Source organism: Marmota flaviventris, chromosome X, assembly GCF_047511675.1.
Source record: "Marmota flaviventris isolate mMarFla1 chromosome X, mMarFla1.hap1, whole genome shotgun sequence".
Taxonomy (NCBI): domain Eukaryota; kingdom Metazoa; phylum Chordata; class Mammalia; order Rodentia; family Sciuridae; genus Marmota; species Marmota flaviventris.
The window spans coordinates 128,126,656-128,270,834 of NC_092518.1; the positions used below are offsets into that span (position 1 = coordinate 128,126,656).

General features: G+C 35.1%; 2 pseudogenes; both read left to right on the forward strand.

Annotated features, from left to right (window-relative positions):
• The first annotated feature begins 33,939 nt into the window (after nucleotides 1-33,939).
• LOC114082989 (large ribosomal subunit protein uL29 pseudogene) lies at nucleotides 33,940-82,807 on the forward strand (annotated as a pseudogene).
• A 16,103-nt stretch (nucleotides 82,808-98,910) lies between these two features.
• On the forward strand, nucleotides 98,911-106,264 carry LOC114082990 (pumilio homolog 3 pseudogene; annotated as a pseudogene).
• Nucleotides 106,265-144,179: the final 37,915 nt, after the last annotated feature.

Here is a 144,179-nt window from a genome sequence, read left to right on the forward strand (position 1 = left end):
CAGACAGATGAGGATAGGGGGAACATGAGGTTAAGAGAATAATTCTATAAAATGGGCCCACTGTACTAACCCCACACTTTCTTTGCCAAAAAGTAATTTACCTGCAGCCCTGCCTGGCCTAAGAGGACAGGATATGTTACATTCCTCAGCAAACTATCTGTTATCTGCAAGGAAATTCAGGCAGGAAATAACATTGATAAGAGGAACCTAAGTTACCATGAAGACAGAGAATTTTGTGACCCTTTTCACAGACCAGATCCCAGAAGATAAAGATAACTCCTCCTAATCATAAAACCAATAAGAACGCATGGTTGAGAATCCAATTAGAACCAGTCAGCATGGGCCAAGGTGACAGAGTTGTCATGGCAATAGGTACTTAAAAGTCTGATGTCACCCTCCTATCAGTCAAAGGTCAGAGGTGGACCTGTTCTGGACTCTCTGGAAAGTTCTCTGGGATCCCCAATGAAACTAGAGAGCAGGAGAGGAATGCTGTCCCTCTCCTCTCTGAAAGGACACACTCTCTGCCTTGAAAGTGTCTCCTTTCTGTTTTCCTATCCCTTTAATAAACTCATGCCTGTTACTATGAGCAACACGTCTGAAATCTTTCTGACTTGATTGCAAGAATCAGAGTTTGAAGGGGGAATCTTCACACTGCCTCAATTTCTTGGAATGCTCCATGATTTCAGTATCATACAATACACTGGTCACTTTACAGAACTCATTTTAACAAACTTAAAACATCTCTATTTTAAACATTATTCTCATTTGACAGAAGGATAAACTATAATTCACAAAGTAAGAAGCTTTGCAGAGCCCAATATGTGGCAGGTTTTATTTTGTTCACTAAAATAAAAAAAAAAAGAAAAAGAAAACAGAGATACACATAAATTAAGCAATATGCTCCAAGGTCACAGGGTATCATCACAGAGTCAAGATCTGAACCAAGTTCTAGATTCTGTGTTCATTAATCACTATGCAATACCATTTCCCACAACATGAATGCTCTTAAAATATTGGTTGAAAGGTTAAAGTAGGTGATTAATTCTTCCTGGAGGCAATTTTTTAAAAAAACATTTTTAGTTGTTGATGGATCTTTATTTTATTTATTTGTATGTGGTGCTGAGAATCGAACCCAGTGTGTCACACATGCTAGGCAAGCACTCTACCACTGAACTACAATCCCAACCCCCTGGAGGCAATTTTTAGAGTAGGTGCTATTATTTTGATTGGACCCTAAAAAGTAATAGTGTTTTTACTTATAGGGGAGTAGGGGAAAGTGGTGGTTGAAAGAACTTCATGAGTAAAATGTCAATGAAACCTGCTGGCAGAAATGGCAAGGAGATTGTGAGTAGAAGGCAAAGAAATGTAAAGGGAAATCATGCAAAATGGGATTTGAAAAGGAGGTTGAGACCATGTTCTTTGTACGTCAATGAGTCAGGAGCAGAAGTTTCATAAAAAGGGGCTATAAGGCAGAAGAGCTAGATTCTCTAAGTTACAGGTATTCCCCTCCATTTCCCCCAGGGAGGAAGATACATGATCCCAGGTTGAAAGTGGCAAAAAAGATATACAGACCAAGGGTTGGGGCTGAAGCTCAGAGGCAAAGTGCTTGCCTAGCATATGTGATCCTGGGTTCAATCCTCAGCACCACATAAAAATTAACAAATAAAATAAAGGCATTCTGTCCATCTACAACTACCAAAAGACGAGAGAGAGAGAGAGAGAGAGAGAGAGAGAGAGAGAGAGAGAGAGAGAGAGAGAGATATTAAGACCAAGATCCAAGAGACTGGACAGAGTTATTTTTGCTAATAAGGTAGTTCTTTTGCCTTTTATTTACTTTTGCAAGAAGAACTCAACTCCCCTCCCTCCCCACTCCCTTCATATAATACCACTACTTCTTCAGCCTAGTCTCTTTTTCTGGAAAAAAAAAAAAAAGGTGGGAGGGGGCATTCTCTTTCATACTCTAGAAGGTTATGGTATAGTGAGTCTCCTACTGAGATTTTATTCAGGACAATTCACTCTATTTCAATCATGTATGTTCATAAAAGTAAAGGTCATTTTACTGCTTGGGGCTTTGAGGAGGGGGGGGAGATTTCCTTCTAGTCTGGGATATGACGCCATCTGCAGGGTCAGTGTGAAAGTGAGCTTCTGCCTGGGTTGAAAACAAGGAAGGGGCCCAAGCACCGTGGTTTTCAAACTGTTGTTTTTAAGCTATGAGCCTTTTCAAACCAATTAGTACATGGAACTTTGATATATAAACAAGAAAAAAACAGCATTTTATTGGAACTTATTTATTTTATCAGTTGTAATCATGTATTGATTGCAATCAACAATGATACTTTTGATGAACATAATTAAAAAGCATGGCTACAAACAATAAACATTCATATTACCTCAACCAATTTCTTTCTGGATACTTGTCTCATAGTATGAAGACAAGTCCTACTTTACACAAATAAGTACTTTCAAATTACAGTAGGGTTTTTTTAGTAGTATACCTTTATTTTCAATGCATTTTTCAATTAATGTTTCAAAAGTTAAAATTTATGCCTACAATTTTTGTTAAAGGTTAAAATAAAGGGCAGAGATTCATCAAGTAAATATAAGCAATTTTAAATTAGACTTGACAGTATTAAATTCAAATATAACTCAAAGAAACAGGCATCAAATTGAGAAAGGAGAGTCTTATGGATAATAAAAAGAATCACAAAACTAATATGGAGACACACTTAGAAATAGGAGGAAAATATGTTAATCATCATTATTCATAATAATTACCATTATTATGTCATGTTTATTAAAAGGAAAGAAAGCTACATGAATGGTTCTAAACAAAAGATTAGAAAATAATAATCAAAATATAAACTAATATCATTGATGTTATCAATGACAAAGCAGGAAGCAATATAATAAGATTTTCAGTTGATAAAGATTCTGCTTATAGGGCTGAGGTTGTGGCTCAGAGATAGAGTGCTCACCTAGTACATGTGAGGCATTGGGTTCGATCTTCAGTATCACATAAAGTAAAATAAAGACATTGTGTTCACTTATAACTAAAAAATAAATATTAATAAAAAATTTTTAAAAAGATTCCACTTATAGTAGCCTACATCAAAACAAAGTGCTTTACATATGCTAGGCAAGCACTCTACCAAATACACACACACACACACACACACACACACACATACATATATTTGGTAGAGCCAATATATATTTGCTCAAGGAACTGCTGACTAAACAATACTATATACAGAACTGAGGGGGAACAGAAAGAAAGAATGATGGCTAAAAGGACATACGTGAAATATCCATAATGGTTATTTAGATTAATTGGGATTATGAGATTTGTGGGTAATATTTCTTTTTTTCTGAACTTTTTCTGAACTTTTGAATTTTCTATAAAGAAAAGATTTAAAGAGAAAGTTATTAACAGAAGGAGATGAATCAATGGCATTCTTGTAGGTAACCTAGTTCCAAATCAAATCAATTCTAACCTGTTTCAGAGTATAAAATTATAACAAAATGTATCAATGGAACTGAAGAAATGGCATGAGAACATTTTTTTTTAATTTTTTTGGCATGAGAATTTTTAATGGAGGATTTAAATGATTTGTTTTGTTCAAGTTAATGTTAAGTAGTTTCTACTAAAACAAAGGTAGCAGGGTCATTTGTTTCTTATGGCCTGGCTCATGATAAAATATCCTGTACGTTTTTAGATAGATACTTGCCCTCAGATGTTTTTAGGTCAGGGGAAAATCATACAATTTATCTAAATATGGAATGTGACCACGAAATGTAGACTAGGAATAACTGTATTGTAATGTATTCATCATGTACATGAAACAGTTAAACAATGAGCCAGAGTGTTACTTTGATGTTTTATTTATGTTGGGGATTTTTTCCCTAATAGCCAGGAAGTACCCAGAGAAAAGAATGACTAATGAGTAAACCTGTTCCAGGAAGCCTTCAGTACTGGGAAAATTCTTTTTTGTTGTTTAAAACCATGAAGTTCTGATTACAAAACCTCACCCCACACAAGTGCAGTAAACATTCTAGCACATTCACAGAAGGTATTCCAGAGCACTATAAGGGAGTTAACACAGCGGAGCAACATCTCATGGATGTGTGCACTTGCAATTAAGAATAAAAATTAGCAAGAAGAGAGCACTAGAACTGCAATAATCAAACTCTGTGAAATGGAAGCAGGAGACTTGTATACTTTAATGACAGAACTTTGTACAATGCAGAGAGGTGAGAACATATCATCATTGGTACCATCCTGTCTGGCTGGACAAAATACAGACACAGATGCCATGGGTCAGAGATAGGGGCAGGGAATATTAGTATGCAGGTCAGGAGGGTGACAAAGGCACTGACAGACAAGAAGATCCCAACTGGAGTTGCTCATAACACCTTACACATGTGTTGGCTTTAAGTAATAATAAAAATAATAATGATGACAACAACTTAATTAGCACACATTCTCTGGCAAGAATTATGGTAGGTGTTTCTTATATTTACCAATTCTTTTCAACTTTATGTTTCTTAGGAAAATCCTTTTCTTTCAAGTCAACTCCTTAAGATGTGGGTGAGAGTACCTGAAATCTATACTGCACTATTTGTGAGAAGTACATGGTCTTCACCAGCATTCCATAAATTCCCATTGACATTACTATCTTATAGTTACTTCTGACCTCAAACTCCTACCTTCTATTTCAGGGTGTATACAATCCTGTAGTAGAATCATCATCAACCATTATCCTTTAAGTGGAATTAGAAGCAACTGATTATAGTAGCAGACTCTTCTGGGCCCTCTCAGGGCTAGCCAGGTAATAAGGGCACATGAACTCAGTGCCCAGATAGTCTGTGCTTCTCCAGTATCCCACCCACACACCATTTCTCCTCAGATCAACCATCACTGGATCCTCCAAATTTCTCCTCACTGGGTGAGGGTTTGAACAGATACTTTTGAATGTGTTCTCTATCTTCTCAAAATGTCGCTCCAGAATTGTCTGTGCATAAAGCTACTGAGTGGCAATCCAGTTGAAAAAAAGGACTTCAGTCACACACTATATTCACAAAGCACTTATGATTGACCAATAAAATGTTAAAACTCCAAAATAAAATTTACAGGAGGCAAGTGATAAATAAACAAAGCCATTGCTGGGCCTGATCACACACAGGACTGAAGGGGATGTTCCAGTCAGTATAAATGATGTTAGTATCATCATTTCTTGTGTTCTAGGTTTTGAATTTCTATTACTGTAGCTAACCCTGATTGAATTTATAATGAAATAAAATCCTCATTTAAAGTCTCTTTCTTGTCAAGTTTGTTTGTTGAGCCAAGGGCATGAGAGGCATTTTCCCTTTATTGTTTTGTTTGAATTGGACACTCTTCCTGAGCTGTCAAGATCTTTCTGGATCCCAATGCACTGGCTGTTTCTAAAGCATTAACAATCTCTTCCACTCTCATACAATTTGCAAATTTGTACTGCAGAATCATTTGCTTTGAAACACATATGCACTTTTGCGGTGAAAGCTAAATAAATGTGGTTAGTTTTCACTTCAAGCATTCCATTCAGCTTTCTTGGATCCCTAATAAGGCAACAGTTGTCTTAATGACTCAATTAATCACTTCATGCTATTTGGAGCGAACATATGGACTTTAATGCAAAAGGTAACAGAAGTTAAGCATTCCAAGTCTGAAATTAAAACATAGTCTCCATATAATTTGCTACTGAGACAATCTTGGTCTCGAACATACTGGGAAAAAAATAACTTCTGGCTTGAGAAAAGGAAAGATGGAGGTAGAAGCTTTACAAATGCCATAAATACTAAGTGATGCCTCCAAATTCAAACTTGACTCACACAAAATATCATCCAGTACAGCGAACAGTTCAGTAGGAAGGTTTCTCCCTCTCTAAAAACCCTGGGTTGAGCTTATTCAGTCTTACACAAGATGGCACTCATGAAAAGCATCACTTCCCTCCCCCTGCAATAGCCTTCTCTGTGCTATAAATATCTTTGCACAGGGAGACCAACACACTGAGAAATTTAGGAGATTTGTTAGTAGATACCCAGTGTTATGGTGTGGATAGGAGGTGTCCCCCAAAATCTCATGTGTGAAACAATGCAAGAAAGCTCAGAGATGAAATGACTGGGTTATGAGAACCTTGACCTAATCAGTGCATTAACTCCCTGATAGGGATTAACTGGGTGTAACTAAAGGCAGGTAGGAGGTAGCTGGAGAAGGAGGGTCATTGGGGTGTGCCTTTGGAGTTTATATTTTCTCCCTGGTGAACAGAGATCTCTGCTTTCTTGGTTCCTATGTCCTGAGCAGCTTTCCTCCTCCACACACTTCAGCCATGATGCTCTGCTTCACCTCAGGCCCTAAGAATGGAGTTGGCTGTCTATGGACTGAGACCTCTGAAACCATGAGGTCTATAATCAATTTGTTTCCTTCTGTAATTGTTGTTGTCATGTGTTTTTGTCAGATCAGTGAAAAATCTGGCTAAAACACTCAGAAATTACAAGTGTTGAGGACAAAACAAAATTGTAGAGTCCCAGGGTTCTGGTGAATTCTATAGAGTCTTATCATGCTCATTCAATACAAAGCAATATCTGGAATCACAAAAACAAGTTTTAGTCCTATCTGGAGTGCTTTATGAAGCACTCAGACCTGGATGTTAGTACAACCCACCAACTTATTCTGTTCCCTTAAGAAAGTTAAACATCTCTCTGGGCACAGCAGCACATACATGTAATCCCGATGGCTTGGGAGGCTAATCCAGGATGATCACACACTCTTTGAGGCCAGGCTTAGAAATTTAACAAGGCCTTGAGCAACTTAAGGAGACCCTGTGTCACAATAAAAAATAAATATAAAAGATAGGCTGGGGATGTGGTTTAGTGGTTAAGTGCCCCTGTGTTCGATCCATTATGTTAGATGAAATGAATGAGTCCCAAACTTTTAAAAACTGTCAAATTTTTAAAATGCAAACAGAATCTTATGAATTTTAACAAATGAGACAAAAATACATAAACAGTTTTTCTGAATGAGGCAAGGTGGTAGACCAGATACCAGCCGTAAGCTCCTCTGAGAGACTCCTAAAACTTCTGTAAGCACAGTTTGAAAAACATTAACAAGACCCCTTCTGGTTTTATAGAATTCAATTCTGGCTTATGATAAAAACAATCTAAGTTTATGTTCAACTCCTATATGCTATCGATGAATAAAGTGGAGGCTTGGAGATTGTAAAAGTTATCACCATTCGTTATAATCATAATGACTACATTGGCTGAGTGGGCCCACTTGACTTCACTGCTAAGGGAGCTGATGATCAAAAAGGTCAAGTGGCAAAGTTGGGTTTTGAACAAAAGTCTAATATAATAATAGATAAATTCACTAGAGTGTGCAAAAGTCCTGAAATAGCTCTAGCTACCAAATATAGCAGGATCACAAAGAAGGATCTGGTCAGTTCTCTCCAAGAAAGAAGAAGCTGTCCTTTGAGCTGAGCCTCAAGGATCAACAGCAGTTTACCAGGAAACAAATTTGGGAAAGGAATTCAGGGCCATTGGTGCAATATAAGCAATGACAAAGAGGTACGAAACATCATGCAGCAGGGGAAGTTGACTAGAGACAAGGATGCAGACATAAGCAAGCAGGTGTCTGATTGTAAAGACATCTGTATCCCACACTAAGGAATTTGGACTTTTTTCCTAATGGGCTGACACCATTACAATGTTTCAAACAGCAGGATGAGATAGTTGCTCTTTCATGAACACTCCAACTTTCTTCCTTTCTTATTCTTCAGGGCTCATCTAAAATATCATTAACCCTGAAAGGTCATTTATTATACTTTTGCTAAAGAGGACTTTTCTCCTCACTCTTCTCATTGGAACCTAAGTTCCATGAGAGTGGGGCCTTTTAAGACTGTTTACTGTTCTATCTTTACAACTTAGGAGAGTGCCTAGCACATAGTAAATGCTCAATAAATTGTTGCGTGAATGAGGAAATGAAAGTTGTCAAATCTTAGGCTCCTGTCCACCTTTGCAATACCTCTTTGACTAGGCCTGCTTGTTAGTCACTTCTTCTTGCAACTAGTAGGGAGTATTGTGTTGAAATTGGCAAGGCATCCAAAAAATCAAGAAGCAAGAATGAAAACTTTTATAGCCTAAAATGATTCCTCAGTGGCCTGAAAATGGCAATGTGCTTGTAGATATATTTACCTCACTGCTGGGAGACCTTGGTGACTGAAAACAGTCTGCCCTGTTATCTTTTTTGTTAAATATTCTCACTCTTCTTATAACATAATTTTTTATATCTTTATTTCATTGACTTATTTATATGTGGTGCTGAGGATTGAACACAGTGCCTCACCCATGCTAGGCAAGTGTTCTACCACTGAGCCACAACCCCAGCCCTGCCCTGTTATCCTATACTTAAAATAGTTGTGAAGAGCTGAAGGACTTTATTCTATGCATCAAAGTCATAGTCACATCCCTCTGAATAAAAAAAAAATGCATTCCACATTTCCAACCAAAATAAAGTACAATGAACCCAATGGGCTGGATGGAGACTTATTATTATTGCTGGCAAATCACTTTTCCCTAATTTTATACATTGTAAAAGAGTTATATTAGTCCTTCCATCATAGTATCTTACTGAGGATTAAACCAAACAATGCACACAATGCACTTAGTACAGTGCTTGCCACAGAGAAAATTCTCAGTCATCACTAGCTTTCATAAGCATTATTGCTACTGGGAGCATTATTAACACACAGTGAAAGCATCTATTGGAGTCATAATGGACCTTTGTTAAGGGAACTGAAATTCGCTTTCATAAATCCACTGCTCACTCTATGGTATGTTCTAAGTCCTGACCACAAAGTCCCCAAAGGCCACGGATATGATATCTATACTTCCCAGTCAATACTGTCAAACTTCTCTTTCATTTGTCTTTTTCCCCAACAAACCATCCGCCACTAATTACTTATAATCATTTTCTGCTGCATAGTTTTTTTATACTTGTTTATTATGTTCACAGCTGTCTTGCCTAGCAAGGATAGAAATCTATTATCTCATTATTATGCCCAAGTCTCCTGATCATATTGCCCTTGCTTCTATTTAATTTCTTGCAAAAGTGTCTTTCAACAGGACAAGATTTTTTTTTTATTCATCCTCATCCTTTCTTCTTTTTTTCTTCATGCTTTGTTAGGAAAAGAGGACTTTGGGTAGATAAAATAAATAGGAAGTTTAGCATGTGAACCAAACTAATCAAACCTTGAAATATGGGTATGTTATAAAAGATAGTCAAATATTTGTATTGTGGAAAATCAAATCTGAAAAAATGCATTTGTTCATTCAAAAATTTTATTTAGCATATTCCAGGTTCAAGGTCCTGGGGACCTGATTGTAAACAGAAATAGGCAAAATTCTTCCTTTTCAATGAAACTGATGGTAAGGGAGACAGAAAATAAGTATGTATTTATTATCAGATAGTGATCAGTGTTGAAGAAAATAGAACAGAGGATAAAACCTCTACCAAAATCTCATACCTTACACAGAATCAACACAAAATAGATCATAGTCCTAACATAAAATTCCAAACTTAAAACATTTAGAAGACATAACAGAAATCTTCAGAACCCAGAGCTACATGAAGTATTCTTACATATGGCACTAAAAGCATGAATCATAAAAGAAAAATAAAGATACATAAGATTTCATCTAAACCAAAAACATTTTCTCTGCACAGGACATTATTTAAGGAATGAAAATATATGCTACAGACTGGGAAAATATTTATATACCACATATCTGAATATAATAACTTCCCAGGATAATATGTAAAGAGTTCTCAAAATTCAACAGGAAAAAAATCCATTTAGAAAGTAAATGAAAGGCATGAACAGGCATTTCACTGAAGAAGATACATAGTTAGCAAATACGCACACAAAAGGTGTTCAACACCATGAAGGAAATGAAAATTAAAACCACAATGAGACCTCACTGGATATCTTCCAAATGACTGAAACTGCAGAGCAGCAACAAATGTTGTTTTTATATGAAGAAAGTAGATCATGCTTACGTGGCTGGCAGGGTATGGGTACAACCGTCCTAAAAAAGAGTTTAGCAATCTCTTACAAAACTAAAAGATTATTTACAGGCTTAGTATATAAATCAGTGCTGAAGTGGTTGTGTAGCATGCATGAGGCCCTGGGTTTAATCCCCAGCAGCACTGAAAAAACAAAAAAGTAAGGAGTGCTTATTATATAATGCAAAAATTCAATGCTTTTTAATTATTTTTTCTTCGTTGTCTTTAATGTGTTGCTGAGTCCACCCCAGGGGCAGATTTTTTTTTCATGTGGTGCTAGGGATTGAACCCAGGGCCTTATGCATGTAAGGAAACACTCTACCAACTGAGCTATGTCTCCAGCCCCTACATTCTTGGTCACTTAACCCAGAGAACTGAAAACTCATGAGCACATAAAAATATGTACCAAAAGATTTTCAGCGTATTTATTTGTAACAGTCAAAAACTAGAAACAACAGCCAGATGTTCTTAACTAGATGGATGATTTAAATGATGTGGTAGATCCATACTAGGAAATACTACTAAGTCACAAAAAAGTCATACACTATTGACACACTCATCAACTTAGATAGGCCTCAAAAACAAACTAAGTGCAAAGAGCCATTCTCAAAAAGTTCACATAATATATGGTGCCATTTCCACACAATTCTTGAAATTACAGAACAATAGAGACAGAAAAGATATCAGTGGTTGACAGGAGTTAGTGATGGAGTAGAAGGGTATGAATGTGAATATAAATGTTGAACACAAGGGAAATATTTATGGTGATGGAACAGCTGTACATGTTGATGGTGGTGGATATTAATATGGATCTACACCTCTGACATAATTGCATAAAATCACACACACACACACACACACACGAATGTATATAAAACTGGTGAAAACTAAATAAGTTCTTTGGGTAGCATCAATGTGAATATCTTGCTTTTGATATTGTACCAAAATTAGATGTTAACATTGGGAGAGTCTAGGGGTAAGGTATATAAGACACTGATGTATCAATTTTTCAATTTCCTGAGAATTTGTAATCATTTCAAAATTAGAATGAAAAATAAGTGCATGGGACCTTTATATGCTTCTCAAGCGGAGGTGCTTCCAAGATGAAACATCTAGAGAACAAAAAGCATACAATAGCATGCCACGGTGGGTAGAAGGACTGAACCAAGAATAACTCTGAATCATTATTTCACCTCCATGGTTTCCATAATCTTGTCTTCCCCTGTAGTTTAGCATCTTTCCTTCTTCAGTTGCAGACCATGCTCCCCTGAACATATAGGTGCCTATTTGGCATAGGCCAAGCCAATGACAGTGCTGGATCCCCTTTGGCACATCATCCAAGCCATGCCACTAAGAATCCAGTGTTCCAAGCTAGTTTCAGAAAGACGGGGAGGATTTTCTTCCCCTCACTGAGTTTCAAAAGAGAAAGGATGTTGACCCTTATGCCTCCAGCGACCCTGTCCTCAACTCTATGGAGGACTATGAGAGAAAAAAGGCCAACATGAAAAAAGAAGCTGTGTTAGGAACTAGGGGAAAAGGAAGAAAGAGATCAAGGAGCAAAGAAAGTTTAATTATTGCATGAGCCCTAGATCCACTAAATCCTACTCTTTCCATCCTTCCCAGATACGTAAGTCAATAAATTCCTTTTCAGAATACATGAGGTTTTGTTGGATTTGCAACTAAAAGTTTTCTGAACAGTGTTATTTCTCTGAGTCTTGACTTTCTTATCTAAAAAAGAATTAGAATATCTACTGCAGTTGTCTTTTGCCTTAAATTTTTGCAGTAATAATCAAGGGACATGGTGCACATTAATTTTTTTATAGCACTATACAAATGTAAGGGACTGGTATCTATTATTTCAAACAAAAGGAAATAAAAAATCTCAGCTCATTCCTTGGGTATTTTTCATAACAACTGTATTCCAATGATTCCAAAAGCAACATTGAGAGTAAGAAACAAACATAAAATGCCACCATAAATAGAAAAGAAACAGATTATTATGATTCATGTTCAATGAGTCATTAACAACTCAGAAAACAACCATCTTCAAAGATATACAAAAATATTCTCTAAAATTTAAAAATTGAAGAAAAGTTTAGAAATGTGTATGGGAAAAAGTTTCTCTGTCCGAATTTTTTAAATTGAGCTATACTCCCACTTTGATCAAAAACATCTTGATCTTTATATGATGTCACTTTTACATAATACACATCATTACCAGACAGATTCTAGAACTAAGTGGACTGAAAACCTCAATAAATCACCTGATTCTTCTTTTTTTTTTTCATTTTCAATCTGTCAAACTTCAACTGAATTTAAGACAACTCCATTTTTTCTAAGTTATAAAAAGCCCAATTAGAATTATGTGCTAATATTAATTACATCTTATTTAAAGCTGAACATTACTTGTAATCAGTAAGCCCATGTCACATGCAGGAACTAGGAGGGCTGCACCCAGCAGTGACAACGTGAAACCCTCTGCAAGATGCAGCAGGTGAGTAAATCATCACGTCAGCAATCAAGAGTCTAACTGCATCCCAGAAGCTAAAGGCAGCACAGACAAGTAGCTGGTTGCTCCTTTGGATCATATCTCATTTCTGCTAAGGGATATTTGTAGTGGGGAAGATGAGAAATCAAGAGCAGCAAAGCCAAGAAAGGAAAAGAAAGAAAATGGCTGCCAACCACCCTGCAAGCCTCTGATGTATCTGCAATCATAAAACTTTTAGCACCCATGAAGAGGCTAAGAAGTATTTGAAAGTGTAAAAGGAAAAGGACCCAGTGAAAAGGGTGGCTGCTCTATATAAAAGCTCATGGTAGATTTATTCTTACCAAAGAGTTGATTTCCCTTCTAGCAATTACCACTCTGCAACATATAAAGTCTTTGCTACCAAGGTACATTTTGACACTTCCTGGAATAGAAAAGAGTGGGCCTATGTTTTCTCTACTATCAAGCATTCACACTGAGCCAAGGCAATTCCCTTGTTTCACTGAAAAGCCGAAGCAATGGTCATAATGCTGACCACAATACTGCATTCTCATTCTATCACAAGGAAGTATAAATTGTGGAAAAACACACCTACTGAGACTGAAGTGGAAAATACTTTTGTTCTAGCCCTAATTCTATCATCTTCTAGCTGGGTAACCCATTGACATACCACTTACCTTCTGTGTCCACCTACTTGCAGCAAGGCACAGGAACTCTGCCTGTTTTCCCTTCCAATTCAGAGTTGCTATCACCTACCTGGCCCAGTGATTTTTCTCTTCCCTAGGACAGGATGACAAGCAGAGCCGGCTCTTCCCACAGTTTCTTTAAATTTCCTGCAAGTGAATCCTTGTGTCTTTTCATTTTGAAAGGTATACTTACTCTTACAGTAGATCTTCTGGAATAACAGAGCATAAGTGTACAAGAAACACTGAGAAAAGGTAATTATAAATAAGACACAGTAGACTCGATTTTCTGGTACCAGACATCTGAAGGAGTTATGGTTACAAAACAACATGAAACTGATAAAATCTTCAGCAACATAAAACTATTAAAAGCTTTGACCACATAAATATAAAGTCACCGGGGGCTATCTTAAAGGTCACATACCAAAAGATGTAGTTGAAGAAATAAGAATTCCATTCTCTAATGGTTTTTTGGTAACATTTATCTTAAAATAGCTATTGCCAGATCTAATATTTCTTTTGGATAAACAAATTTTATTTGACGTTTAAGGATTACTTCTTTTACACTGTTTCTCTTTTTTTGTTAAATAAAGTAGAATTTAAAGTAATACCCATTAGTAAAAATGGCCATTGTAGTATGATCTCAATTTATGCAATTATATCTCATCTATTTAACCTGGCTATACAAATACATAGATCAATATATGCAATAGGTATTAATAAGTGTGTCAAAATAAATGAGATAATTGCTTTTCTCAAGAATGCAAGACAAAGACACCTGAAAAAAATATTCAGGAAAGGAAAATCTTCACCAAGGAGGCATTTCAACCCTGAGAGAAATTTCATTTACTAATGTTTAAAAAGACAGTCGTTGGCACTGTGTTAGTTTTACAGATTAAGTTTACTGGGCGGGGGCTGTACCTCAGTGGCAGAGCACTTACTTAGCATGTGCTAGGTACTGGACTGGATCTTTAGCACCACATACAAATAAAATAAAGGCATTCTGTCCATCTACAACTACGAAATTTTTTTTTAAGTTTACTAATATACAACCTTTTCCTCTTTGCTGAAATAAAGAGGAACTAATTGATAGCTAGGCATTTCCAATAAACAGTCAAACCAAGGATCCAGAGCCTTTAAGATAGTAATAAATACTGGACTATGAATGGAAGGTATCTGAGTTCTACTTATATTTCTACCACTAAACTTCAGTGATCTTGGGAAATTCTAGATTCCTCTGTACAGAATGAGGATCTTAGAAAACAATCATGCACAGAACTCTGGATGCTCAATGTAATCCAGAAAAGTATAGTACCACAGTCAAGGGATTTGGGGGAAATACTGAATACTATATTACTCTTTTGAAGTGGGTCCAGAGAAAATTATTGTATTATTACATATCATATTGGATTTTTTCATTATTTTTATTGGTTTAGTTACACATAACATTAGGATTCATTTTCACATAATTATAAATGCACTGAATATAATTTGCTCCAATTCAGTCCCCAGCACTTAACCCTAACCTTCTCCCTTCTTCTTTCCTCTCCTCCCTCCCTATCTTCCCTTTCTTCTACTATACTGACTGATCTAATTATTTACATTTTTAAAATTAGTGTCTTGTGTATATATGATGGTTAAATTCACTGTGATTTATATATATATATATATATATATATATATATACACACACACACACACACACACACACACACACACACACACATTGAAAAGTTAGTTCATGTTCATTCCAAGGTTTTTCCCTTATCCTGTCCCTCCTCCCTCCTTTCCAATCCTCTTCTTATATTAAGTATATAAGTATTCCTGAAGTAAAGAAGTATGTAACATTAATCATGTTACAAAGCTTTTAATGTCATATATGCTGTCTTTAATATGTCTATAATGCTATGAAGAAAGCATTGGTACTTTACAGATGAGAAAAATTTTACTATCAACAAGATTGCTTTAAGTAAACTGGTGCAATTATCATACCAAATTCAGATTGTTTTTGATTTTCGAAAAGATGTAACTCACATTTAAGTTCTAACTCTACCAACACAAACATGCAGTAATCATATATCAAAATATATGACTGAAAAGTAGAACATCACTGTTTACCAATAATAAACTGACCACATTCTGCAAAACAGAGTATGAACCAACTCTTACATGAAACCATGGTAAGAAATCAAATCATGCTTTGTTCAAGTGCTTTGTTTCTTGTTCTTCCGCTGAATCCTTCCACTGCTCATAAAGTCATTTCCAGAAGCAATTCTATTTTAAATCATTTAATTTTCAACAGAATGCTTTATTCAAAAAGTGATAACATTTTTTCATCTGTTGCTTCATGAATTCTGTTATTTTTTATGTTGCAAATAAAGGTGAAAGAATTAAAGTTTGAAACTGCCCATAGACTTAACAAAGATAACTTATCAAATAATTGCAAAATGCAATCACAAAGGGAGCTTTATTATGCTATGAGCAAAGAGTAAAATGTCGACATTATTTTAAGAGAGGGAACATTTTTGGTTTAACCTCCAATAATCTGAGAAACAAGTAATAACAACAATATATGTAAATATGGTTACAAGAGTAACCATTTACTGAATGCTTGTGTGTCAGCCACTGAACTGAATATTTTATATATTTTATATCATCTTCACTACTACCAATATTTTAGTACTGTTATGATTCAAATTTAACAATGAAAAAAATAACTAATGTTCAGAGAAGCAAAGTGGCTTGGCCAAGATCACACAACTAGCAACTAATGGAGGGATAAAACCAAACATTCTTCTCTTAACTACTACAATGTGCTTACATTCAAGCTATCTGCTTGTGTGTGTGTGTGTGTGTGTGTGTGTTGCTGGAGATTAAAGCCAGGGACACTTTACTACTGAGGGAAGTCCCCAGTTGTGTGTATGTACGTGTGTGTGTGTGTGTGTGTGTGTGTGAGAGAGAGAGAGAGAGAGAGAGAGAGAGAGAGAGAGATACACTTAATTTTGAGAGTGGGTCTCACTAAGATGCTTAGGGCCTCACTAAGTTCCTGAGGCTGGCCTCCAACTTGCAATTTTCCCATGGGAATATTTTTAAAACATAACTCTATACTAAAAAATTCAGATATAACATGAGGAAATATAAATGCTTCTTGTTAAAAAAAAAAGCTGAAAATCCAAAGTGATGTGAATATTTGTGTTTGCATGGACAATATCTCAAAATATAGTGAGGCATTCTGACACTAAGTCAGTTCTTACCATCTTTAACTGAAACCTTAAAGCCAAATGGTCTTGTCACAGAGCTGGGGCCTTCGGAGAACCTGGTTCAGTGAGAAGACCCCTCTTCAAAGCCCAATTCTTGCAATCAAATCAGGAAGATTTCAGACATGTTGTTCATAGTAACAGGCAAGAGTTTATTGAAAGAATACGAAAACAGAAAGGGGACACTCTCAAAAGAGAGTGTGGGTCCTTTCAGAGACAGCATGCCTCCCCTCACTCCAGTTTTACTGGGATCCCAGAGAGTTTCCAGAGAGTCTCACTTAGGTTCATCTGTTAACTTTTGACAGACAACACAGACTTTCAAGACCCAACTGCCATGACCACTGTAGGTTACTGTGGTCTATGCAGTCTGGTTCTAATTAGATTTGTGTGTGTGTGTGTGTGTGTGTGTGTGTGTGTGTGTGTGTATGGTGCTGGGAATTGAACCTTAGTACATGCAACGCAAGCACTCTACCAACTGAGCTATATTCCCAGGCCCTCTAATTACATTCTTAACCATACATTCTTACAGACTTTATGGTTAGGAAGAACTCTCCTTATCTACAAGAGTTTTAGGACATGGTCACAAAAGTCTCCCTCTTCGGGGTAACTTGAGTTACTCTCACCAACATTATCTTGGGCCTGCATTTCTCCTACAAATCAGTAGTTTGCTGAGTAATGTGAAATAACCTGTGCACTTAGGCCAGGCAGGGCTGCAGATAAATTGTTTCTTGACAAAGAAAGCATGTGGAAGTGAGCACACTGGGCCCATTTTATGAAATTATTCTCTTAACCTCAGGTTCCCACCATCCTCATCTGTCTGTCCCCTAACAGTCTTAACTTCCTATCAGATATTTTCAATTGCCTTTTAAAATATCATAAAACCATATGTCACCTGCCCATAATGACATGAAATTCATTTGTTCACAAGGCAATTTTTTTTTTTTTTTTTACTTTTGGAAGTCTTCACATATATTAGACTATAAAGTATTATTTTGAGCTAAAATGTTCCTTTTTAAAATCTTGTATCCATTGATGTTGCCAATTGATTTAGCCTAAGATTTGGCCATTCTTCTAAGGTGATAAACCCATCTGATAGTCACCTCTCATCCAGTTTAATATGTATGCTATTTCAACCTTTCCTACCTGAAACTGTCTTCCTTACTCAGGTTACTCTCCTTTGGAGACATCCTAAGTTGGCATTGCTACCTTTTAGTTTGAATACAATATTCCTGACATGTTTGCATCAATACAATGTAATTTTGGCTTTTTATTCTGTGATCTGAACATTATAGTTCTGGAAGTATAAAAATTACATCCCCTTTTTAATAGCCACATTAAATTCTTGGCTTACAAAATATTTTCACATACACCACTTCTAAGCCAGCTCTCCTCTATCTTGTTATATATTTAAAATTGAATTCACAAAGATATTCTTCAGCTAGGTGGATGAACAAACATTGTGGCTAAGATCCTCCAGTAAGCATCTTCCGAGACATCAAGTTGAACAGATATTCACACAACAGATTCTCTTCACAAAAGATGAGGAATCCAGAAGAGAGACCATAGTGCCTGGTTCTAGCATAAAATTAGGAAAGGATTCATTAAAGAAGAAAAGAAGGATAGAATTGCTTGGGTCAGCTCTCTCTAACTTTAAGCAATGCAGTATGAAGAGAGAAACAACCTGTAACGGTAGTCCACTTCACCCTTTCAATATAGCTCTGATGCTTATTTTTAAAAAGGACCTGTTTACCTTTTCCTCTTCTCCCTCTCCCCCTCCCTAACCTGGGGGCAGGGGAACAAGATTACATTGAGTTATCTGTGCTCCCACAAAGGAGGAATCTGTGCAAGAGGATCTAGGAAGTGAATATCTCCCAAATTAACAAGTGAATGCTAACACACCCTCAGGAACTCTGGGACCCCCTATCAGGGCAAACCTGGAATGTAAATTTGAAGAGCTCCTTTAAAATCCCCCAGTTCCTCCTGTTGGAAGAATCACAGCCTCTGGGGCAGGAGTCCCTGTGTTTCTTTTTCCTTTTCTCAAAACAGTGTTCTCATTATTAAATTGGCATTAATTTTCATTGGAGACAAGGGCCAAGCTTTTGGTTATACTCCCACTTGGTAGAGGACATTAAGTCCAGGTGTGAAACCCTCTAGCAAGGCCACCAGAGTGAAACCCAGTGCTAGACAGAGCCCCACAACCACTACTTCCAGGACAATACCATGTCCTGAGATATTGGATCTGCATTAGTCAAGAAAAAGAGAGACTGTCTTAATTCATCCCCAAACTTGAGCAACAAAGCAGAAAACAAGTCTCCAGACACTGGGGAGCAAGACATGAAAACTAGAATAGAATTTGCTTTGCAGGCCAGAGCCAAGCCTATCATGGTGAGCCTCAACACCAGGAAAAACCCAGAGGCCCCTATTTAGCCAGATCTCAAAGATGGAGCTTCTAGATCTGCTCCAGCATCACATAGAGACCTGTGTGCCTGTGGAACAGATTAGAATTTGGACCAGCCATGCAGTAGGTATCCTTCTCCCAAGACTGTAGATCCCAGTGGTTTTGATATTCAGGTATGACAAAGCTTAGCATCACTCTTTGTGGCCAGCTGTCTCTACAACCCATCCCAGAACCTTGGGCAATACAGCTATCTCCAGACCAGTGTATGTATGTGGAGTCTCTAGTGTTGCCCAACTATCAAGTGGAAATGTGTACCCCAGTGGGACATAATCGTGTTTTGGCCTGCATCACTACCAGCCTTGGAATGGGCTAGGAGTACCACCTCCAAGATTGTTCAGGTCCTTATATCTGTGAGACTCAAGTATAATCTAATTTAGCATTAACCTTTGTGGTCAAGAAGCTACCTGAATCAACATTACCCCAACCATGGGCAGCACAGTGTGGAGAAAAACACCATTAAATTAAAGTTGGATAGAATAGCTAACTCAGGACTTTGCCCTGGAACTAAATGACAAGCTGGAAAAAAATCTAAAACTAAGTAGGTCCTAATGAACCCATTCCCAGTCCTGCCTATGTATACTGACTCTAGAAGAGGCAAAGACAAATAAAACCAGTCTATTGGACATTAAGTCCAGCCAGCATGGCCTGTAGATGGTCTTAGGCCATAAGTCCACCTCAGTAATAGGCAGCCCACAGAAGTTTAGGCCTGGGTTCTACCAAAGTACTTGTCCTTCCAGGCACTGGATTCAGGGTGTGATTTGTATTGGTGGATGCAGGTGGGGCATAATTACCTGAGGCTGCTCCCTTTGGTGATTCTGCCCAGAGCCACGAAGAATCCCCTAGTAACTGACCATAAGCCAGTGACTATGAATGAAGTCTCTGGGCTTAACTTATCTACAAGGAGAGGATTGTGGGGATGCACTACATTTTGAGGTACACCTCCAGTTTATATTAAACAATATACCAATTGTGGGTTAAAGACAAACTTTGGCTTGAATCATCCTTTACTGCTGGAACAGTGACAACAGAGATCTCAAGGCAAATCAGGCCTTAGGTCACCATCTAGTGCTCAAATGGTGGAAGTGACTATGGGCTAGAGAAAACAAACACCCTGCTTTAAAATTTCTTAAAAGACACACACAAACTAAGGCCATGAGTGGAATGAACACCTAACCATTCACTGTCCAGATAATGCAGTACATTAAGCATTAAGAGTTTTCAGGAAACCATGACCTCACTTAATGGTCAAAATAAGGTGCCAGAAACCAAGCAAATATTAACCAGAATGAGTGAACTCTGAGATGAAGAATTAAAAACAACTGTTTAACTCAACTAAGTCTATCCCAAGTCATCTTGTAATCAAAGTTTCACAGCAGAAAGATAGAGAATATTCTTGAGACAAAAATAGAAAATAAATAAATAATATATGAGGGTGTCCCAATTTATCTAATATCACACTTCTCAGCAGAAACTTTGTAAGTTAGGAGAGTGGCTGAGATTTTTCACAGTACAGAGGTAAAGAAAAGACTGTCAACCAAAAATGCTGTACCCAGAAAAGCTATCTTTTAGAAATAAATAACTGGTAAAGATATTTAAAGCTGAACCCTTTATTAAAGATAAAGAAAAACAAAAGATGAGAGGATATATCTCCACTAGACCTACAAGAAATTTAAAAGGAAATTCTTGAAATGAAAAGAAAAAAATGATAATGAGTATAAAGAAAACATAGGAAGGTATAAAACTCACTGGTTAGCATATGTAGACAAACTCAGAATACTAAAATATTGTAAACAAAGTGTATAAAACCATTCATATCTTTAATAAGAAAAATAAAAGCAAAACAATTAAAAATAGTGATATTAATATTCTAAGAAACAGGCAATAAAAATATAAAATGGGATATCAAAAATTCAAAATGAGGTGGAAATAGAGGTAAGTGTACAATTTTCTTATATTTTCTATCTTTTTTGTTTCTGTTCTTCAGATCATGTTAATTTGATATCAATTCAAAATAGCTTGGTAATAATCAAACAATATTTTTTAAGCTTTACAGTCACCACAAAGCAAAGATCTACAATAAACAAACCAAAATAATATGTGAGGAATTGATACACACTACTATCCATGGTTACCTTGAAAATAAATGGATTAATGAGATTTTCACAATACTACAGGAAACAGAAAATACTGTCAACTAGCCTTTAAAATGTAGTCTAATTAAAAGACTTGGAGGGGGTGGAGTTGTAGCTTAGCGGTAGAGCGCTTGGTTTGCACCTGTGAGGCACTGGGTTCAATTCTCAGCACCATATATAAATAGGTAAATAAAATAAAGGTCCATCAACAACTAAAAAATTTTTTAGAAAGACATGGATTGATTAAATGGGTAAATGTTACTTATAAGAAACTTCATCTCTAAGGACACATGGACTGAAAGTGAAGAGCTAGACTAAGATATTGTATGCAAATGACATCCAAAAGAAAGCAGGACTAGCCATACTTATTTCAGATAAAATATGTATATTTTTATGCTGTTTTTTGCATCAGTAAAAAATAAATTTAAAGAAAAATTAAATTTAAGTTTAAAGATTTATTTTTGTAAGTTTAGTCTTGTTTACTTCAGCCCAGAATTCCCTTTTGTGTCCATAGTAGAGGATTTTTTATAATATTTTTCTTAATGGACATAATACCTTTTATTTTATTTGTTTATTTTTATGTGGTCCCGAGGATTGAACCCAGTGCCTCACATGTGCTGGGCAAGTGTGCTACCACTGAGCCACAACCCCAGCCCCCATAATAGAAGATTTTGACCTTTGCCATTTATTTACCAGGTTGAAACCTCTAAATTCTACTCAAGTTGTTCCTGTAATTCCACAAAATTATTAAACGTGTGCTACATTTGATCTCTTAACTCATGCTAAATCCAGCACTGAGGAGTATGGCTTAAGTCTGGCATTTGCCTTCCCTGAGAAAAATATGAATACCCATGCTCCTTATAAGTAAAATAAAGTTTAACACCTCATTAAACTACCTGTTCAATTTTTTTTCTCCACAGCAATGCTAAAAATCCAAAACCATATTCTATACAGAAAGACACTTTAATCTTAGTGTTTCATATGGGACACACTGGAGACACAAGGAACTATACTGGGGCAGGCACTACAATTTGTACTAAAGAGCAAGCATAAAAGCTTACACTCCCTACCTCCATGAAGCTCATGATACTCAGAAAAAATGACAAATCATGAGGCATGAAATGGGGAAGGGAAGATCATTTTCAAGACTATAAAGGATGTGAGAGAATATTTATGTTTAGAAACTAATATGGCTAGAGACAAGAGTATATATGAAGAGAATATCAGTGGAAGAAAACAGGAAAGAGAAAGGTTGTATAAATGGCTTTAAAAGCAACCTATAAAGTATTGCCATATTTTTTTAAGCAAGGGAATGGGAAAAGGATATCAATGTTTTTAAATCATAGGACAATAGTATCATATCTGTTTTAGGAAGAATCTATGGTAGTCATATGAAGAAAAACAGAAAAGAAATGAGTGGACCTGATGACATAGAATCCTGGGAGGAGGCTACTATAGTATAGTATAGATTGGATGATCATGGCTGATTAGAGAAATACCAGTGAGAACTAGATAGAAGGAAGCTTTGAATGATTAGGCTGAGGGAGATGACTGCAAGATTTTTAGTGCAGGAAACTGAGTTGATAGAGTAAGAAGAGCAGATTGGGTAGGAGGAATATGGTGGAAATAGTGAATACATTTCATTTGTGGCTATATTGAATTTGAGTTGCCTATGAGCACTGAGGCAGAAATAGCCACTAAAGAGTTTAAAGTAGGCTCTGGATCCCAGAAAAGAATCATATCTGAAAATTAGAATAACTATGTCACTTGACCACAGATGCAGGATAAGTAAATTTGCTACTCAGATTGTAATAATATATGAGTAAAAATTGGGTTTCTTGTGACGAAAACTCTGAGACAGAAGTTAGCAAGCAGGAGGTTTGTTAGGGAGGGATCTTAGGATCAATACTTGGATTAAAAAAAAAAGAGAGAGAGAGAGAGAGAAAGCAATCAGGGGTAAGCAGCAGGAGAGATTAAAATGTGATACAATCCCAAAAAAGATCCAGTTTATCCCCCATAGGGAGTATAGGACCCAAGATAGCCCTGAAAAGTGGTTCCAAATTGGGGTTAGGGGTGGGGCAAAGGGTGGACTTTATATCTCAGAGTTGACCATTCAGTAGATGGAGCCTGCCATTTAAAGTAAATATGACCTTACCAAGATAGTTTTCTTTACCTGAAACAATCCCCAAAGATTGCTCACTTTAGAGGATTACCGGCAGCATTCTCAGTAGCAGGAAAATAACAAGTTCAGTTTAGAAAAGGCATTTGGTGATACACCACAGTATCTACAACATGCCCCAAGGATATCAACATGAAATTTAACATGGGTTGCCATGAAGTCCCGCACCTGGTCACACAAATAAATATAACTATACCAATGCAGGAGAGACATTACTTAACACTTGTAAAAAAAAGACAATAGGCTTTTACTTAACTTGCAAGATCAATGTGGGTATTGGTGTGTTTCTGCGTTTAAAAAAAACTGAAGTAATCTTAGGTTCTATCAATAAAGTTGTAGAATCCAAAATCCAAGAAGAATCCTGATCCAGTCTATTTGTAATCAGATCGAACTTGGATTGTTTCAGTTTGGGCTACTTATTACCTCCAGTGGACTATTGACAAACAAGTGTATGTCCAGATGAAGATGACCAAGGTAGGACCGTGAGGAGACTTGAAAATCTGCCATAGATAAATTAACTGGATATCAACACAGAAGACTCTAGTAAAAAAGGAACTATATTTTCAAAATTTGGAGGAGTGCTACATGGAAAAAGAATTGCACGTGCTTTGTTATAACAGAAGTAAAAACTAGAGCCCAAAACAGATTTTGTCACACCATAAGTAGTGAGGATTTTCTAAGGATGTAAGTCACCCAAGAGTGAAATTAGTAGCCTGGGGAAATGTAGAGGAGTTCCTGTCACTGAAACTCCTGCAAGAAGCTGGGTAGCCAATTGTGGAAAAAGAAATGAGGAAGAAAGGTAGCAAGAAAAAGGCAGCATTTTATTGGAGTTGTTAATGATGTTTCCATAAACCATTGAAAGTCTCTGATTTGCTGATTCATCTCATGTGCTGATTTTTTTTCCAGTGCTGGGGATTAAACCCAGGGCTTTGTATATGCTAGGCAAGAGCTCTACCACCAAATATTCCCTCAACATGGCAAGTGATTTCTTAAAGAAAGTAATAATTGAGATACTGATAGTCAGAACTTGGAAAATTAAAAATATCTTTCTACCTCCTCCCCTCTGTTTACATCTCTTCCCCAAGTCTGCATTCTCAGTGATATGAAAATTACTTGTTCACACCAAATGAGTTGCTTAGTAGGAGGAAATTAAATTTGTTTAATCAAATCTATGTAAATGTCATTCTGAATAAAAGTTGCATATCTTCAGAAATAGCACATGTCACAGTACCCTATGTATTAGAACAGATTTGTTGAACAAATATGGTAACTAGGCATAGACAAGAAATAAAGGGAATAGATTAATAAACCCAGAAGCTTTAGCAGTGGGGGAGGCTGGTTATGCCAAAGATCCCCAGCCTCATGAAGTATGTGCATGCAGAGTATGGGAAGCTTAACATTGCAATGAAAGAGTCACTCATTCTGGAATCCAATCTTCAAATACTTAGCTATCAATATCACAGCCACTAGCCACATGTGGCCATTTAAACTGAAATGAATTAAAATCAGAGTTGAGTTCCTCTGCCACAGTAACCACATTTTAATTGAGTAGTAGCAAATGCAGCTATTGACTTTCATGTTTCACAGCAGAGATATAAAATATTTGTTTGCATCATTACAGAAATTTCCATTGGATACCATTGTCCCCAAGCCTTTCCTCTGGAGTTAGCATAATCACATAAATACTACATATGAGGTTTCACCTCTCCTTCCTTTTTCTTCTTATTTGTGGGGTGGGGAGGGAATGAAATCATCATGGTTCAGGAATAAACTGAATGTATTGGCAAAATATTCCTACAGACCAATTTTTCTGATAAAGACACCTCCCTTTCTTTAGGTGCCATCTAAGGATCACTCTCAAGTATTCTTGTGGATCTGAGCAAAATCAGGCTCAGTGTATAGTAGATGGCTCAATTCAACATTCAATTGTGACTCTCCAGCCTATGTATTACTTACATACAACTGATTTATACATTTATTTAAAATAGCATAAATAGTATCAGAAAGGGCTTAAGAATATTGTTAGCCAGCAGCAGATTTCCTCCTTCCCCAGCTACTCATTCTTGCTGTGAGTTTATAAAGAAAAAATAGCTTTAGCAAGAAAGGGATAAAAATGAAAGAGTCATAACATTGCATGTTTTCCTTATATAATCACCTAAAAGCCAAAGGCAATTTTGGTATTTTGATAAAATATAAATGCACATAAAAACATATATTATAACCTATAGGTCTTATGAGGAAAACACAGCTTAAAAATGAAAGTCACATGGAACAAGGGAAAAGAATAACTGAGGAGAATTTTATATCTTTTCATGCATAATATCAGCACTTCCAAAATCAAAACCCAGGAAAACAGACTGATTTGGTCATGATTGGTAGTGGTCAAGAGCAAAACAAGTTACATTTTATCTGTAAAGTACTAGTCTAACATTTTATTTTCCAGGCTTATAGGTACTACAAGTAATGAGAAATTGAGATGAGAGCCTTTCTTGGAACTTAAAATTTATTCAAAGTTCTAATCCAAACAGCAAATCAAAGTTCTACTAGGAATTAGACCAGAAATACTGCAACTGCTAGAAGAAAACATAGGGCCAACACTCCAATATATTGGCACAGGCACCAACTTCTTTAATAAAATTCCTAAAGTTCAAGAAATAAAACCAAGAATCAATAAGTAGGACAGTCTCAAATTAAAAAGTTTCTCTATAGCAAAGGAAATAATTAAGAGCATGAAGAGAGATCTAGAGAATGTAGAAAATCTGTGCCAGTTACACTTTTGACAGGGGATTCATATTCATAATATATAAAGAACTCAAAATACTTAACACCAATAACATGAATAATCCACTCAATAAATGGGTCTTATGGTTTATATGTAAGATATTCCCCAAACGCTCATGTGTGAGAAAATGCATGAGAGTTTATAGGTGAAATGATTGAGTTATGAAAGCCGTAAACCAATCAGTGCATTAATCCTGTGAAAAGAATGATCTGAATGGTAACTGAAGGCTGGTAGGGTGTGGCTAGAGGATATAGGTCATTAGGGACTTGCCTTTGGGTTTATATTTTGTTCATGATGAGAGTAGTCTCTTTCTCTTCTTCCTGGTGTCATGTCCTGAGCTGCTTTCCTCCATCACACTCTTCTGCCATGATGTCATGTCTAACACCAAGTCTCAAGGAATGGAGCCAACCATGTATGTATTGAGACCTCTGAAACTGTGTTCCCCATGTAAACTTTTTCTGCTACAATTTTTCTTGTTAGGTCTTTTGATTGAAGCAATGAAAAAGCTAACTAAAACAATGGGCAAATGAAATATATAGATTTTTCTCAAAAGAAGAAATACAGATGGCCAATAAATATATGAAAAAACATTTGACATCATTAGCAATCAGGAAAATGCAAATCAAAACTATACTGAGATTCTATCTCACTCCAGTCAGAATGGCAGATATCAAGAATATGAGTAACAATGAATACTACAGATGATGTAGGGGAAAATGTCAACTTATATGTTGTTGGTGCAACTACAAATTTGTACAACCATTTTGGAAAGCAGTATGGAGATTCCTGAAAAGTCTAGGCATGCAACCACCATATGGCTCAGCTCTCCCATTCCTTGGTATTTATCCAAAAGAACTAAAGTCAGCCTACTGTAGTGATACATGCATACCAATGTTTACTGTGGCACAATTTCCAATAGCCACGTTATGTGATCAGCCATGCACACTGGAGTTTTACTCTGCCACAAAGAAGAATGTCATTTGCTGATCAATGAATAGAACTTTAGAATATCATACTAAGTGAAATAAGTCAGACTTAGAAAGTCAAGAGAAAGACAATTTTTTTTCTCAAGTGTAGAAGTTAGAGAAAAAAAGAAAGGAATAAATAAATAAAGGAATAAAGGGCATCTCACAAAAACAGAAGGGAGATCCACAGAGTAGAAGGAGGGGATTAAGTGGGAAGGAAGGAGGGGCATAGGGAAGTGCTGGGGAATGAAATAAAAATCTACCAAATTAGGCTATATAACAATGAATATAGACTTATATGTATATAATTATACTAATTGAAATAATCAGAATAATAATAGGAGGTAAATCAGTAGAATAGAACAAGCAGATTGGAGTTAAGGATAGAAAGGGGAAAGTACTAGGAAATGAGTTTAATCAAATTATTTTATGCTTGTGGGCAAATACGGCATAATTATAATGTACCAATAAAATATTTGTAAGAAAAAAAAAAAACAAAGGTCTAAAATGTTCAAACTTGCTAATATAGCTTTCCAGGAATCCAAATTAGTATAAGAAATTCAAGGTGTATGCTTGAGCTTCTGGATAACGTAAGTTATCCCAAGTAAGCTAGTGCTTCCCCAGGATCATGCACATAGCTTAGAAAAGCTAAATAGCACCAACACAGCTAATGAAATGAGGAAAGTCAGGCAACAGATTAAGATAACGTGAGTGAAGAGTCAGTGTGCATGTCTTGCAGCAGGCTCTGTCATAATGCTGAAATTAGCCAATTCTACACTTTCCATTCTTATGAAGAATAGAGACTAAAGTAGGAAATTCATGGAATAGTCTATGCTCACACATCCCCCAGTAAGAGATCTGACTTATAACAACATGCAGTTTCCCAGCCAGAAGGCCTGGATGAGAAAGGTTGATAAGTTCCCCAGGAAAGGGATTGCCAAAAAAACCTTAAGCATGACCAAGACATGGAAGGTAAGGTGTTTGATTCAGAGCTTTCATAACCCAATTGTGCTTAGCAGTAAAGACAAACAGGGGAGTTAGAGGAAGACCTGAAAATAGACTTTTTACTGCATCTCTAAGGCTACTTTTTTAAGGAAAACTACCTTTATCAGAAGGCTTCAGAAATGGACAAGATAGGAGGTAAAAGATACTGAAGTGTAGAATCTCCTTTCTTGTCAGGACTTATTGGGAATTCTGATGGGTCTAATGGTAGTGGGGAAGCCACAGAACATATATGTGTATATGTGTGTGTTGTGTCAATGGTAATGAAGGAGCTCATGAATACAAAGGAAACAAGCCCAGGTGGACACCTCACAACTGCAAAAACATATCCTGATTAAAAAGTCTGTTTGGTTTATTCTGCTGTTTATAGCACATGGCCATAACCTATCATCTCTTTTTCTTGAGTACTCAAAATTTCTAATTAAAAGAAAGTTTGATTGGTATTCCTATTAGACATTTCCTGGACACAAAATAGTGAAGACTGAGCAAAAGAACACAGACTAGGTTTTCATGACCTTTCCTGGGCCTCACTGTCCTCATGGATTAAGATAGAAAACAGCTAGACATGTGGCGTCAGCCTGTCATCCCAGTGGCTCAGAAGGCTGAGGCAGGAGGATTGAGAGTTCAAAGCCAGCTTCAGCCAAAATAAGGTACTAAGTAGCTACCCTCTCTTGAAATAAAATACAAAACAGGGCTGGGGATGTGACTCATGGTCAAGTGCCTCCGGGTTTATTCCCAGGTACTCCCCCCACCCCCAACAAAAAAGATAGAAGACAAAGCCAATCCTTGGCTAAATAGTTTTTAAGAAAATATTTGAACAAGAAGGTACAATAGTATGATAGACTAAGGTTTTATCATAATGCCTTCAGACATCTGCAGGTAGTTTCATTCTCAAACTCAAGTCATCCAAGCAACAGCAGGCCACCATGTTCAATTTGACAACACCTTTTTATTTCCCTGAGTTTTTTTTTTTTCCATGCAATCCTTACCTGATAATTTCTTATGTATTTGGAATATAAAGCAATAAAAATGAAGAGGCTCAGCTAGGACTCATTAAAATCACAGCTGAGTTTAGGCAGACATTAATGGAACTACAGTAACTTCAGGGAATTTCCCTGTTGAGACCTGCATCCTGTTCTTGTTACCCAATCATGTAACCCACGGAAACTAGTCCACTGATGTAGCCCATTGAAAATTCAGACTGCTCAGTCTAGCCCACAGGATCTCCATCCTACCTACAAACAAGAATTATCTGTAATAATTTATTAGAATGATTTCTTTTTCCCTATCCTCCAAACAATTAAATCAGAACTTCAGGCAGTGAAGTCCAGCCATCAGTACAAAAGGAGAAATAATGGAAGGAAATAAGGGAAGGATGGAGGAAGGGAAGAAAAGAAGCTGAGAAGACAACAAAAGAAAAAGGAAGGGCCGAACCATGGACAAAGACTCTATTCTGTTTTTCATTTGCCCTAATCATAGATGAGTTTCTTGATCTTTGATGAATTTCCTGACTTTAATATGACAGGAACTCATGCTGCGTGCTACTCTTTTTAAGATCTATTGTAATTATCTGAAAGTATCTCATGTGGAATAAAGGAAGAATGCTAACTGTAAGTGAACGTTTTTTATAGCTCAAATAGATGCTTATATTTTTTCAGATCTTAAATCCATTCTTCTGTTATTGCTATGCTTGGGAGATAAGAAAAGATTAGAATTCATTGGTTAATCCCTAATTTATACTTAAGAACTTTGCTCAGGTAAGTTAAGAGATTTACATAAGATCACAAAACTGGCCTTTAATATTAAACTTTGGCATAGCACCATCCTGCCCTACAACATTAAGATAAATAATTTTTCTTAGTGTTCTTTATTTGGGATTTTTTTCATCCATCAGTGACAATCTCGTCAGGTACTCCTTCACAGTATAGGTAGCAAGTCCATCCTTATTGAAGACCACATTTTTTCTTGTACATATATTGATAGTCATAATGACATTACAATGCAATTGTTTGACACAAAAATCATCTTTTAACTCCACAGCAAATTCTAAATTATTGGGGTCTTAAAATCTTTTAAACTTTTGTATAGGGTCATACGGAACTATAATAAGAATCCTACTTCTTCCCTTCTAATCCTACTTCTCTTCTGTACATAGTTCCCCTTACTGTGATAATGTCTTTTTAAATGAATAATAAACCATTATTGATACTGAAAATGAAATACTTAGATATATTCCTAATAAAATATGTATAACATCTAGATGAGGAAAACTGGAAAATTCTGATGAAAGAAATTTAAAAGCTAAATATATGGAGATATAATCTACATTCATGGAAATTTATAGAGTATTAAATGCATATTGCTAAGTGGAAAAATTTAGTATGAAAAGGGAATAATAAATCTATAGACGGTTACTATGTGCATGTAGTCTCCTTAAGACACTGTGTCTGTGCCTGCTTGTTGTATTCCCCACAATGAGCCTAACAGTGTGTTGCCATTTACCATCACCATTGTCCTCCTTTTTGTAGAGATAATGATCCATAGACAAATCTATAAAATAAAACCAAAAGCATGATAACTAAATCTTGCAGGTTTAAATAGTCTATGGTACCATATATTATTAATTTACATGTCTATACTTTTAATCAGCAAAATTTTTTTAAAGTTTGATTTAGCTTTCTGGAACTGTTTTTGTTTCCTTTGTTTTAAAGAAAAAAAGTTTACTTCACTCACTTATCTGCCTGGCCTGGACAAGCAGGTGAGTTTGCAACACTTAATATAAGCCAAAGGAAAATGGGGGGAAAGTCTGGAATGATTTTCAAACAACACTGGCTGTTAAGTGGAGGGTGAATAATAGTGAAGCAATAGTGGCAGCAGGGAAAGCAGAGACTAGGCTAAAAGGAGTTGGGATAGAAAGAAGTAGGTAGATACATGTTTTCAATATATAGGATTGTAGTCAATTTGGTGATGAAATAATATTTCAAGAGTAAAGACTAGGTAAATAGCAACTATGGAACCAGGGATCAGAGTTCCATTTTGAACATATTAAGATTGACATAAAATTGAAACATGCAAGTACATATATAAAGTGTTTCATTATATGCAGTATTCATCACATTTGCTGACACAAATATTGGTGGTGACAAGAGTATACATTTTCACAAAAATCAAATAATGGTAAGATGAGTAAATTGGAGATGAGAAAATAGTATCTCATAAATTATCCTACTTTTTTAAAGCATTTTTTTGCCACATAAAACATTTTAAATCATTTTATTGAAGTATGATTGACATAAAAACCTCTACATAATGTATACACTTTGATGAGTTTGGAAATAAATATACACAGTAATCTATGTCACTAACATATCCATCACTTCTAAAAGTTTTCTCTCTTCTTTGTTGTTGTTATTGTTTTGTGTGTGTGTGTGTGTGTGTGTGTCAAGAACACTTAAGATCTACACACTGAGCAACTTTTTGGTATGCAGTAGTACAATATTGTTAACTGAAGACACGATGTTTTAAATTTATAGGACTTCTTTGTCCTAAATAACTGAAACTTTGTGCCCTTTGATTAATACCTCCTCACCTCCTCTTGCCCCTGACAGATTGCACTCTTTGTTTCTATGAAGCATGACTACATTAGAAGTGAAGTCAAGTCATATAGTGTTAGTCTTCCTATGACTGGCTTATTTCATTTATCATAATGTCCTCCAGGTTCATCCAAGTTGCTTCTAGTAGCAGGATTTCCTTCCTTTTAAAAAATTCCATTGCAGATATATACCACATTTTCTTAAACTATTTGTTTGTGGGAGGAGATAAGGTTGCTTACATGTCTTGGTTATTGTCAATACTGTTGCAATAAACATGAGAATGTGGATATTTCTTCAAGATGCCTATTTCAATCTCTTTAGATATATATACTTGAATGTAGAGATACTGAATCACATGGTTGTTGTATTTTTAATTTTTTGAAGAACATCCATACTGGTTAACTCAGAAGCCAGACATTTTCTTTTCCAAGTAACAGTGACAAAGAGGCCAATTTCTCCAAAATCCCATCAACAGATTCTAATCTCTTGTCTTTGATAATAGTCATTCTAACAGACATGTGATGCTATATCATTGTGTATTTGTTTGTTCCTGAAAATTAGTGATATTGAGATTCTTTTTTGTTTTACCTATTATCCATTTGTATATCTTATTTTGAGAAATGCCAATTCAAGTCCTTCACCTGTTTTTAATTGGGTTATTTGGTATTGCTATTTGTTTTTTGCTTAATATGTTATTGAGTTGGAGAAGTCCCTTATGTATTTTGGATATTAACCCATTACCAGATATATGGTATGTCAAATATTTTCTCCTATTCTAGAGGTTATCTTTGCATTTTGATGGTTATTTCCTTGGGAGTGCAAAAGCTTTTTAGTTTGATATTGGGAAGACTACATCAAGACATCTTGAGGTGAAGTAGAGTCTAAAAATCAGGCAGCAACTGTAAGAGTATATGTAACCATGGTAGGTTTTTGTTGTTTACTTATTTTAAAACAGAAAATACTACAACATATTTGTACGCTCATGGGATGATGCAGTAGAAAGTGGTGATACAAAAAACAAGAAACAATTGATGAAGTCCTTACTAGGCAAAATAATAGTAGATCCAGGGCATAAGAAAAGTGTTTCATCTTTGATAAGAACAAGGACACTCCTTTCATTCAAATGGGTGGAAAAGCAGAGAATATAGGTACAGATGTAGGAAGGTTTTAAAACATGGTAGAAGAAAGATGGGCACTTTCAAGCTAGACTTCTATCTCTCTTTAATGAAGATGAAGTAAGGTCATCAGCTAAGTGTTAGTGAAAAGAAGAGGTTTGATGAGCAAAGAGATGTAAATGAAGAAAAAAGTAGTGATAGTGAACTTAATGAATAGGATATCTCAATTATAGAAGGGATTTGAAATTGAAATTTCAGAGGTACTATAAAAATTAAGGGCAATTATATAGCAGCGAGTACATTTTAACTGAAGTGCAAGTAGTTTTATGGAGACAAAATCCACATTTTTCTCACTGTTGTATCTCTGATTAATTTCTCAATTAAAATTTATTAAATGAATAAAGTATATAAATATGGATATAAAATATAATGGATAAACAGAAAAAAGATCAGAACTGAATAAAGAAGGTAAAGGGTATATTTAAGGTATTAGATCAAGTATTGCAGTAAGGAAGCAAAATAGGAAAAGAGGAAGTGACTAAAGGGATGAATTGACAGTAGAATTTCAGAATTATGACAAGGTATTGTGTGGCTGCTTGGGCTTAAGAAAAATGAGTATTGAAAAGAAACAGTTTACCCAACAGGAAGGCCAGTGTGTTAGACAGGCCATGTCATTAAAAATAATAGTAGAGAGGAACAAAGTGAACCAGGTAGTATAATCTTAAGGAGTGATGATAATCAGGATGTGGGTAGATAATATCAACAAGGATATATAGTGGATAGTATGAGCTTATGACATACGTTTCAAAGAAGTAGGTCATTTGGAAATAAAAATGACAAGTCAGAGCAAATATTTGGAAGTCCTTGCCAGTGGTTTTGCTTCAGTTGGTTGGTGAGCTGAAGCAAGATTGGCATAGCATCATATTCTCTTTGTGCTGTTTCTGTATGTATCTACTTGTCTCACTGCCCTCGTCCCTGTGGTAGACAGAATAATGGTCCCCCAAAAATGCCCACATTACGACCTATGGAATCTGGATATAACCTTATAAGGCAAAGGGGATTTTGCAGATACAATTAAATTAAGGACCTTGAGATGAAGATATTTGCCTGGATTTCCAGGTGAACCCAGTATAGTCAATAAGGTTTCTCATCAGTGGGAGGCAAGAAAATCACAGTAGTAGGAGATGCGATGACAGAATCAGGAGGTAGGAGCGATGTAAAAAATGGGTTACTAGCCAAGGAATGTAGGCAGTCTCCAGAAGCTGAAAAGGGCAAGAAAATAAATTCTTCCCTGAAGTGTTTAGAAAGAACATAGCAGTACTGATTCCTTGATTTTAGATTTCTGACTTCTAGAACTCCAAGGTAATAAACGTGTGCTCTTTCAAACCACTGTTTGTGGTAATCAGTTACTATAGCTATAGGTAACTAACACAGTCCCTGAACACCATGATGAAGTATAGGAAATAGCAATCAATTTAAGGTGACATGACAGGCTTCAGACAACTGCTGTTTCTTTCAGTTCAGGACAACATGGTGCCCTACCTCTCACTGGTCACTACCATGATTTATTATAGCACATGTATACATTATGGAATGAAATCCATAGGGGAAGTAGCTCCTTCCTGTACCCTTCCTTCTTTGAATCTTTTAAGTACATGAAATGTTATGCTAGTCACAATAGTTTAAAGGAATTATTTAATGGTCTATCCAGATTTCATATTAGCTGTTAACTTTGCTGTTATTTTCTTATAAATTGCACACCTTGTTCATCTCAGTGCTTAGGAAAAGACTTGTCATTGTGCTCAACAAATATGAATTAAACAAAATTGCATTAATAGAACACCCTAATGGGGTCTAACAGAGTAAAATATACACCACAATGTACCCACCTTTAGATGCCAGTAGGAAATCTTAGCAAGTAAGGCATGGCATGGTTCCGGAAATGAATAAAACAGATAACCAGAGCCATAGATCAGGGCTAGATAGGAGTAAACAAGCTTTATTGCTGACGTCAGGTGTGCTGATAGGGCCAGATGTTACTTTTTGTGAAAAAATTGCAACCCAAAGCATGAGATAATTTAGTGACATGGATACTATTTCAACCTTTCCTTGGCTTTTTCACAAATTAAGTCAACAAGTCTGAGTTGTACAGTGGCTTCAAAAATAGGCAAAATAAATGTCCATGACTTTCATTAAAGATGTTACTTTTGAAATTGCTTCCTGAGTCAGTTTATGAGTCACACAGAAAATTGACCCTATTATTTACTAGTTACACCTTATTTCAGAGAAGAAATGGAATTTGTTGAATCAATGGATGAATTCAATTCAATGTTCCTAAATAACTTTCAAAAATTTCCAAAACAGAAAACTTTCACTCAGGGGCAAAATTTGTCCCAGTATCTAAAGATTTTCTCAAAGAGACAATTTGAAGAAAATATCAGGTATTTGTATGGGTACATTTTGACCTGTGATAAAAATTAGTGGCATTCTTTATGCTATTTCAGGAGGCACTCAGTATCACCCTGCAAGCTCCAGAGGAGGGCTTGTCTCAAAAAAGGCTTTTGGGCCTAAATAAACAAACAAACAAAAACAACTTGATTTTATATTGGCAAAGCTGCCTGTAATTCATTCACTCACTAATTTAGCAAAAATTTAAGTAATCACGCTGAGCTAGACACTATAAATGCGTGGTAAACAAAACATATTCCTGACATCATTGAACATATAGTGTAACCTAAGAGACACAGAATAAGCAATCTCAATTATCATAAATTTTATGTGGTGAGCCCAAAGGATGCTATGAAATTTTCATGTAGTCTGGAATTTAGGGAAAACGTCTTTGAGGAAGTGATCTTCATCTCGAATACAATGATAAATAGGAATTAGTTGTCAACACAGAGGGAGACAATCTTTCCCTGGATTTCAGGTAAAGGACTCACCATATTTCAAGACCCCTAAACAAACAAAAAAGAGCATGACTGAGGAATTAAAATAATTTCAGCATAGCTAGAGAAGAGAAAGATGGAAAAGGTGGGTGAGTTCTATGAATTTAATTATATCACCCTCAAAATTCATCTGTTGAATCTGTGATAACCAATGATTTAGTATCTGGAGGTAGGGCCTTTGGAAGTGATTAGATTTTGAGGCAGTCTTAAGAGTGCAGCCTTCATGATGTGATTACTGTCAGGTTTCTATTACCTTCTTTCTATTCCCTTCTTCTTTTGTGGTAATCATGCCAGACAGGGCACTGGTAAACTGGTTCTGTATCTAAACACCACCTAGGGGCAGCTATACTGAACTGTACACACTGCCCCTCACAAGAGTGGTTGCTCCCCCAAAACCATGTCCCAGCAGGACAATGTATATTAATAACAAAAGATTATCCTTTCTCAGATGCTAAACCAGAGATAAAGCAATTGGCCTAGAAGAGTTTTTTGCCATAAACTTATTGTTTCATTTTCTGATGCATATTTATATTAGAATATGAAACATGATATCTTGGTGCTGTTCCATAGGTTCTCAGTGTACAAATACATGTGGTTGTCACACAACCAACCACTTCTACACGTTTCCAGCAGTATCAGTATCTAGACTGGCATTACCTACAAATGTTTCTCCCATGCTGATTGGGCCTAACAGGTGAGTGATGCTGTATAAAGATTAAAAAACGCAAAAACCAAAATCCCTAATTCTTTTCATCATGAACACCTTAATTATTGGTATAGTCAAGTGCTGCATTCATTCTAAATATGGACCACCTTGACACTCAGTTTTGTGGTTTTTTAAGATTAAATAGCTTCAGAGTGAGAAATTATTGCTATAGTAACATATTATCCACGCTTCTTTTAAAAATAAACTTCCATGTCAAAGCAAGAATCCATTCAAACTGTATTATTAATAAGCAAGCAAACTGAGAAAGAGAAGGGTGGTATTTAAAAGCTCTGAATGTTTTCCATTTTTATTCCCTAAAAATAACATGCAACAATACCTAGAATAGAAAGTTTGAACTGAATCAAAGGATTCCCATTTGCTCAACATGAAGGAGGAGCTTTGTCTTTTCAGCATAAACATTTCTTTGTATACCTAGGATTTTAATAAATGACACAACATTTAGAAATATATTTTATCCTTTTTAGAAGAACAAAATTTCCACATTTTAAGGGATTGGCTATTAACTAAACAGGAGGTTTTGATACCAATATGGACAGAAGTGAGTGTGCCTTCATTCTTTCCTCAATTTTCTGTTTATGCAGTTCTTTGTGACCTTAGATAATTAGTTTTTCCTTTCTCTGTCATATAGGTCAAATGCTTGAAAATATGTAAATGTTGCAAGACACTGTATACAGTTAACCCCAATAGATATCATTAGTCAGGTAAGTCCCCAGTGTCATGGCATTTCCTGATACCGGAGCTTGTGTCCCTGCTCCCCCACCAATAAACTTCCTGACCTTGAGCTAGGCCCTTTAGCTTTACAAAGCTCACAAACTTCATCTGTCAAACCTGAATTGTAATGGCTGTATGCCTTATTTCATGCCAGATTTAGGGAGGATAAAATGAGTTAGGAATAAGGAACACACTTTGGAAACTCTTCAAAGCTAAGAGGTTATAATTGCATAGATCTCTTCTTTTTACAAAGAAGAGTGTGTGGAGGGGGGGAATATGAATGTGGGAGAGAATTTTATACACATTGTATACTTTAGAATGTTGTTTTTTCTCAAAACAAAGACTAGACTCTGTTTCTCAAACATAGAAGATGAGGTCCCTGTAGAGTTACTTCAGGTTTACAGTTGGGTCTTAAAGAAAATAAAACAAAAACATAAAATAAAAACTGAAAGATATTAACAGCTTAAGTTCTGTTTGGATGGGAATGAGCAGAGTACACTTGCTAATATTTTATAAGTATTCTCTCACTTTATGGGTGAGGAAAGTTAGACTCAAATAAATATTATTTCAAGTCCAAAGACACACAATTTGTGCATATAATGAATCATCACATTGTGTGACTTGAAAATATATATATAATTTTTGTTAATTAAATATAAACAAAATAACCCCTTCGCAAATCTGGATGAGACAAAATGACGAGGAAGTTATCCCTCCAGATTGGGTAAGAAATTTTGTGGTTAAACTTTGAAATACAAACAGTGAAAAGAAAATGCATTTCTACAGCAAGAATCACTTGCAATTGTCTATTTTAACTAGAGAAGGCTAATACAGTTAGAATTAAACATGAAGGAGAAAGAATGCCCGAGGTTTATAATTTATTAAGAAAGGAATGACCATCCCTGAAAAACCAAAAAGATGAATGTTAGCTAAAGCAATGGAATCATGGTTTGGTTTCCTAGCTTTAAAAGATATTTAATCAAGCATATGTTTAGCTATGTGAAAGCAGGTAGCTAGCTACCTTAAGGTCACAGAGCTGACCTAAGTTTGGGGATAATAAAAGATATTTGCATTGCAGACAAGGCATGGATCTCCCATCTCATTGTCAAAAGGGAGAGTGAGGATGGTTTCTGCTTCACCCTCCTGCTGGGAGGCATCAGTAGAATGTAAACTATAGCTCCTTTTGGCCTAAACTGCATTAAGAATTTGCCTCCGAATCACTACACTGGGCATGTATGATTTGACACTGCACACAAAAGTAGTCATAATAGAATTGATTGTTTGGCCAGAACTGGGTATTGATGGATTTCTCAGAGATCTTTGTGCTCAAGAATTAACTAGTGCTTGGTAGCAACAAATCCTGGGAGCAAGCCAGCTTCAGGGGGAAATGGCTTGAGCGCCATCTAGTGTAAATACTTTTGGAGTAACTGTTCTTGAAATGAGAGGTATTCACAAATGCCATCTAGTGGCAAAGGGGAAAAGTGCTCCGGGCCAGGGGATTCAATTAAAGTCCCTGGTAAACGAAAGCTTACCTGAGGATGATAAAACGAAATCGCATTCCAAATTGTAAGTATATTATACTGTATTCCCTTTGGGTTTAGTTGTGAGAAAACTGGGTCTTCTGTGGCCCTCCCTCCAATCCCCATCCCCTGAACTACAGCATTCTCCTCTGAGCTTCCCTAGCACTTTCCCCACACCTCCCACTCTATAATTTCAACATAGACAAAACCAGACTCCTTTTACTGTTTTTAAAAATAAGCCAGGACATGTTATTTTTCTTCTCTAAAACTTCACATATTTACTACTTTCGCTACTATGTAAGTCAATGTCCTTGGAAATCCCTATATGATCTGGTCCTCAATCACCTCACCACACATATCTTCTGTATTGCCCACTCAGTTCTAGCCACAATGAATTTATTAGAGTATCTCAATTTTTTTTAGTTGTAGATGGACACAATATCTTTATTTATTTTTATGTGGTGCTGAGGATCGAACCCAGTACTTCATGCATGTGAGGCAAGCATTCTACCACTGAGCTACAATCCCAGCCCCACTATCTCAAATTTTGATTAACCATGATACAGCAAAGATTAAATTATCTTTTCACAATTTGACTATTTTTAGAGAAGTTTTGTGTTTACATAAAATTTGAACATAAATCACAGAAAACTCCCATATTCTCTCTAGCCCCCTCTTTGTCCTTAATTTTCCTTATTCATAACACCTTATATTGATGTGGTATATCTGTTCCAATTGCTAAACCAACAGCAGTACATTAACTAAAGCCCACAGTTTATATTTGAATTCCCTTTCTTTTATATATCCTATAGATTTTTAAAAATGCATAATGTCATGAATCTACCACTATAGTAACATAAAAATAGTTTCACTGCTATAAAAATCCCCTGTGCTTAACTCAAATCTAAGTGGATCAAGGACTTAGGCATTAGACCAGAGATGCTGCACCTACTAGAAGAAAATGTAGGCACAACTCTCCATCATGTCAGCTTAGAAATTAAATTCCTTATTGAGACCCCTAAAGCATAAGAAGTAAAATCAAGAATCAATAAATGGGATGGTATCAAACTGAAAAGCTTCTTCATAGCAAAGGAAATGATCAAGAATGTGTACAGAGATCCTACAGATTGGGACAAAATCTTCACAACCAGTAACTCAGATAAGATAATAATTTCCAGAAAAATAAATAACCCAATCAATAAATGGGCAATAATGAATGAATAAATGAATCAATAAATGAACAGGCACTTCACAGAAGAAGAAATACCAATGGCCAACAAATATATGAAAAAATGTTTAACTTCCCTAGCAATTAGAGTAATGCAGATTAAAACTACACTGACATTCCATCTCACTCCATTCAGAATGGCAGTTATAAAGAATATAAGTAACAATAAATATTGGCAAGAATGGGGGGGGCGGGAAGAAACACTCATACATTGCTGGTGGGATTGCAAATTGGTGCAGCCAATCTAGAAAGCAATATGGAGATTCCTTACAAAACTTGGAATGGAATCACCATTTAATCCAGCTATCCCATGCCTTGATTTGTATCCAAGGGACTTAAAGTCAACATACTACAGTGACACAGCAACATCAATGTTTATGGCAGCTCAATTCACAACAGCTAAACTATGAAACCAACCTAGGTGTTCTTCAATGGATGAATGGATAAAGAAAATGTGGTATATATACATAATGGAATATTACTCAGCCATATAGAAGAATGAAATTATGACATTTGCTGGTAAGTGGATGGAACTAAAGAATATCACACTAAGTGAAATAAACAAATTCCAAAAAATCAAAGGCCAAATGTTCTTTCTGATTTATGGATGCTAACCCAGGTTGGGGAGGTGAATAACAGAAATCGATTTGACTAAACAAAGGGTAATGAAGGGAAGGGAATGGGGAGGGGAATAGGGAAGACAATAGAATTAATTGTTTATAACTTTTCTAGCCTTGTATTTGTATACACAACCAGGGTAATTCCACATCATGTATGACCACAGAGTGGGAACCTAATAGAATAAGTTATACTTTATGTATGTATATTCTGCCAAAATACTTTCTACTGTCATGTATAACTAAAAAAAAAATCCCCTATGCTTCACCTGTTCTCCCCTCTCTTCCCCTTTGTCCCAACCCTTTGGAACCACTGATCTTTTTACTATCTGAAAAGTTTGGCCTTTTCCATATTTTGGAATCATATGGTATGTAATCTCTTCAGTCCAGCTTCTTTCACTATGAATTCAATCTTCCTTCATGTCTTTTTGAGGCTTTATGAATCACTTTTTTATCATGAACAATATTACATTATCTAGATATAAGATATAATGCTTATCCATATATAAACATTTATCCATTTATAAACATTTATATAATGTTTATACATTCACATATGAAAGGTTGTTTCCAAGCTTTGGCAATTACAAATAATGCTCCCATAACCATTCATGGGAAAATTTTGTATGGACATAAGTTTGCCACACATTTGAGTAAATACTAAAGGAAATAATTGCTGGATGATATGATAAGAGTATGCAAGTTTTGTAAGAAACTGTCAACCTATCTTCCAAAGTAACTGTGCCATTTTGCATTTCCACCAGCAGTGAACAAGAATTCCTGTTGTATCACATCCTTACCAACATTTGGTATTATCAGTGCTTTGGATATTAATCATTTTAATAGGTACAGTGGTGTCAGATGGTTGTTTTAATTTGTAATTCCCTAAAGATATGTAACACTGAACACCTGTTTGCATGCTTATTTGTCATCTGTGTTTATTTCCTCATGAGATTTCTATCCAGATCTTTTGCCCACTTTTTATATAAGTTTTCTGATGTTGAAATTTTAAGGGTTCTTTAACTATTTTAGATATAAGCCTTTTATCAAATATGTATTTCATAATATTTCCTTCATGTGTCTTTTAAAATAAGTCTTTATGGTAATAAAATTCCACTTTATTTTTTTCTTCTTACTTTCATGGTTAGTGTTCTTGGTATCATATGTAAAATCTCACTGCTAAACCTGCAGTCATCCTGATATCATCTTTCCATGGATGATGATATTATAAAATCAAAGTATATTCAGTGAAAAAGTAGGGAAATATTTTGCAAAAGATAATTCACTAAAATTAATAATTAAGCAATTCTGTAATAAATGGTTTTATTTGTATGGATTTGTCTGTACTTTTTAAAAATAATTTTTAGTTGTAGATGGATACAATACCTTTATTTTATTTATTTATTTTTATGTGGTGCTGAGGATTGAACCCAGTGCCTCACACACGCAAGGCAGGTGCTCTACCACTGAGCCACAACCCCAGCCCCTGTCTGCACTTTTAAATATGTAATTTGGTGTGATTTATCTTTTAATTGTAAATCAGCATATATAGTCATTTATAATTTTGCAAGCTTACCATTAAGGAGAGTCCCCCAAATTATATAAACTTTAGGTTCCACAGAAAGCTAGCTCTGGCCTTGAATCCAGCCTTGGGGTAGCCAAGGGGCATGGGCTCCAGAGATCATCTGCAGCCATTGAACAGAGAGTAGAGAGCAGAGTAGATTTTCTGACTGGCCCACATAAGTATCCATATAGTTACGAAGTCAAGCACATCACCCTCTAGAAATCCAGCCATTATCTGAATTTCCTCCCTACAAGCTTGGTCCACAACTGAACAATTTATCCTAAAATCAGTTTCTTTGTTCATCTTATCCTACTGTTCAGGACAAATAAGCATCCTCATGGAACTCCATTTTTTCCTTTAATCTCTCATGTCTAATCCATCAACAAGTTCTGTCAATTATGTACTACTCTAAATGTCTCTTGATTTCAAGCTCTGTCTCCCTCAGCCTCCATACATGCTGTTTCATGAGCCATAGAACACCCTGTACCTCACCCCTCTAGCTAACTCCCACTCAACCTTCAGGAGTAACTCAGATGTCATATCCCCCAGAAAATCTCTCTCAATGAAGTATAACCAGGTTAGGTGCCTCCTCCTGTGAGTCCCCAAGGTACCCAATGGCCGCTAGCATACCATGTCATATGTTGTGCTACAATTGCTGAGCTTTACAATTACTGCTTTTTTACTTCATTTTTTTAATTGCAAAGATAATTGCTCATTATAACAAGTCAAACAGTACAGAGATGTATAAGGAAAAATTAATAAGCTTCCCCTAGTCCCCCAGCTCTATATAGACTTAATGCCTTGCTATTAATAGCTCCATTATATCATAACAAAGATCTCCTATAATTTATTCAGTCATCCACCCTATTGATGGACATTTAGGGTACTTATGTAGTTTTATTTTGTTTGTTTAATTTTGCTTTAATGTGCATCCTTCTATGTGCTATTCTGGGACTTTGATTTGTGTGGATTATCTTCCCATAAAACCAAATGTTATTTGGCTATTAACTTGTTACAGACATCGGCAGATTATTTTCCTACAAAAGGTAGCAATTCATCCTCTACCAACAATGCATGAGAAATGCCTGTGCCCCACAGTCTTATCAGGATTAATGCTGTGACTGCTTTTACATGGTAGGAAAACATAGCCTTTTATTGTTTTAATAGGCATTTTCCTCCGTAGTTGAAAATATTTTTATGTTTGTTGATGATATATATCCTCTTCTCTGTGAATTCACAGTCCTTATACTGGGTCCATTTTTTTCTACTATGATCTTTATCTTTCTTAGTAATTGGCATAAATTCTTAACCCATTTGAGTTATTAACCATTTATTATGTCAGAAATATTTTTCTATAGGGTTTTTTATTTTATTTATGGTGTGTTAGACTTTGCAAGTCATTTAAAATATTATCAAATATGTGTATGGTTTTCCTTCATGGTTTGAGGAAGTCACAGATTTGTGAGGGAAGTAAACATGTGAGATGGGCTCACATTTAGAATAGGAAATGTTAGTATTAAACCAAATTTTGCATACAGTAGCAGTGCCTAAAGCATATGTTATTGAAATTGTGACTAATCTGTGTGGCTTAAAAAGTAGCAAATGTCTCCTATTGTGGCTTCCCATGATGGTAGAGGTTTGCAGATCATGGTTTAAAATTTGGCAAGTGTCTAACCTTGTTCATTGATATGCTGGCAAGGCCCACTTTTTATCCAGGAGACGCTGGAAGGTCAAAACATTATGGGCTCTGAAATTATTAATTGATCTTATGAGCTAAATATTATTTTTAATATTTAACCATTTAGCATTGTGTGGCTTGCCGGGTGTAGTGGTGTATGCCTTTAATAATAGTGGCTTGGGAGGCTGAGGAAGGAGGATCACAAGTTCTAAGCCAGACTTAGCAACTTAGTGAGGTCCTAAGTAACTTATCAAAACCTGGTCTAAATCACAAAAATAAATAAATAAATAAACAAACATACAAAACAGAAAACAGCTGGAGATTTGGCTCAGTGGATAAGTGCCCTGTCTCTGTCTCTGCATTCAATCCTCAACACAAAAAAAGGGGGGGTTGTATAGCTTATTTCCTTTGTTAGATCTGATTAACATCCATACATTTTCTCAAGAAGTATTAGATAACAATGTTGTACTTCTTAATGTTATATGTTAAATAAGACTAGAGATAGAATTTCATTATTTTCACTTAGCCTCATTAAATAAAGTCATGTGACAGGGAGATATACAAATGTGAACTTCGACATGCATTAGGACTCAGTCATCACTTTCCAGTGAGACTTTCCAGTCCCAGAGCATCCATCAGACAAGTGTTGTTTGAGCTCTGCATATAGCCAAGCAGCCAGCTCAGGCACTCTTCCTCTATTGGACCTATTTTCCTCGGTCTCATCAAACCACCAACTCCTTTTTTATTTCTGATCAGTGTGGGTGAGAACACCCCAGGCACAAAGCTAAGTGCTTGAGACACATGGGAATGCTGCCCTACTTTGAAAAAAATAAGTATCATATGAATGAAACCAAGCTACCCACTCAAAATACATAAATTTGTTTTTAAAGACTTCATTAATTTTTTAAAAATATTCAAAACAAGGTGTTTGTATCTAAATTTTGGCCCTTTCTATAAATATTTGCCAATTGTACGCAAATAAATTTATTCCATAAAAGGAGGTACACCTGCAGAGAGCTATTAAACAGTTGCAGCAGAAAAGAAAATGGGAGTACCCATTCTTGTTAGCTCTGTTTTCAAAGTGGATCCACTTGCAAATGAAAAGCCACTAGATCACAGAGCATCATGGACAGAATTTTGGATACATAATACAAGTTTATAAATCATCTTCTATATGACATTTTGAATAATGAGCAAGAAAAATTGTATTTACATATGCACATGAACATTTCACTAGGTGCCTCATGTTGTTCTTCAGAAAGTTAACAAATCTCAGACATTGAATTGTTAAGCTCTCATCTCATTTCAAATTCAACACTCTTTGCTATAAGACACTGTTAAGTGTTATGTGGGATAAAGAGATAAGACGACAAAATCATGGCTACTGTAGCACTCACAACATTGAAAAAATATGAATATCAACAACTTTTATTACATAAATCAGAATGGAATCACACTGAAAAATAACCAGGATATGTTGTAGTATACATTATATAACTGAGTCTTCTCAATAAACATTGGTAGATATCACTATCCTCACTATTACAGATGGGAACAGAGAAGTTCAGGGATGATGTCCCCGAATTTACCAAAAGCCACATGGTTGATAAATAACAATAATAGCCTAGGTCCAAAATCATGCAAGATTTATGACTCCTAATTTTTTGTGCCACCCACTGTACTTAGCCACCTCACCTACTGCTGGAGTACAGAGCATGGGGGAAGAATATAAGCAATTACAACCCCAAGGGTGGGTCAGAGCCAGACTGTAGATGTTTGGAATGTTTTACACAATAGGGAAGTATTGGAATCCTTTAAGCAGAGAGGCAGTGATATCCAATTTTCAGTTTAGAAAGAATACTCTGTATAACAGGCTGTAGGAATAGCTCAAAACTGGGAACAAGGAAACATCAGAAAGCTGTGGTGGTAGTCCAAAGGAATGATAATGGTGGTCTGAGCCAGTACAGTGACAGTGAAGGTGGAAAGTAAGGAACAATACTAACATCGTGCATACATAAAATCAACATGACCTCGAAGACAATGCAGAAGGCAAGTGTGCGTGAGATGTGAAAAAGCTCTCTCAGCTTAGCATTAGAGCTCGTGAGCGAATGAGTCGACTGTCAACAGACATCTAAACAGAGAAAGCAGCACAAGTTTAGGATCTAGCAGAAGGTGATGAAAAGCTCTTGAATTTTCCTATGGACTTTTTCTGTATGGGACATATATTTATTACAACCTGAATTGTTCTGGTATTAAGCAATCTGTTTATTCAATCAACTGGTTAGTTTGGTAGAAATGGGTAAGCAGGGAAAGTTACTTGAAATATGCAGAGCAGCTCATGAATGAGTCTTAAAGATGATTATCTCTGATAAAGTGGATATTCTTTTGGTCAATGCCCTCTGACATTTATAAGTCCAAGAATTGGGCCCTAGATAAAGAGATCAGTAAATGAAAAGATTGGGTCAATAGTCACTTTTCAGAGCCACACGAGAAAATACTAATAGAAGAATCTGAGACTTTCAATGCACAAATGCAAATGATGTCTTTTGACAGCAGCTGAAGTACTTTACCTTTTCACACAGAAAATTAGGAGAGTAAATGAGGGCAGAATCTCTAAAAACTTGGCATTTCCCAAACAGCATAGGAAAGGAAAAGCTTTTGAATATTGGATCATCAAAAATGCTCCTCCTCAACGTTTTAGGTCTCTATTTCCTCAGAAAGGCCACTAAAGGCCACAAAATATTTGAATGAAGACTGCATTCTGAAGTAATTTGCCTGAAAAATTCTGATTGTTCAGTTGTTTTATGCTGATATCAGTTCAGAGATTTGAATTTATGGGGAAAGTTTTCAGGAAGTGAAAACTAGGAAGTTTAGAAACAGCAGAGTGATCTATCTAATAGGAACCTTTAAATTCATTCCTGCATTCATCTGGGAAAGCAATATACCCCAGTGATTATCAACTGTGGAGTCAAGCACACACCACAGGTTTGAGCCTCATCTATATCCTAACTTTGTGGCATCAGAAAAGTCACTTAATCCTACCTCAATTTTCTCATCTGTCCAACGGGAGTGCTACAATTCCATTGATTACATGAGATAATATAAGTGAAATGTTTAGCACAGCACCTGGCATAGACAGCTGAAGGATAATGGGTTTAATCCTCATTCAACGAGTATCTATGGAGCACCTAGCATATGCAGAGCAATTCACCACAAGCTGCAGAGAAACATAATACCCTGCTTTCCAAAAGCCTAATTCTGGAAACTTGATTTAGGATAAGGAATTCCTGTGAAATGTTTTCATTAGTAATTCCATTAATAATTTGTGCTAACTCTGCTTTTGTCCCCTTGTCCCCCATCAACACTGCTAAACATATTATCATTTTTCAGGACAGAAATTCTTGAATTTTCCACCCTCACCCCTACAATGTGATTTGGGGGAGGATAGGTCTTAGAGGAAAATAGTATTCATCTTTTATTCTGCCCCCAAGAAATAGCATGCTACATTGCTATGCTCGCAAAGGTAAGACTCATCAATATCAAGTGCATTTTGAGAAACACTGTTTCATGAGCAATTACTGCAGCACTTGTAGATTGACTTTAATGCCTAATTTGTTAAAATAATTATGCATGTTTCTAAATGAGCCAACTGGGTACAAGCAATCTCCAAATGCAGTTACAAAACTGAGGTTTAATTCTTCAAGAAAATATTTTAAAGTGCAAGTTTAAATTTTGTCTTTCAGCCTCCATACCAAATATTCCAAAAAGGCCTTCTCACACTTACAAAATACAGATACATCCAGAGGAGTGAGAACTCTCCATTTCCAGACACTCCAGTCCTGTGCAAAAAAAGTCATTTGCTGAAACCAAATGTTTTCCAATAAACATTTTTTTTTCAGTATTTCAAAATTTTGGAATAAAATAAATTTGATGCAAATACCATAATAACCCACAATTTCCAAATCTAATGTCCAGGTAGTATTTCTCCAAAACATTAGACAAGAACAGTAACTTAGCACTAAGAAGCATTCTACTATATGTTATCTTGTATTCTTACAGATGAAAGGGTTTGCTGGTGATGGTGGTCAGGGTTTAGTTTTTTTTTTTTATTATTATTATGTAGTGAAATATTATTTGTATTTTCCAATTGAGCTATATTGCAGTCAGATGCTTCTGGGGCAACTCCCCTAGGACCCCTCATAAAAATAAATTATCTCCCTTCTAAGACTATCCCAGCATATGTAATATTAAATACAATTTATAATTAATAGTTTTTTAGTTACTGGCTAATGCTAGCTCCCATCAGAGGGTATATCCAAATTGATATGACAGAATCGTTTGCAAAACAGAGTAGACTTGTAATGATAGAAACTGATTCCTCACAACGGATGATGAAAACCAGCAGAAATGTTCACAGCCTCCAGAGCAACTCCTCAACTTCTAAGGGATTGAAAATAATAACACTGAACCTGAACCTTTCCACTCCACTAGATTAAAAAAAAAGGCTTATTTCATACATTAAACCATTTTTTCCTCAATTGTATAATATATTTTAAGCCAGGCTCCAATTAGCCCATTTTAGAACTCATTACTAGAATTATACATTCCACAGTGAGATTGACCATAGATTAATTTCTCTATGCTGTTTTCAGAACACCATTTCCGTTTGCACTTTCAAACATGTTTTAGCCATAAATGTAACAGTAATCTCTAATGACTCATTCACTGATTTCTGCTCTCTTTTCCAAAACCGTATTTTTTTTTTCTAAGATGCTGGTTTTAATTCACTCTACAAAATTAAAAGAGCAGCAAGATCCCCTTTAAGACAGCACTTGAAGAGTTTACTTTACTCATAATCTTTACTATTTTCTTTTATCACATATGCTATGACAAGAGGTCATGAGGGCTCTGGTCTAAAATGTGTTCCACTGAAATTTGAATTTAGGTAATGAATTCTTACTATTGAATCAATCTCTTTCCTCCAACACACTCTTCTGCTCATCATTTCATGCAAGTTAAATAGAAGGCATACAGTCAGGTATGGTGGCTCAGGAGGCTGAGGCAGGAGGATCATGAGTTCAAAGCCAGCCTCCACAAAAGTGAGGCGCTAAGCAACTCAGTGAGACCCTGTCTATAAATAAAATACAAAATAGGGCTGGGGATGTGGCTCAGTGGTCAAGTGCCCATGAGTTCAATCCCCAGTACAAATAAATAAATAAAAAGAAGCCATACAAATAAGGATCATGTTCAGCACTTAGATGAGGGCAAGGTCTCAAACCCAGGGCTTCTTCCAGCTTGGTTTGAACTGGTTACCCTCACCTTGTCTTCAGACAGCCTCTTAAGAAATAGAACTTTGGGATATTAAAAGCAGTTTACAAAAACTGAACACAAATTTGTTATCACCTGTCCCTATGACTATCTACACTCTCTTAATCTTCAGTACTCCTGCTTATTAGCATCACCACCCATAGGAGACTAACTCTAATCCCCAAATGTGTGTCTAAGGTCATAATTTTACAAACACACACATACACACATGAATATTTAGAGAGAAAATGATTGAAAGTTGAAAAGTTTCATATCTGTGTTTCCTGATAACTCATACTAGAGTAAGCAAAAAAAAAAGTGACTTACCTTTCATTGCTAGTAAAGTATTTCGTGATTCCATTTAAATTGCTCTAGTTTAGTTATTTGAACACCATATTATACTGAGTTTTGAGGAGTTGTAAAAGACATAATTGGTTCTTCACTAAAGAAAAGTATAATAAAATCTATGATGAAGATGCATGAAAAAGTTCCAAAAACACAATTTATATGCATTTACCTAACTAAATAAATGTAAGCATATATATTCAAAAGGGGTAAAGTTTCCTGGAAGGGTTAGTATCAAAATGAAACATGGAATTGTGAAACCATCAAAGGATAGTTTAGTAGCAAGGAGGCAGCATAGCATTTAAACTTGGTTTAATTACACATGATCATTATTATCCAAAGTACAGGTATGAAGACATGAATTGGTGTGAATATACTATGTATACAACCAGAGATATGAAAAATTGTGCTCTATATATGTAATAAAAATTGTAATGCATTCTGCTGTCATATATAAATAAAAATTAAAAATACAAAGAGGGGCTTGGGCTATAGTTTAGTGGTAGAGTGCTGATCTTGCACATGTGAGGCACTGGGCTCAATTCTCAGCACGACATAAAAATAATAAGTAGAGATATTTTAAAGAAACAACCCTAGAGAAGAGTAAGCACCCCAGTTTGCTCTTAACTAGAGGGTATAAGCCGAGATGTCATATACACACACACACACACACACACACACACACACACACACACACAAAACATAAATGATGAGTTTCTGTAGTTTACAAAGCATTTTGCAAATATTGCTTCATTTCAACCTCACAATGACTCTACTTGGTAGGAGAAGTAATAGGTTGTCATATAGGTCCCAGAGTAAAGATCTATGCAAACTACTCAGTCTGAATTTAGGTGTATCCAAGAAGTCCTGAAAGATATGCAAACCAGAAACTGTTTACCTGATTAACTCATGGGCACATTGAAGAGATCTTGATTGACCATGTTAGGGGAAAAGGGTTGCCTTCCAAGCAGTCAAAAAAAGACAACTTTCTCAAACTCCCAAGTAGTAAAAAGATATGTGTGTGAGAGAGAAGGTCCAGTGCAAAACAAGCACACTGTTGGTAGGTCAGCAGGTATCAGAGGAAAGAAATCATTTTCAGTACACCATGGTGTTGGATCATTCAGAGAAACTGAGCCAAGCTTTTGGGATAGGGAACTGTAATAATGAATAAATACAAAGAGTCATGTCAGTCAGGATGACATGGAGTTATAAGACTATGAGAGCCTGAGGAAGAAGTATCTATGGACAGACTAAGGAGAAAGACAACAGCAACACATGGGACCCACCATCCTATTCTCCTACCTTTCACTTCAAAGAGATAGTGATTGTAAATGAAAACAGAAGAGAGTGATACTCAGGGAATAATGTATCATGTATCCAGATCCTTGATTCTCTCTTACTGGGGACTCTGTGGGGACTACCTAAACAGCTAAAGTTAACCCTGACGATATGTTGGAACCCAGACAAGATCCATGATGACATATGAAATATAGACTCCCTTGAGAATAAATTTCAGAAAATCTTCATTGTTTTTGTTTATTTATTGCTGAGAAATTGTTTGATTAGAAGCTAGAACTTTGTAAGCAGGCTTGTCTCTCCAGTGGAAAACTGAACAAAGGCTCCTCCACAGTTGCCTCAGAGGTGGGAAAATGAGGGTAGTAGGGGGAGATTAGTTCACATACTGGATTCATTCACTACAGGAAGAAGATAGTTATATGCAGCAGCTCTTAGGGAGTCTGGTTATTCCTTCAATGACAACAGACTGAATATGATCTTCCCTTACTAATGGCTATATTTTTCAGAAATTGAAAAATAATTTTAAAGTTTCTATAGAGCCACAAAAGTCCCCCAATAGCCAAATCAATTTTGAGCAAGAAGGAAAAAAGCTGAAGGCATCACAATTCGTGATTTCAAAGTATATAACAAGGTAATAATAATTAAAGGAGTATGATACTTGCATAAAGACAGACTTATAAATCAATACAACAGAATAGTGTATACAGAAATACAACCATACAAAAAGGCTAAATGGTCTTCAACAAGGATCCCAAAAACAAACATGGGGTAAACATAGTGTCTTCAAGAGAAGGTGCTGGGAAAACTGGATATTCACATGCAGAAAAATGAAATTAGATTCTTATTTTTCTACCATACACAAAAGTTAATTCAAAATAAATTAAATATTAAAATGTAAGTCCTAGCATTGTAAAACTCCTGGAAGAATCAAAAGCATGAAAAATTCATGCAATTGACCTAATAAATTATTTCTTGGGTATGACAGAAAAAGTACAAATCACAAAAGCAAACACAAGTAGGACTATATCAACCTCAAGAGTTTCTGCACAGCAAAGGAAACAACAAAATGAAAACACAACCTACAGAATGGAAGGAAATATTTGCAAACCATGCATTTGATAATAATTCCTACTATTCAATGGCAGAAAAAGCAAATAAGCTGATTAAAAATGGACAAAATACTTGAATAGATATTTTTCCAAAGAGGACAACCAAATGGCCAATTGTACATGAAAAGATGTTTAACATCTGAAAAACGCAAAGCAAAATCACAGTGAACTATCACCTCACAATTGTCAGGATGGCTATAATAACAAGAAAAGACAAGTGTTGATGAAGATGTACAGAAACAGGAACTCTTGGATACTGTTCAGAGGAGAATAAAATGTCATAGCTGCTATGGTAAACAGTATGGAGATCCTCAAACAGTTAAAAATAGGACAGCCATATGATTCAGCATTTCTACATCTGGGTATATATCTAAAGGGAAAACAGGATCTCAAAGAGACATCTATACTCCCATGCTTGATGCAACACTATTTACAATGGCCAAGATATGGAAGAAGCAAAATGTTAATCAATGGATGAACTGATAAATAAAATGTGGTATAAACATATATTGAAAATATATTCCATCTTAAAAAACTAGACTCTTGTCATCTGGTACATCATGAATGAAGCTGAGAGATGGGCTAAGTGAAAGAAGTCTATTGTAGAAAAAGATATGCTGTAGGATACTACTTATATGAGGTATCTAGAGTGGCTAAATTCATAGGAGGAGAGAATACAAGGTTTTGTCAGGGGCTAGAGAAGGGGGGAAAGGGGATTTGCTTTAACTGACAAAGTTTTACCTATGCAACATGAATTAAGTTCTGCATATCTGTACAACATAATGCATATATTTAACAGTATTGTATTGCACACTTAGAAATTTGTTGAGAGTACATCCATGTCAACTCTTGTGAACACAGAAGAAAAAAAAAGGGAGGGCATAAGAAAATTTTGAAAGGCAATACATGTTTAGTACCTTAATTGTAGTGAAGGTTTCACAGATGTATTCATATGTCCAAACTTGCCAGATTATATATATTCAATATGTACAAATTTTTCAGCATCAACTACACCTCAATAAAGCTGTTTAAATTAAAAAATAAAAGCATATTTTGAAAAAATAGATCATATTGGTTTACCCAAAGATAAAAAGAGTACAAAGTAAAAATACAAAGAAATTAATTTAATGAATAAAAATATAAGACACTGAGGAACAATCCAGGAAACCTAGGACATGATTACTAGGAGCTTTGAGAATAAAATGAGGAATAGCTAGAAAAAAAATGAAACAACAGCAATATAATAGCAACAACTTTCTTGAGCTAAAGAATGACTTGAATATTGAGACCCTAAGAGCTTGCTGAGGCCCAGGAATGTCTAATGAAATAAAGAAAAGTCGATCTATCCTGATTAAATTTCTGAACTCCAAGGATTGTAAAAACACTCTTAAAAGCTTCAATGAAGAAGGAGCAGGTTTCTTGGTAAGGGAAGATAAACATACTAGCATCAAGCATCTCAGGAGCAACAATAGAGGCTAGACTACAATGCAGCAATATCAAAAGTGTATCAACAGAAAAGAATTGTAATCTAAGAAGCCTATATTACCCAAGGTCTCTTATAAAAAGAACAAAGAAAAGATATTTTAAAACTTTCAAGTGTTAAGAAGGAATTTTCTTCATTCAAAAAAGTTTTTTTTTTCATTCAAATGAAAATTAAATTAGAGCAAAAATCTCCTGAAGAAAGTATAAGAATCTATACTGAACAATGAATCATATAATATTTATAATTATACCAAAATGAATGAGGACAATGACTCTGGAAACTAATAAAAGACTCTTGTAAAAGATTCTTGAAACAGAAGAGGCATTTTCTAATCGAAAATATGTAGAACCTGGGACTACAATTCCAAAGTATTTCAGAAAAACAAGGAAATAGAGGGTGAGAGTGGTGGTAGGGGAGTTGGAGTGTGTTCATTAGCAGGAAAGTGGAAGGCTTCTAAAGGTATTGATGGAAATTGAAGTGTGGACAAGTAGAACACTTGGGAGAAGGAGGGAGCATAGATCTATTTAGATTCAATACATCAATAGTTAAACAGACATAAATGTGCATTTTATTACACAAAATCATGATTTTATTTTTAAGAAAGACTGCTAAAATTCAACTCCATATAAATCAAAACATTACACATGGAAGAAAATCACTTAAAGAAAAATTTTAAAAAACTGTTCCTTATATCACCAAAACTTAATTTTCTTCATATATTTTTTTAATCCATAGGAAAATATTGATTAAATTTAATAACAAAACAGATAAGGGAATATGAACAATTTCTTAAAATATAAACAAGAAAACTTTGACTGTGGCTATCCAGAAGAAGGGAAATCATTGCCCAGGAGACTACAGGGGAAAGATAAATTGTATTTCATTGTATATACTATATATCTTTTGAACTGGGAGCATTTTATATGTATTTCTATATTAAAGTAGATTAACAATTGTAACGAATACTTAAGTCCAATCCAATTGGATGTTCTGCTTGATGCTTTCAACACAAGTGTCAGACTCTCCATCTTTATCTCTGCCTTCCACTAGGGCCTCAAAGTCTTCAGTAGGATCCTGTGTGTTTTGTCAGCCCATGAGCAAAACAAGAGAGTGAGAACATAGAAGACCATGGAGGAACATTTAGGAATAGGGCTTTTAACAAATATTACTTCTATTCACATTTTATTGACAAGATCTGTCTAATGGCCCCATCTTGATGCAAAAGTGCTGGAAAAATGACAATTGGCCACTGACCTGGACAGATAAACCAGATTGGGTAAGAATCTAGGGGATTCTGTTCCAGTTGCCTATTTCCAAACAATGTGTTTAAAGAAGAAATAAAATAAAGGATATGTTAAATTATGTCAGGCAATTGCAAATAAAAGACTAACATGTCAGTAAAAGGATACACCAAAACCTAAAGTATTATTTGGTAAGAAAGAAATTTTGTGATGGTGAAAGCTGTAATCTAGAAAGACTGATGAAACCAGTCTAAACCATTATTCAATAAACAAAAAGCATAGCACTGAAATACATTAAGCAAAACCTTCTAGTAAGATAGCAAAAATTTAAGAAAAATCTTGTATTTCTGGTAAGGGTAGGGGTAGAAAGAGGCCATACCAAAAAATGTATGTAGTATTTGAAGAATACAACTGATATGCTCAATTTGACAGAAACAAAACCAAACACATACATACATACACACACAGACACACACACACACACACACACACACACACACATATCTTTGTACCTTACCAACAACAATAACATATTTTACTGAAACATTAATAAAAATTGATCTTTTCCCTGGCTGCAGTAAAACCTAATTTGAAGATGATTTAATTCACATACTCTGACAACAATCAATATAAATAAAAATAGAAATTAATAATTCAAAGATGACTCCAGAATTTTACAACTCAGAAATTAAGAAACACTCTAATACAGGCCAAGTTGAAGAAAAAAATTAAAGTTATAAATTTTCTAAAACCAAAAAGTAAAAATATCTCATATAGAAATCTATAATATAAAGTTAAAGCTCTATACAGGATAATTTAAAGAGTTAAAATGTTTTATTTAAACAAATCTTGAATAAAAAATAAATTATTCAACTAAGAAATTAGAAAAATAACCACAAACAACAAAGTAGACCCAAAAGTAGGTTAAGATTAAAGCTAATTTATGTTCAAATTATACTAGACAATACACAGAAGAAAGTTATGGATGCCAGTTACACCTAGGTATTTATTGAATGAGAGGAAAAATAAAGGGGTGAGGGGAAGAGGAGTCCATGTTTACTGAGATTTTTCTGTGGACACAGAGTTTAAAAAAACACTGTTTTATAGTATTTCTTATGTTTAATCATGAATTTGGGGTATAGGATCTATCAAAATACTACTTCAGTTCTCAAAGGTCATATTTTCACTAGATGAGCTACAATCATCAGTCACAATGTCATTCAAAAATTTCACATAATGTTATAATGAACATGAGCCAAACCCTCTCATCCGCTGTAGGGACTGTTGGCAATTTGAGGGATGATTCCCTTTGTGCTACTACAGCTATTTGTACATATCTGTGTTGCACTATCATATCATCTCTTGAGTTATCTGCTTGTGTGTGGCTTTTCTTTGAATCCCTTAAACACAGGGACTATGCCTTTTTTTTATTTGCTACCAATAAGCCCAGGGTTCTTTTGCTCTATTAGAGACATAAATCACAAAGAGGAAGCACTAAAAAAATAAAGTTTATTGGGGCTTACAATAGGGAGACAACACACTAGATACAGTTCCCAGACTAGATCGACAAGGAAAACTTTAGGCATTTTTCTTTATGGTGGACTGGGTACTGAACACAGGGAGAAAATATTTTATAGTCCTGCCACTGCCTTGCACAGGCACACCTGGTTGTTGTACACAACTTGGGATTCCTTCACATGTTCTGTGTATCTTCTGCTAGTGGCACCAATGTTACCACCACCACCCCAGGAACATTATATAGAAGTCAAACAGAGTCCAACATTCTATACTTTTTAGGGGAGCTACTCAGGGATTTGCAGAGAAAGTCTCTCAGAAGCTTTGGAAGAAATCAGTAGCTCCTGAACCTGGTCATTGGGGGAAACATTGACAAGTTTGTCTAGGGGCAGAGAGAGGAATCAGGGCTTCCATGTTCTATCTCAGATCCCCCTAGCTCCTCTCAAGGGCCTTATTAAGATGCATTTGTTGAACAACAGAATAGACAATAAATGCAAATTTTAAGAGCCAGAGTAGGCAGAGACTCAGAAATCTCTTTTTGTGCAAAAAAGTGACCTATATAATGAAGACACCACAGGCCCATTAAACTACAGATGACTAGTACTCAACTGACAGAACAGAAGGGAAAAGAACACATAGATCACATACGAAATCTAACTACCAGTTTGTCGCATTCCCAGTGACAAAAACACTCAGGGTCACTCCAGGGGAACTGGGCCATGTGAAATAACCACACAAGATACAGAGATATCCTTTTCTTTGGGGGTGCTGTGATGGCTCCTCTTACCTTAAGGATCCACAGAAAGAGAGAGCGAGCAAGCACATACTTGTCCTTTTATTGAGGAGAAGCCATTCAAATGAGGCAAGGGGTCACGTTTCAAGGGGCTGAGTCTAGCTTCATGATGTCTGCTTTCAGCAGGTTGACCGACATCTAGGATGACCACACCCAAATGCAGAGAAAGAGAAGGGGACACATAAACGGCATTTCCATGGAACATTGTATCACAAACAGGGCAAAGGGATAATATCACAAATGAACAGGTGAGCGTAGCTCCATCCCTGGGGCTGCAGGAAGGCACACCTATGCATGAAGACACATTTTGTGACATTTTGCGACTTCCAAGATTGGGGTAGCCACCTCGGGCCACATTGATGTGGGCAGATCACTTGGAAGTGACTGACGGAGCCTCAACCAATCAGGGAAAGAAAATGCTGGTCACGTGGTGAGACGTCCTCCCACACCAGTTTAACCAACAAAGACATTTTTTCAAGAGTACTGAAAGATTTCATAAATAATGTGTTATTTTAAAAATCATTGTCACCCCCAACACCATATAGTAAGTGTTATTTTAAGCTTCCGGAAAATCACTAACAAGTCAGAAGTCTGTTGACTAGGATACCCTTAACTAGTAATCGTTAGTTTTATTTTTAATTTTTCATTATTATTATTATTATTATTATTATTATTATTATTATTATTATTTGCTCTTGGCACATAAAATCTGAAGAAGGAAGGAAGGCAGGCAAGCAAAGAAACAGAGAAGCAAAAAGGAAGTGTGAAGATCAGGGTAAATGAATGCTAGATTGCAGAAGACAGGTTAAAAAAAAATCCATTCAGTCATCACCCACAGTGCACATTCACACAGATTGAGAACTTCAGGAGAAAAGTTGCAATGTTTAGTAAAAGTTCTACTGTTACCCCACCTCTTCCATCCTATCCACAGTTCCCACTGAATTTGTTGCAGTCTTTAAACATCCAAAAGGGATGTTGATGGCTTTAACATTACAGGAGAACCAAATAAACATTACAAGTTTTGGAACATTACAAGTTTTGAAATGGATGTAGCCAAAGGTGAAATATTTCTCAATAAATTAGGAAAGGACCTTCTTCCTGCAGGGCCACTGATCCTTACTCCTGCTTTCCTATGGTCAGATACACCACCAGGAATTTATAGGATTGGATGATGATGTGAGGCTTCATGCCTGGAAAGAAAGTTTGACTATTGTAACTTGCTAAAGTTGGGATTAGATAAGTGGGGAAGAAAGAGTTGAGGACAGCAGTTTTTTGTGACCATTCATAATTCTGCACAAATATCCAGTACCATGTTCAACCCGCCCCTATATTCTACTCTTTTTGTCTAATAATATCCATTCTCCTTTAGTTCACAGCTAACTTACATATTACTTCTCCTAGGGTATGATCTTTCTGGGTTCCATACATTAGTCCTATAGCATCATCTATTTCCTATCATAACCACTGACATATCTCACTATAATTATTTCATTCACACTTATCCTTTAAAGACTACAAATCTACAAGTCTATAAGGGCTGGTGTTGTGTCTCATTCACAGCTGAATCCCTCATACCAAGCACATTGTCTGACATAAAGTAATGCTTAGTAAATGTGACTGAAAGAATCAATCAGTATACAAACAACTCAGTACGCAGCCTAAATTTAGGTAAGGCCAATGATCAACTCATGACATATAAAGAAACTGGAAGACTGAATACTCATAGTACTCATGTGACATGTGTGATTTTGCCAAACCTATTATAGAAATAAGAATAAAAGCAAGCATAGAGATATTAAGTAACTCATTCCAAGATAACAAATCTAAGTAGATTAGCTATAGTATTCTGTAGATCCAGAGTCTCAGGTCTGATTTGCAGGACTAGATTATTGGGCTACTTTGTATTAAGACAAGAATGGTTCAGGAATACTGAAGCTGTAGCCTGGTCAATGTTTGTGGAGACTTCCCAGTTCTGGGAGTAGTTGAACAGCCAGAAGGAAGAGTTTTTTTTGTTTTTTTTTTAAGTTTCATTGATTTTATTTTTTTTAAATACATGACAGTGGAATGCATTACAATTTTTATTACACATATATACCACAATTTTTCATATCTGTTTATATATAAAGTATGTTTACACCAATTCTTGTCTTCATACATGTACTTTGGATAATGATGGCCATCACATTCCACCAGCCTTGCTTACCCCCCACCCCCTCCCTTTCCCTCCCACCCCTCTTTCCTATCTAGAACTCATCTATTCCTCCCATGCTCCCCCTCTCTTCCCTACTATGAGTCAGCCTCCTTATATCAGAGAAAACATTCGGCATTTGGTTTTTTGGGATTGGCTAACTTCACTTGGCATTGTCTTCTCCAACACCATCCATTTACATGCAAATGCCATGATTTTATTCTCTTTTATTGTGTATATATGCCACTTTTTTTTTTTTTACCCATTCATCTACTGAAGGGTATCTAGGTTGGTTCCACAGTTTAGCTATTGTGAATTGTGCTGCTATAAACATTGGCGTGGCTGTGTCCTTGGAGTATGATGTTTTTAAGTTCTTTGGATATAGACCAAGGGGTGGAATATCTGGGTCAAATGGTGGTTCCATTACCAGTTTTCCAAGGAATCTCCATACTGCTTTCCATATTGGCTGTACCAATTTGCAGTCCCACCAGCAATGTATGAGTGTACCTTTTTCTCCACATCCTCACCAACACTTATTGTTGTTTGTCTTCATAATAGCTGCCATTCTGACTAGAGTGAGGTGAAATCTTAGAATAGTTTTGATTTGCATTTCTCTGATTGCTAGAGATGAGAAAAGAGCTTCTTTTTAATTGCATCCAAGCAATAGTGCTTTGTTACAGAGCATTGTGTTGTGGTAGAGAAAATATGGAGTTTGGAGACAAATGACTTATATTTTATCCATGTCCTACAAGTTACTATTTGTAGGATCACCTTGGTTAAACTTATAAGCTTTGACAATCCACAAAACTAATCAATAAAACAGGTAAATAAAACATCATTGTTTAATGTTATTTTGAAGAGTAATCAACATTCAGTGCTGAGCTCAATATACATTCAATAAATTTCTATTCATTGTAATAGAATAAAATAGAATTGAAATAAAATATTCCTCTCACAATTTCACGAACTCCTTCATCATTCCTAATACAGAGTAGAAGCCCTGTAGTCAATGACTTGAAACTGAATGGTGGGGCTTAAACAAAGAGGTTAGGATTCAATCCTGACCTTGATAGCTATGCCCCTTTTTAACTTATTTAATGACTGTTGGTCAAACTGAGGAGACATTCCTCTGAAGAAAGAAGGTCTACCTTAATAGAAGTCAAGTAAACAAATCTTCAATTAGCACCTACTATGCGCAAGGCCTTGTTGCAGGCTTGTTGCAACATCATGGAGGAATGGTGAGCAGAGATGGAAAAACATTGATATAATAATATCTGCAATCTCCCTAAGCACCTGGTACTCTTCTATGCAACCACCAGAAAATCCAGCTCATTGACAAATTGCTTTCTTTTTAAAAAATACATTCACTTTCTTAGTGTAGCCCTCCATCAGTATCACTGAAAGTGTAATCTGAATTGACACTCATTTTCTGTACATTTGCTGGAACTCAGAAATGAAAGTCAATTGATCTATATAACTGAACACATTAGGATTTTCTTTATAATGTCTCAAAAATCTAAGAGCAAAGAGCATAGAAACCTAATTACACTCTATCTTCCTATTTGTTGAATTTTTTCATTTTTATGTATTATAGAAATACTTTTCATTGGTCCCTTTGACAAAGTATTACATATTCTATTTAAATCGTGCTGTCTCCAAGCTATTAAACAGGTAGATTGGCCAAGAAGTCTGTATCTTTACAGATGAATTCTCATCAAGACTACTCACTCTTTCCTGGGTTTTATTCAGCTCTTCCAATGAACTACAGGCTTTATGTTCTTGTTTCTAAAATTAATCTATAAATCTAGGACCAAATCTAAACCTATTAAAATAAATTTTTATACTTCAATTGACAATCTATGGGGAAAAATCAGCACCATGGGATTTATAAACACCTAAAAATCGTATTGCTATAATAGATTACTTGACAAACCTTCAATATATAATGCAACCAACACTTTTAGAATATTATTACTGATTCTGGATAGATTTTGTAATTCTTTTCTGAAGACAGTGCAATTACTAACTATTCTTGGGAGTTCATCTGTGAAGTTAACAAAGAAAACTGGCTTTTTACAAACTGCAGTATTGAAAACTAAAACACTGATTGATATATGAATCTACTAACCTAGAAAATTTACATAGAAATAATAATTCAAGACAGCATTCATATATAACAACTTGAGCTACTCTCTTTATATGGCGGGGAGGGGAGTGAGTCCATGTCTAAAACTGAATAATAGCAAGACATTTGAGATAACAGACTATTTGAGTTATAATAGCATTTAAAATCACTTGGTACAACTCTCATTGCATAAAGGAAGAAAGTTAAGCATGAAAAAGGGATAACAGAATCTGGTTTCCCTAATACCCATTTCAGTGTCCATCTTACCATAAGGGCACATGCCAGAAATCATGACAATACAAAGGTCCTATGACAGCAGACTAAACTAAAACATAAAAGAAACGAAGGAAGCACGTAGAAAGAGAAAAGGCCTTAGAAGTATTTCTATAATTTATTGAATACTGGCATGTTGATTTCTGTGGCAGGGGATGCTTTTTCACATATTCTTTACAAAACAGATCACAATTATAAAGTGTATATAAAATATACTCGTGTGCAATTTGGAGGGGTTAGTCAATTACAAGTCATACATTAAATCTAGCCCGATGCTTGCTCTTTTACTTTTTAATTAATTAATTAATTTTTGGTACTTGGGATTGAACCCAGGGGTGTTTAACTAGTGAGTTACATCCACAGTCTTTCATTTATTTTCAGACCCTTGCTGAGTTACTGAGGCTGGCCTTGATCCTCCTGCCACAGCCTCCCAAGTTGCTAGGATTACAGGCATGTGCCACCATGCCCAAATTGTTCTTTTAAACAAAGTAACTTTTGAATAAAACCATATCCAATTGTTTGTTTGGTATAGTTGCTTTTCTGTCACAGTGATAGAAGTGAGTAGTTTCATTGGAGATTGTATGGACTACAAAGCCAGAAATATTAGCTACCTGGCAACTTCACACTTGTTGACCCTTAATTTAAATACCAATAAATAAGTTAAATAAATACTAATAAAATATAATCCTTTTAAGAATACTAGTAAGATGAACTCCCAATACCCAGCACCCAGATAAAAACATAGCCCCTTACCAATACTTTGAAAGATCTGTGAACCCTTCCCCTGCTCCATTCTTCTCTTTCCACCTATATATTGCTTCGCTTTAAAAAAAAATCGTATTTCAAGCACAACCCTAGCTCTAAAAAAATAAGCAGTGTGGTCATTGTCAAATGAAGAAATTTAAGAAATAAGTCTGGTGAAAGCAGTGTAACTTTTATTTTAGTGATAGTTTATAAGTGTTAAGAAAGTTTACGTCGAGAAAAATTGAGAATGGGTATATGGGAACTGGGAGGTAAAAGTTTTAGAGACCTAGAATTTCTGAAATATTTATAATCTGCCCCATATTTGATCAATGATTTGGTTGATATAAAATTTTGGTTGGAATCTAGGCTGGAATCTACTGAAACCACACACACACACACACACACACACACACACACACACACACACATGTTATTAATTTGCCCCATTTATTTGGCCAGAGATACAAACTTAATGGAAGCAAATATTTCACATTGAACAAAAACAGATATAGCATATCTTGGCACAGCATCTTTCCCTAGTCCACTCAGGACAGAAACTGATGACACTCTCCACACAAGTAAAATTGGTGTAATACTCCACGGTAGCAGTATAACTTATAAAATAAGAGATCTACTCTTAGAGTAATTGCAAACCAAGTTCTCTTGCTTCTTGAACAAAATTTTAGCAGTCTGAATGTCATTTGCTAGTAATGGGATTTTATGAAGTTAAGTGACAAACTATTTGTATATATGATTGTAAAGTAAAAATTTGCTAAGACTGCTATAACAAAGTACTACAGGTTGAGTGGCTCAAATGGCTAGAATTTACCATCTCACAATTCTGGAGGTCGGCAGGGTTTATTTTTTCAAGGCCTCTCTTCAGCTTGCAAATGGCTGCTTCAGGTGGTCTTCCTTCCATGTATATCTTTGTTCTAAACTCTACTTCTTATAAGGACACCAGACATATTAAATTATGATCTACCCTGAATACTCAGGTTTAATTTAAATACCTCTCTAAAGATACTGTCTCTAAATTCAGTCCTATGCTGAAGTACTAGATGTTAAGACTTCAGCATATTAATTTTTTTTTTTGGGGGGGGGGACGTCAGCCTATAATATTAACTGAACTTGATTCTGTTTTATTTCATAAAGGATTTTCATTAAGGAAATAAAGTATGTGAGTTTTTACTTTATATAATACACCATGAACTGTTCATTTATAGCCTCATCTATGTTTTCTGGAATTTTTTGAATATATTCACATGGTCATATTTTCTTCCACAAATTACTTTTATTATTGTCTTGTACCTATGTCATACGATGATAACCAAAGGTAGCAAATAAATAAACTTTGCAGCAATTCCACTCAGTTATCTGTATAGGCACGTATTCTGAATACATCTAAGTTAATTTTAGCATTACTTAGCATAATGCCTGTTAAATAATATCTGAGAGTCAGTGTAAACATGAAAAGATAAAGAAGTGATATAATCACTGCATATATTAAACTATTTTTAAATTGGGATTTAGAGCATTATGAATTCCAAATTACTTTCTCATAATTATAATAAAAATATAATTTGAAGAATCTAATATTCTAAAATGACATTTAAGTTGTTCATGCCCCTAAAACTAAGGTCATGTTAATTCTGTATTGTTCTTGTGTAGTTTCTAACAAACTTTTCATTGCAGCTTATAATAACAGTTCAATCATCAATAATATATCACTTGCACATATACTTTCATAACTGACAAGTTTACATTCATATGTTTAGGGTCTCCAGTTAGCTTGATTATGTTCTTATGGAAAATAGTAGTCAGTTTTAAAAATGTTATTCTATGAAAATTTCATTTTTATCACTACTCCAGAGCTATCTTTACATCAAACTGATTGAACAGCATTGTCCCTCGACAGTGTAAATTCAAAGAATATATATTAGAAGCATACACATCTTGATACATTTTGGTCTTCTGGGAAAACACAGAGTCTCATTTCAAAGTGTTCAATGGATGATGGTACAGCAAAGGAACTTTCAAAATATACATATAATCAACTGAAGATCATAACTTATACCAGGTTCTTAGTGGTAAAATGTCATTTCAGAACTGTGACATGGTAACAGCACCACTAATTACATAAGTAGACTATATAAACCCAGGGACATGAAATTAAAGTAGATATCATCTACAACAAATATAGGCTCACCCAGAGCAAGCAATTGAGTTCTTAATAAATTTTTAACTCCATCACTATATCAGGCAAGTCCCTTGGTGTTCCATTCTGCCTCAACTTCTTTAATTGAAAGAATTATCCATATCTCTAAATGCTCAAGGGAATGGGTGATGACTCACTAAAATCTGGCAATATGAACAGAAAAACATTCTCAATAGGTAAGTAATATCAATTAAAATGTGGTAACAAGTAATGTGGATTGTTTTTCTGGATATGGCTGCTTCATGTGATGCCTACTCAGTGTGACCAACAGATCTCAATGCCACATAGGATTTGAATACAAGAAATAGATCACATTCTCTGCTTCAAGTGAAAAGGTAAAATGCTAATTTCTTGGATGAACACTAGTAAATAAGAACATCACAGGGAAGGCAATTTACTATTTGATTCTACTTTCAAATTTAATGTATTCTAACACATAGAACAAGCTTAGCAATTTATGGAGAAAAATAGAAATATGAACTAATGACAAATAAAATATAAATATAAATATGTCTTTAAAAATTCTGGTCTAATAGAGAGCAGAATTTTTTAAATGGGGAGCAAGTATCTCAGCATCTATAAACCACATTTCAGGAATTTAATTTTGATGAAGTGAATTCCCTAAAGGGGCAAAAAAGCAACCAATGTACCTATTTTATTTGATATGAAATGAATTTGAAAAAAAATGACCACAGTTACAGAAGAAATACTTATTTCCTAATAATAAAATGAGACAATATTGTTTATATTATTTTTCATCCGATGATGAATATATATCCAAATCTCCACTGGCTTCTCTATTGGGAGTGCTAGACATCTCTTGTCTTTGTCTTATCATTTCTCATCCGTCTAGTCTAGGTCTTAGAACTAATAGATTATTATTGCTCACCTTAGATAGGGCTCAATGGTCCTTTCTATTCACTAATCCTCATTTCAGTTCTCATTGACATGGGGAGTTACATGTCTCATTGTATTTCAGGCTCAGTCAGTCTACCCTTAGTCTTCAAGTACAAGATCACATTCTGTCATTCTTGTGATGTCCCTCACAGGTTCACCATCAAGCACTATCCGTTATATTCCACATTCTTCCTCAGGACATGTGGGAAACACTGAAAGATTTCTCTGCCACATACAAGACTATAAAATTCTGAGGCGTTAACCATACTATAATATTCATTTTACTCTGATGTTGGCTCCACATAGCCATGGGGTTACCTTGTAACATCTCCCAGATTTGAAAAGCAGAGCAAATTAATTTTTTTATTTAGACTTTCTTTTCAAATCCAACCTAATGACATGAATCTGAAACAGGTGTCTCACCAGCTGATTCTAATACCTTTAGTCCCCTTTTTTCCCTCTCAATTTATAAGAGCCTAAGAGTGAGTGTATGTGTTAAGGGTCTTAACCATGAGCAATAGGAAACATTTTTGCAAAATTTAAACAGAAAATCTATTTATTTATAGATTCTGGTTGGCACATAAATTCTAGAAGGGCTCTAGAATCAAGCAGAGAGGCTGCATGGTTAATAGCATCACCACAAAAATGTTGGAAGATACCACTACCACTGCTGCTCGATCCAGATATAACTGGTGCTGGACAAGACATTTAGCTGCCACCAAACCAATACTAAACCTGGAAGAATGTATTATTCACACTTCTTTATGTAATTAATTTGCCATTTAGGGCTTGGCACAGGGCTATCTGACTGAACATCCCTATTTTCAAATGGGACTGCAGAGGCAAGTATCAAGCATTTTCATATTTTCTAATGGGAATAAATCTCATATAGTAGGCATTGCCCCAAATATAGGAGAAGTATTCAGATGCTAAGTAGCAGAAAACAAGACAACTATCCAGTACAGTGTGTGCTTTCTACTTCATTTATTATAATAACCATTTTCTTTCCCATGTGGTATTATAGCTAGGTGGTGTAGTGGGGGAAAGACTTTCCCTGGGTATTATAATGGTATAATGACTACTTAGAAATAGAGGAAGACATGACAGATTTATGTTTATAGTTTCAAAATATAAATAAACTGCAAAATTAGGAAATTAAAATCACTGTTACATAAAGATTTAATGTCAACCATTTAATATCCTGAGTGCAGCATATTATACATAATAAACTATTCTGAGTTTCAGAAATCCTAATTCAAGTGCTTAATATAAAAAAATATACTACACAACAATGCAGACTTAAATTCTTTAAAATTAGCAATGATGCTTCCAATAGGTTAATAAAATAGATAAGCATTTCTAGTTTTAGGGGTTGGATTCCATCTTTAGAAACAGCAATGCCTGACTATATTTTGTGGGGTTTTTTTGCACATGATAATTCATCTTTATTTAAATCCCAATAAAAAACTTGTATGTAATTATTAAGAGCATTAAAATTTTCTATATTTATGCAAGATTTCACTAGCATTAATTCAAATGAATAAATGTGAGAGCACAGATGACGCCTCTGCAGAATGCATTTGGGGGAAAATCAAGACACAGGTAATTTCCCTACGCAAATCAACTCTTTGGTCAATCTTCTTTTTGCATGAGAACAGTAGGAAACTCTCATTAGAAAACAGGAATTCTTATAAAGTGTCATCCATAAAGAAGATAGATATGCTCCTGAACCTCAGGAGAACATTGATATATGTAATAAATTACAAGATTTAATTTAAATTTAATTTTAATTTAAAGCACAGAGTATCCTTATGGATCCAAAGAACCAGGAGTGCATTATGAAAAATTTATGAGCATGTGTGAATATTTTTTAATCCATATCCAAGCATGAGTTGTCAAACAATACATGAGTTAGCCTGAAGGACATTATGTTAAGTGAAATAAGCCCAAAACAGAAAGATTAATATTACATGTTCTCATTCATACACACAAGTTAAAAAGTTGATCTCACATAGAGCAGAAGTAGTACATTAAAAATTGAGAAAGTAGAGCATATTGGATACATAGAGGATGGATTACAGGAACCAAAATGCAGTTAGGAGGAATAAGTTCTACTATACTACAGCACAGTAGGGTGAATATAGTTTACAATTTACCATATATTTCAAAATAAGAGAGATATTGGATGGTCCCAACAGAAAGAAAAAATGAATGTTTTAGGTGATGAAAATGCTGATTTCCCTGATTTGATCAGTAGATTCTATCTACATGTATTGAATTATCACACTGTACTACATACATGTGTATATACCTATACACATATATACATACACACATTGTATGTCAACTAAAATTAAGCTTTTTCTAAAAAATCTTTTGACTAATACTATCAACCTCATCCAACAATTTTTCAAAATAATGCTTCTCAAAAACTAGATTCACTACTTATGTCATGCCATTCAACTGACTCCAAGCAACAATGAAATTTAAGATAACAAAACTAATACCACAATTCTAATTGTAAATATTAGTTGTAAAAATTCAATTATTAAGAATAAAGAGAAGGGCAGATGATTTCAAAACTTATTACAAAGCTTTAATAATAAAAGCAATATGGTATAAAATATAAAATTGTTGAGGGCCACAACCAAGTTAAGATGGCACCTGGCAGTATGCCAGGAGGAGTGGTTTGTGAGCCAACGCCAGCGAGCCATTAAGATGATGAGGATTCCTTAATGACTGACTGCTGTGTCTAGATGATGTCAATTAAGTTAAGCTGTGTGTAATTAGTTGGGTATATGTACCTCTGCGGTCCAGCAGAGAAGCGGCCCCTGCTACCTTTGGTGCCCACTACTTTGAGTTCTCAGTTCCTGCTGAGTTCACTCGCAATAAAGTAGTTCCTGCTTCAACCTTCAAGTTGCTTGTCACCTCTGGGTTATTTTGCCCAGCCGGACTTAGGCAGCCCAGCCGGATTACGGCATAAAATATACATATACACTGATGAATCAAGGAGAATTTATTTTTATTACTGAAAATAAATTCAAACATATATAAATAAATCATCTTTTTAAAATATTTTTTAATTTCTTACATACATGACAGTAGTGGAATGCATTACGGTCATAATTACCCATTTACAACATCATTTTTCGTAAATCTGTATATAAAGTATGTTCACTCCAAATTATGCCATTATACATGAGCTTATTATTATTATTATTATTATTATTTTGCATTACAATTCTTAATACACCTTTATAACACAATTTATCATATCTCTGATTGTATATAAGGTATGTTGACACCAAATTCACATCTTCATACATGTATTTTGTATAATGATGACCGTCTCCTTCCACCATCCATGCTATTTACCTTCTCCCTCCGTTTCCCTCCCACCCCTATTCCCTATCTAGAGGTAATCTTCCTCCCTTGCTCTCCCTCCCAACCCCATTTTGAGTCACCCCCTTATATCAGCGAAGACATTTGGCATTTGTTTTTTGGGATTGGCTAACTTCACTTACCATAATCTGCTCTAATACTATCCATTTCCCTGCAAATGCCATGATCTTATTCTTTTTATTGCTGAGTAATATTCCATTGTGTATAAATGCCACATTTTTATCCATTCATCCACTGAAGGACATCTAGATTGGCTCCACAGTTTAGCTATTGTGAGTTGTGCTGCTATAAACATTGATGTGGCTGTGTCCCTGTAGTATGCTGTTTTTAGGTCTTTTGAGTATAGTCCGAGAAGAGGAATAGCTGGGTCAAATGGTGGTTCCATTCCCACCTTTCCAAGGAATCTCCATACTGCTTTCCAAATTGGCTGCACCAATTTGCAGTCCCAGCAGTGTATGAGTGTACCTTTTTCCCCACATCCTCACCAACATTTGTTGTTTGTCTTCATAATAGCTGACATTCTGACTGGAGTGAGATGATATCAGAGTAGTTTTGATTTGCATTTCTCTGATTGCTAGAGATGATGAACATTTTTTTCATATATTAGTTGATTGACTGTATATCCTCTTCTGAGAAGTGTCTATTCAGGTTCTTGGACCATTTATTGATTGGATTCCTTGTTTTTTGGGTGCTTATCTTGTTGAGATCTTTGTATACCCTAGAGAGTAGAGCTCTATCTGATGTGTGAGGGGTAAACATTTGTTCCCAGGATGTAGGCTCCCTATTTACCTCACTTATTATTTCTCTTGCTGAGAAAAAACTTTTTAGCTTGAAACCATCCCATTTGTTGATTCTTGGTTTTAATTCTTGTGCTATAGGAGTCTTATTAGGGAAGTTGGGGCCTAATCCCACATGACGGAGATTAGGGCCTACTTTTTCTTCTATGAGATGCAGAGTCTCTGGTTTAATCCCTAGATCCTTGATCCATTTTGAGTTGACTTTTGTGCATGATTAGAGATAGGGATTCAATTTTCAGTTTAGCTATTGTGAATTGTGGATTTCCAGTTTTCCCAGCACCATTTGTTGAAGATGCTATCCTTTCTGCAGTGAATATTTCTAGCATCTTTGTTTAATATAAGATAATTTTAATTTTGTGGGTTAGTCTCTGTGTCCTCTATTCTGTACCATTGGTCTACCAGCCTGTTTTGGTGCCAGTACCATGCTGTTTTTGTTACTATTGCTCTGTAGTATAGTTTCACTCTTCCTGCTTAGATTTGCTTTAGCTATTCTGGGTCTCTTATTTTTCCAGATGAATTTCATGATTGCTTTTTCTATTTCTATGAAGAATGCCATTTGGATTTTGATTGGAATTGCATTGAACCTGTATAGTGCTTTTGGTAATATGGTCAATGAATAAATCATCTTTGACAGAACATTACTAATTTACACAAATGGAAAGGCAGGAAATAGTGCTAGTAAATTGGTTATAAATTTTCAAAATAATGAATTTGCATCTTTATCTTATACTACATAAAATATTTACTCAAAATGTATTAAAGACTTAAATGTATATGAATAGATAAAGAAAACGTGGTATAGATTTAATGGACTATTATTCAGATTAAAGAAGGATATCTTGTAATTTACAATATAATGAAACTGGAAGACATTATGCCAAATGAAGTAAGCTAGGCATAAATACTACATGATTCCATTTATGAGGCATCTAAATTAATCAAACACTTAGAATAGATAATAGTGATTTCCCATTTCCAATACTGGGAAAAATGGGAAATGAACAGTTATTGTTCAGTGGATATAGTGTGTTAGTTTTGCAAGAAGAAAAACTTGTACAGATCCGTTTTGGTACCAGTTGCACACATTTATTATTTAGGATTTTACTATATCCTAAAAATGGTTAAGGTGCTTAGAATAAAGGATATATAGCAAGGAAGAGAATAAATAAAGAATCAACAGGAATGGTAAAAATTAGGAAAAACTTAGCCTATAAAAGCACAAATAATAAAAATCAGAGTATAAGTCAATGAAACTGAAAATAAGAATAAGTGATTGGATAAACAGTGGTACATTCATTCAATGAAATATTATTTAGCAATAAAAATGAACTATCGAATTATATAGATGCATGGGTAGACTTTAAATGCATATAGTTAGGTGGAAAGAAGTCAATCTGAAAAGAATTCATACTATGGGGTTGAAATATATGACATTTTTAGAAAAAGAAAAACTATGAAAACAGTAAGAGAGATAATGAATTACCAGTATGTGAGGGGAAGAAGGAGAATTTAATAGTTGAGGCGCAGCGGAATTTTTAAGGCCATGAAGCTATTCTATATGATACTGTAATTGTGGACATATGACTATGTATTAACAGAACCCATAGACCTTTGCAGTACCAAAGGTCCACCTTAATGTATACAATTTAAAAATGATTTAGGAGATAGGAGTATAACAGGAAAGAATGTGGACTTTGACAAGAAAATTTAATTTTATTACAAATGTATGAAACAAGTCCATTGATTGAGATGAGAGAAAAAGTGCTGATATGAGAAAAGTGACTTTGTAAATGAATACAATCAGTAAAAATAAAGGGAAAGGGAGCTATGCATATATTCAGATAAAGATGTTTCCCATGATAGCCTAGATCAATGGATTAACAATTCTGATACTTCTCCACATGGATATTGGAAATGAATGATTAAGTAAATAGATAGCAGACAGTGGGAGCCAGATTTCTTTTTCTTTTCTTTTTTTTTTTTTTTTTTTTTTTTTTTGTACCAGGGATTGAACTCAGGGGAACTTGACCACTGAGCCACACCTCTAGTCTTATTTTGTATTTTATTTAGAAACAGGATCTCACTGATTTGCTTACTGTGTCACTTTTGCTGAGGCTGGCTTTGAACTCATGATCCTCCTGTCTCAGCCTCCCAAGCTGTTGAGATTACAGGCATGTGCCACCATGCCCAGCCAGATTTCTAAGTGAGAGTTTTCATATAATAAAAGAGCCAAAAAATGATGCATGTGTAATGGATTATAGTTGAAGACATCATTATGAATCCATGTTTAGCTCTAAGTAGATAGCTTGATGGTTACACATACGGACATTTATAGCTATGGGTTTATATGTGAATTAGTATGAACATATGTATATGCATGTTCTGTCAGCTGAGTGGGCCTAAAATCAAAGATAACCACAATAGCAATGGGCATACCTAGCACAGAGATCTTGGTTTCTAAAAACAGTCTCCAATGAAAGGTACCAGGAATTCTTGAAGATACTCTGCTTGGAACTGAATTCTAAAACTAAGGGAGAGGAGCATTCTAGAATGAATTGGAAGTATTTTATAATAGCAAAAAGTAGAGAAATATTCATTTTAAAAACAGCTGCATTAATAGAAGTGTATCAAGGGACAGTAGAATCAACTGAAAGAGTTCCCAGTGGCCAAACTAGAAAACCTTAAGAAACAAAATAAATAAAATAGTATTATAGCACGAAGAATAAATAAATAATTTTGTATCCATAGTGATATACATAAAAGATTGGATGAGTAAATAAGTGGAGAAGAGAAAAATTTTCCATATAGAAAAATGCCAAATAATTTATATAGATAGATACTCGGCCCTCAAGGTGTGGAATATAACATCCTTTTCTGTCCCTGTGAACCATGTATAGTGACTTCCTTTTTAATAGCACAGTATGGAGAAAGTTTAAAAAATTAAAAATGAGTAACATTATAGTGAATAAACCTGACAAATATTACTTCATCCAAGTGATCAAGTCAATATCAATAATGATAAATCATATCAATATTATATGCCTTTGACATATGGTGAGACTGAAAATTTCTGTGGCCTTTCTACCCAAAATCCACAATCCAGTCTAATCATAAAAAAAACATCACACAGTAAACACCAGTTGAGGGATATATGAAAAAAAATACCTGAGCAGTATGCCCCAGAACTGTCAAGGTAATCAAAATTAAGGAAAGTCTGAGAAACTGTGACAGCAAAGAGAAGCCTAAGGAAGCATGACAACTAGATGTTATGTGGTATCCTGGAGGAGATCTGGAGACAGAATAAAGTACTAGTACACTAGGAAATGAGAATAAAGTATAGATTTAATAATAATGTATCCATATTGTTCATCAGTTATAACAAATGTACCATACTATTTCTAAATGTTAATAATAAGGTAAACTGGGAAGAGGTAATGTGGGAATTCAATGACATCTTTTCAAGTTTTCTATAAATCTCAAACAGTTTTATAACAACAAATTTTAGGTGGGCTTGGATGTAGCTCAGAAGTAAATTATGTTCTCTGGATGCATGAAGCCCTGGATTCAATCTATAGTACTGCAAAACAGAAAATCAAAATGAAATAATAATAGAGCATAATTTTAAAATAAAGGAATGCCTCACATCATACACAAAAATTAATTCAATGTGGATCTGTGATCTAAATCTAAGAACTAAAATAATAAAACATCTAGGTTATAAAATTATGAAAACCTTGGATATGACATTAAAATAATAAACCAAATAAAAATTAATGTATTAGACTTCATTAAAATCAAAATAGTTTGTTCTTCAAAGAACATGATCAAAAAAATGAAAATGAGAGAGAATAATTTCAAATCATATACCTATGATGATCTAGTATCCAGGAAATAGATATATATATATTTACAACTTAACAATAAAATACAGGAAAATCCAGTTAAAATTAGGCAAATCATTTAAATAGATATTTCTGCAAAGATATGACCAAATGACCATTAAGCCTATAAAAAGATGTTGATAATTATTAGACATGAAGAAAATCCATTTGGCACTTTTTTGGGGGGTGGGGATTGGCTAACTTCACTTAGCATTATCTTCTTCAACGCCATACATTTACCTGCAAATGCCATGATTTTATTCTATTTTATTGCTGAGTAATATTCCATTGTTTATATATGCCACTTTCTTTATCCATTCATCTGCTGAAGGGCATCTAGGTTGATTCCACAATTTAGTTGTTGTGAATTTTTCTGCTATAAACATTGATGTGGCTGTGTCCCTGTAGTATGCTGTTTTTAAGTCCTTTGGGTATAGACTGAGGAGAGGGATAGCTGGGTCAAATGATGTCTCTGATATAAGGAGGCTGACTCATAGTGGGGTAGGGACGGGGAGCATGGGAGGAATAGATGAATTCTAGATAGGGCAGAGGGGTGGGAGAGAAAGGGAGGGGGCAGGGGATTAGCAAGGATGGTGGAATGTGATGGACATCATTATCCAAAGTACATGTATGAAGACATGAATTGGTGTGAACATACTTTATATACAACCAGAGAAATGAAATATTGTGCTGTATACATGTAATAAGAATTGTAATGCATTCTGTTGTCATTTATTTAAAAAAAATCAATTTAAAATTTTGAAAAAGAAAATGCTAATAAAAATAATCTTGAGATATTACTTTGTACCTAGTAGCATGCTTATAATCAAAAGATAAGAAGTAACAAGTGTTACTAAAAATATGCAGAAATTGGCATCTTCACAGATTACTAGTAAGAATGAAACTTCTGAAGCTTCTTTGGAAAACAGTTTGATGATTTTGCACAAGTTAACTATAGAGTTACCATGTGACCCAGCCATTCTACTCCCAGGTATATATCCAAAAGAATTTAAAATAGGTACTTAAATTTTGGGGGGGGCAAATATTCAAAGTGACAAAATTTACAATAGTCAAAATGTAGAAACAATCCAAATATCTATCCACAGGTAAATGGGAAAAAATGTGGTATAGTCATACAATAGAATATTATTTAGCCATTAAACCAATAAAGTACTTTATTTATTTTATGTGGTGCTGAGGATTGAACCCAGGGCCTCGCACATGCTAGGCAAGTGCTATACAACTGAGCTACAACCCCAGCCCCAATAAAGTACTATTAAATACTACAATACATATAAAACTTGAAAACATGATACTATGTTAAAGAAGCTAGGCACAATAGGCCATATGTTATATGATTTTACTTAGAAATGTTGAGAATGAATAAGAATATAAAGGATTATATTTTTCACATTATGAGAGAAAAACAGTATGAATTTTATGGTATGTGTTATATATTGATGTTTTAAAAAAGAATAAATAGAAATGAAAAGGGTAAGAAGGTTTTTGAAGACAGCAAAGGAAAAAGTCTATACTCAAGCAAAAGCAAGTTCTGGTTAATCAATCCTCTGCCCCTATTTTATTTGTGGGACAATTCCTAATAAAAAAATTAACCTTTAGTTCAGATTTCAGGCCACTTCAGCAGAACTGAAATTTCAATGCTTCTTTAAAGAAGCATACTGTCCTTTCAGGTATATGCTGTAAAATTTACCTTAGTGACAATTAGAGCAATTTATGAGAAAGGACATAGAGATGGTATGAGGAAGAGAGTTGCAGAAAGACAAAGAATGGTACTATATCAGGGAATGATAGTTATGCAAAAAACATTTTTTGCCTAACACTAGGCTTAAGTTCAGCCTTGCTCAGTGTTTCAGTAGTGGTGGTTCCCCTAAGGTCTTTTCCCAGTCCAGGCAGCTAGAGCATCACATACTTTTGGCCCCAAGGCAGGTTGTTAGAACAGAAATACAAAACAAAAAACTGTCCTCATACTGAGCTTCTGAAATTCCTGGTAGAATTTCTGATTTCAAGACAAAGATAATTATCTTTAGTGAAATACTTCATATAAATTGCAAAATTCTAAGTCATTTGAACCTTAGAAGGTAAGGCATTGGGTAAACAATGAAAAAATAATGATATTCATCTCTCAGAACAATCATAAAACTTCAATTTCAATTCTCTCATCCAGATTTAACGTATGAGTGATGATATGTGCATAAAGTAGGGGATAGTACAAGACAAACACAAGATAGGCACTGGAGAAGTCTCATAGGCCAGTTCAGGAGCACAGGGTCATTAGCTCCCAAATAAATTTTGGAATCAAGACAAGGAAGACTTGTAAAAGGAATGATGGATTCATAGGTCACCCAGGCAGATGGACCTCACAGAATCTTCAGAGATTCCTATGAGGTTTGGGAAGCAATTCGGTATCTCCTCTGTAGCCCACAGTGTCATGGATCTGGAAAGAACTCAAATTAAATAAAAGGTCAAGCCCTGCAGACATGATGGAACTTTAAGTCTAGAATTAGTTGGGAGTAAAATACATCAGCAGGAACAACACAGAGGAGTGAAGGTGACTAAAAACAGGACAAGAACATTTCAAGACAGAACAGCAAGGGCAGACACCTTCCTAAAACCTGATAATCCACCCTACCAAGTGTTTTTGCCCAAACACCCAGGAAGGATAGTATAACACAAAGACTTGCACGATCCCAGGGATCAAGGATACAGGGGAATGAAGCAGGGAAGGGAAAAGAACTAAAATAAAAATATATTATTGACTAAACCACTACAGAAGACAAGTGGCTGCTCAGCCTCATCAAGTGCCCAAGAAACCATATGAAATGTTATTTTCCATAGAAGAAAGGAGGAAGTAATTATCAACTAACCTCCATGCCCCATGGGTCAAAAGTTTGCCCCATGGGCAGTGTTTCTCCCCATTTCAATGCTGTACAAGCACAGATTGAGTGATTTCTGACATGTCCATACTTTGGCATAAATAAGATGAGAGACGTTATTGAGTTTCACATAAAAAGCTAGTATAGAACTGATCTCTTTAGTGGTGACTAAAATAGCAAAAGGATATAAAGAGATTCATAAAAGATGTTAGATACACTTAAGTGAGCACATTAGACTTAGGGGCCATTCTGAAGAGAAAGCAGGACAGAGAACCCAACTTTCTGTGGATTCATTCCCAATCAGAAGCAAGTCCAAGTTTACAAAATTGTCCTGGAATGGGAAAGATTAAGTTATCTCTTTGGACTTCAGAGGACATTACTTAGGAGAGAATAAATTGAACTATGCAAGAATCATTATATTGTTCAGTATCTGAGTATAAAATTCATCTCTACTAGGTTTATTTTAATTATATGCATTCAATGGATATTGGAATCTGCATGCCAGGCCACACATAAGTGGTGATAAGGATTGAAAAAATAAATAAATTGTAGTCTCTATTGTCAAATTGCTACAAGTCTGCCAGGCAGGGTGGTACACAAGTGTAATCCCAGCGGCTTGGGAGGTTGAGACAGTAGGATCACAAAGAGTTGACCCTCACCACATCTGAGCCTCAGGTCCTCATTAGTTAATTGAAGGGTTAAAATAGCCAAGTCTAAGCTAGCTTTACTCACTGATATCTTTTCATGATGCTTCCAGTTGAATAATGGACTCAAAAATAACTAGGTAGAAAACCTGATTCCACCACTTATTTGTGTCACCATAGGAAAGTTTCCTAAACTCTCTTAATTTGTTTTCCTCTTTCATAAAGTGGAAATAGCTATTATCAAATGTTTTATATTTAATTGACATATAATGTTGGTATACATTTATGGGATACTAGATGATAATTCAGTCTATATATACAATGTATAGTAACCAAATTAAGGTAACTAACATTTCTATCTTCTTAAGATTTTTATCATTTATATTCATTGGGAACCTTCAGACATCTCCCTCCCATATCTCTCACTATATATGTATATGTATGTGTGTGTGTGTGTGTGTGTGTGTATATATAATATATAAATATATAGTATGCATATATATGTTATGTGCATAGGTATACAAATCATATGTATTTATATGCATATATAAAATTATATATATTAAATTTTATGTTTTATAAATAAAATTTTATACATAAATAATTGTAGACTATAGTTACCTTTCTATGCCATTCACCTCAAAGAACAGTTGTAAATCAACAAATATATGAAAAAAGTGTTCAACATCTCTACAAATTAGAGGAATGCAAATCAAAACTACTCTAAGATTTCATCTCACTCCAGTCAGAATGGCAGCTATTATGAAGACAACAATAAGTGTTGGTGAGGATGTGGGAAAAAAGGCACACTCATACATTGCTGGTGGGACTGCAAATTGGTGCAGCCAATATGGAAAGCAGCATGGAGATTCCTTGGAAAACTGGGAATGGAACTATCATTTGACCCAGCTATAACTCCTTGGTCTATACCCAAAGGACTTAAAAACAGCATACTACAGGGACACAGCCACATCAATGTTTATAGCAGCACAATTCACAATAGCTAAATTGTGGAACCAACCTAGATGCCCTTCAGTAAATGAATGGATAAAAAAATGTGGCATATATACGCAATGGAATATTACTCAGCATTAAAAGGGAATGAAATTATGGCATTTGCAGGTAAATGGATGGAGTTGGAGAACATAGTGCTAAGTGAAGATAGCCAATCCCAAAAAAACAAATGCTGAACATTTTCTCTGACTTAAGGATGCTGATTCATAATGGGGTTGGAGGGGACACGGGAAGACTAGATGAACTTTAGATAGGGCAAAGGGGAGGGTGGGGAAGGGAGGGGGCATGGGGGGTAGGAAAGATGATGGAATGAGACGGACATCATTACCCTAAGTACATGTATAAAGACACAAATGGTGTGAATATGTGTACAACCAAAGATATGAAAAATTATGCTGTATATGTGTAATATGAATTAAAATGCATTCTGCTGTCATATATAACAAATTTAAATAAAAAAGAAGAGTTGTGAGACTTAGAATTCATATGGCAAATGTCTAAAAATATTTTTTAACTTATAGTAATAGTTCAGTGTGATTTCAAACTGACTTTGGTTACAGTCATACACTGAATATGACGAAAACAACAGATCATTGACCTTGAAAATTTTTTCCAATACAATAATGAGACATTCTCATCTTTTACTTCCATCCACTATTTTCTACTTTAAATTTATGGAGTGGGCTGAAAGACAAAAGAGGTTTTCTTCATCTCTAGCTTCATGCTTCCAGACTTTAATGTGCCAAGAATTACCCAGGGATCTTGTAAAAATGTAGATTCAGTAGGTGTGGGATTAAGACTGACATTCTGTATTTCTAACAAGATCCCAGGTGATACTGATGTTGCTGGTCTATGGTCCACACCTGGAGGAGCAAAGATCTGGACAATTTAGCCAGAAACAGGGTATAGTGAGTTGAAGGCAATATCTCTTCTTAAAACACACTAGGCCTTTATAAATCTAAATATGGCATTTGGGCTCAATTCAGACACAAACTAAAATCTAAAGGTATTTTTTTTTCTCTTGTTAAATTGTGAAATTGGAAGAATTCCCTTATGCCAGGTATAAACAAGTATATTGCATGGGCTGGAATTTGGTTGAATAAAATGAGGAAATATTTTTCCCCTATAACTTTCCTGAAACTCACCCTGGAATATCTACCTTCCTCACTTGTAGAACAACATCTTGGACACACCTCACAGGTTTTCAGCCATTTGCAGGTATTAGCGAAGTACTCTAATTTACCTGTATTTACAAATCCAATCCAATCTAAATCAAAACTTTCATCTCATAACTGATTTCGAATTCCTCCTCTTCTTTCCCAGGTCAGACAGAATCCAGGCTACATAACATACAGTGGACTTGGGAGTTATTTGTTCACTTTCTTTAATATCCTTTGAGACATGATCTACATTTTTTGGTAACTCCAGAGCTAATAAGAGGAGGAAGAAAGAGAATAAAGAGACAAAACTGTCTGCTTACTTCTCTGTTACTGATAGAAATTTCTTCTTGGCTATCAAATATCCTCTATCAAGGGACATATGCAAATGCTGGCTTTCTTGTGTAGATTATTAGTAGATTCTTTCTAAATCCCTCCCCAAAGTGTCAGCACAATTCCTTGTTACTGCTGATGTACTCTCTGACTCCCTCTGCTGCTTCACAGCTCCTTTCCTGACATTATACTTCATAAAACCTTCTTCTCCTAGAACTATCTCTGCAGCAGACAGTCCCCTTAGTCAGAGATCATTTCCAGTGGAATATATTCAAGCTACCCACTATAGTATCTGCTTAGCTCCAGGGGAATCATGAAATATGCCGTGATTGTGGAATAGAACTTTGTCCCCTCTGAGTCCCTCTCTTTGCTTTGATATCAGAGACAAATGTAGCCTTCTTCTTGCCCTTATATTCTTCTGGGTCAGAGTCAGGCACCTATCCTTGACTCCTAATTTTAGAGGATAAAAGTCAAATTCTCCTAAGAACTCACTGTAAGTAAATACTAAATGATTTGAACCATAAAAAATAAATATTAAGCCTAACTCAATAGTAAAGACAGGCAAGATATAACTATTCAATACTACTTTTTCCTATCAGATTAGAAGAGATCAAAGGCTTCATTATGTATTGTGTTTTCTGGAGTATAGACAAATAGTCTCAAATTATTGGTCTGAATGCAAATTGGTATAACTTATATGAAAAGAATTTGTCAGTATTAATCAATATTGAAATTGCCACCAACCATTTAACCCAGAAATTCTACTGTTGAGAATTTTCCAGATTTAGTCACATACATATACAAAGAGGTTTTACAAGGTTATTCAGTAAACATTGTTTGTAATAAAATGACTTGAAATAACATGAATGTCCATCAGGGCACTGGTTCAAAAAGTGGACAAATAAGTAGCATCTTCAAAGAACTCATATAGACAGACATATATGCATTAAAATTGTTGATCTCCAAAGAATACTGTTTTGTTTGTTTGTTTTAATTTTGGGTACTGGGGATTGAATTCAGGGCACTCGACCACTGAGCCATGTCCTCAGCTCTATTTTGTATTTTATTTAGAGACAGGGTCTCATTGACTTGCTTAGCACTTCACTTTTAGCTTTGAATTCTCAATCTTCCTGTCTCAGCCTCCCTAGCCACTGGGATTACAGCTGTTTGCTACCATGCCCAGCAGAATATTATTTATTGAAATACATCTGTTTATAGATTCATGTGTACCTGCTGCATACAAAAAGGCAATGAAGAATACCAATGAGATTATTGAAGTAAGTGGAAGTTGGTGTGCCACTGGATAACCAAATTTAAAGTTACTATATAATGATGACTCAAATTTTACCAAAATATCTTCAGCAATACTAGTTATTTTCAAACACAAATTTATAATATGAAATTCTGGATCTGGGTAAAATTGCTGATATATGTACTTACATTTTGAGGGTTAATCAGACTAAATACTTTGAAATGCATCAACTTAAATAGTCAACCAAACTTCTACTAATACAGTTTAAATGAATGTCCTGAATTCTCTCTCATATAAGATGAAACTTATCTACATGTAAGGTATACATTCAGTTCCTTCAGTAAAGCCATCTTTTTTTTTATTTATATATGACAGTGGAATGCATTACAATTCTTATTACATATACAGAGCACAACCTTTCATATCTCTGGTTGTATATAAAGTATGTTCACACCAATTCGTGTCTTCATACTTGTACTTTGGATAATAATGATCATCACATTCTACCATCAGTTCTAACCCCATGCCTCCTCCCTTCCCCTCTAACCCCTCTGCCCTATCTAGAGTTCATCTATTCCTCCCATGCTCCCTCTCCCTACCCCACTATGAGTCAGCCTTGTTATATATCAGAGAAAACATTCGGCATTTGGTTTTTTGGGATTGGCTAACTTCACTTAGCATTATATTCTCCAACTCCCTCCATTTACTTGCAAATGCCATGATTTTATTCTCTTTTAATGCTGAGTAATATTCCATTGTGTATATATGCCACATTTTTTTATCCATTCATCCACTGAAAGGCATCTAGGTTGGTTCCACAGTTTAGTTATTGTGAATTGTGCTGCTATAAACATTGATGTGGCTGTGTCCCTGTAGTATGCTGGTTTTAAGTCCTTTGGGTATAGACCAAGGAGTGGGATAGCTGAGTCAAATGATGGTTCCACTTCCAGATTTCCAAGGAATATCCATACTGCTTTCCATATTAGCTGCACGAATTTGCAGTCCCACCAACAGTATATGAGTGTCTAGTCACTTTTTAATTGTATGGGTTAAAAACCAAACTACTGGTTTGAGATAGTTGTGTTGAAAATTTGAAAGTAAGGACATTGTAATGGAAATCATATTATGAGATTTGTTCACCTTGGAAAAACATCCTATGATTGATGTTGAGTGACTATTTCCTTATATAAATTATTAAACTTAATTTTTCAGTGGACAAAGAATACTGATTTCTCTGTAAAGGATGCTGTATTTAACATCCAGTTCTAGTGAAGACCTAATGGAATCTCATGTTAGGAACCCAACAAAAAAGCAAGGAGCTACCAACCTTTTTCACCAAATCGGTAGTTTAATTTTTGAAGAGTTAGTTACCCTTAAGTGAGGAAAATCAAGACTAGCAGTTTAAATCTAATATGTACAATGCTACACCAATTTTGGTATTTAGCCAATTAATCGAAAATGCAGTAAAAAAGCTGAAAGATGTGTTTTTTATAAATGTGTTAAAATATTACTTTACCACTTAGTTTTAGATTTGAATTACCTATGGTCATGTATACATGTGCATTCACTTATACAAGTAAAGACAATATTAATACTTTGGGATGATATTGAAGAAATCTCTGGGATTATATATTGTTTCAGAAAAAAAAAATGTATTTCCCCAGTACTCATCAGAACTCTTAGCAGAGTTATTTATCTCATCCCTGGCAGTGGCCAAGTGTGGAGCTATACCCAAATTAAAGCTTGGGACCTTCATGGCAAAGAGAAGGAGGAGCTGCTCAAACAGCTGGACCACTTGAAAGTGAGGTAGTTCCAGGCAAAGAATCGTTCAAGCTCTCCAAGATCTCATTTGTCACAAATCCATTGTCTGTGTTCTTACTGTCATTAACCAGACTCAGAAAGAAAACCTCAGGAAATTCTACAAGGGCAAGAAGTAGGAGTCCCTGAACCTGTGGCCCAATAAGACATGAGCCATGTTCTGCTGTCTCACCAAGCATTAGGAGAACCTGAGGACCCAGAAGCATCAGCAGAAGGAGTGGCTATACCCTCTACTCAAATACACCTTCAAGACAGAATGTCACAGTGCAACGAAACACAAAACTGGGGAAAGAAACCTCTCACAGATTATTGTGAAATCACCCGGATGCTTAATAAAATTCTAAACCCATGTAATGAACTATAATTAACATGGAACAAAACCATGCTTCTTTATTAATAGTGAATCTCTCATAAAATGTCAATGCAAACTTACCAGGAATCAGTTGTGGAAGTTGTGTGTAATACTCATCTAGAGTATTTTAATTAAAATAGCTACTTTTTTTTCAAATTACTACCTCCTGTAATAAGATGACAAATTCATATTTTTGAGATAAGTTACTCAGTGATTGGATCCAATTGTCACATTGAGGCCTGACAGCTGAGGAAAAGTAGAATTTAACAAGGTCACTATAAAAAGACTGCTGCTTAACTTTTCAAAATGATTTATGTTTAAAAAGATATTGTACTTAAAATGCATTAAAGCATCAGCAGCAGACTGTTTGATTGTTTAACAGAAGCTGAAGAATTTGGTAAGCATAACGTGCAATAAGAAAACCGTGCAGGAACTCAGGCAGAGGCGGTGAAGGGGACCAGAGAACAGGGGTAAGGATTGACAGAATAGCTGCAGAGCAGAGACAGGAGGGACGTTGTGGGCTGAATGCAGACCAGTAATTACACATTTCCACCTCCCCATCAGGCTCTTTTGCCAATGCAGAGAAACACAGGGTGGGCATTTGGACCATTGCCACTTTTCCCCTCTTAAATTTAGTCTAAACTGATTCAGGTAGAGAGGGCACAGGAAGTATTCATGACTGCTGTAAACAGGAATAATCAGCGTTCAAATAAAAAGAAGTCAGTCAGTGAAATGAAAAGATAGCTGTGGTTCCTGAAAGACAGCTCAATAGCTCAGGGAAGGGGATGGGGCAGAGTGGGCAGGCCAAAGGAATTTTGGAAAGCTTCTCATTAGAAGAGATTTAAAAGTGAAAAGTACTATAAGTCAGGACATTTTCTCAGAGTTCAGAGATGAGAAAATGCATATATGTATAGTTAGGAGTCACTTATCTTTGATTTAAAACCTAATAGCATAACTTTTTTATATCTTTTATTGATTGTGGTTAGTTTCTCCTTGACTTAGTGGGTTTTCTTTCCAAAATATAGTAGTTATTTTTCACAAAATATCTCCCAAAACAGTATCAGTTTCATATAATGTTTAGATACAAGATAAATATACCACATGAATACTTTCCCATGAATTAGAAATAACAAATTAGAAGACCTGAGTAAACTGTTAATTGTATAACAGGAAATATAAGTTAGTCATAAAAAAACTATAAAATATTTCTGAGAAATACAAACAATTTGAACATGGAGAAATGAACAATGTCTCTGAATGGAATGAGCGACTATAAGGAAGGTGGCAATACTTACTCAAATAATATGCAGATTTAAATTATTTCTAATAATAATACCATCAAGATTCTTTGGAAATTTACAACAATATTCTAAATGTGATCTGGAAGAAAATTGAAACAAGAGTAAGTATTACATATTTGATAGAAAACAAAAACAAAAAAAGGGAATCTTGCTTTTCAAAATGTTAAAATCTGAACCATTGGACTACATGTCTATTTTGGTGCCAATACCATGCCATTTCTGATATGATACCTTTGTAGTATACAAGACAGAGACAAACCCACATAAGTACAGTCATCTCATACTAGACAAAGGCACCAAAAACATACAGTGAAGATAGCCTCTTTAACAAATGGTGCTGGGAAAACTGGAAATCCATATGCAGCAAAATGGAATTAAGTCCCTATCTCATACTCTGCACAACACTCAACTTAAAGTGGATCAAGGACCTAGGAGTTAGATCAGATACCCTGCACCTACTAGAAGAAAAAGTAGGCCCAAATCTTCCTCCTGTTGGCTTAGGACCTGACTTCCTTAACAAGACTCCAAAAGCACAAGAAACAAAATCAAGAATCAATAAATGCGATGGATTCAAACTAAATACAGGAGAACATCTTTACAACATGCACATCAGATAGAGCATAAATCTCCAGGACATATAAAGAACCCAAAAAACTTAACAGAAAAAAATAACCACAGATAACCCAATCAATAAATGGGCTATGGAACTGAACAGATACTTCATAGAAGATATACAATCCATCATCAAATATATGAAAAAATGTTCAACATCTCTAGCAATTAGAGGAATGCAAATCAAAAGTACTCTAACATACTATCTCAATCCAGTCAGAATGGCAGTTATCAGGAATACAAGCAACAATAAATGTTGGCAATTATGTGGGAGAAAAGGTATACTCATACCTTGTTGGGGGACTGCAAATTGGTGCAACCACTCTGGAAAGCAGTATGGAGATTTCTTACAAAACTTGGAATGGAACCACCATTTGACCCAGCTATCCCACACATTGGTCTATACCCAAAGGACTTAAAATAAGAATACTACAATGATACACCCACACAAGGTTTAAAGGAGCTCAACTCACAATAACTAAACTATGAACCAACCCATATGCCCTTCAACAGATAAATGGATAAAGAAAATGTGGCATATAAACACAATGGAATATTACTAAGCCTTAAAGAAGAATGAAATTATGGCATCTGCCGGTAAATGGATGGAGCTGGAAAATAGCATGCTAAGTGAAATAAACCAATCCCAAAACACCAAAGGCCACATGTTTTCTCTGATATGCAGATGTTAATTCACAATACGGGAACTAGGGAAGAATAGAGATACTTTGGATTAGACAGAGAAGAGTGAAGGGAGGGGAGAGAGCTTGGGGTAGGAAAGATATTAGAATGAATCAGATGTTATTGCCCTGTGTACATATATGACTACATGATGGATATGATTGTACATGTACCAGAAGAATGAGAAGTTATACTCCATTTATGTGTGATGTATCAAAATGCATTCTACTGTCATGTATAACTAACTAGAACAAATTTAAAAATGGACATATAAAATCAAATAAATAGAAAAAATAACATTCCAATATTAACATTCAAAACTGAGCATCCTGTAATAGTGATCTTGCTCTTGGATGGAAAAAGGTCACTCCACAACTCAGGGTTGACTCACTCATTAATGTTAAAAGTCTTGAAGACTCTTCCTATCCTAGAACCTTTTACCCTGATACTTCTAAGCTGATTATTTTTGAAACTTACAGTAAGATGACAAGACTAGACAGTATCTGATTCCCTTCACCTTATCTCACACAGAGAAAAGTGAGTTGTGTCCAGAAGAGATGCAGACTGTACATCACTTCCTGAGGTTCAGTTTCCTCACCTCTTCAACTCTGAAATCCCTGGTTCACACTCCATTAGAATATAGTCTTGGAAAATTAGAATAGTACTATTTCTGAAAATTTCTTGTAATAGTAAATCATATAGATAACATGTACTATGTAATCACACTCACAAATTAAATGTGGCTATTAATGAAAACTCTCTTACCTGGAATTGTCTGTAGCTCTTTTTCTTACCACTGTGTCCCCCACAATTACTACATAATTAACTACTGGATATCTAATTACAGTCTTCAGATTTTCTTTACCTCTGAAACAATTTTTCTTTTGTGTGTGGTGCTGGAGATTGAACCCAGGGCCTTGTACATGCGAGGCAAGCACTCTTTCAACTGAGCTAGATCCCCATCCCCTCAAGCTAATTAAAAAAAAATTAGATGTTGATGGACTTTTATTTTATTCATTTATTTATATGTGGTGCTGAGAATCAAATACAGTATCTCACACATGCTAGTCAAGTGCTCTCCCACTGAGCACAACCCCAGTCCCCCTCAAGCCATTTTTAATGACCATCTCACTGAAAAACTTACACCAATTCTGAGCAGTGAAAATGCACATCATATATGTCAGGTCAGAGTAAACCTAGCACAGAGCAGACCTCTTAGATTTGACCAGATTCCCTTTACAGAAAAATCAGTGTTCTTTGTCCACTGAAAAATTAAGTTTAATAATTTATATAAGGAAATAGTCACTCAACATCAATCATAGGATGTTTTTCCAAGGTGAACAAATCTCATAATATGATTTCCATTACAATGTCCTTACTTTCAAATTTTCAACACAACTATCTCAAACCAGTAGTTTGGTTTTTAACCCATACAATTAAAAAGTGACTAGACACTCATACACTGTTGGTGGGACTGCAAATTGATGCAGCCAATATGGAAAGCAGTATGGAGATTACTTGGAAAATTGGGAATGGAACTACCATTTGACCCAGCTATCCCACTCCTTGGTCTATACCCAAAGGACTTAAAAACAGCATACTACAGGGACACAGCCACATCAATGTTTATAGCAGCACAATTCACAATAACTAAACTGTGGAACCAATCTAGATGCCCTTCAGTAGATGAATGGATAAAAAATGTGGCACAAATACACAATGGAATATTACTCAGCAGTAAAAGGGAATATAATTATGGCATATGTGTAATATGAATTGTAATACATTCCACTATAATATATAATAAAAAATTAATAAAAATAAATAAATAAAAAGTGATCAGAGTTAAACTGTTCATGTAAGCAAGTAGCCTTGTTTGTACAATTCATTTTATCATTCAGATTTTGTGTGTATATGTGAAATTGACAAGCTGATTCTAAAAGTTATATGGAAATCTGCCAAAGTAATAAAAGCCAAGACACCTTGAATAAAAACAAGGTGAAAGGTCTTGCTCCACTAAATATAAAGTGTTATTTAAATATTAGTAATGAAAATAAGTGGTGTTTATATAGATAAGGAGAACAATGGGAGGGAGAAAATGGAGTCCATGAATAAGCACACATACACACACACAAAAACACTAACAATTTGCTGCAAAGGTGGGGAAAGGATAATCTCCAGTGAATATCACTGAAACAACTGAGTATCCCTATGAAAAAATAAAAGTGAAGCTGAACTTCTACCTTACCCTGTATAGTGACCTCCAAGCAGCTATAGATCTAAGTGTAAAAAGGCAAACAAATATTTCCCAGAATAATATAAAAGAACAACACATATGGAAAGGTCTTTAAATCAGACACAAAAGGCATCAAGAATAAATGATCATTCTTTCAGGTTTAACTTACATCAAAGTTCCATGACTTTTATAAAAATAAAATAAAACCTACCTTGAATTTTAAAACTCCAACAAAATACACATTAGACAAGTTATAAAATGTATAAAGATATTTTCAACACATATAGCCAGAAAGGTATTCATATCTAAAATATATAATGTTCCCAAATATAAGTGAGTAAAAATGGGCAAAAGATATGTGCAGGAATTTTGCAAAGTCAAAATAGTGGGTACAAAGACAAAAGAGGAACATGACTAGAAAGGTCTCTTAGGGGCTTCACAGTGCTGATGGTGTTCTTTTTAAATTTTGCAATTGCTGGTTACACAGGTGGTCTATTTATAATTATCCATGACTCAGTGTACTCAGATATGTTTCTGCATGAACTATATTTCATATAACATTAAAAATTAACCAAAAACATATTTAGCCAATTATTTCTATAGCATTTTTCTAGCAAAAATAGGTAAAATAGTAAATTGTCCTTGGTTTTATTTATAAGAGACATTTACTTTTGTTAGTGACAGAAATTTGAATTGCTTGAAATAAGATCACTTGTGCAATAGAAAAATCGACTTGATATTATTAAACAAATTTTCCTCCTCTTGAAGTTCAAATCATCTCTGTCCTCACCCATACTAAATTTGGGGGGTAAGAATCTGCGAGTTTGAAAATGAGCTCAACTGCTTCCTTAGTTGTGTGATCTTGGCTGAACAATTTACATTGTTTCTTTGAACCTTCATTTGTGCTTTGTTAAGGGGCTGACAGTAATAGCCATATCCTCTGCATCAGGTGAGGATAACATGAGATGCCATACATAAAATGCTCAGCATAATGCTTAGTATGTAATAAGCACTCAACACTTGATAATTACAATAGCTGTTATTATGAATTCACCTTATTCTCCAGCCAGTCCTAGGTTGCATTCCAGATTTTGCTGGTTTTCAGTAACTCTAACTACTCAGATCCTCAATTTCATCACATATAAAATGGGGTAAGTATACCTCTTTAGTAAAAGGACTCAAATGAGAAAACATAAGCAAAATTTGTGTCTGAAATACAGAAGATATCCATAAGTATGCAATTATGTCACTGCAGAGGAACCCTCTATGGGATAACACTATAGAAGAAGAGAATAAGTTGTCAGCTTAGATTTCCTAAATGGTTTCCTATTGAATCTCTGCTCCCTGAGAATTCACAAGATGTTACAGTTACAGCTGTACCTCAAATGTGGTGTCTCTAGTCCCCAGTCCCAAGCTTTCATTTTGTTGATGGATGTTGGTATGCTAAGACATTTCATAAAACTGTTCACATTCTCAAAAATGAACTAATCATAATTTTTATAGTATCATCTTTAACTTGAGTCAGATATTGATATAAATTTTATGACCTTGATAAATTACTAGCTATGTGACATTCAGGGAGGAGATTTCTCTGGATCAGTTTTGACATCTGCAAGGAGAAATGGTGATATTGAAAACTTACTGAAGCTTATCAGTAATTAATTTTAATATGCATAAACTATGAAAAAGAACTCTTATTATTGTTGTTATTTCCACTTTACTGATGAGAAAACTGAAACAGGGAGAGGTTATGTAAATCATCTAATATTAATTTGCAGAAAAATCAATATTCAAATCCAGGTCTCTCAATTGCAAAAATGAAAATTCTACTGCACTCCATAGCCTCTTAATGCAACACCTATTATGTAGTAGGTAATCTATATTCATCATCCTTATAAGCTTGCAAGATTAAATAAGATATTACTTACACAGCGCCTGACATGGGCCCTGACATGAACGAGACATACAGAAATTGTAGTGCGTGTCATCACACTCCATCTTTTTTTCAGTGTTATTTACCAAAAAATAAAAAAAATAAAATAAAACATTCATCTTAACAGAATCTTTAAGTTTTGTACATTTCACATGGAAAGGAAGCCAAAATGACTTATTTTAAAACTGGTCAAATAATGATATTCAGCATTTTTATGTTGCAAAAAAGTTCATAAAATCATCTCTATATCATTAAGAGGATCCCTTGAATCCCCTGAAATTGCATCCAAAATGTGTGTGTTTGGACAGCAGCTTCTTTTTTCTGGAAGTATATATTTTCTAACTTTTCTAACATTTGTGTAGAACTCATGATCCCAAATGCTTCAAAACAACCATAAAATAAACCAAATTTTTCTCAAGACTTGTTGTTTCAAATGCCTCCTCTTCACCCACTGATGAGAAACAGATACTCACTCTAGGGTATGGAGATGGGCAAATGCATGATACATGAAATTGCACAGATGGGATCACCAGTAATTTATTAGTCATATACTAACATCTCAGTGGAGGACACTGCATACCATGCTGGGTCACACATGCTAGTCACTGTGGGAAGGAGGATTTATATTATCAAGAGGGAAGAATGCTCCCTGGTTACTATGGGAGAGTGTGATTGGTTTGTCTAGATAATTCTGTGAACTTCCAGGGAATTGCAACAAATTAATAAGAGATAGGCAGAAACTGATTGGCTTGGTTGATAAAGAAGATTGTTTGGATGGAAAAACTCACCTACAGGAACACAGTGGGGAAGGTTCGGAACTTGTGGTTATTCTATATGAAGCCATCCTGAATATGTCCAAAGGTCACGGCAGCATAAAATTTTGGTCTTTGATTTTAAGTCTTATTCCAGTTATAGGTTGGCAAGATGTTTTAACAGCATTTAAATCACACTTGATTTTTAAATGTGGAGCTCTTCTTTCAAAAGTTTACCCTGATTAAAATAATGAGATATTTGCACAGCACATGATTATTTTTCATAGGGGAAAAAAATCAAAACAAGGTAATGTCTATCCTTGGGGAAATAAATTCTTATGCATTCTAATAATAGAATGATATACAGCTATGCACTTATAATGCAGAGGAATATGTAATGACATGTGTTAGTCAGCTTTTTGTCACTGTGACCAAAACAACCGACAAGAACAACTTGGAGGAGGAAAAGTTTATTTTGGACTCATGGTTTCAGAGGTTCAGTCAATGGTTGGCCAACTCCATAATTCTGGACCTGAGGTGAGGCAGAACATTGTGGCAGAAGGGCATGGTAGAGGAAGGCTTCTCAGTTCGTGGCAAGCAGGAAGTAGAGAGCATAAGGAGCCAGAGATAGGATCTATACCTCCCAAAGGCATGTCCCCAGTGACCTAGTTCCTCTAGCCATATCCTACCTGCCTACAGTTACCATGCAATACAGTAATCCTCTCAAATTACTGATCCATAAATTGGATTAATCCACTAATTATGTTACATCTCTCATAATCTAATCATTTTAATTCTGAACATTCATGCATTTCTGCAAAAGCTTTTATAAAGGATATCTCATTTCCAAACCATAAAAATATGAAACAATTCCCAGGTTTTAAACAGGTTTGGACAGTTTTTGAAGTAGGACATAAAAATTATTCCCATGTATAGAAAAATGTTACCAGTAATTATTTCTCCATGTTGGGTTAATGATGATTTTTAACTTTTTCATTTTGCTTGTGTACATTTCCCAAAAACTTCTATAATAAATGTGTTACTTTTGTAATGATGAAAAAAAAATTCACCCATTCTACAAATGCATGTTTGACGTAACACAAAAACAACCATCAATTTTATGGTGGTAAACAAGTTGTGGGAGAGATAATATTATTTAAAAGGAATGTTAAACTGGTCATTAACTTTTGAAACGGGCCTGAAATATATGTTTTGCTGAGCTTAATAAATGTATGATCTTAGCACTAGAGTTCATTTAAACATATTAAATTCTATTCTGTCCTTACTTGACACTAATTATATACTTAAATAATGCCCTGTCAGAGAGGCAGAATTCCTAGCTTTGAAAATGGAGGAATGGACCACAAGCCAAGGAAATGTGGGTGGCCTCTGGAAGCTGGAAAAGACGGAATCACTATTTTAAATCCATTAGAAAATTTAGAGGCTAGAGTTTCCAAAAAAGAATTTAGCACTGTAGACACCTTAAATTTAGCCCAGTAAGACCCATTTCAGCTTTCTAACCTATGGAACTGTAATGAAAATCTGTGCTATATAAGACACTATGCTCATTGTAATTTGTTACAGCACCAGTCAACAAAGAATTCTATCATTTTTCTGATATCTTCCTTCCTACAACCCCCCTTCTCTTCCCAAATGATTCATAATCTCTATTAAAGGCTGGTAACTTGGGGAGAAAGATAGGGGAATGGCAGACATCACAGATCCCACTTTAATAGATTTCCTCTGTGAAGATGCAAGGACTAAGAAAACATATTTTTAATCTTTTGCTTACTTAAATTAACTAGAAAAATATTGTGACAGATGGTGTCCCTCATGCTGCCTTAGCATCTTGGCATGTTCCATTTAATACTGCTCTATGTTTCCAACTCAGAGCAGAAAATTCAGTTACTGTAAGGGCACTGTGGTGTTTTCAACAACTTCAATTTTGTACTCTTTAACTGAAGAGGTAAGAAGATATAGTGGCAAGTTACAGGTGAGAAGCAGATGCACTTAAAAGTAATGTACTTTGAACAAATATAATGGACTCTTCATATCTAGGCCTTGAATCATTGCTTGGGGAAAGAATGAGGAGGAGAGGGCAGTATGGTGTATACTTTAGTTCCTATGCTTGCTCAGACATTTCTCTAGAGCCCATTCTACAAATTGTAGCAAATATATGAATTCTGCACATGGTTAATGTTCCTAAAACTGGTCAAATAACCAATTGTCCTCATTGCTATCACATTTTCTAATGTCTATCTTCTAATGTCAGTCTTGCTTTAGAAGCAAGATTGGAGATATTGTATGCATGTTTGTACCCTCTACAATTCACATGTTGAAATCCTAATCTCAAGTATTGGTATTAGGAGGTAGGGCTTTGGGAGGTAATCAGATAGTGTGGGTAGAGTCCTCATGGGTGGAATCAGTATTCCTATAAAAGAAACCCCAGACATCTCCTTGGCTATTTCCATAATATCAAGACACAGTGAATTATGAACCAGGAAGCAGGATATCACCAGACTCCAAATCTTTTGGTACCTTGATTTTAGATTTTACAGCCTCTAAAACGGTGAGAAGTATATTTGTATTTTTCATAAGTATGATGATAAATTTTGTGTATCAACATGATAAGGCTAAGAAATGCCTGATACCTAGTAAAACATGATTTTGGGGTGTCTCAAAGGTGTTTCTTGGAAAGATTACCATCTCAATCAGTACACTAAGAAGATCCACCCTGACCAATGTGGGTGGGCATTATCCAATCTGTTGAGTTCCCAAATAAAATACAACTATAGAGGAAGGGGAAATTCTCTGCCCCTTTTCCTGATATGTAACATTCATCTGCTCCTCCTTTTGGATGTCAGAGCTGCTGCTGCTCAGGCCTTTCAACTCTGACATATCAGTTTACCCCAGATGACAGTTCTCAGGCCTTTGGAATCATATTGGAAATTACATAATAAGATACTCTGGTTCTGAAGCTTTTGAACTCAGACCAAATTGCACCATTAGCTTTCCTGGGTCCCTGGCTTGCAGACAGAAGATAGTAAGACATCTCAGTCTCTATAATAATACCAACCAATTCCTGTAACAAATCTCTCTCTCTCTCTCTCTCTCTCTCTCTCTCTCTCTCTCTCTCTCTCTCTCTCTCCACACACACACACATACACACACATATACACCATTGGTTCTATTTATTTGGAGAACCCTGACTAATAAAATAAGCCACTCAATCTCAGTCTATGGTATTTTGTTATAGCAGCTTGTATAAAGACAACAAGAGATATCAGTTCCTTGTCAAAATATTCAAAAGATATTTTAAAAATCCACATATAACTACTACAAAATGATTTTCGTTTTGACCTGAATTGACAAGGTATTAACATGGTTCAGTCAAATTGTACAGTTTAAGAATGTTGGAGCTATCAGAGACTTTAGAAATCATTTGGCCAAATGCCTTCAACTCCCTGGGTAAGGAGATTGAGAGGAGACTTTCCATAGGTTATGCAGAAAGGAAAGGGAAAAACTGGAACTTGAGCCTGGACCTACTACATTCTTATGTTTTTCTCCTTCCTTAGGAAAAACACAAGCACATTGTGAAAGTATTTTAATAAATATGAAATCTTCCCATAATCCCAACAACTACAGTACTTTTATTTTCCATGTATAGGCAAATTTTACATAATCATGACTGAAATATGCAGAGAATTCAATATCAGTTATGAAACATATTCAAAATAAGTGTTTTTCCTCAAATGTAAAAACTGAAGTCAGTAAAAGTACTAAATGTAAATATGAGTGAATTTTTATATAATGTTGGGATGAAAGGATTCTAAATATGACAGCAAGGCTACAATAATGAAGGAAAATGGCATTATATTTTACAATATAAAATAGAATTCATTTAACGTTAAAATAAAAATGCCTTTTCAACAGAAATGGAAAAGTAAAATTATGATTGAATGCCAGCTATATAAATCTTAACATCCAGTTTATTTTGTTGTAAATTTTGAGAAACCATACACATCAGGTAGAGCACTAATCTCCAGGATATACAAAGAACTCAAAAAAAACTTAACACTGAAAACAAACAACCCAATCAATAAATGGGCTAAGGAACTGAACAGATACTCGTCAAAAAGATATACAATCTATCAACAAATATATAAAAAGGTCAACATCTCTAGTAACTAGAGAAATACAAATCAAAACTAATATTCCATCTTACTCCAGTCAAAATGGCAATTATCAAGAAAACAAGCAACAAATAAATGTTGGCAAGGATGTGGGGGAAAAGGCTCACTCATACATTGCTGGTGAGACTACAAATTGGTGCAACCACTCTGGAAAGCAGTATGGAGATTCCTTAGAAAACTTGAAATGGAACCACTATTTGACCCAGCTATCCCATGCCTCAGTCTATACCCAAAAGGCTTAAAATCAGCATACTATAGTAAAGCAGCCACATAGAAACTCAATTCACAATAGTTAAACTGTGGAACCAACCTAGATGCCCTTCAATAGATGAATGGATAAAGAAAATGTGATATATATATATATATATATATATATATATATATATATATATACACACACACACACACACACACACACACACACACACACACACAATGGTATATTATTCAGCATTAAAAGAGAATAAAATTATGGCATTTGCAGGTAAATTAATGGAGTTGGAGAGTATCAAGCTAAGCCAAATAAACCAATCCCCAAAATCCAAAGGCCAAATGTTTTCTCTGATATGTGAATGCTGATCCATGAGGGGGAGGGCAAGGGAAGGGAGGAATGGAGGAAATTTGGATTGGGTGGAAGGGAGTGAGGGGAGGGGATGGGAAAGATGGTGGAATGAGATGGACATCATTACCCTAGGTACATATATGATTACACGAATGGTGTGACCCTACATCATGTATAGCCAGAGAAATGAAAAGTTGTGCTCCATTTGTGTACAATGAATTGAAATGCAGTCTGCTGTCATGTATAACTGATTAGAACAAATTAAAAAAAGAAAGTCTTAATTTGTAAAGATGAATAGTTGTATAAGTTAACAATTTTGGTTTTTTTATTTGCTGTTTTAAAAGCCTGCTTTGCCAATCTAGAATATTTTTTAATTGATCCAGAAACTAGAAAAAAAACAATAGTAGATAATTACTGTTTTGAAGTTAACTTATAAATAATATTTAACAAGAACTCAGACTCCCTTCTTGCAGAAAGTTTACTTTGCTGAAAGTCAATGAATGGGTCCTCAGGCGATATAAATGTTCATTTTTTAATAGAAAAAATCATTTTTAAAAACCATACTCAATACTCTTGCATGTTTAGTCAGATTGTGGTGAAAATTCACATTCCTCTGTGGTTATCAAATTGTGGTTATCAATCCTTATCAAATGGTTCTTCAAAAAGAGCCAAATTTATTATTTTGATTTTGTATATTGAATATAATTCAACATCAGTTTCCATTTTGACACTTCATTTGCAGTCATAGACAGTAATTATTCAAATCCAGATTGTTAAATTGAGGGTTGTTCTGCTTATTATAAGTTTCACAAAAACATAAGTTAAAGCAACCATTTTGTATTTTTGTATTTGAGAGAGATTCATGTAATAGAGTTGTTTGTCAAAATGGTAGGGTTCATTTGTTTGGGGCCCAATATGATACATTCATACCTTTTACTCAGTACACTTCAGTGTGAAAAATAAATTCTGGAATCTAGTGTCCATATCATTATAAATGTCTGACAAATATCAAATTAAACTCAATGACTCATGAAAATAAAAAATGATATGCCATAATTTTACATAGTTTTGAAAGAAGTTCACAACTTGTTTGACAGTGGAAACACCTGTAAGGGAATAGAAAGAAAGAGCTGGAAGAAGTAGGGAAAGCCTCAGATTCTGATGCAGCTCTGATCTCTATGAAAAGGGAAATGAAGGCGAGTGAAATAAGAGGACTCAGAGACAGCACACTGTGCTAGGAAAGTTCTGACCAGACCCATGGGGAGTCTTGAGCCTCTTATCAGAGTAATCCTGAATCTTCCAGGCATAGGCCTGCCTTATTATTATGGCCATGCATAGTCATTGGTTGGGGAGATCCAGGGGGAAGCATGGCCTTGGCATAAACTCAGTGATAGATTTCCAAGCACAACAGAAGGAGGTTTCAGTTCTTCTATCGGCAGAAACTCAGAAGCACATTTTTGTGACTGACAAGGTGATAGCATTTAAGAATACAGAGAAAATGGGGCCAGATCAGATAGGTTCATGTAGCCCATTTTTATGACTTTGACTTTTATTTTTTGATGTGATTATACCATTGGAGAGTTTCAAGCAGAGGAACTATATGATTTGAATCAAATATTAATAGGAATATTATGTGATGTTAAGAATGGATTGAGGACCTGAAGGGGGAAAAGCTGGGAGAAGAGTCAAAGGCTATTTAATTAATTCAAGAGATGACAATTGTTTGGTGCCTAAAGACATTTTGTATTGTTGTAACAGAATACTAGAGACTTAGTACTATATCAAGAAAATAAATTTATTTCACTCATGATTCTTGAAGATGGAAAGTCCAAGATCAAGTGTTAATATCTATCAAGGGCCTTCTTACTGTATCATAACAAAGAGAAAGGCATCAAATGGTTGAGAGGAAGAGGACTGTTTGTTTTTATACTAAACTCACTCGCAAGATAATGAACCCATTTCTACAAAAATGACTTAATTCCCTTCTGATATAATCACTTATTAAAGTTTCTACCTCTCAACACTGTGACACTGGGGATTAAGTTTTCCCAACACATGAACTTTGGGGACACATGGCAACCACAACACTTGAATTACAACTTTGGCAAAAGAGGTGATAAGAATGGATGGACTCTAGACATAATTTTAAATAAATCCAACACAATTTTAATGGATTTGATATTAAGTGTGAAAAACATATTAAGGATAATTCAAAATTTTTAGCCTTAGCAAATGAAAAAGTCAAGTTTCCATTAACAGAGATGGGGATGACCACAGGAGGAGCAGGAACGAGGAGGAATTATCAGGCTGTTGGGAGAAGTTAAATTGAAAATGTTTAAATATTGTTAAATAAATTCCAAATTGGACATATGGGTCAGAGGAGAGATCTGGGCTGGATAGAGAATTTGGAAATTATGATTTAATAATCATTTAATAATCCAGCCCCCAGGCCATATAAACCTAGATGGCATCACCAAGGAGATTTAGATAGATAGGAGAAGGCTAAGAACTAAACCTGGGGTACCCAGCATCAAGAAGTTAGGAAGATGAGGAGGGACTAGCAAGGTACTGAAAAGAAGCAACCATTAAAGCTAAAAAAATGTAGTGAGGCAGAAGAGAATACCAGGAAAGGTTTTAAGTATGCCCAACCAAACCATGTCACATACTGCTATGCAATCAAATAATGAGCCTAAAATTTTGACCATAGATTTAACAACCCTGGTGATCATAAAAAGAACAATTTCAATGTGGATAGAAGCTTGAGTGAATAGAATTTAAAAGAAAATACTAGGAGAGGAATTGCAGAGAATGTAGAAAATTTTCTGAGGATTTTTTTCTTCAAACAGGAGTGATAAAATTTGCTGGTAGCTGAAGGGAAATTTCTTCTCAAAAAAAAGTGGTGAATCCTTTTCCATTTTCAATTAGGTAGCTTTATTTGAATGATGCTTCACATCAAGGGTCAGAAACTTTTTTCTATAAAGAGCTAAAATGTAAATATTTTCAGCTTTGTTGGCCATATAATCTCTGTCACAACTACTCAGCTCTGCCATTGCAGTACAAAAGTAGTCACAGACAATACAGAAATGAATAAGCATGGCTGTGTGTCAGTAAAATGGTATTCACAAAAACAGGTGGTAATATGGATTTGGCCCATGAGTTGTGGTTTGTTGACACCTGCTTCATACAATCTAGCATCAGTAACTATAATATCCAGTCTAAAAATATGTATTGAGTGCCTATAACAGGGCAGGTGACTATCTAATTGTTGTTAATTTATTATCAATGAGAAAGGCAGATGCTGTTCTTTCAAGAGCTCCCATCCTAGATTTAGTTGCATGATACATCCTTCTCTCCCTAAGCCTGGTACTTATTCCTACCACATCCATCCCCCAGGCCACATCCCACATTAGGCACATGGGCCCATGCTAGGGCAGCTTTTACCTTTACCAAGTGTAAGTGAAAAAAGCTTCTATTCCTACCCAGGTTTTCTTTTTCCTAAAAGAAGTTATTCTGTACTTTCACAAGGCAGCAACTTTTAAATGATAATTCTGCAACATGCTTTGCATTTTTAAGAAAATTATGAAAATGTGGCATTTTCTACCTCTTCTAGCCCCAGAGATTTTCACATTATATGAACACAGGCATCTGTCACTATATAAATGTGACAGCCCAGTTCATCGTCTTTTCTGGCTGACCTAACAGAGCATCTCATTTATCTCCTGTGGCAGCAGGTCCAGCTGTGTCTATGAAAACCACATTCATTGTATGCTTCTGGAGCAGCCTTCCTGTACTGACATGATCTCTGGGAGGTCACTCCATGTAGACATGGAGGAGAAAGGTAAGGCTGTCTCTAATGTCCATTTAAACAGATATTACAGGTTTCAGTGTTGGTTATCACTGACCACTTCCCATGAGAATGGTCTCGCCTCCCTTCCCCCATCTTTCATAATTTCCAAAGGTTCCCAGTTATATCTTCTGATATCAAAAGAATATGTGGATGAGAAAGCTCTTTTAAAATAGCTAAGTTTTATAAAAGTTCAAGGTCAGAATCCAGAATATAGCTATAAATTACAAATGTTTAAAAAATGATTCTAATCTTTTTTAGATTTAGAGGAGGAGGGGATGAGGAAAAAGAGGCTGTCATACAAAGGGGAGAATTTTGAAGTTGATTCTCCACTCTTATTACAGTATGGCCATAATAATCCCCTTAATGAATGATTTTTCTTTTCTTCAGATGTCAGAATGATAGTCCCACTTCCATTAAATAAGGTAACCATTGAAAATTGCCAGGACTATATAAGATATTCAGTGGATGATTTCTCTATCTTAAAAGCAATCAAGAAGTATTTGATGTATTGGTTGAAGTTACAGCTACCTGGTAAATCAAGAAGTCACTACTACATCTGTTGGTTCTAGAACTATGCCTGCATTTCTCCAATTCTTGCCAGTCAAAAGAATGTCTCACATACTGCCTCTCTCCTTCTTACTTCAGTTAAGTTCCATGTAAGTACATCTGATCAGCAAGATCTGAATTACATCCAGAACTTAAGCTTCAATAGAGGTTCCAGCTTTTGCAGAACAGGAGAGGATACTTCAAAGAGACTGGATTAGCTGGTAAATTAGCCAGCGCATGGTTTTCTGAGAACTTTATATGTGGTAAGCAGAATTTTGGCCTCCATGATATTCACCCACTGATGTCACATTTGTGTATATGTTATATTATATAGAAAAGGGGATCTTTCAGATGAACTCAAGATAGGGAGATTACGCTGGATTATCTGGGTGGGCCCAATGTAATATCATAAACCCTTAAAAGCAGAACAAGAAGCAGAACACTGTAGCAGAAGAATTCATTTAGATATTCAAAGCCTTAAGAGGACTCAATCACCTATTGCTTTCTGGAAGATGTGGGGAGTCACATGGAAACCATAATACAGAACTGAATTCTGCCAACAACATGAATGAGAGAGGAGGCTATTTCCACCCAAAAGCCTCAAGAGGGGCAAAATGTCTCAGACCAACCACAACCTTGATTTTGCCTGTAATACCCTGAGCAGGATGCTTACTTGAGACTACTTAAACTTCTGAAACCAATAATAGTGATAACAAAAAATTGATAATTTCTTAAGCTACTAAATACATTGCAACTGATTTTGACAATAGAAAATTGATTAATTCTTCATACCATTACTGAACTCAACCCCTTAGAATCATCTTTTACTCTTTTTTTCCAACCTCACACAATAAATTCACCATCAAGAACTTTTAATGCTCCCTAGGGGATTTGCCTCATATCCAGCCTTTCTTACATCCATTCCTACTGGTCTGGCTTAAATATTATTTTATTTAGATTATTGGAACAGCCTTTTTATATGACCAGTAACTGGCAATACTTGTCAAACGGTTCCACAACCATCAATTATCTTAAATGTTGTCTTTGCACATTTCTGAATTTTTATATCCTTACATAAAGAATGGTTCACTTATAATTAAGAATAAGATCATCCAACTACTCTTCCAGGAAAACAAAAGAAAACTTATTCATTTATTTACTCATTAAATATTTCTCAAGTGTCTATAATGTACTAGACCCTAGAAACACAATGAGAGAGTTGTAGAGTCTGGCTAGTTATCCATTAAATCCATCTGCTCTTCTGGACACATGGACTCCATTTCCTACTCTCCTTATAATTAAGTATGGCCTTATGACTGAATTCTCATTAATAGAATATGAGCAGAAATGCTATATGTCATTTCCAGGCCAGATCCTAAACAACTTTCCACAAGTTATTTTTCTTCCTTTTCTCCCTTCTGCCAACAGAAAAGCACAACATTAGAAATGTTGTGTTAAAGATTATGGAACATCAAGAAGACAGAAATTGGGATGCCCAAATCAACACTTGGAAAAATGACACCTGTCAATCAGAACTATGACTTTGGAAAGTAAGCAAATAATAAATTCCTACCATATTTAATTTGGATCAGTGTACATTATGGAACTTGTTGGTCATAGCAACTAGTTTTATGGTGTCAGCACTCAAGGAACATAAAATTCTAATTTTAAATTAGTATATGTGCTCCTTCACAATCTTACTCCAGGCTACTTTTCAGCTTTATCTCTTACCATTATTATGTACTCTCTATTCCTATCTCAATTGATACAACTGGCCCTTTTTAAACTTTATGTGTATTTGTATATATTGTTATTCCACCTAAAATTGTAACCCCTTCCTTATATATTCCCAACTTCTACTCCATTATTCAAAATATGATTCAAACATTATCTCTTAAATTGTCACCTTTCTTTACCACCCCAGGCTAGGTTGTTTGGAATTTATATATATTTCAAAAGCTTATATGTATTGCCTTGTTGTTCATGGTATGTAGCAGATACAGTGATCTCAGAACAGTGATTCCTTCCTCACTGAATATTCAGTACCTGGTACATATTAGATAATCAATAAATATGGATGGATTGAATTTGCTATAAATCCTCATGAATGGATGTACCATCATGCTATTAATCACCATGCTTAACTTCATATAAACAACTTATATTCAATGTTATGTAAAATGCATAATGACCTTTATAGTACCCTGACTCCATAACCTTCTGACTCTGCAACCTGAACACATTCAATCACCACATGTCAATTCAACCAGGCCTTTGACTCTGGGGCAAAACCTAATACCAGAGATACATATGCTAGGGTGCTTGCTCATTCTCCTGTGAGTTTCACAGTCACATTAATGCCCCAACATTTCTCTAAGTAGTCTACCTCATAACCATGAATTTGTATGACTTGGCATCCTGATGTTTACCTTGAATATATTATAAGACAACTGGATTATAAGGAAAAATACTAAGTTTCTGATATTTTCCATATCTATCCAACAAATATATATATACACATATATACACACATATACATATATACACACACATATACACATATATACACACATATACACACACATATATATACACACACATATATACACACATATACACACACACACATACACACACACACACACACATATGTGCTTATATTTCAGCCCTGTCAAACAATCATAGTGGTTCATTTGTATTTTTCCACATAGAATTGTCTTCCAGGTTTAAGGTCTGTTATGTAGATGTTTGCAAGGTACATGCAGATAAATAGATTAGACCAGCACATTATGAGACAATACGTAATTGGTAAGAATTAGATTTAATAATTCCACTGTTTGACTAGTCATTGAAATTGAATTGCATGTCCCATACACTGAATACATGATTAGTGATCCATAACATCCTTCAAGGAAGACCAATGTTAGATAGTATTAATGTTCCTAATAGTGTAGTATTTTTCTATGGTAATCATATATTAGTAATATTTATGATACTCTCCATTAGCAGATTTTTTAAAGTAATACAATTATTGTCTGTTGTATTTTTTATGAGAAAAGGAATTCTTTTCTTTTCTTTTTTTTTTTTTTTTTTTTTTTTTTTTTTTTGTACCAGGGATTGAACCCAGTGGCGCTTAACTGCTGAGTCACATCCCCAGCCAATTTTTATATTTTATTTAGAGAAAGTTTTACTACATTCCTGAGGCTACCTTTGAACTCATGTTTTTCCTACCTCAGCCTCCAGAGCTGCTGGGAATACAGGTGTGTGCCACTGTGCCCGGCAATTCTCAGCTCTTAATGCTCCATAAATATTTGATATGTTAAAAATGATAAGTGAATAAAGAAGAACAAATGTTAGAAATCACCCAGAGTCTTTTGGCTTCCTAAAATAGTCTCTTGGTTTCTTAGTGATCTCTAAGAAATATAAAGCATTATCATTGATTATCAAGTAATTTATTTCTTATCTTCAAATGACACTTAATATTAAGATATTTACACTTAATTTGCAAGATGTATAGATACAGGAATAAGTAATTCTCAATTGACTACTGCTTGTTTTGTTCATTCATTGGAAGGTTTGAGGTGTTAATGCTAGCCTAGGAACCATTATAAAGTTGTGGAATATTAACCCTGGAGGCTCAAAAAATTTGTTCATGAAATAAATAAATACTAAAGGAAAAATACTTTGTTCCAGGCCTGACTTGTGCCCTGGAGTTGCCCACAGCCTAAAGGAGGTGTAGACTAGGAGAAATTCAATAATAGAGACATAAACAGAGACCAGAGAAATGAAGGGAAGTGAAGAAAAGGGAGATCAGAGAAATCTTCAAAAAATACAGGAGAGAAAAAAAAATAAACCATACAGAGCCTTAAAAACTAAGAATAGAGCAAAGGGTATAAAAGACATATTTGTAAGCCCAAAAGATAAAATAGAAAATATGGATTTTAAAGTCTCTATGTAGGTCACTATTTTAATATATAGTTGCTATGATCATCACTAAACACCACTGAATCATATATGTAATAGCTAGTTAGCACCTTAGAGATTACCTAAAATCACAACCCTCTCCTCTTTTCATGTTTGCAAGCACTCCCAAAATTTCTCACTTAGCTATTTTTCCTCTTAGAATTTGTATCAAACTATAAATGTCTTCTTATTATTATGATAACTGTTTGTTGTTTGCCCTCACATGCCCAATTAGAATGTAAACCACATTGCCTATTCTGTTTACTAACATATGCCAATTACCTACAATAGTGGCTGAGACATAGTTGCTACTCAGAATATATATATGTATACACACACATATATTATATTTTAGTTATAGTTGGACACATACCTTTATTTTATTTATTTTGATGTGGTGCTGAGGATCGAACCCAGGGCCTCGCACATGCTACGCTAGTGCTCTACCACTGAACCACAACCCCAGCCCCCTGAATATATTTTTTGAATGAATAAAAACCAACAAAAAGTCCCTGTTTTTATAATTAAGAAAGCTAAGGTTCTAAGAAGTTCATTGTTTTTTGGAAAGTCGCACAGCTTCTTGTCAGCACTCTGGCTAGAATTCAAGTTTAATCCACTTTGATACCATCATTCTAAGTAAAGGAATGAAAAAAATATACCTCTCTCCCTTTCTCCCCACACCCCACACTTTACATTTGAAAAGTAATAGGACTCAAAAGGTTCTTCCTTCCTAGAGAGCCCCTACACATCATTAATGCCTAGGTTAGGCAACTCTGCCTCAAACAAGAAACAGTCATTCATATGGTATAAAATGAAAAGCTTTCTAAGCATAGTAGTTATGGTTTGAATGGGTCTCCTAAACTTCATGTATTGGAAACTTAATGACAATGCAACAGTGTAGAGAGGTGGGACCTTTAAAAGAGGATAAGGTCATGAAGGATCTACATTCATGAATGGATTGATGTTAATATCATGGAAATGGAGTCAGGAATCAGTTAGGTGTGGTGGCCTCAGTCCCATGTGTGTGATTCTAATTCTTCAAAGACATTCACAAGAAAAGTTTTAAAGGATGGTGGACCTAATATCACATCTAGGAATTTTGAGAAAAGTGCTGTAAAACCTGGGGAAAGGGTGTGAATCAGTTCAAGAATAAGAAACAAGGAGACCAAGGACTGAGGAAAACATTCCACAGGCAAGTAAATTCAACAAGAAAATTCTAGCCTGATAGTGAAAATGATGAATCAGCAGCCAAGAAACCAAAATAGGATGACTTCAAAAAGAAGAAAGAACTGAAGCAGAGCAAGCAATTCAGTGACAAAACCAACACCATATCATTGTTTGAGCAAAGAAGATTTGTGAGATCTTATATAGAAAAGATTATGACAAAGGAAAAAAAAGAGTGAAGTTGATGATTAACTTGCATAAGTTGATTCAAGGGAAAATTAAAACTATTGCATTTGTGCATGATTCAACTTGTGTGATCCAATGTTCCTTTCAGTATAATAGAAAGCAGGTCTTTGAAGAATTGTGAGATGATTTGGTTGAATTAAGTAAAGCCAAATATTCCAGAAATATTGTTAAGAAATTTCACACGTATGTGGGTAAACCACACATTGCATAGTAATCAGATGTTTTAAAAGCCACATGAGGAAAATGCTGTGGCATGCAGAAGCCTCTGCCATCCTGGAGTACACATACAATGACAAAGCCATTTCGAAGCAGAGGAACATGATGATGGAGGAGCTCTACAGGAACACATTTCAGCTTTATAAGACAGCAGATCTCCCAACTCTGGACAAAATATTAGATGTATAGTCAGAAAAAGTAGAGTTCATTATGGATGAAGTGAAACAGATTCTAACTCCAAAGGCTCAAAAGGACACTGTGATTAAGCACTTATTGTTCCATAAAGTATTCTTGGACATTTTTTTTAAATTTATGCACCCCCAAAACTCAGATCAGAACTGATTGAAGTCATCTGTGAAGTGTGGCATACAAGGCACACATGACGGCATAGGAGTGGTCATACACACCCAAGGACAGGAAAATAATGAAGACTTATGTAGAAAAGGTGGCTGATGGCCAATACTCTCATTAGGTTTTACTGGCAGCATTTGATTGATCTGCTTCACAAACTTAATATCATCAATACAATCATCTCAGAAACATCAATTCCTTCCTGAACATAGAAAATGACAGATTTGGAGGAAGGTCCTGATGCATTTACTGAGTCCCAGAGATCCTGCATATACATTTTGAGAAATCATTGAAGTTCTGCAAAAAGGAGTCAGAAATGCTCATAGTAAGAAAGACACAGAGATCCACTATTATTAGCTCTTAGAATCCATTTCTCCAGCTTTGTTAAGCTACCTGCAAGAACATGCTGAAGAGGTGGTGCTAGATAAGTCTGCCTATATGTCAATGTCCAACTTTCTGGGATCTGCCACTGGAGACATTCAACCTGCCATGGATGCCATCACCAGTTTCTCAGCAGCAGAACTACACCTTGGTGGCTACAATGGAGAGTTTCATGTTGCAGGACATTTACTCCTGAAGTGGTTAATAGAGCAATATAAAAAAAGATGAAAGAAAAATGGAATGATGTTTTACAAAATACTAGTAGAACACGTTGGTATAAAGAACCTGAGGTCCTGGTCTATTGTAAACTGAGGTGCCATTATTGTTTCCAGCTTTCTGACATTTCTGACCAAGGACTTGTAAACAAAGTCACATTTGGAATGAAAAGTCTGAATTCCACATTGGAAGAAAAGCAAAAACATCAGCAAAGGAATAGAAACTCTACTTGAAAAACTGACTGCATAAGTGGAAACAGTGGAGAGAATGATAAAATCATTTTTTCCCATTCTCTGTTCTCTTCCTAGCCCAGAAAAGAGGGGCAAGGGTCCACCATTGGTAATTTGAGAGTTCTGTACATGTGTTTCTTGTTTGTACAAGGATCTGTTTATATAAAATTGTTTCTAAAAAATACTGGGGGTGCTGGGGTTGTGGCTCATCAGTAGAGTGCTCACCTAGCATGTGCGAAGCACTGGGTTCAATCCTCAGCACCACATAAAAATAAATAAAATAAAGGTATTGTGTCCAACTACAACTAAAACATATTTTAAAAAATATCATGGGGATAGGTTCATTATCTCAAGAATGAGTTTATTATAAAATTAGCTTGACTGGGGCTGGGGTTGTGGCTCAGTGGTAGAGCGCTTGCCTTGCATGTGCGAGACCCTGGGTTTGATCCTCACCATCACATAAAAATAAATAAGTGAAATAAAGGTATTGTGTCCAACTACAACTAAAAAATAAATATTTAAAAAAAATTAGTTTGACTACCTCATGCCCTCACTCTTTTGCTCATGTGATACAACCTATCATTTTAAGACCCCCAAATTAAGTCCTTATCAGATGCTGTTCCTCATTCTTGAATTTCCCAGCCTCTAGGACTATGAGCTAAATAAATTTCTGTTACCTAGCCTCTCTTATTCTGTTACAGGTTTGCCAAAGACACTAAGAAAGTAGTCAATACCATTTTCAGAAAAAAGAAATGTATGCTTAGAAGCAGTTCAAGTAGTGTGTAATAAAATCTGCCTTCTCCAGCTCCAGTTAGCTACTGTGTCATGGGTCAGGTGGCAAAGCAACGTGTTATCCAGGCAACTTGAAAAATACATTTCCCTGATTTGGTGCACTGAACTCAGATCCCCCAAAGAATCTGTGGCTTTCTTTCAAGGTTAAGAACAAGAATTTGTTTGACATTTTTGCTAATGATTTTTAGAAAAACACTCTATAAATCAGAGCTAGAAACATCTCCTAATCCAATTGTCACAGGGATAATGTCACAAATTCTCTTCGTTAAACCAATTTCCTGACTCTTCCTGATATAATTAGCTCTGGGTCTTCTATCGAGAGTTAGCTTTCTAATTGTGGCAATTCTAAGTACATCAAAATGCATTCACACCTGGGGTTTACTGCTTTACCTGAGTTGCTTTTGCATCTGTTACACAGAAATAAAGCCACCTATTTCCTGTACACATTAGGTAAAAAGGAAGTGATATTTTTAGAACAGAAGCAGTAGAGATAATTCAGTTAAGATTTCTCCTTTACATGTGAGTTAGCAATATAATCTCTGGCCCCCAAAAGGGATTACATCTTCCCATATACTGCTGCGTGTGCTGATGGAGGATTGGTTTGGATAATTGGGGCAAAACAAAGGGAAAACAACAGAAACACTAAGACATCAGAAATTAGGGCAAACACAGACCACTCCTTTCTGAGGACCTCAACCCAAAAGCCGATTTCAGAATGCATATGACCTAAATCCATGTTTTTTAGTGGTACTAAGTGACGGAAAACATCCACACCAGAGGCAAGTGGTCACACACCAACACTATGACGTTTAGAGTCAGTAAAGGCACAATCAACCCTATCCCAGTATGCAGACACAGTTTTAGGGGATTTAACAATTATTCCAGCCCTCCCTCCTTTGAGAATGAAGAGAAAAAAGGGAATTTTCCACCATGCTGGTGTGCCCAGCCTGGAAGAATAGACCTAACCATGGAGAGACTGTCTGAGGCAACAGCCCTGTTCAATCCTGTGTGTCACTTGCTAAATGGCCTCAGAAAGGCCCTTCTGCAGCATGGGCAATGGGAACATTATTTTTTCATCAGGATTCTCAGATTTTATTAATTCCCCAGGCCAAAACAATATTCTAAGTCCAGTTAATAATCATTTATCTATGTATGGTCCCACAAACACAGATAACTACAATCTTTTACACACACCAATATTACACTTGATACATAAAAACCATTTTGAAAAGTCTAAAATCTGACTACTTTTTACCACCTCCACTGATATTACCTGGTTTAGGTCATCATCATTTTTCATCTGGATTATCATAATAATCTCCTAATGGGTTCCCCCACTTCTGCACTTGCCCCCATTACTGTTCATTCTCAAAACAGTAACTCCAGTGATCCTTTCAAAACTGAAGTTAGATTTAACTACTCTCTTCTATTCAAAATCCTCCTGTGGCTCCCCATCTCACTATGGCCTACAAAGCTCTTCATCATGTGGATACTCCAATACTCCTTTATCTCATTTTCTGTTGCTCTCCCCCTGTGTCCTTTATTCCACAAATATTGGCTTTCTTGCTGTTGCTTGATCATACAAGGTTATGTTCCTGCTTTTAAGCCTTTGTTCTAGCTGTTTGTAGTAATAATTTTGAATGTCCTCTCTGTGTCAGGGGTCTATACCATCTGAAGTTCACAGATTCACTAGTAGGAATTGTAACTTAATAGCAGTTTATAGTCACCACTAAGATTTTTTTTTTTTTTACAATAAAAGATACAGACCAAAACTAGCAGAAAAAGAATATGGCATTGATGGAGTCTGGTGAAGTCCAGTACAGATCTCTGATGTCCTTCCTTTCCAAGACAACACAGGACAGGCTTTTCCTCTGGCTGAAAACTACAGAAACAAATGTGGGAGGACCAAGCCAAGGGAAACCCACTTGAGCCCCAGGGTCTGAGGTTTTCATGGGGGTAGATTGGTCACAGACACATTTTGCTAGCAATAAAAAATGGTGACTGAAATTCAGGACCCCAACAATTAAACCAGGTGCACATCATCAATTTTGATGCTTTGCAAAGCAATAATCGTGACAAGCTGGCATGATATGATTCATTTCTCTAGGTGTACACCACAAAACAGCCAATACATCAGTGATATAAAGAACATGCTGAGGGCTATCTTCCCAGGGATTCACTAAAAGTAAATTGAAGATACTTGAAGACATTCAAGGAATGAACAAGATCTACTGTGTTAACTCTTCATACTCTCTAATCTCACCATGTTTTCCTACAGTAGAATATATTTCCCTGCTGCTGGTAACCATTAGTACTTATTTACGTTTCAAGAGAGAAAATACCTGAAAGAATTGTGGGAGTGGCTATTGGCTATATAAACAAAAGTAGGTATGTTTGTCAGAACCTCATAAATTAGGATTGTTTGTTGCTATAGCAGAAGCTGACTAATATATCATTCTTCCCCAGATACCTCTTAGCTTATTTTCTCACCTCCTCCAATTTTTACTCAAATCTCACATACTCCATAAGATCTACACTGATCACTTTTTAATATTATAACTAATCCCAATAACCTTCCTTCAAATTTCTAATCTCTTCAGATGTTTTACTTTTTCCTTAGCAAGTATCACCTCCTGATATTTAATTCGTTCATTCATTTCGTTTCCTTCTCTGCTGCTTGCCCCCTGATACCCCAACTCTGTCTAGAATTTAAACTCCAAGAAGGCTGGAATATCTGTTTGCCTTGTTCACTAATGTATTCAAAGCACCTTCAATAGTGCCTAGGACACAGTGAGTGCCCAAGAAATACGTAATATTTATTGAATGAAGTATATAGGACTGTCAGGTATTATTATCCTTATTTTCAAATAAGGAAAGTGAGGAACAGAGAAAATGATTCAAGCAAGTCATTTATTAAGTGCATAGAGTTGTGCCTAAAACCAGTCAGTAGAATGACTTCAGCTGCAACTACATAAGAAACAAATATTAATATACAAAATTAAATTGAAAATAATTGTAATATCTAAGATATGACCCTATCTGTATTAAAGACTGCAAGAGTCTACCAAGTTAAATATCTTTAACATTAAAAGGAAAGGACATTTCCTGTCTTATGATCCCTCCAATTCAAACGTCTTTAGAATTAGAAGGAAAATACACATCATGGTAACAATACTTAACACCCATATAGCCCATACTATGAGCCAGAGACTATTCATACATAGTTACAAACTTAATTCTCATAACAAACATATGAAATGTTTTCTAGTATTATTCACATTTTTCACATTAGGAAACTGAGACATGGGAATTTAAGCTTCTTGTCCAAGATCACCCAGTTAATGAGTAGTCAACCCAAGATTTGAACCTAGGAAATCTGATTCCAGAGTACATGAATGGGCACTGAGCATTACAAAATATCTTAAAGAAGCAGAGAATTAAAAGTGATCAACTTGGATTTGCATTGGTGAACCTCTTTGAGAAACAAAAATATTGGGTGATATGCTTTGGGGGACTCATTCCCTTTTAAGCAGAATTAGGTGAAATACAGTGACTATACCATAAGGTCTCACACTGATAGCATGGATGGTACAAAGACCTGGCCAACATCTCCTATAATAAGTATCCAGAGGATCTGGAACAGTAAGCTCTTTTCTTTAGTAACTACAGACTTTTAAATATAGGAAGATTTATAATTAAGAAAATAGAAGTTTGAATCATACCATATTATATTTTTGTACATATTTGATAGATATGTACTTAAGAGAATTTGACCTTTTAGAATGGCAACTGTATAACTCCACTTTAAAAATTGGAACTAAATAATTATATTTATCATTTTAAGTGGAATTTTACTGCATCTTTTAACACTATTAGAATATGTTAAAAAAACTTTTGTTCATTGTATATATATAAATTCAATTTATTATATGAATTATTTAATACTCTGGAGGCTTTGTTTATTATCAGACAATTAAAAGACTTAAGAAAGGAATATTAGTACTATAAATTAAATGTCCAAGGGCAGTTTAAAATATCTGAAGGTATGTAATTAACTAAGTTGGTAAATAGGACCATATATTAAAGTCCTTTGAATGGTTGTTAAAAATATATTTTGGTTTAAAATAGAATAGTGAGATCTGTACACAGAACACAAAAGTGAAGGAAAACCACGTTTGGGGTTTGCTAACTATAATAAGGTGAATATCAATACTTAAAACCTTCAAATTTTCTGAAAAAAAGTCTTTCTTAAGAAGATAAAAAAATCACTGTCAACATATCTAGGTCCTGTGACCTGGGCCCAAGGTCTTTCTCCAGCTACTGCCACATTTTCAGAAATCACATATCACAACTGCATGGTTTTTTTAATTGTTTTTAGTTGTAAATGGACACAATATCTTTATTTATATATTTTATGTGGTGCTGAGGATCAAACCCAAGGCCTTGCATGTGCTTGGAGAGTGCTCTACCACTGAGCCATGTTTTCTATGAGATGGGGAAGGAAAAACTTTCTTTACACTCCAGTACATCTCTCTACAAAATTATAATGCACTGATTTTTTTCCTCCATCAGGAAAACTGCATATAACTAGTCACTCCTTCAGTACCAGGCCTGATTGTGCAGATCTAACTTACAGAGCAAGGTGACATTATTATGAAAACATCTGAGAAGTTTTGAGAAATTTCCTTCCATGACATTTAGGAGCCCTCAAGGCTAAGAAAGGTATTTATGTTTCTCTGTTTCCTTTTTCAGCTTACAGTCTACTCTGCCAATAAATTGTCTTCATTATTTAGCTAAAAGAAAGATTCTCAAATGGTCTAACACAGCCTATTTTATTTGCACTTTTTTTCCTTTGAGGATACAATTACTCAAATAATGTTCCCTGGCTCTGGTAATTCATAACCTCAACAATCAACACTTTGGAGCTCAGTTTTGATTTACTTGAATCTTTGAATTGTTTTTAATGTTGAAACATTGTAGAGGTGGTTTGTGGTGGAAAAAAATCTATTCTCATTAATACTCTAGTTGTCATTCACTAAAATAATTTTCTTCAAGATTGACACTGAACTGAAGGAAAAGTTTTTCTTTATAATTGAATCATAAATCTGAAACAAATAACCTCCTAGAAGTCATGAAGAGGGCGCCATAAGAATATGCCATGCTTCAACCATGAATCTTGTAAATCAGAATATCCACTGATATCTAAGGTACAACGAATGTGGAACTTAAATTCAGAAAGTTGCAGCTATTTTGCACAGATCATAAGACAAATTTAATTATGAATCTGTATGTAAGAGTATATTATATGAATTGGGCATGGTAGAACATGCCTGTAATCCCAGTTTCTCAGGAGGCTGAGGCAGGAGGATTGCAAGTTCAAAGTCAGCCTCAGCAAATTAGCAATGCCCTAAGCAACTCAGCAAGACTGTCTCAAAATAAAAAAAAAAAAAAAAATTAAAAAGGGCTGGGGATATGGTTCAGTGGTTAAGCACCCCTGGGTTCAATCCTTGCTACCCTGCTACAAAAAAAAAGAGTATATTATCTGATGTTTTTTAGAATTTGTAACTCAGTTTGAAGCCAGAAGTATATACTTGGTGTCAGATGATATTTGGCAATTAAAGAAAATTGAAAGGTTTAGACTGGGAAGTCCTGAACCATTAACTTCACTTCAGCAAGATGCTTCACCTCTTAATGGAGCAAAAGGCTATCCAGGCAAAGTTGTTATGAAGATCATATGTTCAACACTTTAATGATTAAATCAATTATGGCTTTCCCTTCTTCATAAAATGTTGTGCACTATGAAGTAGTTGTTCATATTAAACCAAAACAGGGTAACTGGCCAAGTGCATGACATAATATACACATCATTAATGTTTCCAATAATAATGTCTGAATCTTTCAGGAACTTATTGGCCCTCATCAAACCTCCTGCTGTGATTCTGGTTGTGAGGAACATTAAGCCCATTATGATGGATGAAATCTTCTATTGACTAATCTGGTGTTAGATCATAGAATGACACCATGAAAAATAATAGATACATGCTGAATTGCTTTATCAATTTTTGGGACAATGTAAATGACTCTTCTCAGCTTTCAATTATCTCTATTTTTGCCTCCCCGTTTCTTTTTTCTTTTCTTTTTAAAGATTTCTTTCCCAATCTCTTTTTATATGAAATAGAGACATCAATAATATTTAGATATTATATAGCCCATAATTTTTCAGGACTCAGAGAGATTTGCTAGCACACAAAAACTAATTACAGAGAGTTTATAAAGGGTCTCAGTCTTCATTAAAGGCACAACTATTATTTCCTCAGTTACTATTTAATTGCACTCTTTATTATTGTTGACAAAATCATAAGCTTAAGACTCAATTATGGAGACCACTTATTGACTGCAACTTTGTCCCTATCAACTGTTCCTATTATAAAGAATTAGCGAAAGTGTCAGTTCTATCTCTAATTCATGACGAATAGTTCTCTAGATGAATTAGAACATGAACATCTGATTAGTTGCCTCTTGGAAATACATTCTCTTAAAATGATTTTCAAGTCATAAGCTGGCAATCTTCCTGTATTGTGAACTACAAGAAAAATGTCTTTTATTTTTGTATCTTCTGTCACTGTGATTGAATTCAAGGTTGTTTGAGTTTCTGCATGAAGTATAAGATTATGCTGAAACAAAATCCAGAAAGTAAATAAAAGTTGGTTACATTGTATATTCTTAAATTATCATCTCTGTATGTGAAGAAAATTACTCTTAAGTGAAAAGATAGAAAAATAATATTAAGAGAGATATTTCAGACGTCCTAGAGTGCCATGTGTTGGGGCAGTAGACAAAGCCTTATCTCCTCAACCTCAGATGCATTATCTCATCCAACTTTTACCTTGCACTGCCACTTGGACATCCTAACTGATTTCTTCTACTGAAAAAGAAGTTTGGATTAGATGATTACAAAAGTACCTCCAGTTCTACAAGTTTATGATTCTACATGTTTTAATAAAACCAAAGGTTACATTGCTATAAGAATATTTCATTCCTATTCTTTACTTTCCAACTTTTCAATCTGTGGCTTTTTCCTGGAATAGATCTAACTCAAAAAAATTTTCTTCTTTAATAATTTCTCATTGTCTCCCAAAGTCAACAACAGATCTTTATCACAAGGTGAGGAAAAATTAACTAAGTTAATAATAGTCAAAAATAAGAACAAGGGCTGTGGATATGGCTCAGTTGGTAGAGTGTTTGCCTCACATGCACAAGGCCCTGGATTTAATCCTCAGCACCAAAAAATAAAATAAGAACGACTTTAAATTAATGTCCCCCACTAACTGTTCAGTTTTTCCCCTCTGTATCTCTCCTTATTAATACTGACATATATAAATCACATGAAAAGCAGGTCTAACTCAAAAGAGAAAATGGGGATAGTTATGTACATAATTGAAGTTCCCTTATACACATATACACACACTTACATCTCTTGTTCCAATTACCCAGAATAGTCTCAATGGTATGTTAAACTTGCTTTTACAGATTTGAAAAATGGTGACAAAGACATTCAAATCCTTTGGTAGGAATAGGACTAAACTTCAATGTCTCAGATAGCTCCAGAGTAGGGGACATCAATATTCTGTGACCTTATACGGTAAAGGGATTTTGTAGGTAAATGAACTACAGATCTTTTAGTTCAACTCCAAAGTCTACTCCTTACAAGGTATGCAAAGGTATTCTACACCGAGTCTGAGCTTATAAAAAGACATTGATTCAGTCACTCTCATAATTTTCTCAAGGATTAAAAAGGGATAAATGTGAGATCACTAGGAGCTATAGAAGTGCTATGCAGTATGATTCTACCCTGGGAAACAGAGATCCTATGGAAAATACTTTGCCTCTTCACTGTGTTTAACAGCTACACTTTCCTATTCTTAATGCTGAACAACAGGGTTGAGGGAGAAAACTCTGAACTCACGGTAAAAAATTCCAGACTCTGTGTCCCACTTGGCTCTTCACTACATTTCCTTACATCTCCTAAATCAGATGCCAAAAGTTGGGCTACCCTCCCATTCAACATCTCCCTTTATCTTCATGAGAAATTCATATCCAAAAAATAACAGAAAACTCAGTGAAAAAAAAACTTAAATAATGGTTGGATTACAAGCTACCATATTAATTTAAAGGCCTATGAAGCACATTTCTGGAATCATAAGTGAGCCATCTGTTTAGATATGCTCACAGGCTGATGATGCAGGGATTGATCTTTAGATTTAGATCAGGAAATGGGTAAGAAAAGATGACTGGGTTTGATAAGATAAATCTCTCTACTGGAGAGGGAAACTGAAGATAGGTTTAGAGATTATGGGAGGGTGAATAATGATCCCTGGAGCTATCTATATCCTGATCTCTGGAAGCTGCAAATGTGACCTTGTAAGGTAAAGGGATTTTATGGATGGGACTTGGTTGAATTAAGAGCTTTGAGATGGGAAATTATCCTGAATTTTATGCAAATTGGCCCTAAATATAATCACATGTGTTTTATGAAAGGAAGGCAGAGGTGCTCAGAAGCAAGATGACAGAGGGATGTAAGGCAGGGCTAAAGAATTCAGGGCAACTCCAGGACCTAAAAAAGGCAAAGGAAATGGATACATCTAGAATTTCCAAAGGGAGTATGGCCCTCATAACACCTTCATTTAGTCCACTGAAACCCATCTCAGACTTCTGGCCTCCCAAACTAAAATATAATAAATCTGTATTGCTTTAAGCTTCTAAATTTGTAGTAATTTGTTACATTTGGCCATAGGAAACTAACACAGTGATGCTAAGTTCACTCTGGCTATTTCCTTTAAATACTCTTGGCTTGAAGGCTGACTTTTCATGACCACCTACAGCCTCTCTCAGAAAAGTTGGTCAGTGTTGGGCCTCAGATTCATGTGTCCATAACCTGCCCAAATCGCAGATGTAAAGAAAGCCAGCTCTAGAATATAAATACTTCCTTGAAGCTAGGTCTGTTAACAGTGGATCCTACTCAGTTATCTGTGCTTATATCATGGCTTGGGAGATGAGAAACAAGACATCCTTTATTTTTCAGACATTATGGGAATAATTTTATTTAAAATAGTTGATAATATTATATTTTAAACTATTATGTAAATAATTGTAATACCTTAGTACATCAATGTGAATAATGTTGCAATAAACATAGACATATAGATATCTGACATACTGATTTCATTTACTTTGGATATATACCCAGGAATGTGATTATTAGATAATATGATAGTTCTATTTTTAACCATGAAATTCCTTTTCTATAAATCTTCACCAACCCTTGTCTTCTCTTGTCTTTTTGTTAATAACCATCCTAACAGATGTGAGGAGACATCTCACTGTGGTTTTAACTCACATTATTTTGATGATTAGTGATATTGAGCATTTATTTGTATATCTGTTGACCATTTGTATGTGTTCTTTTGAGAAAGTTTTATTCAGGTCCTTTTTAACATTTTAATTAGGTTATTTGTTCTCTTTCTATTGGGATGAGTCCCTTAACAAATTGCAGATATTAGCCACTTATCAGACATATAGCTTGCAAATATCTTCTCTTTTCTTAGGTTGTCTGTTCTACAGTATTTTTTCCTTTGTTGTGTTCCTTAATGTAATCCCATTTGGCTATTTTTTGCTTTTGTTGCCTGTGCTTTGGGGGCCTTTTCCAAAATAAACTTTGTCCAGATCATATTGTGAAGTTCCCTACCCCTGTGGTTTTCTCTAGTGGTTTTAGTTTCAGGTCTATGTTTAAGTCTTTTTATTCATTCTTAGTTTCTTTTTTTTCTTGGTATATTGTATGAGGTAAGAATCCAATTTCATTCTTCTGCAGGGGATATCTAGCTTTTCCAGAACCATTTATTGAAAAGATTATCCTTTCCCCAACTGTGTTTTTGGCACCTTTTTAAAGGCTAGTTGATCATAAATGTATGGATTTATTTGTGAGAGATCTCCATTCTATTCCACTGGTTTATATCACCTACCACTACCATGGTTTTGAATCCTGTAGCATTGTAGTATATTTTGGTATCAGGTATTATGATGCCTCCAGCTATATTTTTTTTTGCTCAAGATTGCCTTGGCTATTTGTGTTCTTTTGTGGTTCCATATGAATTTCAGTATTACTTTTCTATTCCTTTAAAATTATCACTGAGATTTTTTATAGGGATTGCATTGAATCAGTAGATAACTTTGAGTAGCACAAACATTTTATAATATTAATTCCTCAAATCACAAGCATAAGACATCTTTCCTTTTATCCGTGTCTTTGATTTCTTTTATCAATGTCTTATGGATCCTTCACTTAAAATCAAGTCTTTTGAATTCATTTATTTACTTACTGAACAAGGAGTTATTAAGTGTATATATCAGGCTAGGCATTAGCAAAATAGAGAAAAATATATGCATATGTGTATACATATATTTAAATATATAGAGATATTATAGTCTGATGAGAAGACACATGTAGTAAAAGTATGTAGACAATTATATATAATGTCTATATATAATGTCAATTATATATAATGACGATTAATTATAATGGAGTATAATAAGTGATACCATGAAGTTGCTACAAAAGCTTATGACAGGGTTTCTCAGAATATATGACATATAGAGGTGTAAATAATAATTAGGAGTTTGCCAGGCAAAGCAGAATGTGAAGAATGAAATTTTCCTGACAGATATATGTGTACTTGAATATAAAGCCTCAACACACTGTACTATACATACACATGTCTATTACCACTGTAATTTCTGGCCATAAAGTTAAACAAATGGTTCCACTCAAAGTTATGTATGGTCCCAGGATAGTCCCATAGGCTCATGATTTTTGTTGTTTTTGTTTTCTTAATGGCTATGTTTGTATAGCATAAAGAGAATCCATTGATTGGCTCTAAATTCTCATCTTAAATATTGTTTGGCGAATTGGGGTATGATCTGGGGATATTTTAAAGGAATACCACATTTAAAATGCATCACTGAGGATTTCTGACATCAAAGCAGGCTGTGACACACACATTCAGAGTTCATACCAAGAAAGAGCAGCCCCCACCCTCCTCAACAGTAAAGGCAATTGAGACTTCGATTCAAGAGCGAGTAAAATACCAGAGCTATTTTATACTAAACAAGGTGCAATATATAAAGGCTTCTGGATAAGTTAAAGATAGAACTCAATTATTCCCTTTTTTTTTTTTTTTTTTTTTACATGAAGAACACATTTCTCTACTTTAGACACCTTCTCATCAGATCCAAGACAAAGAATAAATCAACTAAACTACTTTTTGGAAAGGTTTAATGTATCATTCTAGTGGATGCCTTTTCTCACTGTAAAAAGATTATTCCATTTTCAGATGGTACATATTCTCTGAAATTTATACAATATATCCTGAGTTATAAAAAGGCTTTTGCCACTCATGTGACTGATGTAATTAGAAAGCAGAAATTTTTATATTCCATAGTAAGAACAATAACATTACAAAAAAAAAAAAAAAAAACAAGTAGTAGAGCACGGATGTGTACACTTCACTATTGAATGCAATTCTTAAAAATGAAATGAGTTTTTGGTAACAACATCCCTTTCCTTGTTTGAATCTTTTAATAGGTTATGTTTGACTTTAGAACATATGCAATCTGAACTGAATATTGATCGTGTCTTCAATCTTAGAACAACTGGGAATCAATGAAAGCAACTCGTGTTTCTCTACTTATACTGAAAAGGAAATGAATAGTCTTTTTATGACTTTAGTATTAAATAAAATGATTTTCCCCAGACTCCTTCCTGCATTTTTCTTGGGGGGAAATGTGAACAGGCCAACAGCACAATCTAACATTTACCAATGACAGAACAATGGTCTCTCTCCAAATTCTAAAATTATAAAAATAAAAATTTGTGTGCCTACATAATTCTGACTAAAATATTCATATTTTTCCATTCTCTAAGGGGAAAATAATTATGTTTGCTTTCAAATTTTATAGATCCAGCTAAAAACATGCCTTGTCAGACTACAGACTGTCAAGACCATGTTCCAACAGCTTGAGAAAGCTGAGGAGAAGGCATATGGTATTTAGAAGTAGATATCTTATACCAGACTTTTTTTTGGACTTCTGCTCTTCTGCTTTATTGTATCAATTTTAATGTCTAGGGCAAATCATTAAACTTTTAGCTTTAAAAAACAAATCACTAGAGGCTGGGGTTGTGGCTCAGTGGTAGAGTGTTTGCTTAGCATGTGTGAAGCACTGGGTTCGATCCTCGGCACCACATTAAAAAAAACAAATAAACAAAAAGGTATTGTGTCCATCTACAACTAAAAAAGAAGTTCTTTTAAAAAAGCCAAATATCCAGCAACCTTGTTGGTCACTTATTAATTCTAAAAGAGTTTTTAGATTTTCTTCATATAATCATGATGTCTATCTTCCTTTTCCAATCCTTAAATTTTTCATTCTGCCTTACTGTACTTGCTAAGACTGCCAGTAAAATGAACAGAATGGTGATACTGGGCATCCTTGTCTCAATTTTAGTCTATGGAGAAAACTGTTTACTATTTCATCATTAAATCTGATATTTGCTCCAACCAGGCAATAAAATCCTATATGAAAAAAAGCCAAATAACTAAATGTGTGAAGCAGATATTTTCACTGATAACTTTCCTTCTCCTCCTTACCCACCTAGAGAGTCAATATCATAGAGTGGAGAATGAGGAGTGAATGCAGGATGGGTTGAGTTTTAGAGATAGGGTGAAGAAAAGTGAGTAGCCATGGGATGGGGGAAATGTGGATGAAGGTCAGTAATAGAGCACTTGCCTAACAAGGAAAAGGCCCTGGGTTCAATTTCCAACACTGCAAAATAATTGTAAAAAGAAAAAAGAAAGGAAGGGAAGAAAAAAGAAAAAATAACAAAAAATGCAATGGGAATTATTCATCATCTGGTAGATAGCCTGTGTACAACCAAAAGTCACATACGTCCCATACTTGAATTATCTGATTCTCATATTCTCAGATTTCACCTTTTAAGTTACATTGGTCATATGAAGTTACCGTCTAGGTAAACAGGTATAGATGCAGGTGAGAGGCAAATTCAAAGAGATAGAATCTGGTTGCTTAAGGCAAGCATTTACTTGAAAGATCTTTCTGGAATGTTATTGACAGATCATATATTACACATTAGAATGGGGCAAAGGTGAAAGCAATGAAGAAATAGGGAAAGCTATTTGGAACACAAGTCCCTTATTCTGTTCTCCTAAGGGCATACATAGGTAATTCAAAAATTAAGTGTTTAACATTTCTTGTGTTATGTAAATCTCATCTACAACTCTGGGAGAAGAGAAATACCACTTTACTTTTCTGTAATGTAAGTCGATTTCTACTTTGAAGCATCCTTCTATTTTGAAACATCTTTCTTTTCAGTTGGTAGGAATTTAATCTCAGCTTATTCACAGACACATCTTTTTATCCACTCAAGCAACCCTCCTGTGATATCTATGCTGTGTATAGACCTCCATTTTCCCTCTTCCATAGTGGAAACCCCATTATATTTACAAACATCTCTCAAATTTCCATTGGCACCAGAAATCCTGTTTCCCTAAGGTACAGGCTTTTGGAAACCAATGCTATTTTGTGGCGCATCATTTTAAATCCCTCTTCTGAGGCAAATTTGTTCCTATATTCAACAAATATTTGCTAAGGGATCCCCACATGACAGGAACCATTTTCACAGTGAAAAAGACATTCAAAAATCCTTACTTTCATACAGAAAGCACAATATGCACATGACTACATCAAATGCTTGGTGTTTCAGTTGCAGATGGGTGCTAGGGAGGAAAATGAAGCAGAGAAAAGAGGTTGCAATTTTATAATTCCAGATTAGCGGAAAGGTCTCACCCTGAAAGTGACATTTCAATGAAAAGTGGAAAATAAGGAGGGAGTATGCTATATAAATATCTTGTAGGAATGCATTCCAGGCTCAGTGACTGGCAAATGCAAAGCCTTAAGTCAGAATAAGCTAGGAGTCTGCTGACTGGAGCTCAGTGGGCAAGAACAACACATGAGGTCAGAAGTGGCAGCGGAAGGCCAGCTGTGAGAGGCAATCAGCACTGAATGGTCTTGCAAAGCTTTGTCCAGCATAGGCATAATGCAAGCTACCATGAAATTATAAATATTCTTAGTCATATTTTTTAATAAATTGGAAAAAAACAGGTGAACATAATTTAAATAATATCTTCATCCAATAGATATAAAATATTTCAACATAGAGACAATAGAAAAAGTAGTAGTGAGCTTGTACATTTTTTATACTAAGTCTTTAATATCTATTACTAATTTGACACTATGTTTACTTATTTGACACTATATATAGTGTCAAATAAGTAATAGATATTCAGTTCAGACTAACCACATTTGGAGTGTTACCTTATTGGAGATTGGATTGAAAGTCTAACTACTTGAATGAAGAGAAGGGCAAGAAAGAAAAATACCAGGAAAACTCCTGCCACACATACTACATTCTATTCCATATAATAATATTCCTTTATAATGCTGATGTTGAGATGGTGTTTTTATTTTTTGTTTTCTGATTACAAAAGTCCTTATGTAACTGCAAAGTTTCAAGCAATACAGAACAGTGGAAGTGATTTTTATTTCACCTAATCTAGGTGAGGGTTAGGGATAGCATGAGAGTGATATTGTGTCCTCAGTACCTGTGGTTTGATATGTTGATGTGCTGTTTTGGTGTGGTGTGGTTGCTTCAATGCGCTTTTTTTGTGAAGTGAGATTTAAGAAGTCCAGAATCTATGCATAGAAAATTGTTAATGAGATTTTAGAAATTAACATTTTGAAAATATACCTATGTAACTCCAAATCCACATAAGCAGAGTATTTCCTGCAGGTTGAAACTATACTTTTTTCTCCTCTTCTGCATATCCACTATCCTCAAGGCATGGTAAGTGCAGCAAACATGGAGCTGCATTGCCCAAGAGAGGGTCCTAAATCTACAACTGACATATATTTAGATGTGATTCAACTCTTGTTCCATAGCAGGCTTGTTTCAAGCCCTCTTTTTTCTCCTCAAACCGTCTACCCACTCCAACATTCAATATTAGACTCGCTAGGGTTTTGGCTCCATGGGGATTTTTGTCTGTTTTGCTCCCTGCTATATCACCAGAGCCCACCATAAATGGTGCTCAGAAAATCATCTTGCATGAACAAAGGGAGTAGCTTTAGGTTTGAACACCATCACATCCACTAACCTGCAAAAACTACACACATTTTTGTCCTCCTCACCCCTTCTAATTACAGTGGAGGCCATCTCCTCTGTCTCTTTTCCTGTGAGGCAAGCTTTCCACTGGGTTCTGGGTCCCAACCCCCTCCTGGCCTTTACTCCATTCCTAACCTATCTCTTTCTGGCATTAATGTCCTGCAAGTTAAAGAAAAGCCCTCTGTGATGATACTTTCCTTTCTATCTTCTACTGACCATTTCGCACCTTTGTTTTATACCTAAATGCTCCAAAATATTTATCTATACTGTCTCTAATTCTTCTTCCAGTCTCTCTTAAATCCACTCCAAACTATCTTCTGCCTGAACTTTTGACATCTGAGCTACCAAACATCACTGATGACATCTATACTCACTAAGCAAAAGGATACTCCTCTCTACTCATCTCAAGTATCCTGAGATACATGGATACAATAATGGGAGATATGGGGGAAAGAGAAAGAGATTGGGGTATGCACAAAGTTGGAGATGATGGCACAGTCCTATTACAATAATACACCATTCAGTAAGATCATATGATCAGTGACTAAAAATATTCATAAGCATCCACATTCCAAAAATGTTATGCCTAGAGATCAGGTACCTGCTTTTTTGTGGCTTAAAGTCCTCCAATCACGTCAGACAAACTTAAAATACTTATGAAGTTACCACACCAGAGTTCACACACATTTTTTAACTCTTTTCTTCTTAAGAAAACGGTATGATGTTAGACTGGGAGCCAACAAATGACATCAATAATCTATTGCAAAGTTATTTTTTTTTAATCAGATCTTGAATAAAAAAATTTAGCACACAACAGAGGAAATTCCTTTAGAATAAAAAATAATGAAATTTGTAGATTAATCTCATAGTGATAATCTGTGCTGTTTCTATTTCCTGAAGGTACACGCTACAACTAAGTGTTACTCGCTGACCCTAGTATTCTCAACCTAGAGTTAATGATAACAATACCTATCAAAGTTATTGTGAATATTAGGTGTGATGATTCATGCAAAATAAATATCATATTTTTTGTTGGTTCATAATAAGTACTCAATAAAAACTTATAATTTTGATTATTAGTAGTCATAATAGACTCATCAAAAGGGACATTTCTTACAGGATGAAGATGTGAATAGATGTTGAATGAAAATAATACAATAACTAGCAATAAGTAAGTGCTCAATAGATGGTAATAATCACTAATGTTATTTTATTCATGTATTTTATTATTTTTTTTCTCAGCACATTATGTGGAGTATATAGAGACAGATAATGTTATTCTACAGATGTGGAAAATGAGACTTAAAAAGATGAATTAACCTGCCAAAATTAACACAGCTAGTAGATTAGAGCCCAGATCTCAAGACTCTTGGTCAATGTCATTATGATTATCTATTGTGTGATAATTTCACAGGTCAGGTGCCTGTTTTTGTAAATGTTGCTTTTATACTATGCTATGGTTTTGATAAGTGTCCCACAAAGGCCTATGAGTTAGAGGCTTGGTCCCCAGCCTGTGATACTACTGTGATGCTTTAGGATATACATCCTAGTAAGGAAATTCAGTCATTTGGTATATGTCCATGAAGGGTATATCGGGGCCTAAATACTTTCTCTCTCTATGCCTCCTGTCTGCCATGAGGTGAGAAACTTCCTTTGCTATATACTCTCATTATAATGTACTGCCTCACCACAGGCCCAAAGGCAATGGGGGTAAATAAGCATGGATTAAAACCATGAATCAAAATAAACCTTTCCTCTTTTAAGTTGTTTATTTCAAGTATTTTGTCACAGAGATGGAAAGCTAATATGCACTACAACAGCAGATTTGAGGTGTGGCAGACACCTTATATCCCAGATTCCTAGAAGAAATTTTACTACCTTGGACTTCTCAAGCATTCTACTACCAGAAGATTATTGTTGCATGTTGATTCCAGATATCTGTGCCACCTTCAGAATAAAAACCACATCACTTCTCTTGTCTATTACTTCACATTAGTAACAGTAGTAGTAGTCATCCTAATTTGCCTGATCCCTATAACCTAAGATGGTTAATTTGGGACTGAAATCTCAGTTGGCAACAATAATCACAAGGGCCCCAGAAAAGAGCATAAAACAAATGGTACTGTAATTTGTCATAATCACTCCAACAGGTTCAGTCCTAGATATGTAGAGATGGCTTTTGATTACCACCCAGGCTCTGTTCCATTTTGAGGTCAAGCTACCACCATTCCATTAAACAATGTTTTAAAAATGCAAAACACCCTACTGTTCTTCTAAAATAAGTTTTTCTTAATTAGTATATATTGGAGTTGGTCTTTCTTTTGGAACAGGTGTTTTGGAGAAAGTGTCATATCAATCAGCTCTTTTTGTCTGACAATTTTATCAGGGTCCCTAGAGAGAAACATGTTATGAGTGATCAGCTATAAAAGTTACTGAGAACAATTTTAACAAATGTTATTATGGTAAACTCTCTGATTTCAACCATACAAATTTGAGTGTTCAAAGATGAAATATGAATCATCAAATCTTTCTCCTCTGGTAGTAGAAATAATTGAATAGTATATCCTTATCACTGTTATCAAACTTAGTTTAGGTCACTTCCTGTGACTGTGATTTACATATGATTATCTTCATAACTCTAAGGTTTATTAAATTGACTGCACATGGAGTAATATGGGGGATCCTTCCTAAAAATTCTATGTTAATTGATCAGCAATGGGGACAGTGGGTGAAGGAACATACATTCATATAAAAACTCACAGAAGTTGGAATGTTTTACATTGGCTTACACTTTATGCAAGGAATTAGTGCACTTGGTTGGAGAAATACAGACTACATTCTGTAGAAAAGCTATTTCTGAAAACATAAAAAAAAATAAATTAAGCTCCAAGTAAAAGAAGATCTCAGATCCTCCAAGGAGTCATCTTTAAAGAATATAATACTCAAAGGTATTTTAATTCCTAAATATCATTCATAATCCAGACACGGCAATACTGAGGAAACAACTAAAGTGTATTTTTATGCTAATCATTCTAGCAGTATTCAAGCCTTTATCATATTTGTGTTATCATTTTTCTTGAGGGTTAAATTCTGGTTCAGCTTCTTTGTACCAAAATGAGATCAGAACCAAAGCAGCATTCAAGAGCTCATCCACAGTCTCTTTAATCACCAATCAGGTCACCACCCCCCCTTTTTTCTTGTGTATACAAAGATGATGATTAACTCAAGAAGCAATGACAGTATGGTTCTCTTGAAAAGGATGCATGTTCAGGTCTCACACGGAGACTTAATATTTTAATCACAATTAATGTGTCTGGGAAATGTCTACCATCCATACAAATAAATGTATCTATAGTGAACCCATGTGGAAATGTAATGGTGATTGGTCATTTATTCTATCAGCCTAGGATATAAACACCCTTCCAATGTATATGGAAATCTTACCTCTTGAGTTTTGATAGGAGGCAGGGGCCAATTCTTCCCTAGAAGAGATGAAAATGCAAGACACTTGCTTTTCTAGCCTTGTTTGTTGCCGGAGCATAGGCCCATTTGATTCTTATAATCAAAGTATCCTGGTAACCAAACATCAGTCTAGAATATACTCAATATTCTTACCATGGGCAAATATTAGATACCTTTGTAGAGTTTTTGAAACTTAGAATTCCTGGAACCTATCCTAGAATAATTAAATCAGAATCATCTCCAGGGTAGAGTGAGTGAGTGAGTGAGTGAGTGTGTGTGTGTGTTCACATGTTATTCCATTGCATAGTGAAGTTTTTAAAGTTCTAGTTTAGGCCAAGACTTCACCCAACAATGCTAGGAAAGTGATGTAGGAGTGATGCAAGGAGAAGACAACTATGAGTCCTTGGTAATAGTAGCACAGTCAAGTTCCTGAGGTAGTAGGGATAGCAGTATTAGTGAGAGCATCCATTCTCTAGTGGCCCATCATCAGTAAGTAGTCCACACAATAACAGTAAAGTGAATCCTTCGTCCATTCTTCAGTCTGATTTGGGGCATTACTTAATGTTTCATGGTCATAAGATTAATTTTTAAACATTCCTGGTGATTCTGTAAGCTAGTCAGCTCTCTTAAATTTGGTCCTTTCTGCACATAAATCATCCAGAACTCTTTTCTGTTGTTGGCAAATAATAAAAAGGATTATTAATATAGAATAGTAGCAGGAAACACTGACTGCAACAATGAGACCTAAATATGAATCCTATATAACATCTCTATCAGTAAAATGAGAATGCCACCTAGTTTATAAGACTATTGTGATGAATTAAATATTAACTCAAAATATGTTTGGTAGGTTCAATTCTAAAAAAGCAGGATTCCAGATCTTATTGGCAGCTATTCTTCATAAGTTAACTAGAATATTGAATAACAAAATTTGAGTTAGCAAAATCCAAGTATATGTGAAGAAAATAATCTAAATACATCACATATTTTTCTCTAGTTTGCTTGACTATAAGCTCACTTCCTATTTATAGATTTTATTTGTATGATTAGGAATCTAGTAGTGTCCAATGGCCAATATCTTCCCATCACAATGCTGAATTTTGTGGTATCATCCAATGTTAACTCATTCAATAAACTCCTGCCATTAGCTGGTTGTTGCTATGGCAAAATGGAAATTAAAACTTGAGAATTCTAAATCTGATATCTGCCAGACGGGTAGGATGCAGACAAAATGTATTTCCATTATCATGAGGATTTTTTTTGTAACCTGACTCTCCACTTCCCCTTTCTCTGTCCCTCACTTCCCCTTCTACCCTTCCCCCACTCATATGATCCTCAACTCTACCCTGTAAGACACACAAGCCATTTTAACCAACTAGAATCCAATTGTCTGTTTTTTCATACTTACAACTCTATATAGACACACACACACACACACACACAAACACACACTCACACACATATATTCATGCACATGGTGGTGTGTATTAATTTTTGAAAAGAGTTGTTCAATGTGTGATGCTTTTAGGTGCAAGTAACAGAACTCTAAGAATCAATAGTTTAAACTAGGTAGATATTGTTTAGTGAACAAGACATCTAGTGGAAAATAGTCCCAAGGTTTGTTCGAGTGCTCAAAAAGACATAATCCACAAGCCATGCTCTTTATATTTCATTCCTCTATCCACAGGCATGTTGCCTTTTACTTAAGCTGTTTCCTGCAGCTCCAGACATTCACACATTATTCAAAGACCAATGGGAGGGAAACAGGAAAACAAACTCATTTTTATACAGCTGTCTGTAAGAAAGAAGAATTTTCACTTATGATACAAGCACATCTTATCTTACTTCTAGATGGCAAAAATTTGGTGTCACACATACCTATCTTTAGAGTAGTCATTGGTGAATGGAAATGCTATTCTACGATTTATTTTTTATGGTTCAGACTGAGCACACTGTCCCAAGACAAGACTGGGGTCCTTTCATCAAGGAAAAAGTCATGGAAGAATTGACTACTGAAAAGGCTACCAAGAGAGTCTGTCATGATAAGATATAGAATTGAAACATCTTAGAGGGTCTCAGTAAAATATGTAACCAGTGTATTACTGAAAGAAAGCAATGATTCCATTGCACAAAAAAAAGACAAATAGGAATATTTGTTCTACAGGAAAAATTGTATGTTTAAAAGTCATTTACTAAATAATACATAAGGCTATAAAGTTACCAAGTTTCTAATACATAATAAGGGTATGTAGTTACTAGTTAACTAAGTAACTATATAGGAGCATGTTTGAATCATTTGAAAAGCCTGAAATATGTTTATTCCAGGGCCAAATCCCTAAACAAACTAAATCAAATCTCCTTTGGAAAAGTTGGGTAAAATGTCCAAACTTTCAGGGCAATTCTAATATGTAGCTAAGAGAGACCAAAAGTCTTTAAGAAAACAATTAACAATGAAAACATACTTTCTCATTTTCAACCCCTTCCTCCTCTTGTCCTATCTCTCCAGGAGTGGTCCACACACAATTGAGATGCCCCATTCTCCAAGACACTCCAAGGTTTGTCCACTTTCTATTTTCCAGATACTCCACCTCTTTCAGCAAAATGACCTACCCAGTGACCATGTCCTGTCACTTTCACAGGAACTGATCTGTTCTACAAACTCACATTACCTTATATGGACTTCTGTACGGATTCTTCTAGAGTCTTTAGCCTAATACAATGGTAAGGCATGGGGCTGCTGAGAGAAAGGGTTATGGAACTTGATTTACCAGTTTTCAGTGTGAAGATAATTCGTGTGGTCTCTCCAGATATGTCTGACTTCTGCTACTTTGCTCCACCTAGCAAGATTTTGCCCATCCTCCATGGTACAGCTTAGATAAACCCTGTGATGCTTTCTTGACTCCTAAATGTAACTTCCTATGCCTTCCTCTCTTCTCATATCATGAAACCCCTGCTACTCACAGTGCTCAGTATACTACCACATTATTGCAGACTGATTTTTTTCTGTCCACAGTGGGCTTCCTTGGTGCAAGGATACCCTCCTATTGCTCTTTCCCCAATCTAGTACCTTTGACCAGATCTCATTAGAATCTTTGCTTAATTTTAAATTCTGATTCCCCACAAATTAAGCGATCCAATAACAGCTTTCTAACTTGTCTAAATACTGTTGTAGAATTCACCACAGCAAAAATAAACCTTCCTTTGCCCAAATTTCCTTTGAAATTCTCTTATTTCTTTTCTATTTCTTTTCAACTTCTCATATTTTAATACTCCAGCTAACTTCAGCACCATATAGGTAATGGAAAGAATTAATGAGAAATATATATTATCGCCTTGATGTTTTAATCTGAATAATGGGTATATAGAGGTTCAATATAAATAATATTTACAAATTTACATATATTTTACATATAACATGCTCATGTGTAATTTAATGAGATATATGTAATTCATATATCATATATTATTATACATAGTATTTATTATATATAATAGATATTTTAATATATGATTATATATTTGTACTATACATAATAAATGTATGAGTATATATTTATTATAAACATAGTTATACGTTATATAGAATATATAAATAATAAATATACAAGTATATAATATATAATAAATATATGTATAAATATATAACTTATTATAAACTTATATATTTATTATAAACTTCTAAAAATATAAGTATATAGGAAATATATTTATCTACTTACATTTGCTATGTAAGTAATTATATATTAATTTCATTATTTAAAAAACACATATAATATTATAATAGTGAATATACATAAACATAGGTAATTATACCAATAAAAATAAATTATATGAATAATATGCACTAATTATATTATTCTAAATTAATACAATGAGAGATAACTATAAATGCCTAATATTTCATTTATAGCATATAATATTGTTTATAACACACAAATAATATATTTATTATGTATTTACTGGTGTATATTGTAGAGAGTAAGTATATCTTGAGATTAATTTCACAATTAAGTTATATATAATACTCTTAATTAAATAAGCACATAAAAATGATATGAACATATTCAAACATATGTATATATAACTTTATATATATAATGTTTTAATAGTAAGATGGCTTTTAAGATTTAAAAAATTGTTTCTGGATGCTTAAAACTTCTTTCAGTGTGTTAAAAATATCTTATGTTATCAAGATTTACCCTGTCTTATGACTTTATTTTAATAGTTATATTATTTAAGGGCTTTTTTTTTGGCCACTAAGGCTCTAAGGAGTTCTTGTCATTTAACTAGATATTAGGGATTTTTCTTTGTTTATTATTGTTAAATTGTTAATCTCTTAAAATATTACCAACCCATGGGCTGGGGTTGTGGCTCAGTGGTAGAGCACTCACCTACCACATGCGAGGCCCTGGGTTCGATCCTCAGCACCACATAAAAATAAAAAAATAAAATAAAGGTGTTGTGTCCAACTACAACTAAAAAATACATATGTTTAAAAAATTACCAACCCATATTTCTTTCATTGATTTTAGTAATATTGAGTATATACAAAAGTTGTATGAAACTGACTTATAATACCTAACTATCCAACAAACTTGTCTACTACCGTATTAATGACTGTTCACACTGCTGCTCCCTCCCTGACCTTCCCTGTTCTCATTTTCCTCTCCTGCCCCCAAATAACCACTGTCTTCAATGTTGTGTTCTTCATCTTCAGGAGTGTTTTTCACTGGTTAGACACATAATTGTATTCTAAATATCATGTTATTTAATTTTTCAGTTTTGAAATTTTCTATAAATACACCCATATTCTAGGCTTCTCTGTGCTCTGTTTCCAAATATGTGCTTTAATCTTATTCAGGGATAATGCACAGGCTCTATACTAATATTCTTGTATTTCAAACACACACACATCAAGTATGCTGTTATACTTACTTTTAAGTATTCATTTAGATTTTTCTGTTTTTCACTTTCACCATTCTGTTCTTACCTACATCTCTACATTTCCAGTAGGCGTTACTTTCCTTCTGTGTGAGTAGCTAATAGAGAACACTCTGATTTTGTTACTGTGAAATATTTTTGTTTTTATTCTATTTGTATATCTTGAAAAAATTCTCAGCTATTATCTCTTCAAATATTGCTTTGTTCTATTTTCATTCCCCCTCTTGTTCTGCCACAATTTAAATATATATGTTTGATCTCCTCTCTGCATCCTCTGTGTCCTTTTCTTTGTTCCATATTTTCCATTCTTTCTGTTTCCTTTTGGGTAATTTCATCTGAATTACTAATTAACCCAGTAATTATTTCTTCAGCTGTTAAATCTGACAATTACAGAACTTGATAATTTATTCTATTCTAGAATTTATATTTCTCTTTCATATCAATATCACTTTTTACACTTTCTAGTCCTCTGCAGAGACTTTTTTTTCATTTTTAAAAAAGATGGCCTCATCTAAAGGAACATACCATTTTAAGTACATTCTTCTGCATAGTGGAAAAAAATCTATCTAGAAATGTAAGAAAATAGAAACTGTTACTCTTTGTACCTTTGTACTGCTGCTTGTTCATATTGTCTGTTTTCTCCCGAGTCTCATTATGCTTGTGTCCTAAATATTGTATTTGAAAAACTGTATGTAGATCTCAATTTCTCTGGGGTCTTTAAAAAAAAAACCGTTTCTTGCAGGTGCCTTCAGTTATTTGAACCTGGGGTCATCTTAATCTAATTTTAGAGATTGAAGTTTTTTGGCTGCCCAGGTGACAATAAGCTGGTCATAGTTTATGCAAGTGGCATTTTTCTTTAAGTTCACTATTACTCCTAGGATGCTTCCTTATAAATTCTCATTTTAAAGAATGGGTTGGCAAGTTAAGATCCATAGGCCAAATTATGGCCAAGCAAGCCAATGTGATTTTCACATAATTCATGAACTAAGAATGCCTTTTTATATTTTTAAATGTTTATAAAATTCAAGATGAAATAGAAACCATGTGTGGCCCATAATGATATTTCCCTCTGACCCTTTACAGATTGGTTTGGCAACCCTGGCCTAAAGCATGGAATGGTTTATCAGATCCCCATTTTGTTAGATCCTGTACCCCAAGTTTTATCTCACATATCTTCAAGGCTTTTAAAAAGAGACTCAGAATATCAGTTACCTATTCCAAATCACAAAACTATCACTGGGGCTATGAGGCCTCAAATTCCAGACACAGTCTTCTCCCATACCTTTGTCCAATAAGTCTTTAATGTACTATCTTTATACATCTTTTATGTTTTTAAGAACATAGTTTTTAAAAAGTTAATTAAACATAAAATATTCTCTTTTTTTTGGTACCAGAGATTGAACCCAGGGATGCTTAACCACTGAGTCATATTTGCAGTCCTTTTTACGTTTTATTTAGAGACAGGTTTTTGCTAAGTTGCTTAGGGCCTCACTAAATTGTTGAGGCTGGCTTTGAACTCTTGGTCCTCCTGCCTCAGCCTTCCAAGCTGCTGGGATTATAGGAGTAAAATAATCTTGAAAAAGAAGGTATTATGAATTACCTATTTATTACCCAAGGTCAATAATTTCTTCAGATCTCCTAATTTATTAAGTATATTAATTTAATTTATATGTATTAAAATATTGACTTTTAAATTTCAATTATATTTCTATTATAAATAATTTTATTTTCAAAGCTGCTTTGATAAATTTTATAGACCTACTATATGCTAATATTTTTAATCTCTCATACTTTTAAAAATGATAAGTATACTTTAAAAATTCATGTCTGATAATTTCAGTATCTGAAGATTTTTGTTTCTGAATCTTTTGTCATTTCATATGGCTTTTGCTTATGTTACCTTAATTTTTCTTACATTCTGTGCTTTACTCAGTGAACTCACATTTCTTTGAATTGTAATCAAGGCAAATTCTTTCAGGAGTAGCAATATGGTAGATTAGATAGTCATTGAAAATAACCAATAATGCTAAATGGATAAAATATGAAATATATATTTTAAAATGTATCAATGAGCTGACAAGTAAGTAAAAATACACAGAAGTTAAAAAATTAATCCCTGGATACCTTGTAATTCATTGTTCAATCCACACAAATGTGGCATCCCTACATTCTTTAGAAAAATAAGATGTACTTTCTAGTCTTATTTGTAAAATACTGAAATATAACTTCATCTCTGTATATTAAGCAAGTCTTCATTAACAGTTACAATAGTAATCAAATTAATTCACACATTTTACAAGAGACTACATATGGTCATGTGTTATAAGTGTGATATTTTGATCCGTGAAGGACCACATTTACAACAGTGGTCCCATAGATTATATCACGTGGTTAAATTACAACTGTCATAGGTTGTATAAGTAATTTCTATGGTATTTTCACAACAGAAAAATCATCTAATCATGCATTTCTCAGAATGTATCCTTGTTGTTAAAAATATAGCATTACTGGCCAGGTATAGTAGCACACACCTATAATCCCAACTTCTTGGAAGCCTGAGGCAGGATGATGGCAAGTTTGAGGCCAGCCTCAGAAATAGCCAGACCTCATCTCAAAACAAAGAATAAAAAGAACTGGTAATATAGCTAAGTAGTAAAGTACCCCTGAGTTGAATCCCCAGTATCTAAAATTAAAAATAAAAACCCATAGTATTACTACTGTATAATCATTAATAATTACTTAGCAAGTGAACAATTGATGATTGTTCCATAATAGCATTGCCTGTTTGGAAAAGACTAATGAAGTGCACTCAAAGCCAGTTTTCCCTCCCAGGCTCAGAAGAATGCATTCCCTATCACGGTTACATTAAGGGAGGAGCATGTGAACTAGTTTTAGTGAATGAAATATGAGCAGAAATGGTTGTGTCACTTCCATTCCATCATTTCAAAGCTCCTACACGATCCTCTAGCTCTTTTCCCTTTCCTGTTTATAGAGGGTATATGTTGAAATGATGTTATTAACCAGAAAGTGGACAGACTCATTAGTAAGTCACTTCATGGTGTCCAGCTGCCCAGGAATTTCATCTGATTTGCACTATACTCACATATACAAGAAATTGGAATGAGATGGACATCATTACCCTAAGTACATGTATGAAGACACAAATGGTGTGAGTCTACTTTCTGTACAACCAGAGATATGAAAAGTTGTGCTCTATACGTATAATGTGAATTTTAATGTATTCTTTGACATATATAACAAATTAGAATAAAAATAATAAAGAAATAAAGGATTTCATATTACATCATTTAGATTTCAAAGCTAATTCACTACTGATGTATAACCTAGCATTTTCTCAATGGATTCTATCCTACAAGATCCAAAGCTACAGATGTTTACCCTAAACCATTACAGACATAGTGCTAATAATAGCAGCAGTAGTTAAAGCAGAAGTTACAACTAGTTTTTACTGATTCCTTGTTTTTGCCAGATATACTAAGCACCTGGCATATTTCAAATCTTCCATCTCAACCACAACCCCATGAGGTAGGTACTATTAGTATCCCTATTAACTTATGAGAAACCCAGATCTTTTCTATATTAGGTAATTTCTCTAAAGGTCCCCCAAACTAGTCCTAGCTGACGAAAATTCTCAAATCTGTCACTTTTCAACACTGCCTTTAACATTTCTTTAATTCATTTTTTTTATTCAGGACCTAACAGGTGTCAGACACTTAATTACTGTACACATAGAGTCCAGGATACAAAATGGCTCACTTTTCCTTACACAAACTAACATTTAATTTTGTACCACACATTAAAATCACACACAAATGTGCTCATGCACAATATCATGTTTTCATACATAGTAACATGAAGATCACTTGCTGGACCAGTTCACATACTCACAGACCCAAGATACAATTATTTGTTCTTTTGCAGTCATCAAACAAGTGTCAGACACTGGAAATATCAAGTAAAAAGATATGGTCCTAATTCCTAAAATAGATTACCTTTTAGGGGCAGAATCAAATAATCTTTCTCCTGGAAGAATGGTTAAGTAGAGGCTATGAAAAAAGTCACAAGATAAACTGAAATTTTATTACACTTATAAGTCATATCTCTGACATTTTCAGCATATTTTTTAAAAGTCACATACCTTATGCAAACTATTGGAACTCTGGATGTTAATAAATCCTAATAAACCCATAAGTTACAGCTCATTTGTTTTAGAATGGAGGTATTCTCACTGTTAGAGAAACTTTTTGTTATTTACTAGAAACCCTCATCCCAAGAGATAACACTATTGATGCTAAAAATATTAAAGTGCTTTATGTTCATATTTTAATGTCATTTAACCTATTTAAATATAATAAATATACTTTTAAATTTGTATTCAATAATGTGTCATGGCTGTTTTGGCACTAGTTATTTTGAGTGCCACTGTACTTTTCTAATGCTGTTTACATCTGTGTAATATCATTTCTCTTCAACTTTTCAGCCATGCAAAATAAATTTTAGTTGATGAAAATTTTATGCCTGGATTTTGATTGATGATTAATTTCCTATTTATTTTGGTGTTTGTGATAGTAATTTTATACGAACACAGAACTCTCTCTTAGGTACACCTATAGTTTCTGATATCATTCATGCAACTCTTCAATGGTTGTCATGTAAATTCACAGTGGATAAACAGCAAGTTTAGCAGAAAAATTGGCTACCAACAAAGGGAAGATGATTGATTATGACCAAGGATTAATGGGATTTTTCAGCCAACAGAGACATGTTTTGCATTCCCTCTGTGAGCCAGATAGTTGAAACTTAACATTTTGAAGCATACAAAACCATATTGTTAAATATAGGTACCATGTTCTATCCAGTTTCCCTTAAACTTTTTTCTTACATGGCTGAAACTATATTCACTGAGTAACAATTCCCCGTTTCCCCCACATCCTGAAAACTGCCCTTCTTTTTTTGTTTAGGTAAGTTTGCTTTTTTTAAAAATATCTCATGTAAATGGAATCATGCACTATTCATCATTCTGTAACTCATTTATATGTTAAAATGTTCTGACCACACATACACACACACACACACACACACACACACATTGCAAGGAAATTTTTAGTGGTGATAGATTTATTTAGTACCTTGACTATAGTGATGGCATCACTGGTCCAAACTCATTCAAATATATGTATTAAATATGCAATATTTTGTGTGCCAATTATACCTCAAAAGCCTTTATGTTGAAAAATATCCAACTGTTTCATAAAATCCTATCCCCAAGGAGTTAGACATCATTTTCACTCCAATTCCATCTCAAGAATTAGTCAATGATTATAACTGGAAGTGATGGGGATCTGGAAAAGTTTCTGAATGACCAGCCAGCCATCATCCAGTAATACCTGACGGTACAAAAATTATGTTGCTCAGTTTGGTAATTAGTCTCCAGAGATAGTCCCCAAAACCATGCTTCAGAATATCCATGCCCTTTGGTAGCTTCCTTTCACATTGAATCTGATTCCCCTGTCTCTTAACAGAATACAAAAGAAGTCATTCTGTAACTACTCTAGAATAAAAGCTTTTGTTTTTGTGCTCTTTATTTTGCTGATCCACCAAGTCAGAAGCTCAGCAACCCTGAGGTAAACCTTGTAAAAAGCCCACATGCAGAAGAGGTGACCCAGCTGTCCCCTCATCCCAGCCAACTTCAGCCTTCAGCCATCTCCAACAATGTGCCAGACTACATAAGTGAAGGTATCTTCTATGTTTTATCACCAACCAACTTCTGAGTGCAGCTGCCTGAGAGACTCCTGAGCAAGTTCATCAGAAGAATTACCACATTGAGCCAAATAAGCAGAATCATGAAGAATAATATAATGGTTGTTGTACTAATCTGCTAAGTTGTGGACCACTTCATTATGCAGAAATAGATAAAGGAAACACATAGCTAGACATCTTTGTCACACTTTTCAAAACCTTTACTTTAAGCTTTTTCCAGGCAAAGACCAGAGGATTAAATTTTTCATAGGATGGAAATAAAAACAACCTTTTAATTTTTCAAAATAAAGCTGCAGTATCACACAAGGTAACAAAATATTCACAGCACCCAATGTTCTGCTTTGCACGGTCAGGTAGTTTTCTTTGGGATCAGAGGGACCTATTGGTATTTTTCTAATATGAATTCATAAGTGAGTATACTGCTTGCTTATAATCTCAGCTAAGTTCAAGGTGCAGGCAGTAAGAAAGAGAAAGAGAAAACTGGAAGGAAGATAGGAGGAAGAAGAAAGGAAAGAGATATCATGAGCTGCCAAGAAAATCTCATGAGGAGTAAAACATTGAAATTCCATAGAACCAGGTTGAAATTTCTGTAAAGAGTCCTATTAAAGTAATATTATCTTAATAAATCACCAAGGTAAAACAAACATCTGAGTGTTAATTGTGTAGACTCTAAAATCTGATTTAATATCTCATTATCCCATATGAAATGGAGTGGATTTGTCTCTCAAGGGAAAAGTCACATTAAACAATACCACAGATGCTAACTTATAAAACTAAAGGCTAGTATACTGATTTACAATGAGTAATATGGCTATCACTAGGACATATTTTGCAAAGCTTCTACCACTAACAACCCCATCATCTTTTGTAAGAACACATTCTTTCTTTGAATGTGTTACTGTCAGGCTACATTCATTTCCAGCTGATCCATAAGTCTATTACTTTAAGGTGACATTGTGTGCCATATCTCCTATACTCAAAGACACTACTGATACAAACTCACTACTGATTTAATAATAACGGTTCATAGAAAATCTAAAAAACACTAACATGGAATGTAAACATTGATTTTTAAATGGCATGGGGACATTAAGGGCATATTACTCATACCTTACATTAGATAAAGGGTAATTGGTTACATTTTCTGAGTACATATGATGCACCCAAATATTTCACTAGGTTCTTAGCATACAGTAGTAAGCAAGAGCATACATGACCTCTGACATCAAAGAGCTTATGTTCTAGTGGGGCAGTTACACATTACATCAATCACAAACTGCAGTAAGTGCCATGAAGGAAGCCAACAAGACGCTATGAAAGATAAAGTGAATGAATCAAAGAATAGGCATGGAACTATGGCCTTGAAGATAAGTAGGAGTCAGTGCATAATATACGTTTCCAAAAGACTGACCCCGCAATACCTGTGAGGCAGGAATTTGTCATGTTGAAAGAATGAAGCAGCAGCCAGTTTAGACAGAGCAAAATGAGCAAGGGTGAGAGGAATAGGAGATAAAATGGTGGAAGGGGAACTCTGTAGACATTTTGTGGGACTTTGGCTTTCAAGAACACTGAGTAAGATCAGGAGCCACTGCAGAATTTTGAAAAGAAGAGTAACATTATCTGACTGAAGCTGTTAAAAGGATCCTTTTGCTCAAAATGAAGGACAGCCTCAAGGGGAATGAATTTGAAAATGGAGTTCAGTGTAGTGGCAATTGCAATAACATGCAGGCAATGGTAATTTCAACTAGAAAGCTGAAAAGGTTAAAATATATATTTATACATACATGCATATATATTTATATACATATATTTAGTTGTAGATGGACACAATATCTTTATTTATCTATTTTTATGTGGTGCTGAGGATTGAACCCAGTGCTTCACATATGCTAGGCAAGCACTCTACCACTGAGCCACAACTCCAGTCCATCTTTCTCAATCTTATCAGCTACATACTTGGAAGCCTTGCAATGAGTACGGATTTAAGAAATATTTACTGAGTAGAATGTCTTTAACATTAGAACTTTGAATATTAGGGTCTGCTTCTGCATCAGCTCCACATGTAGAGCAAAAGAAGTAGACCTAGGCTTTGTGGCTTGTTTACAACAGTGGAGGATGTGCACAGATAAGACAGGAAACTCTTCCTCCTTTGCACATTGCTGAACTGTAAACAAGGGCTTGTCCAAATGTCCCCCAAAGTAACTAATGTCCCAAAGAAACAAAAACATGCTTTAAAACACAGGCCATGTTTCTCAAACCAAAAGACATTACGTTGGGAATCCAAGCAATTTTTTTTAAGTGTCCCCAATTGTCACACATTGGTCAAGACTTAACTATGCTCTGACTCATCACACTAAATATGCTGTCCCCATTGCTTTAGGCTCCCTCTGATTTGATATTCATTCAGGAAGCATTTATGGCATCCCTTTTTTATGTCAGATCCTGTGTTGCAAGATGAACAAGGCACAGTCCTTGCCCTCACAAAACCTGGAATCTAATAGGGATAGAAAATGCTAACAGGGATGGAAAATATGCTATCCTTATCAATATTAATTGAAGTTTCATTACAGATTTTATTGAAGTGCTCTAATCTTTTTCTTATACTTGCTCTCAAAGATTTCCAGGGGTCTGGCATTGAACCATGCACTGGTATTTTACCATGTTATACAATAAAATGAAAAACATATAACCTAACATGTAAAGTATGATTTTAGGTTCACTTTGACTTAATTTCTAACTGACATTTCCTCATCAGGGGGTTTTACTTTCTCACTGTGTTGAGTATTTAATGATTTGTAAACAAATACTTGAGAGGTGACTATTTTAAAGAACCAGTCACCCTTTTTGTAATGAAAGAAATTCTTTTGTCTGACATCCTCATAGGGCATTTGTTTGCAATCATCAATTAGCAAGACTTATATTTACACACACACACACACACACACACACACACACACACACACACTCCTCTATGTTTCCTAGGGAGCCCACATAAAAAGTAATTAATTGGGTTAATCCAGCCATTCCTCCACATAGCCCAGAAAAAGCTAGAAACCCTGATACTCAATTGTCAGTGCTTGTGTGTGGTCAGGGAAATTTCGGGAGGATACCTGTGGCAACCATCTGTTTGCCTTCCTTGGGCTCAAAACACAAATCTCTTCCCTTAATGTTTGAAATTCATGTTTTCCTGCTATTTTATACTTTTCCTCACAAACCAATTATATTTCTTACAGTGTTTAGATCCAGAATTTGTACATTTTTCTACCTCTTCAAGTTTTCCTTTTAATTTTTCAAAGAAATGTCTCCAGTAAGTAGATGTGAGAAGAAAATAACACATCTTTTCTAAAAGTCTAAAGCTCTCTCAACAATATCAGAGATAAGTAGTAGATTTAAAAGCACATTGGAAAACTATTAAGCCCTAAAATAATATCTGTGGTTAATCCAGAGATGATGATGATGACAATCATGATCACGATGATAACATGATCCTGACATTAATTCAACCTATTAGATTTATTACCATAACTGACTGCAAAACCTCAGCTTTCCTATTTACAATGCTCATCACTTCCTTACTACAGCTTTGAGAATAAACAAAGCAATACAGCCACTGAATCAACATTACTTTAAATAAGTCAATGGAAATAACAGTGATAGATTAAACTCAAGCTGTTTCTAATCACATATTGTATTATACAGTCTGTCATCTGCATTCAATTTTGAGTGCTAAGGATGCTTGACTATTGCAATTGAGTTCCACACACTCTTGAGAACATAGTTCTGCACAAAGCACAACCAATGAATAGAATAATCGGGCAGAACTATTAAATCCTATCTCTATATCTAAGAAGATTGAGAGGGCATTTATTTGTTTCACAACATGCTTCCATGTTTCAGCTTAGAAGGACTGTCTTGACAGTCCTCTGTGAGAGGTGTTATCAAAGTGAAGTCTCTTTTACCATTTCTAGGGGCCATGTCCTACATTTCTGAGTGTATGAAAAATGGAGAATGGTGAGATGCATTGCTCCAGGGTACACCCTTAGATCATCTGCACTTCCTTTCTCATGTGAGTAGCTTAGACAATCAAAGTAGCTCTTATTGAAGATAGAAGACAAAGTATTTTATAATTTATCAGATCACTTCAAAGAATGCAAAATTAGAATAGAATATGTTCTTCATGGTTAAGAATATCTCCTTTGTGGTTTCAATGAATGAAGAGGCAAGTATGAATCAAGAATTATATATGACTGGTGTAGGACTTCGATAAATGTGATGCAAAGATGTAAAGGAATGTCACAGAAATAAGTTTATGGTTCCTTCTTTGGAAAACACTGTTGGATAATTCAACTATAATTTGTGGAGTTCTATGAGAGGTGCCATGTACTTAGCTGGGATTGGCATTTTTCAATCATAGAATTTGAATTAATTTGCATATAATTTGCAGAGTCCAGGAAAAAATGAAAATATGGAGTCTGTTATCTAAAAATCATATGAACTTAAGATTGTATCAGAAAAATTATCAAACAAAAAGACAACAAATGCTCTGAGTGAGTGCACATGTTTATATTCCCTGGCTGAGGCTCTATAATAGTGCAGATAGAAAATGACAGCAACTGACCTGGGGTATCAGGGAAAGAGGAACAGCAGAGGTGGCAACTGAGTAGAACCCTGCAGAGCAAACTTTCTCTGGACAGGGAAAGAAAGATTGTTGGAACATAAAGGCATGAAACAAAGTGTAAACAGCATTGAACCAGGCACTATGATAGATATTAAGGACCCAAAGTTGAAGGAGACACAGCTTCTGTCCTTCAGGAATTTACAATCTAAAAGAAAAGACAATTCTATATATGTCAATTAAGTCTAGGTTATTAATTGTGTTATTGAGTTCTATAGTTTCCTTATTCAACTTTTGTTTGGAAGATCTGTCCAGTGGCGAGAGAGGTGTGTTGAAGTCTCCCACGATTATTGTATGGTGGTCTATTAGACTCTTGAACTTGAGAAGAGTTTGTTTGATGAACATAGCTGCACCATCTCACTCCAGTAAGATTGGCAGCCATTATGAAGTCAAACAACAACAAGCGCTGGCGAGGATGTGGGGAAAAGGGTACACTTGTACATTGCTGGTGGGACTGCAAATTGGTGCAGCCAATTTGGAAAGCAGTATGGAGATTTCTTGGAAAGCTGGGAATGGAGCCACCATTTGACCCAGCTATTCCCCTTCTTGGTCTATTCCCTAAAGACCTAAAAAGAGCATGCTACAGGGACACTGCTACATCGATGTTCATAGCAGCTCAATTCACAATAGCAAGACTGTGGAACCAACCCAGATGCCCTTCAATAGACGAATGGATTAAAAAAATGTGGCATTTATACACAATGGAGTATTACTCTGCATTAAAAAATGACAAAATCATAGAATTTGCAGGGAAATGGATGGCATTAGAGCAGATTATGCTAAGTGAAGCTAGCCAATCCCTAAAAAACAAATGCCAAATGTCTTCTTTGATATAAGGAGAGTAACTAAGAACAGAGTAGGGACGAAGAGCATGAGAAGAAGATTAACATTAAACAGAGATGAGAGGTGGGAGGGAAAGGGAGAGAAAAGGGAAATTGCATGGAAATGGAAGGAGACCCTCAGGGTTATACAAAAGAACATACAAGAGGAAATGAGGGGAAAGGGAAAAATAATACAAGGGGGAGAAATGAAGGACAGTAGAGGGGGTAGAGAGAGAAGAGGGGAGGGGAGGGGAGGGGGGATAGTACAGGATAGGAAAGGTAGCAGAACACAACAGACACTAGTATGGTAATATGTAAATCAATGGATGTGTAATTGATGTGATTCTGCAATCTGTATATGGGCTAAAAATGGGAGTTCATAACCCACTTGAAGCAAAGTGTGAAATATGATATATCAAGAACTATGTAATGTTTTGACATTAGAAAAACTAGGGATAACAGGAACTTACCTCGACATTGTAAAAGTTATCTATGCTAAGCCTCAGGCTAGCATCATTCTCAATGGAGAAAAATTGAAGGCATTCCCCCTAAAATCTGGAACAAGACAGGGATGCCCTCTATCACCACTTCTATTCAATATAGTTCTCGAAACACTGGCCAGAGCAATTAGACAGACGAAAGAAATTAAAGGCATAAAAATAGGAAAGGAAGAACTTAAATTATCACTATTTGCAGATGACATGATTCTATACCTAGAAGACCCAAAAGGGTCTACAAAAAAACTACTAGAACTAATAAATGAATTCAGCAAAGTGGCAGGATATAAAATCAACACGCATAAATCAAAGGCATTTCTGTATATCAGCGACAAAACTTCTGAAACGGAAATGAGGAAAAACACTCCATTCACAATATCCTCAAAAAAAATAAAATACTTGGGAATCAACCTAACAAAAGAGGTGAAAGATTTATATAATGAAAACTACAAAACCCTAAAAAGAGAAGTAGAAGATCTTAGAAGATGGAAAAATATACCCTGTTCATGGATAGGCAGAACTAACATCATCAAAATGGCGATATTACCAAAAGTTCTCTATAGGTTTAATGCAATGCCAATCAAAATCCCAACGGCATTTCTTGTAGAAATGGATAAAGCAATCATGAAATTCATATGGAAGAATAAAAGACCCAGAATAGCAAAAGCAATTCTAAGTAGGAAGTGCGAATCAGGCAGTATAGCGATACCAGACTTAAAACTATATTACAGAGCAATAGTAACAAAAACAGCATGGTACTGGTACCAAAACAGGAGGGTGGACCAATGGTACAGAATAGAGGACACAGAGACTAATCCACAAAGCTACAACTATCTTATATTTGATAAAGGAGCTAAAAGCATGCAATGGAGGGAGGATAGCATCTTCAACAAATGGTGCTGGGAAAACTGGAAATCCATATGCAACAAAATGAAACTGAATCCCCTCCTCTCGCCATGCACAAAAGTTAACTCAAAGTGGATCAAGGAGCTAGATATCAAATCAGAGACTCTGCGTCTGATAGAAGAAAAAGTTGGCTCCGATCTACATATTGTAGGGTCGGGCTCCAAATTCCTTAATAGGACACCCATAGCACAAAAGTTGATAACAAAAATCAACAAATGGGACTTACTTAAACTGAAAAGTTTTCTCTCAGCAAGAGAAACAATAAAAGAGGTAAATAGGGAGCCTACATCATGGGAACAAATTTTTACTCCTCACACTTCAGATAGAGCCCTAATATCCAGAGTATACAAAGAACTCAAAAAATTAAACAATAAGAAAACAAATAACCCAATCAACAAATGGGCCAAAGACCTGAACAGACACTTCTCAGAGGAGGACATACAATCAATCAACAAGTACATGAAAAAATGCTCACCATCTCTAGCAGTCAGAGAAATGCAAATCAAAACCACCCTAAGATACCATCTCACTCCAGTAAGATTGGCAGCCACTATGAAGTCAAACAACAACAAGTGCTGGAGAGGATGTGGGGAAAAGGGTACCCTTGTACATTGCTGGTGGGACTGCAAACTGGTGCGGCCAATCTGGAAATCAGTATGGAGATTCCTGGGAAAGCTGGGAATGGAACCACCATTTGACCCAGCTATTGCCCTTCTTGGACTTTTCCCCGAAGACCTTAAAAGAGCGTACTACAGGGATACTGCTACATCGAT